Source organism: Typha angustifolia, chromosome 6, assembly GCF_048772165.1.
Source record: "Typha angustifolia cultivar Huaian chromosome 6, ASM4877216v1, whole genome shotgun sequence".
Taxonomy (NCBI): Eukaryota; Viridiplantae; Streptophyta; class Magnoliopsida; order Poales; family Typhaceae; genus Typha; species Typha angustifolia.
Genome location: NC_133244.1, coordinates 7,258,939 through 7,393,458, shown reverse-complemented (window position 1 = coordinate 7,393,458; position 134,520 = coordinate 7,258,939). Strand labels below are relative to the sequence as shown.

General features: G+C 37.6%; 21 protein-coding genes, 1 long non-coding RNA gene and 1 other non-coding gene across 31 annotated transcripts; 13 read left to right on the top strand and 10 right to left on the bottom strand.

Annotated features, from left to right (window-relative positions):
• The first annotated feature begins 1,090 nt into the window (after positions 1–1,090).
• On the top strand, positions 1,091–9,874 carry LOC140761483 (transcription factor MYB3R-2-like). 2 transcript variants are annotated; one of them, XM_073098834.1, is made up of 9 exons: positions 1,091–1,310; positions 1,400–1,583; positions 2,725–2,776; positions 3,057–3,114; positions 4,035–4,129; positions 4,220–4,323; positions 5,964–6,092; positions 6,971–8,120; positions 9,555–9,874. In XM_073098834.1, exons 2-8 carry the CDS (start codon positions 1,429–1,431, stop codon positions 8,097–8,099), a joined length of 1,722 nt encoding a protein of 573 aa, XP_072954935.1. In that variant the 5' UTR covers positions 1,091–1,310; positions 1,400–1,428; the 3' UTR covers positions 8,100–8,120; positions 9,555–9,874. The 2 variants fall into 2 exon arrangements, with proteins under 2 accessions (XP_072954935.1, XP_072954936.1); XM_073098835.1 differs by having other exon boundaries at positions 1,397–1,583.
• A 982-nt stretch (positions 9,875–10,856) lies between these two features.
• LOC140760743 (triosephosphate isomerase, cytosolic-like) lies at positions 10,857–15,441 on the top strand. The gene is made up of 9 exons (XM_073097731.1): positions 10,857–11,014; positions 11,122–11,197; positions 11,376–11,499; positions 12,585–12,669; positions 13,586–13,718; positions 14,070–14,164; positions 14,467–14,545; positions 14,743–14,825; positions 15,123–15,441. Exons 1-9 carry the CDS (start codon positions 10,976–10,978, stop codon positions 15,171–15,173), a joined length of 765 nt encoding a protein of 254 aa, XP_072953832.1. The 5' UTR covers positions 10,857–10,975; the 3' UTR covers positions 15,174–15,441.
• A 173-nt stretch (positions 15,442–15,614) lies between these two features.
• LOC140761361 (expansin-A4-like) lies at positions 15,615–17,047 on the bottom strand. Its single transcript, XM_073098647.1, has 3 exons — positions 16,866–17,047; positions 16,394–16,718; positions 15,615–16,166 (listed from the first exon to the last, which is right to left on the bottom strand). Exons 1-3 carry the CDS (start codon positions 17,011–17,013, stop codon positions 15,851–15,853), a joined length of 789 nt encoding a protein of 262 aa, XP_072954748.1. The 5' UTR covers positions 17,014–17,047; the 3' UTR covers positions 15,615–15,850.
• Positions 17,048–24,568: 7,521 nt separating this feature from the next.
• Positions 24,569–27,370, top strand: LOC140760969 (scarecrow-like protein 14). Its single transcript, XM_073098095.1, has 2 exons — positions 24,569–26,953; positions 27,055–27,370. Exon 1 carries the CDS (start codon positions 24,742–24,744, stop codon positions 26,860–26,862), a length of 2,121 nt encoding a protein of 706 aa, XP_072954196.1. The 5' UTR covers positions 24,569–24,741; the 3' UTR covers positions 26,863–26,953; positions 27,055–27,370.
• Positions 27,371–28,025: 655 nt separating this feature from the next.
• Positions 28,026–32,530, bottom strand: LOC140761716 (UPF0161 protein At3g09310). Of its 3 annotated transcripts, none has more exons than XM_073099159.1 (5): positions 32,353–32,530; positions 32,222–32,285; positions 32,082–32,141; positions 31,805–31,945; positions 28,026–28,292 (listed from the first exon to the last, which is right to left on the bottom strand). In XM_073099159.1, exons 1-5 carry the CDS (start codon positions 32,488–32,490, stop codon positions 28,237–28,239), a joined length of 459 nt encoding a protein of 152 aa, XP_072955260.1. In that variant the 5' UTR covers positions 32,491–32,530; the 3' UTR covers positions 28,026–28,236. The 3 variants fall into 3 exon arrangements, with proteins under 3 accessions (XP_072955260.1, XP_072955261.1, XP_072955259.1); XM_073099160.1 differs by lacking the exon at positions 28,026–28,292 and adding an exon at positions 29,226–29,335; XM_073099158.1 differs by lacking the exon at positions 28,026–28,292 and adding an exon at positions 29,226–29,597 and having other exon boundaries at positions 32,353–32,528.
• Positions 32,531–34,320: 1,790 nt separating this feature from the next.
• On the top strand, positions 34,321–36,965 carry LOC140761262 (laccase-4-like). Its single transcript, XM_073098524.1, has 6 exons — positions 34,321–34,474; positions 34,558–34,709; positions 34,820–35,064; positions 35,158–35,286; positions 35,406–36,377; positions 36,651–36,965. Exons 1-6 carry the CDS (start codon positions 34,358–34,360, stop codon positions 36,779–36,781), a joined length of 1,746 nt encoding a protein of 581 aa, XP_072954625.1. The 5' UTR covers positions 34,321–34,357; the 3' UTR covers positions 36,782–36,965.
• A 4,074-nt stretch (positions 36,966–41,039) lies between these two features.
• LOC140761319 (laccase-4-like) lies at positions 41,040–43,641 on the top strand. The gene is made up of 6 exons (XM_073098595.1): positions 41,040–41,190; positions 41,274–41,425; positions 41,525–41,769; positions 41,863–41,991; positions 42,110–43,081; positions 43,368–43,641. Exons 1-6 carry the CDS (start codon positions 41,074–41,076, stop codon positions 43,496–43,498), a joined length of 1,746 nt encoding a protein of 581 aa, XP_072954696.1. The 5' UTR covers positions 41,040–41,073; the 3' UTR covers positions 43,499–43,641.
• A 4,126-nt stretch (positions 43,642–47,767) lies between these two features.
• On the top strand, positions 47,768–50,396 carry LOC140761323 (laccase-4-like). Its single transcript, XM_073098599.1, has 6 exons — positions 47,768–47,921; positions 48,005–48,156; positions 48,267–48,511; positions 48,605–48,733; positions 48,857–49,828; positions 50,114–50,396. The coding sequence occupies exons 1-6, from the start codon at positions 47,805–47,807 to the stop codon at positions 50,242–50,244; spliced, it is 1,746 nt and encodes a 581-aa protein (XP_072954700.1). The 5' UTR covers positions 47,768–47,804; the 3' UTR covers positions 50,245–50,396.
• An 801-nt stretch (positions 50,397–51,197) lies between these two features.
• Positions 51,198–57,273, bottom strand: LOC140761010 (ATP-dependent zinc metalloprotease FTSH 8, mitochondrial-like). Of its 2 annotated transcripts, none has more exons than XM_073098168.1 (8): positions 57,074–57,273; positions 56,732–56,960; positions 56,579–56,653; positions 55,673–55,806; positions 54,109–54,591; positions 53,058–53,825; positions 52,639–52,866; positions 51,198–51,858 (listed from the first exon to the last, which is right to left on the bottom strand). In XM_073098168.1, exons 1-8 carry the CDS (start codon positions 57,131–57,133, stop codon positions 51,385–51,387), a joined length of 2,451 nt encoding a protein of 816 aa, XP_072954269.1. In that variant the 5' UTR covers positions 57,134–57,273; the 3' UTR covers positions 51,198–51,384. The 2 variants fall into 2 exon arrangements, with proteins under 2 accessions (XP_072954269.1, XP_072954270.1); XM_073098169.1 differs by having other exon boundaries at positions 55,673–55,803.
• Positions 57,274–61,987: 4,714 nt separating this feature from the next.
• LOC140761517 (uncharacterized) lies at positions 61,988–64,417 on the bottom strand. The gene is made up of 3 exons (XM_073098876.1): positions 64,117–64,417; positions 63,878–64,021; positions 61,988–62,630 (listed from the first exon to the last, which is right to left on the bottom strand). Exons 1-3 carry the CDS (start codon positions 64,356–64,358, stop codon positions 62,075–62,077), a joined length of 942 nt encoding a protein of 313 aa, XP_072954977.1. The 5' UTR covers positions 64,359–64,417; the 3' UTR covers positions 61,988–62,074.
• A 3,821-nt stretch (positions 64,418–68,238) lies between these two features.
• Positions 68,239–70,627, top strand: LOC140761227 (laccase-2-like). Its single transcript, XM_073098481.1, has 6 exons — positions 68,239–68,346; positions 68,427–68,578; positions 68,690–68,934; positions 69,026–69,154; positions 69,239–70,189; positions 70,310–70,627. Exons 1-6 carry the CDS (start codon positions 68,257–68,259, stop codon positions 70,438–70,440), a joined length of 1,698 nt encoding a protein of 565 aa, XP_072954582.1. The 5' UTR covers positions 68,239–68,256; the 3' UTR covers positions 70,441–70,627.
• Positions 70,628–78,343: 7,716 nt separating this feature from the next.
• Positions 78,344–80,283, bottom strand: LOC140761348 (uncharacterized). Its single transcript, XR_012104564.1, has 2 exons — positions 80,052–80,283; positions 78,344–78,556 (listed from the first exon to the last, which is right to left on the bottom strand). It is a non-coding gene; the product is annotated as an uncharacterized lncRNA (long non-coding RNA).
• Positions 80,284–82,637: 2,354 nt separating this feature from the next.
• On the bottom strand, positions 82,638–84,597 carry LOC140760782 (aspartic proteinase PCS1-like). Its single transcript, XM_073097789.1, has one exon. The coding sequence runs from the start codon at positions 84,176–84,178 to the stop codon at positions 82,850–82,852; it is 1,329 nt and encodes a 442-aa protein (XP_072953890.1). The 5' UTR covers positions 84,179–84,597; the 3' UTR covers positions 82,638–82,849.
• A 1,159-nt stretch (positions 84,598–85,756) lies between these two features.
• On the top strand, positions 85,757–85,837 carry TRNAL-CAG (transfer RNA leucine (anticodon CAG)). The gene has a single exon. It is a non-coding gene; the product is annotated as a tRNA-Leu (tRNA).
• Positions 85,838–88,254: 2,417 nt separating this feature from the next.
• On the bottom strand, positions 88,255–90,029 carry LOC140761138 (E3 ubiquitin-protein ligase RDUF2-like). Its single transcript, XM_073098338.1, has one exon. The coding sequence runs from the start codon at positions 89,555–89,557 to the stop codon at positions 88,571–88,573; it is 987 nt and encodes a 328-aa protein (XP_072954439.1). The 5' UTR covers positions 89,558–90,029; the 3' UTR covers positions 88,255–88,570.
• Positions 90,030–90,922: 893 nt separating this feature from the next.
• Positions 90,923–93,106, bottom strand: LOC140761137 (glycerol-3-phosphate acyltransferase 5). The gene is made up of 2 exons (XM_073098337.1): positions 92,487–93,106; positions 90,923–92,039 (listed from the first exon to the last, which is right to left on the bottom strand). Exons 1-2 carry the CDS (start codon positions 93,066–93,068, stop codon positions 91,119–91,121), a joined length of 1,503 nt encoding a protein of 500 aa, XP_072954438.1. The 5' UTR covers positions 93,069–93,106; the 3' UTR covers positions 90,923–91,118.
• A 1,701-nt stretch (positions 93,107–94,807) lies between these two features.
• On the top strand, positions 94,808–102,647 carry LOC140760853 (pumilio homolog 2-like). Its single transcript, XM_073097898.1, has 11 exons — positions 94,808–95,192; positions 95,269–95,309; positions 95,407–96,022; positions 96,926–98,403; positions 98,931–99,072; positions 99,185–99,292; positions 100,228–100,440; positions 100,556–100,666; positions 101,270–101,464; positions 101,853–102,027; positions 102,216–102,647. The coding sequence occupies exons 3-11, from the start codon at positions 95,411–95,413 to the stop codon at positions 102,251–102,253; spliced, it is 3,072 nt and encodes a 1,023-aa protein (XP_072953999.1). The 5' UTR covers positions 94,808–95,192; positions 95,269–95,309; positions 95,407–95,410; the 3' UTR covers positions 102,254–102,647.
• Positions 102,648–103,026: 379 nt separating this feature from the next.
• Positions 103,027–106,695, top strand: LOC140760856 (uncharacterized). Of its 3 annotated transcripts, none has more exons than XR_012104498.1 (12): positions 103,027–103,203; positions 103,291–103,417; positions 103,520–103,593; positions 103,961–104,007; positions 104,081–104,228; positions 104,346–104,405; positions 104,479–104,680; positions 104,871–104,932; positions 105,057–105,216; positions 105,387–105,441; positions 105,526–105,573; positions 106,185–106,213. XR_012104498.1 is itself a non-coding variant. In XM_073097901.1 (12 exons), exons 1-12 carry the CDS (start codon positions 103,047–103,049, stop codon positions 106,358–106,360), a joined length of 1,257 nt encoding a protein of 418 aa, XP_072954002.1. In that variant the 5' UTR covers positions 103,028–103,046; the 3' UTR covers positions 106,361–106,695. The 3 variants fall into 3 exon arrangements, 1 of the variants encoding a protein (XP_072954002.1); XR_012104499.1 differs by having other exon boundaries at positions 105,057–105,212; positions 106,185–106,201; XM_073097901.1 differs by having other exon boundaries at positions 103,028–103,203; positions 105,057–105,157; positions 106,185–106,695.
• A 205-nt stretch (positions 106,696–106,900) lies between these two features.
• On the bottom strand, positions 106,901–109,802 carry LOC140760854 (ribulose bisphosphate carboxylase/oxygenase activase, chloroplastic). 2 transcript variants are annotated; one of them, XM_073097899.1, is made up of 7 exons: positions 109,642–109,802; positions 109,221–109,540; positions 109,026–109,131; positions 108,863–108,948; positions 107,716–108,188; positions 107,351–107,632; positions 106,901–107,177 (listed from the first exon to the last, which is right to left on the bottom strand). In XM_073097899.1, the coding sequence occupies exons 1-7, from the start codon at positions 109,684–109,686 to the stop codon at positions 107,062–107,064; spliced, it is 1,428 nt and encodes a 475-aa protein (XP_072954000.1). In that variant the 5' UTR covers positions 109,687–109,802; the 3' UTR covers positions 106,901–107,061. The 2 variants fall into 2 exon arrangements, with proteins under 2 accessions (XP_072954000.1, XP_072954001.1); XM_073097900.1 differs by having other exon boundaries at positions 107,316–107,632; positions 109,642–109,801.
• Positions 109,803–114,381: 4,579 nt separating this feature from the next.
• LOC140761399 (zinc finger protein 11-like) lies at positions 114,382–115,499 on the bottom strand. The gene is made up of 2 exons (XM_073098706.1): positions 115,048–115,499; positions 114,382–114,981 (listed from the first exon to the last, which is right to left on the bottom strand). The coding sequence occupies exons 1-2, from the start codon at positions 115,399–115,401 to the stop codon at positions 114,676–114,678; spliced, it is 660 nt and encodes a 219-aa protein (XP_072954807.1). The 5' UTR covers positions 115,402–115,499; the 3' UTR covers positions 114,382–114,675.
• A 7,435-nt stretch (positions 115,500–122,934) lies between these two features.
• Positions 122,935–124,728, top strand: LOC140761122 (noroxomaritidine/norcraugsodine reductase-like). Its single transcript, XM_073098320.1, has 5 exons — positions 122,935–123,122; positions 123,225–123,432; positions 123,546–123,762; positions 123,835–123,941; positions 124,437–124,728. Exons 1-5 carry the CDS (start codon positions 123,043–123,045, stop codon positions 124,611–124,613), a joined length of 789 nt encoding a protein of 262 aa, XP_072954421.1. The 5' UTR covers positions 122,935–123,042; the 3' UTR covers positions 124,614–124,728.
• Positions 124,729–127,200: 2,472 nt separating this feature from the next.
• On the top strand, positions 127,201–129,178 carry LOC140761205 (noroxomaritidine/norcraugsodine reductase-like). The gene is made up of 5 exons (XM_073098447.1): positions 127,201–127,506; positions 127,612–127,819; positions 127,933–128,149; positions 128,257–128,360; positions 128,879–129,178. Exons 1-5 carry the CDS (start codon positions 127,427–127,429, stop codon positions 129,053–129,055), a joined length of 786 nt encoding a protein of 261 aa, XP_072954548.1. The 5' UTR covers positions 127,201–127,426; the 3' UTR covers positions 129,056–129,178.
• A 1,067-nt stretch (positions 129,179–130,245) lies between these two features.
• Positions 130,246–133,728, top strand: LOC140761204 (noroxomaritidine/norcraugsodine reductase-like). Of its 2 annotated transcripts, none has more exons than XM_073098446.1 (5): positions 130,246–130,473; positions 130,574–130,781; positions 130,896–131,112; positions 131,223–131,329; positions 133,585–133,728. In XM_073098446.1, the coding sequence occupies exons 1-5, from the start codon at positions 130,394–130,396 to the stop codon at positions 133,597–133,599; spliced, it is 627 nt and encodes a 208-aa protein (XP_072954547.1). In that variant the 5' UTR covers positions 130,246–130,393; the 3' UTR covers positions 133,600–133,728. The 2 variants fall into 2 exon arrangements, with proteins under 2 accessions (XP_072954547.1, XP_072954546.1); XM_073098445.1 differs by lacking the exon at positions 133,585–133,728 and adding an exon at positions 131,561–131,811 and having other exon boundaries at positions 130,264–130,473.
• The last annotated feature ends 792 nt before the right edge of the window (positions 133,729–134,520 follow it).

Below are 134,520 nucleotides of genomic sequence, written 5' to 3'. Positions count from 1 at the left end.
GATTTGAGGTTGGTTTTTGATCAAATTCATTTTCCACTTAAGTAACCATTTAAAACCTCAAAACTAACTCTTATTTTATTACATTATTATTAATATCTAAGGATAAAATAGAAAGAAGAAAATAAACATTATAAAACTAAGAATAAAACTTTACTGCAGACACTTCACGAATATTTTATAAAAATTAAGGATATGTCATCATCCTGTTCCCTAGCTAGAATAGTTGTTAGATGAATTGAGAAAAAGTTAATCATATTTTAAAGTATAGCAGTGCTTAAACTACTTTTTTACTCTGTTACAAACAACAAGATCATATTAGCTCCATTTCAATTCCACAAATCAATGGAATTCTATCTGGAATATATTCCAAAAGCATACTTTAGCAATACTAGTTTTGAAAAATCCAAGGTCTAAGATTAGGCATCTCAATATAGGAGATGGAAGAAGGTGATTCACCATTCTAAAATTTATTTTTTGTCTTAAAAAAACCATTATAAAGTAGAGAATGAACATTTATTAAAGCAGCCAAAATTATTATTATTTTTCTACAATAAGGTTTTGTGCATCTAAACCACACTATTGATCTGCCAAGAAGGGAGTGATGCTTTCATTAATAATCTTCATTAGTTCAACCTAATGACCCAATCTCGACTCCTATCCAACGGCCCGTATCGTTCCTTCAACAACCCAAATCCAATCCTTACCGTAAATTTCACTAAGCCCTCTTTACAACCCTAGTTAGTTAAACCGTCCTCCTCATAACTCCCACGGTCCCACCCTTAATACTATCCATTAAAACTCCTCTTCTCATCCAACGGTTCATATGAACCCGCGAAAGATCTACGGCTACCGACCTACTTTAACCCCTCACGATAAAGTGTGCCGTTTGAGGTTCAAACTTTTGCTGGGCCAACGGTAGCTGACGCCGTGGGCATCCGTTACCGACTTGGCCTCCTATCCAGCTCTCCTGAGAGCGAACCGGGATTGCTCCGTTACGTCGCCGTCAACTCGGTTCCTTGCAGTCGTTTCGTTGCTTCTCCGAATATAATAAAACTTATTCTCCCCTATGTGCCCTTTTCCTTCAACGGGCGAGAGGTTTTTTGAAAGCCTTCGTCTTCTCGAGAGAAGTTTCTATCTCGGATTCCTAGGGTTTCGGCTTTCGCTCTTCTCCCGCGAGTTCCGCTCCAATTCCCGCCATATTAATCCTCTTGATTGCTCGATCCTTCTGGATCGTCCATAGTTTCTCCTTCTCGAGATCTTGATGTCGCTGTTCGAATCGTTCGGTTTCGCGATCTAGAACCCTTCGAATCGTAAGTTTTCTGTCGGTTATCTGTGCGATCGTTTGTTCCTGATTGAATTGGGATTCTAACCTCGGGAGTTCGATTTTGATGTGAAGTAGTACTCTAGGGTATGGAGTCGAGATGACGGATGGAGATGATGACGGCTGTGAAGGTGGAGGAAGGCTGTGTGGAGAACAAACAATTGGCGGCAGCTTCGAGCTCGTCGATCTCAGAGGGGAGCTATGGGCTTTCAAGGATGTCGCCGGCTGTTTCTAGTCCGAGGACGTCTTCTCCGAGCCATAAGTACTGATCAAATATTCTTATATGGATTGAATTCTTCATCTTAGTGTGACATGAGTTGAGTTTTCGATGCTGATTTTGAGTGCTTGTTGTCTGATTATGGAGGTTGCAATTTTTGGCGGTGATGTTATTGTTTAGGTCATTGATTTAGTTGGAAAGAGATTACTCAATAAATCTGAGTACTTCTTTTTACTTAATTTCAGACTTTTCTTCATTGCTTACATCTTCAGGCGATTGCATCTGAAATCTGCTGCTTAGTTCTACACATCAAATAACACAGAGTTGAGTAGAATTTTAATCTCCATGCCTCAAGCATAGACTCAAAGATGATTGGCACTCCTAAAAATAACTTACTTATTTGGTGCTTGACATTTCGAGCAGGATAGCTTACTTTGAGAAAATTCTAGTACTTCTAAGCTCTAAGGCATTTCATCATCTTACAATTCATAAAGCAATTCAAAATTTAACAACTCAGCTCATAATTTTGGATAGTTACATCCATTCTTATTCTGTTTGCAGACTTCTTAGGCTACTCTATTGCTTATGATTAACTAGATGATCTATCGAAGTTCTTCAGCACATATAATTGAGGATAATCCAATTTGTTCAGAGCTATAGGACTTGTGCACAATTGCTCAATTCTAAGCTTCGTAATCTCTCCAGCAATTGTACATTTCTTACATGCTATTCTTGCCCTGTTTGTTATCAAGTTACATATTAAGTAACTATTGTGTTTTCTTTCATTTGACCAATGCTCAATAGATAAAAATTTGTATCACACGTGTACTAACTAGTTTAATTGTTTAGGTGCTAGAAAGGTTAACTAGAATGGGACTTATACGTATGTTTAGGCCCACATAAAAAGTAGACTTTATTTCATATATGAATCTGATGACTCTATTATGATTGTAACTAAATTATTTCATCTTTAGGATTTCAATTCTGTAAGTCACAACTGAAGCTTGATATGCGCATCTGGTTCATCAAGACATATGAAATTTCCTCCCTCTTCTATTACAGTGGTTATGACTAATGATCAGCTAAACTACATCTGCAGTTTGCTGCAATTTATTACGAAGTAATATGCACTTTGTATCGCAAGCCTTTTCCTTTTAATGCTAATTTAAATTTTACTTGTATATAGGAGGATTAGTGGGCCCATAAGGCGAGCCAAGGGGGGTTGGACAACTCAAGAGGTCTGTAGTGCTCTGTATTTATAGCATACCTACATCCAATGCTTTTTTTCATATGATATATTCAATGTCTAATAGCACTGCTCGAGGAGTAACATCTTTATTTGGCATTCATATGCCTTTCTCAGTTTCTTGTGCATCGTGTATTGGCCTCTTATTATTCAGTTAGAATCTTTTAGCTATTTCATTGCATGAAAATAATAATTGCTTTCTCATAAATCTCATATTTGTTCATCATCATCTACCACAAAATGCTTCTACTAAATTGTAATGAATATCACAGGATGAGACATTGAGGAGAGCAGTTAAAACTTTCAAGGGAAGAAGCTGGAAGAAAATAGGTTTTTCTCTCTTTTCTACTCTGTAGTTTGTTTATGTTATGTATAGAACCAATCTTGATGATTTAACTTCGTTATCTAATCCTTTCTCTAGCTGAAGCCTAGAACTTTCTAGCTATATATAATATGTGAAGCATGAATATCATTTGACATAGAGTTTGTTGGTACTTCTTGAATGATAAACTTTTCTACTATTCTCATGGCTAGAAGAGAACTATATACTTGCTACGTACATGTTGCAACTTTAGGTTAGAATTCAATTGAATAATTGCCAAAGGATGACAGAGCTGTAATTGGCACTCTTTGGAGTTCTCATATCAATTCCAAGGAGGCGAGCTCCAATTTTAGCAGGACGCAACTTAGGAAGTGTCAAATGTTGTGGCAAGAGTAAGCAAACCATAAAAAGAAAAACACCTGAAATTATAGCACTAGTAAAGTTTAGTTTTCTGTGAATGTTGGTCCTTGATCTGTCTAGATAGTAGGTACAATTATCCTTGTGCAACAACAAACTTCCCGTGAGTGAATTTTCCAGCTTCTGTTTGAAAATTGCGGGATCTAAGCCTGTGCATGTGGTCATTTATTCTTCCTATTGTGCAGCTATTCAAATTTTCAACTTTTGTTACAATTTCCTAATGTTGCTTCATTTTGCAAACTTGAGTAACTATATGTTGACTTTGATTGCTTATTAATTATATTAGTCTTTCATGCTCAATTGAATCAAATTTAAATTGCTAATTTTTCCTAGGTCATCAGATTTTTAACTACTAATCTTTAAACGTAGCTTCATGGTCGTGATGCTCAAGTTACAAGCTTTAAATTTGAAAGTATTTGTCTAGCAGGATTCTCTTCCAGATCATGAAACTAACTTGTTCCTAGTTTAATTATTTCTAATGTGATTAATGTGAATATTGTATGCTCTGCAGCGGAATCTTTTCCTGATAGAACAGAGGTACAATGTCTGCATCGATGGCAAAAGGTTCTCAACCCTGACCTCATCAAAGGTCCTTGGACTCCAGAGGTTTGTTTGTTAAATTTGTTTTTGAAATTGAGCTGTAGTGTAGCATTTTAGTAATTTAAGTAAATTATATTTTGTCTCTTGTTTTTACAGGAAGATGAAAAAATCATTAATCTGGTAAAAAAGCATGGGCCAGCAAAATGGTCAGATATAGCAAAGTCTCTACCTGGTCGCATTGGAAAACAATGCCGAGAAAGGTAATAACACATTCTGACATGTTAGATATGTGAGATTCAATGTCTATAATTGTTTGAGAAACTCTGCTTGTTCACTGCTTCTATCCGGTACTGTGCATTCGACAGAAATTCATTAGATAAATATTCATGGAATCTGCATTTTTCATCTCACAATGTTTGTATTACTTTTCGATTTTCATCATAAATATTCTTTGATCCTCCAATTAAGAATAAAAGATCTAGTAACAGTTAAGAATTAAATGACGGAAAAGAGGGATACAGTAGTCCCATTGATGTTGTTTAAAAAGATCAACTAGTAGGGAAAGTAATCAAGACAGAATGAAATCAATTTTCTTTCTTTTTGTTGGTGATTTTTCAATTTTTTATGTTAGGCATCCACTATATATTCTTACAGCTGAAAGAAGTTACAAAATTCTGTCATAACACATTTACACGATTGTAATCTAAGATTGTTGTGTTGGATAAGTTCTACAGTTATCTATGAAGGTTATATCAATTGTTTACACTGCTATTAAAGAACCATGGAGTATGACGGAGGGTTGTTGTCGTGCTCTGATTATGCAGATTCAAGTCATATGAATCTTCTTTCATAACATCAACAATTAGGACTGAGTTAACTTACATGATTTGTTAAAAGTCCAGGAGAAGGTTCAAATTTGTGAGTCAACATTAAAATTGACTTCTGTAACCGTGAACCATCTTTCTGGACATTATTTTCGTTACAAGCTGAATTTTATAGAATGATAACTCACCCAACTACTTGATAAGCTTAGAGAATGATGATTTTTATCTTATATCCTAATACTCTCCCCCATGCAGTTTTGATAGGCCCAAAAAGTTGATTTTATTTATATATATGGAAGTTTTATTTTTATTTTAATTAACAAGGTAGGCCTTGTAGAATTCGAACTCTAAACCTCCTGCTCTAATACCATATTAATTCACTAATTTTCTAAAAGATTAAACTGTTAGAGAACAATTTTCTATTTTTATTTTCAAACATAGATAATAGTGATAGCTTAATGAATATGGTCTTATATAAGATGGTCAATTCATAGTAATGTTAACTTTCCTTAGGCTAGGTGACTTTTGGAAAGACGGATCCCAGATTATAACCGAGTAATTGCGTATCAGAAGGTCCAATGTTTTCCCCGAGTTCTCTTTCATCTCTCATCTACCTTATCGATCTAATATCCCTGCTATAAAGAGCTCCATTGTAAGTTCTCATTATCTTCTGCTGATTGACCTACTAAGTAGCTTCAAAAAGAACAAATATTCAACATTCATCACCATATAGAGAGAATCATTGCCAACTGTTTTTGTCAACTTAAAGAACATCCCTAGCCTTATAGATAAAGGGTGCCCAGAGAATGAGGCTTGCACATGTAGCCTGCGGAGGGAAGATATACACTTGTTCTCACTATCGAAGGGGTTGTTCTACGATTCAAATGCATGAGCTCTTGGGTGGGAGGGGTAAGTTTTACCAACATCACGCATAGGCTTTTAGATATTAACTATTTAAAGAATGTAGTTATTTAACATCGAAAGTAGTTTGATGCTTCTGCTATAACTTTTTAATTGTTGGTAGGCATTGGGTTCAATGTGCTTAACTAAATGTTTGACCTTTTTGACATTTTTAGGTGGCATAATCATTTGAATCCTATGATAAAGAGGGATGCCTGGACTACAGAAGAGGAGCTTGCACTCATTAATGCTCATCTTAAGCATGGAAATAAATGGGCCGAAATTGCAAAAGTTCTTCCAGGAAGGTACAAATTCACATAATTCATCTACAGAGGGAAAGCATATTTATCACAACTTACTTTTTCTATCTTTACTGAGAATGAACATATTTTGATTTTTGACAGCAAGTTTTTATCATTGGAAATGTTCACTTCTCTGTCTGATGGAGACATAGTTTTTGACTCTTTTTCTATGTACATGTGACAATTTGCATATGATTAGATGCCTATTTATCTACTGATTGAAACATGGTTATTAACTTATTTTCTTAACTATTTCCCTCCTTACATAAGTACAAATAAGCCCTTGTATAAAACGATCTTCATGCTCATGACAGCACCCAATTGTAGGGTTAGGTTAAGTTAATCAGATTTTAACTAGGGTTGGTTACTTGGCATAGCTGATGAAAAATTGGAAACAGTAAGTGGTGGCAGGTAGTTTTGGCTATCATACTAAAAGTGTAGAAGTTGATTTTTAAATACTTCAACCCAAAGTGGCGACTATTTGCAAAAACATTTAATATAGTTTCTCCTTGAGCCAAAAGACATCAAAGCTGGGGAATTTTATGGATTTCTATTTTTCCATTCGGTCAATAATTTCAGGTGTATGGCATGCTATATGCAAGTAGAAAACTAATTTTGTGAGGCTAGCATATTATTTGAGTACTTGCAGCCTATGAACATATAACTTAGCCAAGCTAGGTCATGATGAAGAAAACTGTTATGTTAACCTTTTCTAACATTAGTGCATTACTCACCATCTTTTATGATCTTTTTATCTACTAAATCAACATTTTTTTGATAATATTTTCTTCCCGAAGTGCATAAGTCGTTCTTAGCCTCTATTTATCGATTGCAAGCCCTATTCTCCAGTATGTTTACTTAAATTACCTTCTTTTGCCTAGGACTGATAACTCAATTAAGAACCATTGGAATAGCTCATTAAAGAAGAAGTTAGATTCTTACTTCGCTACCGGTAAGCTTCAACCAGTTTCAAAGCCTGCAATGCATAATGATTCCAACGACCAATCAAGGATGGCTACCGGAAATATCCATTTCACCCCAAGTAAAGTGTTGGACACTTGCTCCAGAGATTCTTCTGAAACTCCTGATTATTTACAGTCCAACATTCCTCCTAGATCATTTAAATTGGAAAACCAAAAAGACTGTTTGGAGCCTTCGGCCGTACAGATTTGTCAGCCGGAAACTTCAGTGAGTGTATCTGTTGGACGACTTGATGATTTTGCTGTTAATCGTAGAACACAGATCCAGCAAATTGAGTGTGTTAGCAATAGACCTGATTCAGGAAAAGAGTTACAGAATCTTGATGACACAGTTGAAATGGATCAAGCCAACAAAGAACAGCAGAAAATATTGCATGATGAAGTCCCTTCTACCTTTGGCTCTCTCTGTTATGAGCCTCCTCAAGTAGAAGATGTTGATGTCTCAGGCGCTACTGGTTATGTAACTCCCCCTTCTTTTAAAGGAAAGGTATCAAGTCAGCTAACTGTGGAATCCATATTGAAGACTGCAGCTAGGAGCTTTCCGCATACTCCTTCAATATTAAGAAGAAGAAAAAGAGAAACACAAATGCCTGTTCCTCCTGATAGCACTTTGCAGACTGATAGGGTGATGAATGATGATAGTTCTTGTACACCTATGGGACGACAAACTGGAAGTAATCCAGAGTTACTCAAAATTTCAAGATTATCATTAAACTCAAGTCCTCATATTGATGATAGAGCTGCATCAAATGTTGGAAAGAGTTCAAATATTTCCCCTCCATATCGGTTAAGCTCCAAAAGAACTGCAACCATCAAATCTGTGGAGAAGCAACTTGATTTTTCATTGGAAGAAGATGATTTTGATGGTAATGCCAAATTCCTTAGCTTGGCTTGCCATGTCACTTCTCAAAGTGCTGATTCCAGCACAAAAGTTTCAAGCATACAAGGGCGGAAACTGAATGAGCATTCAGTCGGATTGGAAGGTTTAACCAAGGACTTTGCACATACAACTACATTGGGTGTGACTTAATGCAGATTGCAGAATCTGTTGGTATGCTACAGAAACCTAATTTACATTGCATTTTCCAATTGACATACATAACTTTGCAAACACAATTTTAGAAGACAAGGTTCAAATAATTAATGTAAGAAGAAGGGCTTAATGCAAAATATTATTATGTTTAGAAATTCCCTGGTGGGCTGCCCATGGCCCCCCTTGGTCGTATGTGGCTAGGGGTGTCAAAATAAACAAGCGGCTTGGCTTGACTGAAGCTAGGGCGCGACTCGATTGGATTTGAGCTAAGCTGAGCCTAAGCCTAAATTTGAGACTTGAAATTGATTTCGAGCTGAGCCTAAGCCGAAGTCGGCTCGCTCAGGCTTAGGCTTGATAAGCTCAAATATATATATATATATATATATATATATATATATATATATATATATATATATATATATATATATATATATATATATATATTTTAGATCCTTTGAGCTTTCCTATTTATTATTATTTTGATATATTGATCCTCTTAAACGCTGACATAAACTCATGAGACCCACCATTACTCTCTTTTATATGCCTGGCATACCTCCTTCATTACTCTTATTTTTTCATCAATTACAAATTCTTGCATCACTTAATCCTCCTCCATCAGTTACTCCATTGTTCTCTTCAAATAACCAAGTAACCAACACTTAGAGAAAAAAAAAGAAGGAATCCATTGGTTCTTCTTCCTATTGGTGAGTGGTGAGTGGTGACCGATCGTCTTCTTCCTCCGTCGATCGGCTCCTCGCCTCCTCCTCCGTCGATAAGCTGTCGCTGCCTCCTTCTTCTTCGACCTCCTCCATCAACAAGTCGTTGTCGTCTCCTCCTTCTTTGGCAAGCCATCGCCTCCTCATCTTTCTTCGACCTCCTTCTTCAACAAGCCATCATCTTTGTCCCCGCCGACGCTGTCTCCTCCTCTTCCTCTAATCAAGCTCGGGCTTGATTTGACTCAACCCGAGCCGAGCCTAAACATCAAACTAGGGTTTGAAACTAATTCTGTGTCAAGCTAGAGCCGGCTCGATCAATCTCGGCACATTTACACCCCCTATATGTGGCTCCACCAGTGATTACACATGCATAATGTGAATATGATATTCGAAGGAATATCTTGGTTATATACGAGATATATGCAATAAACTAGGGGTGGTATGTTCAGAGTTTACTAAAGGAATTATGCCAAAGTATTATCCAACTATTAGTGATCTACAAAATTCATATGGACACCAATTACCATATTTGGGAAATTATATTTAGATATTTAATTATGCCTTTGATTGTTAAGTCGTCTTTCTAGTTCCCACTCTATCCGTTTCTTCCTCGCTGAAAAGGTAGTAACTGTTCAACTTTTAACATATGAGTCAGGGTTGCTCTATATTTTCTTCAATTTGGTACTTACATTGTTGTTACACTGCTAATTGTTGTCGTCTTCTGTGGATGCAGGTATGTGGCATTAATCCAGCAGGATTGAAGGCATGAAGCGCCTTCTCTGCTGCAATACACGAATTGAAATTTCATAATCTCGAGTAAAATAAGTGATTCCCAATTTAAAAAGAAAGAATTAGTGATAAAGATGCGCTGCGCTGAAAGCTCGATGTTGAAAAGTAGTGAATTGTTAGTATCTCTTATGTTCTAGTGTTATCTTTTTTGTTCTCTATATTTTGCAAGAGTTGTTGAAATGTTTGAAACTCTCATCTTGTACATAAAACTCAAACTACATTTCTTCGAAACTTACAGTTGAATAAGAGCTTCAGTTAGAACAATTGTCTGATCTTTATATTCCTTTTAGCTGTCTTTGCAATTTCAAAATTTGGAAGTTCTTGAAAATAAGCACTGGGTCTTGTTTGTTGCTCGACATACATCACAGTACAATATTTGTGGATATATTGCGTTTGTTACTCTGTAATGATCTGAAGAAACCAGTGACCGATGGGAAAATATGTATAAAAAGAACTAAACGTCCGGGATGGAACATGGACGTGATGCCATGCTCATCTAACATATGCCAACTCCTTCAGCAAGGGCATGATAAAAATAGGGATAAAAGCTGCATGTATAAAGGTTTTGTTTATTTTTCACGCACGCCCTTCGATTCAAGGTTTATTGTATGTTTTATTTAATAAATGATTCAATTTAGACTCTTTGAACTATCATTATTTGCTGCATATACTCTCTTTTTTTACCATATACACCCTTTAATCCAATTTTTTTTATTTAGAAGTCCATATAGTTATTTCTTTTCTTAGTTCAAAATGATATATATGAATTTTTTTTTTAATTTAAGAGCTGTATATGAGTAATAAGAAAGATAAGAGAATGTATATATAAAACCCTAATAGTTTAGGGGTCCAGATGAAATTATCCTTTTATATAAATAAGAAGATTGGTTTTTATATCTTTTTAGTTATCTTAATGAAGTATTAATAATTAGCTAGGTTTGAGCAAGCTGTGTTCATGGAAAAACTATGTATTTTGATATATATATATAGAGAGAGAGAGAGAGAGAGAGAGAGAGAGAGAGAGAGAGAGAGAGAGAGAGAGAGTAGACACTTAGATTTTTTTAAAAGGGAAATTTGCATTTAGCACCCCGCATTTTTACGCATTTTGTATCCTACATGGGCTTCACAGGCCCATTTATGAGCACACAGCTTTGAGATCACCCAATAGGCGCCCAAGGGTTAAAAAGCAAAGCAACCTCGGCCGCCGCAAGGAGAACGGACGGCGGATGCGCGATCTCATCTTATCATCTCATCCCCCTCCGCTAATCTCGTCCACTCGTTCTCCTACATATACCCCACTCCTCACAAATCTTCACCTCCGTCTCTTTGTTTTCTTCGCTCTTCTTCTTCCATTCTTCGTCAACAATGGGCAGAACCTTCTTCGTCGGCGGCAACTGGAAATGCGTAATTTTTTTTGCTTTTAGCCCCCAATTTTATACTATTTAGATTGATTACTCTGTGAATTCGCACTCGATTCGTTAGGTTTTAAAGTTTCTTTACCCAATTTGCAGAATGGGACCTCCGAAGAGGTCAAGAAGATTGTGTCGACTCTGAATGAAGCCGAGGTTCCATCTGAGGATGTCGTGGGTGAGTATGTTTGTTTGAGAAAATGTTGGTCGAATTAGATCTTATAGCATGATACCAGAACAAGTCAATTCGATTCGTCTATGATCGTTTGTTTGGAATTTTGCATTTGCTTAAGTTTCCTTTGAGAGGATTAGGAGTTCAGGATTGGTATGTTATAGTTGATTTGTTCTCGTTGCAGAGGTTGTTGTGAGCCCTCCATTTGTCTTCCTCTCGCTAGTTAAAAGCTTGCTACGTTCTGATTTTAGTGTTGCCGCGCAAAATTGTTGGGTGCGGAAAGGTGGTGCCTTTACTGGAGAAATCAGGTAAGACTTGAGCATTAACTTGATGCCTCCTCTCATCAACGTATTAGTGTGCAAAGAATAGATTCTGGTTTGGATTTAGTTAGATTATCATTCTCCACTCTGTTCTTGAATTTGGTGAAACCTTGGAATTGAGATGGATTCAAACTTCTTACAATTATTATGATCTGGCGGTTGCTATTTCTCAACATTTTGCGGACAGCATTCTTTTCAAACTTTTAACAATTAGTCTGGTCAGATGGTTGCTATTTCTCCCACATTTTTGCACAACCTTGGTTTGAAATATTCTGTTTTAGGCCTCTTTGCTTATTCACTTGGTTAACTCTTAATTTTGAGTAAGTCCTCTTGAAGTCTTGTAGCTTTTATTTACATTTTAGATGGAAACTGTGACTTTGAGCAAAATGGTGTACATCATCTGTTCACAGTATCGTAGATATGCATGCCTGCCTTTCACATAGTTGTTATCTCTTCTTGCAGTGTCAACCTCATAAGGCATAAAATATTTTTAATTATATTATTTTGTTTTCATTACAATAGTGGTTGTTCATTGGTTCCAGCATTGATCAGTCAACATTACTGCAATTTTGCTCCTTAAAGACTCAGATAAGAAAAACTTTTCTTGATAAAATTTGATATTTTTGTAGACGTCATAGTTGGCCTATTGTAACAGTAAAACTCGTAGTCCCTGTGATTATACCAGGGGTAAAATTTTGGGTTCATAGACTAGAACATAAGCGGACAAAACCTGTTGAAACTTGAATCATTGAGGCACTTATCTTTTAAAGGTCTAATTTGTATCTTGGTTGAATAAAATAACTTTAAAAGATGATCAATCTTGAAGTGATGCTATTTTATATCTTTTTCCCTTTTCCTTTAACCTAAAATTGGGTATATTGTGTTTTCTCCCGCTTGTCCCTATGTGTAATTGTTAACAACACCAGTATTCTGCACTGTTTATGTCTAACATTTGCCATGATACTATCATTATTTGTGCACAAAAGTCCAGCGTGAAGTTCATCATCTGGAACTGAAAAATTAGGGAATTTCCTCAATGTTACTAAGTTGTTTTTCTCCCACTCTGCATGCAGCTCAGAGATGCTTATCAATCTAGGTGTCCCTTGGGTCATTTTGGGTCACTCTGAGCGTCGGCTGCTTTTGGGTGAATCGAATGAGGTAGATAACAATGCTATCGCCCTCTTAAATTGCGTGGTGTGCAGGTGCATCAGTAATAAAGCATTTAATTCCTAGTTCCAAATGTTTCATACAATAAACCTATTTTGTTAGAGAAATTCTGTATTAAATTAGAGATTGTAGTTCTACAAGACATGATGCTTGAATATATGTATGGAAACCGATACAGAAACTAACACGCACTTGCAGGGACATAAGCGTCCAGTATATATTGATGATTAGATGGTGAGTTCTCTTGCTTGTGTATGTGCATGAATCTTCATGCACTGAAAAGGGCCCATGTCACGAGTTATTATAAATTTATAATGTACTTCTGTTCTTTTAATATAAACAAGGTATTATTATGGAAGAACCAAGACCTGATTTACCTGCAAGCTGGCCATGCGAGTAGCTTCATCCTTTCTCTGAACATGTTGGGTTTTTTCTTTCACACATGCCCTATATTCTTACCTTGTCTTGTGGTTCTTCCTGTTTCCTTACTTTGATCTCATATTTTTTTGGGTTTTCAGATTCACTTTGGAGAATTTAACCATGACTTTCATGTAATAGAAATCAGCATTTAAAATGTGGATTTTTGCATCAAATGAAATCTAATATGGTCTCTGTTGTGTCCATTCTTTTGATGAAGTTGTGCTAGACCATAGCTACTTGAGTATATTATCTTGTGAACACTTTTTTATATATTTTTAGATTCCAGACTAGCAAATAGGAATTATGCTCTTTTAAGGTGTACATCACAAAGATGAGTGAAATTAAGCATGAGGGTCCTGAATATTTTCTGTCTGATGTGTTTATGAATGATTGTAGCTTTTATACCTTTCTGGTTTGATCCTGGTCAACTTGTCTTTAGAAGTAACCCCTTTAGAGATCTAATAATATTTTCCTTATTAAATGGCAGTTTGTTGGGGATAAAGTTGCATATGCACTTTCTCAAGGTCTAAAGGTGATTGCTTGCGTTGGTGAGACCCTTGAGCAACGAGAATCAGGATCAACTATGGACGTTGTTGCTGCACAAACTAAAGCTATTGCAGGCAATCTCAATTTCATTTTTTGTCAAAGTTTTGAATTGTGAATGCTTTCCTTCTGTTCTTACTTCTTAGCTAATGCATATACAAATACAGGCATGCATTGCTGCTATTATTAGTTTCTATTATCTTTTTTATTTTGGGAAATTGATTGACCTGATTATTTGACTGATTGACATAATAAATCTTTTGAAGAGTAGGATGACAGATTCGTGTAAAAAGTGCAAGTTGATATATATATATATAAGGCTTGTGTGTTCTTGTAAACTGCCTCAAGAAAACAGTATCTGTTTCTTAATGGTGCATAAGGTTGAGTTTAAAATTCTTATGGTTTTATAATGCGGGGCTGTCTTGCAGAGAGGATACCTAACTGGACGAATGTTGTACTGGCATATGAGCCAGTTTGGGCCATTGGAACTGGCAAAGTTGCAACCCCAGCTCAGGCTCAGGAAGTATGCTTTCTTTCCTTGGTTGCTTATACCTAGCCTTGTCTGAGTTTACTGATTAATGCACTTCAAGTTCATATTTTGTCATACAATTTTCTGTATTCCAGAAGAATCTAAATTTGCAAGTATTACATTTTCCATGAGAAACTACTTGCTACCTGCTTCTGGCCTTAATGTGGCCCTAATAATAATTCAGCATTAAAACTGCACCCTGCCTTTTTAATTTTGGAGCAAAGAATGTCGGGTCTTGACTCTCGAAATATTTGGTCTACGCATGTTTCGTTTGACCTTCCATGTCTCAATTGTAGGTGCACTCAGTCCTAAGAAATTGGCTTCATACAAATGTCAGTGCTGAAGTTGCTTCATCAACCAGGATCATCTATGGAGGTACTTGTTCCTCAAATATCTACTGCCTAATGATTACCTTATATTCGTGAAACCACCAGCATATATTGCAAATTTGAGTTTTCTTAAATAAGAATGAAATATAAGTTACCGTTGCTCCCTGTAAAGCATTCATATCAAAAACTCATTCCTTAAACTGTAGAGTTGGATCACTAATGATCTCTCACAAACTTTTGCAGGTTCAGTAAATGGAGCAAACTGCAAAGAGCTTGCAGCACAGCCTGATCTCGATGGGTTCCTTGTTGGTGGAGCTTCTTTGAAGGTCATATCATATCTTTTCTGGTTCTCTTCTGATACTTTAATTTTAATGGGAGATCCAAAATGGAGCCAAGCTCTAGAATTAGTTAAGAATCATATGACAGCTTTGGTGTGGGCTGTGTTATTTGGTATGTTTCAAGATTTAGTAAATTGACGCTTGAGAATATGCTGAAAAGCAAGTTCTAATGACTAAATCGTGTTACCTTAGCTGGAGGGATTTAGCTTTCTGAATTTTATCTAGATATGTTGATTTGTAATTTCTCTGCCTTTCTGTTTACTTAAACCTGTTATCCTTTTGCAGCCCGAATTTGTCGACATTATCAAGGCAGCTACTGTGAAGTCGTCTGCATAGTAACTCAACGTGATTGCTGCATGCTGTTTTCATATGAAATATCAACCTTGGATGTCTCGTTTGTCAGTAGCATCTTTATCCGGAGGTGGAAAGTGCAAGGAACTAGCAGACGAATAAAACTGTAGGCTAATTTTATTACAGACTGCTTTCTGTCGTATGATTTTCAAAAGCAACATCTGTTTTCAGTTTAATATCTATGGCGTAGCTTGAATTACTGGGAAGTAGTAATTTACACTGGAAAATAACAAATATTTCCTTTGCAATTCTATACTTTGATGCGTGATTATTATGATGTTTTTTTTTCCATGCATAATGTTCTGTGATTTCCTAGGCTTAACTCGTGTGTTTGATTTTTAATGCCCCACCTTATTATAGTAGGAATAAGCATTTTTCCATATCGCAGTGATAAAATATCAAACATAGCATCACCATTATCTTCCACTATGATACATATAATATATATATATATATATATATAAATATATATTAGAAGCTGCGGGCTGCTCTCCTTTACTAAGCTCTGCAGCCACTTCAGCCACTGCTTACTAGAATACTCTCTAATCCTTAATTAAAAACATGCTCATCATCCAGGCAAAGAATTAAAATTAAAAAAAAGGTACTCGTACTAAATAATAAGAAAGGCAGGGTGGCTTTTGAAAAAAATAAATAAAGAAATCTCAGTCTACGACTCGAAAGTTTTTGCCCGCGAAGGTCTGCCCGAACTGCCAGTCTTCGGGCGCGACGTTCCACGACGTGGAGGTGCGGCGATCGCTGGAGGTGACGCGGAATGAGAGGGCTTGGCCAACGAGTACGGTGTTAGATTGCCAATTTTGCCCCCAGTTGCGTGACATCGCCATCCAACCCGTCCGGCTACCCTTCACGCTCGCGCGCACGATAGCTCCGGCCCCGCCCACGTTAGTGATCAGCACCAGATTGAAGTACTTGGCCCCGTTTATCGTGAACCGGATCCCGCCCGTTTTCCTGCACGGAACTCTGCAGAGGGGTTTCTTTGTTATATATGAAAATACCAGGGGTTAATGTATAAAATGACAAAGCGTTCTTCTTCATAGGGAGCGATTATTCCATATCAGTACCTACATTTTTCGTTTTATTGCAAATACGACCTCTTTCTAGAAGGTATAGAGATATATAAAACTGGAGTCAATTTACAAGCAATGGAAGATAAATTTGCGAAAGGAAATATAATGGAGTGCAGTTACCTCCGGTAAGAGACAGGAACGATACCCGCACGGAACTCGGCGATCTTAAGGAACATGGGCATGGCGAGATCGAAGTGGGTCCGCGGAGGATTACACCACCCGCCATCATCCGACGGGAGGGCATAATTGGGAGGGCAAAAGTTCGTCGCCGTGACGACTACGGAAGGGCTTCCTCTATGGCACCCGTTACCCGGTTCCCCCTCGGCGCATTTTAGCTCGAAGCACGCGCCGCACCTCAACCCCTCGTTAAACAGCGCCGTGCTCAGCGCCGCCGTTTCCACCCCATACCCCTCGCTGTACAAGTTCCCGTATCCGCACGCTCCTCCTGAGAACAAAAGAACACAAGATTTACATAAAACACCCTATATTGATGGATATTCGTGGATTGATAAGTGAGAAAGAAAGAAAGAAACAAATTCAGTTAAACGTAGGGTATTATCTGCAAAATTCCGTAGAACGGAAGAGGACTTACCCATGGTGCCGGAGGCGTCGCTGCCGCCGTAGAAGGTGGCGTGGGCGCTCTGCCATGGGCTGCCCGCATATACGCCAGGAATGCGGGCGTCCGCAGGGATGAAGAGAGGGAGGAGGAGGGCTAGAGTGATGAAGTAGATATGAGACATTCTTTCCTTTTTCCTTCTCTTTGGAGAGAGAGAGAGGGAGTGATTGAGTGAGTGAGAGAGGGAAGGGAGAGGAGTATTTATGGTGTGAGAGGATGTCGTATCTGGTTACATTTGCCTTTTCCTTTATGTTTTTATTCAGGAAGTGATAGCAATTGGATTTATTCTCCTCTTGTTTCGATTTTCTTGCAATAAGTCCAATTATATATATATATATATATATATATATAGGTAATGAGAATATGTGTCACACGATGCTTTAATACCATATTAGATAATTAATTAATTTAAAATTTTATACCGTTATTAAATATCATATCAATAATATATAGTATGTTTTAACACTACGAATATGATAAACTTAGAAATGTTACAACTACTCTTGTATTAGCTAGCTAGTTTGGTTAATATTAGTTAGCTGTTGCCTTAGCACCATCTAGTTAGGTTTAATGATTTCGTATACCTAAATCGTGTATGAAGAGTTTTTCTTTTTTTTTATTACCAAGCTAGTTCTCTTTGAAATTCAATTAATCGTAATAGACTAAAGCTCAAATTTAATAATAAAAGGAGTCTATTTTACCTAATAAAACGATGATCAATTTAATTTAATTTTTTATTTTTAGACGTATTTAGTGTCTTATCTTCTAAGTAAAATATTAATTTTATCAATAATTTTATTAAAATAAAATTACTGAAAAATTTAAAACTAATAAAAAAGATGATTCTATCTTTTGCACATAAAATATTGACTAGTTAGCCATCTTATTATTAAAAAAATTAATCTATTTAGCATCTTATTAAAATGTTAAATTATTTTGTTTTAAATATCATAATCTTCTATCAAAAGACAATTTTGAATCTACGAAGATAAAAAATATATATAATAATTTGATCGAATCTTATTTAAACCAATATAGGTTAAAAAAGGCAATGTACTCTGTTATGTTTAAAATCATAAAAAAATAATAATAAATTCTCTATATTTTAATTTTAATTGTCTACATTTTTTTATTCAACATTTTCTGAAAAGAAGATGCAGTAATTTTTAAACAAAACTTTTGAAGTCGTTTCCATCTAAAACTAAAATATTAAACTTACCAGCATTTTACTTATAACTATAATTTATTTGATAATAAAAGATAGAAACTTTGGAAGATGGTCAGTATGGTCAAAAGGCAAAAACTCCAAGTATAAACCCCCCCACTAAACATGATAAAGTTTCAGCACTGCCCTGGCTCCAAACCCTGCATACCTTTTCCCAATGTAGTCATTGGGGGTCAAAGAGTACACTCGGCAACTCCTGCTTTGTCTTGTCGTTTGGCTCCATGGGGAGAAGGAATTGACCACTCAAAGCACGCATACACTCCACTCTGTCTCCCCCCCCCACCCCCCCAAAAGATCCAGTCAAAGTTAAAAGAGGTCGCTCAGGTAGTGATTGGCAGTGCAAAGAAAAGGGAGTGGTACCTCCGATTCCCTCTTACCAATTTGCGTTGGTCTTGGAGTTTGGACCAACGCCGCAGCAGCTCAGGCACTCTGAGACGAGTAGCAGCAGCTTATTATGAATGTATCTATCTCCTCGCAGGTAGCATCTCTCTGCATCTGGCTCAAAGCTCCTTGTTATTGGGGGAGTGGAGGTCATCTGGGTGCTTCGTTTTGAGTCTTCTTTTTTTTCCGGAGTGATTTCAATCATGTTTTAAAATTTTAAAAAAAAAATTTATATATAACACCATACTTTATTACATAATTATAATTTACATCATATATTTATTTTTTATTTTAATAAATATATGTAGAAAATACTCTGAGTTAGATTTAAATTAACACCGTCAGAATATTATGTTAAGTAAATATATTTTATTTTTAAAATAACTAAAATACTGTTGGTATGATTTCGTTGAGGAGATTTTGTAATTTTTTAAGTTGTAGTTAATTTAACCCAGAGATTTAGTTAGGTTTAATTAATTGATATTTTCTGCACATATTTGCTAAATTATAGGATTCGATTTATAAATAATAAAAATGTACGGTATAAATTACAATTTCATCAAAAGACATGGTGTTATATGTAAAAAAATTTAAATTTTATTTTACTAAAAAATAGATAGGCGCTCAAATTTATTATCAAACAGGATTTATTTTATTATAGTCCCTACTAAAATGTTAAACTTACAAATATTTTACGATTTTACACAACTGCTATTTAGTTCGACGTTCTAATCTGACGCTAAAACACTGAAATTTTATATAAAATTGCTTATCTCAGTAGTAATAAGCTCGACTTGCAATCTATATTGATAAATAAAGTTTGGAACATAACCGCTTAGGTCATAACTCAAGTTTTTCATCCATCTTTAATATTTCTCAAAACTTCATAAAAATACCATATAGATATTTATTATTAGACAATTGTATAGCAACAACTATAGTAATTTAGTAACTAGTTTAAAAGTTATAGTAAAATAGATATTTTTGATAATAGATCAGTCAAAGTATCATTTTGAAGCCAGGAGGAGTACATAGTTTTGCCAATTAAAATTTAGTACCAGGGCTCATATCACCAAACTAAACCCATTATCGTGATCTCGTTCTTCAAAGATTCAAACCTCAATGTCTAGTTTACTTCATCAATAAAATCGCTTATATTAATTTCCCAGGCCGAGTAGCCCAAGGCCCATGGGCCATGGGTTGAGAAATACCTAAATTTGAATAGAGACCAAAAAATACGTCAACGTACTACTAGATTTTGGTGAATTAAAACTAACTTTTTTATTTAAAAAAATCAAATATTAAAATAAAAGGGTTATTAAAAGTGACTATTTTTTTTAAAATTTTCTACCAATTAAATACTCTAATGTGGAAGAATATCCATCTGGAGTCAACTTTGACTGCTGGACTTGTCCTCTCTCGCACCCTTTGACTAACGACAAAAGGACACGTCAACACATCACTTAATTGGCACAAACCAATCACGTGCTTGACCATGCTCATGAGTCTACCAAATCCATTGAAGAGGTCAACAATTGATAGTGCCAAAAATAGAGATCCGATTTTATTGTTGGACTTCTCTATAATTAGTGAATTAGCGTAGCGTATCTTGTTTGGTTGCTAGATCGAGAAGAGGATTTATCATCGTTGGCTTTCACTGAGTCACTCTTAGCTCTCTAACACTAAAGGGCTCCTTTGGTTTGAATTAAGGTAGGGTTTTTGAACCGGTTCAGATCTGATATAATAACTATTTTTATTTTTACATAATCAAATTTATTTTTTAAAAAATTAAGATTAAAATTAAAATATTAGATCAACTAATCATGTTTGAAATTTAGCCTCAAACCAAACTAAAGAAATAATAACTCAGGGTTCATATAAATCAGATCACTTTTTTAACCTATTGTCCTGTAACGGATACTCAGTATCAAATATATATATATATAGTAGTTATTAATGTTGATGAAAGGTATAGAGAGAGCACATAAAGATAAATATGTTTGGATACAATTAGCAAATTAGAGCTTCTTCATAATACAAAGTTAAAGCTTAGAAATGAAGTAATACACCGTGACATGAGAGTCCGAACGACATAATACCTATAAGTAGCTATCAATCCTTTTGTCAATGATTTAGATCGTCTACCTTAATTAGCATTAATAACCTAGAGACATGAGGCAGAATAAAAATCAAAGGTATGGTGCATGCATGAAGCACAAAGGCAAGGGATTAACTTTGTGGGCTCCATTGATCCTCCCCCTTGTCAACAGCGTATATCATATCATGTTGGGTTGCAAACATGATGTGGCATGATTATCTCAATAACTCAACTCAGTTACTAAATCTTAGGTCAAATATATACATTATACTATTCTAAGGCTAATTTTTGGATGTATATATATATTAGGGAGTGACCCATATTCTTAAGATTTAGAATCTTATAACTCTCCTGTTTGTATTAGATATTTTTTTTATATCCTAATAGCCTGCAATCGTTTTCTCTAGCCGGCCCTACTCGGATTGGGCTTGAGTAGCTATGGGAGGGGAGGATCATTCTTCGAATTTCTCCACATTTTTCTTTCTTCTCCCTTTGTGTTCTCCATTTTTGTTGCCGCCCGCCATCTTTATTATTTTCACCCCTTCCTTTCTCCTTAATTATTATTTTCTCCAATCGTAAAACCGTACTCTGGTTCTCCCCTTTAACATCCTTGTCGTTGGATCTTCATTCATCTTTGTCATTTTTGTCAGATTCATGCACCTCCTCGATGTCTTTCTCTCGATGAACTATTTGTTTGGGGTCTTGACAATCGGCATTGAGGTAAAGCCCTTTTATTGGTGCAAGTAACCTGCTCGCCATCGCTATTTAGTTGTGTGTGCCATATTTTGCCATCTCATTATTGTTTTCCTCGTAGTCACCCCTTATTGTTGTAGTTGTCGAGGAGATGTTGGCTTTCTTTGTGCCCATGTGCTTCTAAAGTTGACCCGTTGAAGACTAATTCCTCTAGTGTTGTGGCACGATTGTAGTGCTATATTTTTTTTCGCCCTTTAAACTTGTCCAAACTATTTACCCTTTCCTGCAGTGTAATATATGCTGGTCAATTTTTTTTTCTTTTTAAAAAATAAAATTTATTTTATTTACGGCCTTTTTAATAAATAAATAAATAAATAACTCTACAGGGAATCAAACTGCCGGCTGATTAGCTTGCTCTAATTTATAATATTTGGACCAAAATGATTTCACTCCGCAGTTATAACTAGCTTATCTTAGCTATTTCCGAATTATATCATACAATGGGTCATATATTCTTAAGAATAATAAAGATTTCAAATAATGATAATTTAATTTTGGGAAAAAAAAATCCCACTCTCCTTACTGTAGGAAGAGTGGGGAGCATGTCAAGATGTAAATGGTCTAATGGTGGACTCTTTATCAGATCTTCGGATATAAAGAGGAAAAAAAAAGACCATAGCAACATTCAAATGAAATATATGATGGTGACTATTCTTTGAACCAATGCATCCTGCAATGTATCACTGTCATATGCACCTCCTTTTAGTTTTAGACCCGTGAGAAATGCCAGGCTATTATATTAAAATTGACATTTAATGTAAGAGACTTAAACAAATAAATTTTCAATCAGAAACAGTCACAAACATTATCGTGATTACTCTCCATGTTTATGAACAGGGACTCGGAAAATGATGCACTCCACTGCTTATCTAGTAAAGAAAATTACATCATCAAAACTTTACAAATCACATCTTAGAATATATCTATTCTGTTATTTGCACCTTCTCTTTAAAGATTTTATAATTTTGACTCTTATTTTTCTTTTAATATATTTATTAAACACTCTGACTTTATTTAGACTAATTAATATTAATAAAATTACTAAAGTTCCCCTACCTCTCTTCCCCTTCGCTCTACCTCTCTATAACTTTTTTACGTCTTTCCTAACCACCTCCTCCTATGGGCGTCGTCGCTGCAGTCACCACCTTCTCTCATCTTTCCTCTCCTCTTCTAGTTGTTCTTGCTCTAATCAAGAATTCGTCGAAGAAAATGGAGCGAGCTGACCATCTCGACAGACTCCAATTTAGAGATCATAACCTCCAACTCAAGCATGATGAGGCGATGAAGTCCACGAGGAGGATGGAGAAGATGAAAAAATAATGAGATAATAAAGGAGATAGAGGTAATTTACATATCCTATAAATTATACTGTATATTATAATAAAATATTTCTTTATTAGTACTATTTAAGTTAACCTAGGATATTAAATAAAAATTATAAAAAAATATGGGCTAATTACAAATTTCTCAAAGACCGAAGCGGATCATAGTATAAGTAAAATATAGGATATAATTTATAAAATTTTTATAATAATAATGATGTGTCAATGCTTCATCGTCGAACTAACATACATACACACATACATACATATATATTAAAGCAGATGGGAGATGTTATATACAAAGAAATGATCGTGGTCACCATGGAGAGAGTTTATAATATTGCTACAATGTTGTTTTCTAGGTCTCTCCCATTAGGCTTTCTATGCTATGATATAGTGCGAGCTAATTTATGCCCAATATCTTATTGCAATTCCTGCGCATAATCCAACCTTTAGGTGGCCAATCCAATGTATCTGCCGACCAAATGGGGACAGCATCCTTTTCGCGAATCCATGATTGGAACAGCAAGCAGCTTTTAATCACTTTATATTTCAACAACAAAATTAATAAATCCTAATACATGTATTAGCATAATCATGTAGGGCCCAATTGTGCATTATCACCATTAAAAAGTTCTGATCTTTATATGTTCACATCCTGTTACAAAAATATATAACATATACCGTCTTTCTCACATAAATCTTCTTTTTTCTTCCAACCATCACACATAGACAACTGATAGATAACATGAACTGCTCTCTGCTTCACCATAATATTTTAGAGTAGATAATACATGCAGGCTTATAACCTTTAGAAAAATAATTACCTTTAATATTATATTTGTTAACTAATAAACATATTCCAACAGATATCCGGGGAAGAAAAATAGTTTCTCAAAATTGTTATGGATTTAATAGGATTAATTTTCAAAAGATATTTTAATGGTATATTATATAGAACTCTAATTGCAAGTGAAGGAGACAAATAATTCAGTAGCACATGAAGTATGCTTCTTATGGTATACTTTCCACCATTTTAAGTAGAAAACTATTGAAAGGTATGCTTGCTTAACCTCATCATCATGTGCACATCTTCCACGTATATTTTTGAAAGCCCATGTTAGCATGTCGTAAAGTTGATTAATTTGTTTCACAAGATACCTAAAAGGTTAAAAAAGAAAAGGAAGAGAAAATTAACCCAGAGACCTTCTAGAAGAGATTTGGAAGCTCCTCCACAGCCTCATTTGCAGGATGCATTGCATCTCGATAAGTTTCCACGAGTTTTTATTAAACCAAGTTGGTGCTCCTCATAAATTTATTTATTTTAATTATTTATTTAGGATATTATCTCATGTTTTTTAACAGAAAATTCCATTATGTTTTAAGTAAGTTATAAAAACGCTAAATGTTATATGAAATATTTAATGTTTTTATTTTAAACTTATTTACTAACTTCTGACGTGTTAAAAATAAACTAAATATGGTTAAAATAAGTATTTTGAGGAGACTGTTTCTAGTTTGGTAGTACGAAGTACAGCCCCGTGGGTCGAGGATCGCCGTACACTAGGGACACGTCAACCTTCCGTCGTCCCAGTCACCAAGCCAACTGGACTAATCTGGGACCCACCAAGACGACGTGTCGATCGAAGAGGCTAAGACCGCCTCTGTCGATCGCGACGAGCCACTCGCCGTCCACGTGGTGGGGAGAAGCGTGGCGAGCAAGCCATCGGTGAGACGTTAAACTTCCCGACGACCGGCTAGTCGTTGAAACCACCGGCTACCGCCGGTGAACGGTAAGTTCATAGAAGCTTCTCAAAGGGGTAGTCTCGACAATTCACCCATTTTTTTGATCATGTGTCGTTGAGTATTAATAAGGAGGACCACCGCACTCTTCGGCAGAGGTGCTGCTCCTCCTGCAAAAGCTGGTTTCTTAGCTTTCATCGTCTCCTTCCTCCTCGAGGTACGCTTTTATCCTAGTTCCAATTCGAGCATATAGGAGTGCTTTTATCCTCCCGATCTAGAATACTCGTGATTTCCGAGGAAGTTTATGACCGGAATCTATCGAATAATTCGATGGATATGTCCGGATTGAGACACAAACACACCTTATACGACCTCACCATCTCGAATCACGGCTTTGGATTACCTCGGAGTTACTTCGTCGATCTACCTATTATTCCCCAGGTTTCCACCCCCGCCCCTCTTGTCCAAACCCCAAGCCCCAATTCCTCCGCCTCGATAAGCCCCACCGTCGCGGTGGATTCGTCGGAAGATTCCGAGATATTCTCGGATATCGTCCTCACCTACATAAGCCGGATGCTTATGGAGGAGGATATCGACGAGAAATTCGAGCAGCCGGCTCTTATAGCCGCGGAAAAACCCTTTCTTGAAATCCTAGGGTCGGCCTCCCATCACATTAACCATAGCTCCGAAAGCCCCGATGATAGCTCCGGGAATAGCTATGGCTGTCTTAGTAGCAGTAGTAGTGGTAGTAGTGTTGTGGTAGATGGTAACACCTGGCCTTATGATCCTATCGAGTATTCCCAGCTACAGACTCATCCCCTCTCCTCGTATAACAGTAGCAGCGGAAATCTTTTCGAGGGGTTAGATGAGTCTCTGTTTAGTAGTATCCAAAACCAACATGCTTTGCAGTTTAGGAAAGGGGTCGAGGAGGCGATTAAGTTCCTTCCTGGGGAGGAAAAATTTGTCATTGATTTGGATGCATATGGGTTCGCTAGAAAAGAGGGTAGGTTCTTTGAGGTCAAGGCTGTGAAGGAAGAGTGTCCCGTTCATAGGGGGAGGAAGCATTTCAACACTGATGATTTGGATTCTGAGGAAGGGAGGAGCAATAAGCAGTCAGCGGTGTACACCGAGGAGTCCGTCCGCGAGATGTTCGATAGAGTGCTTCTATGCAATGGAGAGACGTGCTCAAAGGGCGTTAAAGAGCTGCAAGAGGCCTTGCAGCACAAGGCGATGGAGCATTCTCAGAATGGCCACTCTAAGGGATCAGGCAATGGGAAGGGTCGCGGGAAGAGGCAATCAAAGAAGGAGGTGGTCGACCTGAGAACTCTTCTCATCCATTGTGCTCAAGCTGTGGCCGCTGATGACCGTCGGAGTGCAACTGAATTGTTGAAGCAGATCAGGCAGCATTCTTCCATGGATGGGGATGCAAATCAGCGGTTGGCCCAGTGCTTTGCTAATGGACTTGAGGCTCGCCTCGCTGGTACTGGGAGCCAGATATACCATTCTCAAGTGGCAAAGCGCACCTCTGCCACCGACATCTTGAAAGCATACCAACTTTATATGGCTGCATGCCCTTTCAAGAAAATCTCTCATTATTTCTCCAACCAGACCATCTTAGATGCTGCTGAGAAGGCAACAAAGGTGCATATCATAGACTTCGGTGTATACTATGGTTTTCAATGGCCATGCCTCATCCAGCGGCTATCTAATAGGCCTGGTGGACCCCCAGAGCTTCGGATTACTGGCATCGATCTACCCCAGCCAGGTTTCCGCCCAGCGGAGCGTATTGAGGAAACCGGGCGCCGTTTAGCTGATTATGCTCAGAGCTTCAAGGTTCCTTTCAAGTATCAACCCATTGCAGCCAGATGGGAGACAATCCGAGTTGAGGATCTAAATATTGATAAAGACGAGCTTCTCATTGTCAATTGTCTCTACCGGTTCAAGAGTCTGATGGATGAGACTGTGTTGGTGGATAGCCCGAGAAATATGGTCCTGAACACCATCAGAAAGATGAAACCGCATGTGTTCATTCATGGCATTGTCAATGGATCATACAGTGCTCCCTTCTTTGTGACACGCTTTCGGGAAGCCCTGTTCCATTTCTCTTCACTCTTTGATATGCTTGAAACTAATGTCCCAAAAGATGATGAACAGAGGTTGCTGATTGAGAGGGATCTTTTTGGAAGAGAGGCCCTAAATGTCATCTCCTGTGAGGGCTTAGAAAGGGTGGAGAGGCCTGAAACTTACAAACAGTGGCAGGTGAGGAATCTTAGAGCAGGATTCAAGCAGCTGCCGCTTAATCCAGACATCATGAAGAAAGTGAGGGACAAGTTCAAGTCATGCTATCACAACGATTTTGTAGTAGATGAAGATAATCGATGGTTGCTGCAAGGGTGGAAGGGGCGTATCATATTTGCCCTATCCACATGGAGACCCAGTAATGCTTACTAGCATCGGCTCCTGGAATTCAGTACTAGTCTGTGGTCATATGTTGTAAATGAAGATTTATAGTCCCTCTCGCCTTTGGTCTACATGACTCATGGTAAATTACTACCTCTCTTCTTGCCTGTGCTAGTATCAAGATTCTTGTGATTTGTTCGAACACAACTTATTCTCTTATATGATCTCTTGTTGTTGATGCAGGTGAACCAGCGCAAGACTGCTTCAAGGAAGATGGCCAGACAACTAGGACTGAAGCTGGAATTATAGAATTAGGATTTAGGAGAGAAAAGTTTATGTAACTTATTTTTCTGGAGTAGTTCTCTCGATGCATTTTCTAGGAAATGATTTAAATGATGTATGTAGCTGCATTGCATACTAGAACTATCATTACTGACAATCAGGCAATCTTATCATCATTGAGTTTTGTGTAAATCTTCGGTTGAATTATGCAAACAACGCGTATTGCATCCTTTTTATTATAAATAACACAATACAATGGAGATTTAATGTTGGTCAATGTTGCTATCTTTATCTGCGGGCCAGTCGGATGAATGACTACTTGGAATTTTTAGTTCTTTCTCTCGCTCCGTGCGTCAATCTGAAATATAATTACCCTTTGCAAAGGCAACGATGTTTGATGATATTGAATGCAGAATGTTTTTAACACTGGTAAAGCCAGTAAATCAAGTTGTTGAATTGTTATGTAGTCTATAATTCCGTCAGACCACGCAGTCCAAGATACTAGTTTACCTAGTACATACAACCTGGAGTCTAGTCTAGACATGGTCCATGAAAGATGTCGATTAGAGGACAAGAAAAGAACAGCTATGATTTGGTGATCGCACTGTTGTTCAACGTGCTTTAGGACTGTAACGACTGTTCCACCGCCCTGCTGCTCATATGTATCAAATGGGTTGCTTTTTTTTGTGGTTGACCTCTCATTGGCTAATATATATATATATATATATATATAGTACAAAGGTAGATTGTATCTCTTACTTTCCTGCCTGGTTTCCCTTGAGACCAAAATTTTCTCTAATCAAGAGGTTGTTAGCTTTGCAACTATTCCTTACCTAACGGGTTAATTTAATAGGTCTTTTAAAGCACAATTGGAGTGGGCCATTTCAACAAAGTCAACAACTAGCAAGCTCATACTTTTAAGAAAAAAAAACTAGCAACCTAATCAACTTGCTTTGGTATTCAAACTATCTTATCTATCTTCACATAGAATAAAGTAAAATAAAAACAAGAGAAAAAGAAGAAGAAAACAACAACAATAAAAACAGGGGAAAAAACTCCAGAGTTGATACGTTCCCCTGAGTGAAATCTTCCATATACAGCTTGCGTAAAATTGTAAATGAAATTGATCGTCCACCACCAGGATCATTTTCTCAAGAAACAGGGCTTCGTCTCCTGCTGTGGACTGGAAGCTCTACGACCTTTATAAACCACAGTTAATTCATAAAAGAGCTTTCAATCAGGTATTACTCCCAAACAATCATGAGATATATCATAGCAATATCAAAAGCAAGAACGCCACAATTTTCCTTTGTCCGCATCCTGCTATTGGGTGAGCAGATGCTCATTTCATATGAGAAAAATAAGCTTTCGGCTCTTATTATTGCTGGTAGTGGATCACCACATGAACACTCCACCATAGACAATAACATAGTCACCATCTAGGTTGCCAACACAGGGAAAGGAAGATCAACATGACAATAGAATAATTATACTTGGGGGTGAGTAGCTATATTTGAAAATTTGTGATGCACATTCGACCCATAAAGATGTTCAATGAATCAAGTAACACTAGGACAAGAGCACTTATATAATAACCTGCACCTACAATCAACATATGATTTAAGACACTGACAAGAGAAGAGAGGATATATATTAAAGTCCACTTGCTAGTTAGAGAGTTACATATATATATTTCTATCAACCTGGTGGGGAGATGGAATAAATAGTTATGTGGCCCTAAAAATGTATTAAATGGACAAGTTGGCAATATGTTACATAACTGTCTAGAATGTACTGAACTTCGCCTCTGGCTTTGTATCTAGATGAATATTATAATAGGAAATTCTGCAGATATTTTCTTGTATCTATTTGACTCACATGTGAATCGGTTGGAGATAGTTGGTGTCCATCGAATCTTGCAAACTTGCTATTATAAAGGTATCACATTATCTGATTAGAATAACATTACATAAAATAAAAAAAGCATAGAGATCCTTTTCTCAAACTTTGACGGACTTGACAAATCAAACATTTTGCTTGTTTATGAGTTTACCAGTCTGTACAGAGAAAGGCAAAGTAGGTTGGTTTGAGAAGAGGCCCATTCCATAAGCATCTCACTTACCAAAGCTCAATTTAATGATCATGAACCACAGCATAGGAATGGTTAAATTCACTTATGGAAGAATTTGTTAAATCCAGAAGAAGCAATCTGCACTACTAAGAACTGCAACCGCTCTTCTTCCTATACAAGCAGATAGCCAAATGATAAGAAGAACATGCAGATAACCCTGTTCCCAATTTACATGAATAGAGTTAAATAAATATGAAGCAGCATAAATTTTATCTTCTATGGTATTGTGCGTTAATAGTTATCAAGTGAGATTATTCTCCACATGAGGATATATCTTAAGCATGCTCTTCCTTTAAAATGATGAAATATGCTTATTATTGTTCAGATGGACCTTCCTCGCCAAACCATCTTGGGGGATCAAATCCATATCCACCTACATGATACAATTGCTACTTTAGATAGAGAACTCAAAATCTCCAAGAGAAGTCAAGTGACACTTAATAATGATATGAAAGGATCATTTACACAAAGAAATACTGCTGCATGTACTTTGGATAACAATTGTAATAAAGTATGTGCAACATACCGAGAACACTTAAAGGATAAAATATGTTGCTTTCAATCAAGAATTTCGACTCTTGGTATCGAAATCGAAATTGGCCATTAGAAAAAACGATAAGTATCGGCCGTGTGGGATTGAACTATTTTTTATTACGTAAAATTTTAAATATTATTTAAAATACAAGAAAATTTCTCAAAAAATTATAAAAATAACAGAAAATTAAGAAAATAAAAATTAGTCACATGTGATGAAGCCTAAAAACTAAAGATTGAATCTGACAATCTTTTGTACTCGCAAATTATTATTACTAAACAATAGTGAAGAGAAAAATGAGAAACAAAAAGTGGGTAACAAAAAGGAAAATGAGAGATAAGAAAAAAAAAAACACTCACTAATACGTCAAAGTGTGGAATAGTCGGAGGGGTGCACCACATCGATCACCGAATGGACCCAATGAAGTGTGAGGGTGGAAAAAGAGTGTGTGAGACAAAAAGAGGATAAATACTAAAAATTTATAAGAAAAGCAGTTAAGGATATTAATTATTAATGTCTAAGTTAAGTTAGATACGTTTTAAATTCAACTTGAATGTTAAAAAAAAAAAAAAAGCTTTAGCCGATACGAGGACGGATTGGCCAATTCAGTCGAAATCAGTCAATAGACTAATTTTGGGTTAGGATCGGGATCAATTATGGCCGATTTAAATCTAGATTGACTAATCCAACTTGGGATCAGCCAATTTTGAGATCCATGCTTTCAACTAGCCGATAAACTAAGTGACATCCAATGTTAATGTAAAATATGTCTAGAAGACATGCTTTTACCATCGATAATTTAAATAATGAGAATGCATACAACAATCCGTGACTCCTCATTGTACCTAAAGGAGGTGTTGACCCTATTGGGAACGCAAGGTTATTGAAAAGATGGAAGTTATAAAGTGTCTATTATTGAGGGATGCTGGTTTTCTTATTATTTTTGCCATTGCTTTAATTGTCAAACTCTTAGTAAAACCTTCTCAAGTGGAGAACAAAACATTACTAGGTGAACTGAGCTTCCAATAAATCACTTCATGCTGTGCTCCTTTCCAAATGATTGCTGATCATACTTGATATTATAAAATTGACTTTTAACACCAGAAAAGTCCTACCAATTAAAAGCTATACATATATCAAAAATAATTTTTATTTAATTACTTGGGCTACAAGACCCTACTTTGTCCTTGTTCTTTTACCTGACATATCTTATTAGGAATGTTGTATTGTTTTTTAAAGGCATCGATTTATCTACAATCAGGCTTATTAACTTATAGACCTAGACTTACATGACCTTCTGAGACCCAAAATGTCACAAGGTACAAGACCTTTAAAATTTTATAGATTCTAACAATAATAAATTTAAATACTTGCCAAACTCCTCCATCCACATCATATTGCCAAATTCCTGCAACCCCAACCATCATGCAAGCGGAGGATATACACACTTAATCTTTTTATTTGGTTACTTTTTTTCAGAGAGGTAGGCACAGTGTAGCAAACAGAGCTCCAGGAGTTGATCTTCATGAGCCGAAAAACCTAATTCTACATCCTATCCTATCAACCTATTAAATGACTAGCAAATGATTTGTGGCTCTTTAAAATTGAACCAGCAGGCATCTTGAACATATGCCCTGACAACCAAATTTTAAGTAAGAAGATTTAGAACAAACATGATGCTGAAACATAGTGGAAGTAAACAAGAATTGCTACAATGAAGCTGTTAAAAATATCATCTAAATCTGGGTCGGAATAATGCCTGTGATTGATCTAATCATTATAGCAAGTCTCAGAGTCATGGCGACAAAGTCATTCAACCAAATAGGCCAAAAATTTTTGGAAGTGATCAGCAAACCTTAAAGAAGATAGGGCCGATCTATTAAAGATTAGAACATAGTAATTTAATACTTTCCAATAAAGTAAGTTAGCATATGGATTGTTGGCATCTGCATCCAAGTTCCTATGCCTGCCTATTTTCAGCTACAACATCTTATGACCAGAAATGCAGAAATAGAACATTAAACAGTATGGCGTGAGAAAAATACCAAGAGGATTACAGCGGCATAGCCGCCAAGCTGTCAAGATGGTACCCTTCATAACACCATATCTTCTATATGCCAGCATTGAATACTCACTGCATGTTGGTACATACCGACAACTGGACGGCAACAAAGGCGATATCTCTCCTGCTCACAAATTGTCTTCAATTAAAAACCCAATGATCAATAATCTCACAAAAATTTAACCAATTCGTCCTTTCTCATATGAATAACTAATACATATCTATATATATCAACATCAAACAGAGAACTTGAAACTTACTCCTGTAAAATTTCAGCATGGACAACGCCACTTTAACCCCGGCATCTGTAACCTCCTCCTCTGAGAAGTGGGAAACGAAGTCAAACACTACGGAATTGAACAACTCCTACGATTGGAGAAGAAAGGGGACGGAACCATACCTTTCATAGTGTTCTGGATCGAAATTTCATCGCGACCGTCACATCGAATGCGGAGGACGTGCTTCTGGAATGGATCAAAGAGGTATAAGGACCTGATTTTAAGAAATTCGAGCTAGGGTTTGGCGAAGTACCTGCGATCCAGGAGAGGCGACGCGAGGCGGTGATTGGAAGGAGAAGCGAGATCTAGAGCGAGGGAAACGAGAGGGGAAAGGAACGGGGAGAGGAGATGAGCGCGGCGAGGAGGGAAGCGAAATGACGGCGGACGCCATTGGCGGGAGAAGGTGTCTGACGGTTGTTACGATCGGAAGTAGGGGAACGTAATGTGGATAAGAGTGGGCTTGGGCCGTATCAATATACTTTTAGATAGGCCGGCTCACGTAGAAGTAATGCAATCGACCTCAATGTATACATGACTACTAACTCGGCCCAAGCCCAATAAACCTTCGGACTGGACTTATATTATGGAAATTGGCTTAAAAATCTCATCACTTTTTCTTTCCATATACACCCTTCAAAGTTGGTATTTATATTTATATATATATATATATATATCCCTCAAAACAATTGGTTTTTGTATCTCTTAAAACTCTTTCTTTTATATATAGATAGATATTCTTTAAAGTTAACTAACTACTAAATACTACTATTTTTATTTGTATACGTTCATCCCGAAATTAAGGGTGTTTTTCTTTTCGGCTATTATAAATTTTTTGGAGGAGTATACACATAAGAAGCTTTTTTTTTAAGATTTCCAGCGTGAGCTATTACAAGTGTAAGATTAGGGCTGCCAAATTAATAGGCTCAATTAAACTCGGCTTAATAGTGAGCTAATTAAGCTTGATTTGCCAAACAGGCTAAGATCTAAGGGTTCATAATATTACTATATAAGTTCGTTTGGCTTTATAATTGAATCATGCCTTATTTCAATCTTGATTCAAATTCAAACTTGTTAAGACTCGATTTAGCCTTAAATTGATTCAAACTTGAAATTACCTAGTGATCGACTTATTTAAACTTGAGTTCAAAATTAATTTAAATTAAAAGTTGATTTAATAATTAGTTTGAAATTGTTTTCAACTTAAAATTTTGATTTTATAATTAGTTTGAAATTATTTTTAACTTCAATTTGATTTTATGATTAGTTTGAAATTATATTTAACTTAATTTGATTTTATAATTAGCCCAAAATTATTTTTAATTTAAGAGCACGGCTAGGTTGCATCCCTATGCAGCATATCTTGAACAGTGGATCCACAATCAGGAGCATTAAGTTTTGTTTCTAAAATACATGATAAATATTGCACTTTGTTCAAAAGAAACAACCCAACAGAAAGCCTGCATATCACTTTGCCTGGTGAGATCTCTATCATGAAAACTTTTACTCCTATCAAATCATCATGGATTCAGCTACATTAGGTACATGCATCATTGATCATCCAATCCCTGTGAGCTAGGTATAGAATACATATGAAAAAGGGTAGCTAGCTTAAGAAAGTGAGTCAGTTAAGACATCCTTCTTTGCTTAGAAACATGCAGAAGATAGAAAGAAAGAAAGAAAGAATACTCTCACCAACCATCAAGGTCTTCACCAACTAGCTAGCTAGCCTTAATCCATCAGTAGTCAATCCAATTTCTACAAACCACAGTAGAACACTAAAGTTTAATATACCATGCATGTCTTTATCTTCACCTCTTAATATAAATTAATTGATGTGATTTGCGTCGTCTTCCATTCCCTTGTTATCTAAGAATAGAGTTAGGAGCATATAGGGAGGATGGAATAGCAATGAGGTAAAGCATTGCCCTTCACAATGAAAGGAAATTGCCTTCTGTACCATGGTTGGTGGTGTCTCCTATCATAGTGTAATATTGATTATCCCTAAGGGCAGCGTGGTCTTTAGGACAGTCAAATTGAACATATTTGGATTGACTTTAGCCACACTCTGAAGCTAAACTGGGCCAGCATTATCCTTGGAAGTGACCCTCGTAATCCACCAAACATGCAACGCTCCAAGATAGATCTCCACTGAGATCTATTAATTTCTATAAATGGAGGTCCCTAGAACTCATCATGTCCAATATCCCAAGAGTGACGAACTCTTATAGCTCTTACTGCTCCTATACATAGCTAGTAAAATGGCTTCTTCTCTTCTACCTTCATCTCTCCTGATGATCACTGTTCTCGCTTTGTTTCTCTTACCATGTTTGATACGTGCCCAGCAAACCGGCATCACTAGGCACTACAAGTTCGACGTGCGTCAGTTTTCTTAGCTACTCCATTAATTGTAAGACTACTAATTAACAATAGCTTACTCTACGAATACTAATGCTTGCAGATTCAAATGGCGAACGTGACGAGACTGTGTCACATGAAGAGCATCGTGACCGTCAACGGTCGGTTTCCGGGCCCTAAGATCGTCGCCCGGGAAGGTGACCGGGTGGTCGTTAAGGTGGTTAACCATGTCCCAAGTAATATCACCTTGCATTGGTATGTAACGTAACTCCTCTATATGTTCTCATGCAATATGATTAATATTTGCCAAGTAATTATTTGATTGGATGAAATTAATATACATACATATACATATATATACATAGGCATGGAGTTCGGCAGCTTAGGAGTGGATGGGCCGATGGGCCAGCTTATATAACCCAATGCCCAATCCAAACCGGCCAGAGTTATGTGTACAACTTTACGATAGTGGGCCAAAGAGGGACTCTGTTTTGGCATGCACACATCTCATGGCTAAGGGCCACTCTCTATGGGCCAATCATAATTCTTCCAAAGCTTGGAGTGGAATACCCATTTGCCAAACCCTATAAAGAAGTTCCCATCGTCTTCGGTATATATCTTTCCATCATCCATCTTTAAATTAAGTTTTGACACGTACTTTGATTAGGATTAAAAGGTTGACAAGATGAAATATTATTTATAGGTGAGTGGTGGAATGCTGACACGGAGGCAGTAATTAGACAAGCTCTGCAAAGTGGTGGAGGCCCAAATGTCTCAGATGCGTATACAATTAATGGGCTTCCCGGTTACTTGTACAATTGCTCAGCTAAAGGTACGTAGTATGAATAAATAAAAAGAAACTTTTTAGGGTGTAAAGAATTTAAAAATTAAATTAAATTTCCCCGTTAACAACTTATAATGTATTAATTTGCATGTGTGCATGCATGGCAGATACGTTCAAACTCAAAGTGAAGCCCGGAAGAACGTACCTCCTCCGTATCATCAACGCTGCACTCAACGACGAGCTTTTCTTCGCCATCGCCAACCACACCGTCACCGTCGTCGACGTCGATGCCGTCTACGTCAAGCCATTCGACACCACCACCCTCACCATCGCCCCGGGCCAGACCACCAACCTCCTCCTCCACACCAAACCCTATTTCCCCAACGCCACCTTCCTCATGGCCGCCAAACCCTACTCCAGCGGCAGCGGTACCTTCGACAACACCACCGTCGCCGCCTTCCTCGAATACCAAAACCCTAACGATACTCCTTCTCACTCTTCCTTCAACAAGAACCTCCCCCTCTACAAACCGACCCTCCCCGCCGTCAACGACACGTCGTTCGTCGCAAACTTCACCCGCAAGCTCCGCAGCCTCGCCTCGGCCCGGTTTCCGGCCAACGTGCCCGAGAATATCGACCGGAAGTTCCTGTTCACCGTCGGGCTCGGTGCGAACCCATGCCCTGAGAACCAGACGTGTCAGGGTCCTAATGGGACCAAGTTCGCCGCTACGGTGAACAACGTGTCGTTCGCCTTGCCGACCACCGCGCTGCTCCAATCGCACTTCTCTGGGAAGTCGAAAGGCGTATACGCTTCGGATTTCCCAATAATTCCTCTAATGCCGTTCAATTACACTGGAAATCCACCGAACAATACGTTTGTGAGCAATGGGACGAAGGTTTTGGTGCTGCCGTTTAACACGAGCGTGGAGTTAGTGATGCAGGATACGAGTATATTGGGTGCTGAGAGCCACCCTTTGCACCTGCATGGCTTCAACTTCTTCGTCGTAGGCCAAGGATTTGGGAATTTTGATCCGGTTAAGGATCCAGTTGGATTTAACCTTATCGATCCGGTCGAGCGTAACACTGTCGGAGTTCCGGCCGGCGGCTGGGTGGCTATTAGATTCCGAGCTGATAACCCGGGTAAGTAGCTTAGTGCATATACATATATTGTCGTAGAAATTTGGGCTTTTTTTCTTTTTGCGTGGAAGCACTTACATTTTCGTCTTATTACAACTGACCTCTTATTTTTTACCTTCTTTTCCACGTCTTTCAAATAAAACTAGAAAAGGAGGTGTTAATTTGGAAATATATTTGTAAAAATTAAGGAGGATCAATATTCTTTAGTTCATATTTTGTCTTTTTTGTGTTTGTGATTGGTGGTTACTAACGACGTGGTATGATGGGGCCGTAAAGGTGTGTGGTTCATGCATTGCCACCTGGAGGTGCACACGAGCTGGGGTCTCAAAATGGCATGGCTGGTTTTGGACGGGAGCCTCCCCAACCAGAAGCTGCCGCCTCCGCCGTCCGATCTCCCCAAGTGCTAGATCTGATCGTCGATTTGGTGCATTTTTCTGATGTTGTACCGTTAATTTGGTTTTGGTGTGTGGATTTACCAACAGTCGAGAGAGATTGTAGCTGTTTCTTGGCTGAGTTTGACATTAATTAGGATCCACGATTTGATCATGTGGCAAGAAATTGTATCTCATCTCCATGTTTGTTTTTTTTTATCAATTGATGAATAATAAATGTTTAATGGACTGGAAAGCCGCTTTATTTTTTTTTATTTCTGATATTTTATTATACAATTAATTACAACTCAATTTTAATTTTCACTCTTTTACTATAAAAACGTATAAAGCAAATTCTAGAATTTTAAAAACATATAAGCTCTTACACGTCGTTGAAATATATTCTAATTTTATATTTTTATTTCTTTATAATTAAAAGAAACATACTCAATTTTAAAATTTATTAATTAATAAATTAAAATAATCTATCCACTGTTACCCAGTATTAATTCGACAATATTATCTCTCACTTCACCCATGCTGTATGTAACATATGCGAGAAGAATAAAGAAGAGACACGCCTACCTCTTTTTCCTCTCTTCCTTTTCTTTTCATCTTCATTTTTTCTTTGGCCTTCTTATCCCCATAAGTATGCTACACAACTCCACGCTCAACTTTGAAAGATTGCCAAAATTCAACTCACGCGCATCGGAGAAGAAGACCGGAACAGACTTCATAGGAGATCACCTAGAATTGGATTGTATGAATTTATTACATGTTGCCTAAATTATCACATGCAAATTATATGAGCAGCTATATGTTATTAGCCTTATATTTTAGACGAAAAATGAGTAATAAATTTTAGTTTACCAAAATATCCTTATCTCTTTTTAAAGGGTATTTTTGTCTTTTTATTTTTTTTCTAACTTCGGGGATCCGCCAAGTTGTTAAAATGGTACCCTTGGCAACATATCTTTTATATGCTTGCACTGCATACTTATTGCATGTTGGTACATACCATAAAGGGGATATCTCTCCGGCTCACAAATCGTCTTCAATTAAACATCCGATGATAAAAAATCTCATAAAAATTTAACCAATTTATCCTTTCTCACATGAATAATTAATTTATATAAATTTATTAAATCAACATCGAATGAGAACTTGAGCTTACTTTTGTAAAATTTCAGCATAAAAAATGCCACTTTAACTCTAGCATCCGTAGCCTTCTCTGCCAAGAAGTGGAAAACGAAATAAAACATCGTAGAATTGAATAATTTCTTTTATGGTTAGAGAATGAAAGAATTCAAGTACCTGCAATCCAAAAGTGGCAACGCGAGACAAGAATTGGAAGGGGAAGTGAGATTTGGAGCGAGGGGCATAAGAGGAGATGAGCATGCCGAGGAGGGATGCGAGATGATAGCGAAAACCATTAGCGAGAGATGGTATCTGTTAGGTTTTTAGTGTTAGCAATTGTGTACAAAATATTCTAAGTATTTTTATATATGTATATGGGCATTTATACAAGTCTAGAAAGTATTTAGTTTGAAGAATTGCAAGATCAAAGGAGAAAAGTTTTCGAGTTCATACCGCATTCGCAAGTACATTCAAACGCGAGCGCAAGCGTTCACACAAACAGATAATAACGTTCACAAGTGTGTTCATACACGAGCGCAGGCGTTCTCACAGATAGAGAGTGTTATTTTTGCGCGCATTCAAACGCAATCATGGGCCGTTTGAATGCACCCTGCTACTCACAACGCGTTCACACATCCAGAGGAGTGTACTTGTCTGTTCGAACGCAACCTATAAAAATCAAGCCACCGCGTTCGAACGCACTTGGGTCTGTTCGAACGCACTCGGGCCATGTTCGAACGCACTTACGAAGTTTACAATTTTTGGACTTTCATGAGTTTGAATAAGATTTAGATTTGGCTCTATCTTGGAAATCTTATATAAGTATTGTAATGTCCTAACTCTAGGGTGGTTGGTAAAGCAATTTGAAGGAAAATTCTTGAGTCTACATCGCTTCTTCAACGAATAAGGTCCGACTCTTCTACAAAGTTTAAAACTTTCGTCTTAAGGGCTATCTAGACGAAAGATCAATCTTGAGGACTACTGAGGTTGAATATCAATCACGAAAAGCGGCGAATCGTGGGTTCTAGCGAACAAGACTAAGAAGAACAAAGTCGTGAGGATCGACGAATTATTTTATAAGTCAGTCTTGTAACTGTCATTATTCTAGTGATTGGTTTTGATCCGAGTTTGGATCCGTGGTTTTTTCTCGTTTGGGTTTTTTCACGTTAAAATCTTGGCGTTCATCTCTGCTTTTGCTTTTTAATATTTTTTTCAATTTTTTACTTAAGCAAAGGAGCGATATCATTGCCTAAGGTTTAACTACATACTGTGTCTGGGTGTTCTTTCAATATCCGATAATCCGACGGTTACAATCCGAAGTAGGAGATCATAATACCAATAAGAGTGGGCTTGGGCCATATTAATAATGGTTACATTTAGATGGGCCGGCTCATATAGAAGCAATGCAATCAACCACATTACATACATATATGACTACTAACTCAGCCCAAGCACACTAAACCTTCGGACTGGACTTATATTATGGAAATTGGCTTAAAGAGCTTATCACTGTTTTCCATGAATACCCTTCTAAAATATATTATTACATGCATGTCCTCTAAAGTTGATCTTTTCACATATATCTATCGAAACACTTGGTTTTTGTACGGCTTAACACATATTATTTTATATGGATATCCCTCAAAGTTAACTAATTAACTAATAAAACTTTATCAATTTAATTGTGAAAGATACAAAATACCTTTATTCTTATTTGATTATCTTCCTCAAAAGTAAGTCGCCTCTTTTTGTCTATTAAATAAATTTTATTTTGAGAGGGTATACACATGAAAAAGACAGTGTGCAAGACGAGAGCTGTCAAAATAATTAAGCCAACTACTAAAGCCAACTCAAGCTCAGCGAGTTCAACTTGATAATGATCAATTAAGTTTGGTGCGAAAGTGAGTCTATTCAATCTTAATTTAGAGTCGAGCTTGATAGTGAACTGACACAATAAACCTTAAAAATAATAATATATTATAATAATATTATATAATATATAATATATCTTATGGATATGCTCGTAATTTTACTATATTAATTTTTTGCAGTTATAATTATCGCGCTTATTTTAATTACTATACAATTCAAATTGATTGGGCTCAATTTAATTTTAAATTGAATCAAGCTTGAAATTATTTATTAAATAATTTATTTAGGCTCGAGCTCAAAACTCACTTAAATTAAAATTATTTGAAGTCAAACTTTTTTATATAATTAGGCCCTTTTTTTCAATTTAAGAACGACCAGAGAGCTCAGCTATCTTGCACCGTTATGCAACATATCTTGAATAGTGGATCCACAATCAGGAGCATTAAGTTTTGTTTCTAAAATACATAATAAATATTGCACTTTGCTCAAAAGAAAACGACCCAACAAAAAGCCTGCATATCACTTTGCCTGGTGAGATCTCTATCATGAAAACTTTTACTACTATCAAATCATCATGAATTCAACTACATTAGGTACATGCATGATTGATCATCCAACCCCTGTGAGCTTGGTATAGAATACATAAGAAAAAGGGTAGCTAGCTTAACAAAGTGAGTCAGTTAAGACATCCTTCTTTGCTTAGAAACGTGCAGAAGAAAAAAAGAAAGAAAGAAAGAAAGAAAGAAAGAATACTCTCACCAACCATCAAGGTCTTCACCAACTAGCTAGCTAGCCTTAATCCATCAGTAGTTAATCCAATTTCTACAAACCACAGTAGAAGACTAAAGTTTAATATACCATGCATGTCTTTATCTTCACCTCCTAATATAAATTAATTGATGTGATTTGCGTCGTCTTCCATTCCCTTGTTATCGAAGAATAGAGTTAGGAGCATATAGGGAGGATGGAATAGCAATGAGGTATAGCACTGCCCTTCAACATGAAAGGAAATTGCCTTCTGTACCATGGTTGGAGGTGTCTCCTATCATGGTGTAATATTGATTATCCCTAAGGGCCGCGTGTTCTTTAGGACAGTCAAATTGAACATATTTGGATTGACTTTAGCCACACTCTGAAGCTAAACTGGGCCAGCATTATCCTTGGAAGTGACCCTCGTAATCCACCAAACATGCAACGCTCCAAGATAGATCTCCACTGCGATCTATTAATTTCTATAAATGGAGGTCCTATAACTCATCATGTCCAATATCCAAGAGCGACGAAATCTTATAGCTCTTATAGCTCCTATAGCTAGTAAAATGGCTTCTTCTCTTCTACCTTCATCTCTCCTGATGATCAGTGCTCTCGCTTTGTTTCTCTTACCATGTTTGATACGTGCCCAGCAAACCGGCATCACTAGGCACTACAAGTTCGACGTGCGTCAATTTTCTTAGCTACTCCATTAATAGTAATACTACTAATTAACATTAGCTTACTCTACGAATACTAATGCTTGCAGATTCAAATGGCGAACGTGACGAGACTGTGTCACACGAAGAGCATCGTTACCGTCAACGGTCAGTTTCCGGGCCCTAAGATCGTCGCCCGGGAAGGCGACCGGGTGGTTGTTAAGGTGGTTAACCATGTCCCAAGTAATATCACCTTGCATTGGTATGTAACGTAACTCCTCTATATGATTAATAATTGTTTGGTAATTATTTGGTTGGATGAAATTAATATACATACATATACATATATATATATACATAGGCATGGAGTTCGGCAGCTTAGGAGTGGATGGGCCGATGGGCCAGCTTATATAACCCAATGCCCAATCCAAACAGGCCAGAGTTATGTATACAACTTTACGATAGTGGGCCAAAGAGGGACTCTATTTTGGCATGCACACATCTCATGGCTAAGGGCCACACTCTATGGGCCAATCATAATTCTTCCAAAGCTTGGAGTGGAATACCCATTTGCCAAACCCTATAAAGAAGTTCCCATCGTCTTCGGTATATATCTTTCCATCATCCATCTTTAAATTAAGTTTTGACACGTACTTTGATTAGGATTAAAAGGTTGACAAGATGAAATATTATTTATAGGTGAGTGGTGGAATGCTGACACGGAGGCAGTAATTAGACAAGCTCTGCAGAGTGGTGGAGGCCCAAATGTCTCAGATGCGTATACAATTAATGGGCTTCCCGGCTACTTGTACAATTGCTCAGCTAAAGGTGCTTACTATGAATAAATAAAAGAAACTTTTTAGGGTGTAAAGTATTCATAAATTCAATTAAATTTCCCCGTTAACAACTTATAATGTATTAATTTGCATGTGTGCATGCATGGCAGATACGTTCAAACTCAAAGTGAAGCCCGGAAGAACGTACCTCCTCCGTATCATCAACGCTGCACTCAACGACGAGCTTTTCTTCGCCATCGCCAACCACACCATCACCGTCGTCGACGTCGATGCCGTCTACGTCAAGCCATTCGACACCACCACCCTCACCATCGCCCCGGGCCAGACCACCAACCTCCTCCTCCACACCAAACCCTATTTCCCCAACGCCACCTTCCTCATGGCCGCCAAACCCTACTCCAGCGGCAGCGGTACCTTCGACAACACCACCGTCGCCGCCTTCCTCGAATACCAAAACCCTAACGATACTCCTTCTCACTCTTCCTTCAGTAAGAACCTCCCCCTCTACAAACCGACCCTCCCCGCCGTCAACGACACGTCGTTCGTCGCAAACTTCACCCGCAAGCTCCGCAGCCTCGCCTCGGCCCGGTTTCCGGCCAACGTGCCCGAGAATATAGACCGGAAGTTCCTGTTCACCGTCGGGCTCGGTGCGAGCCCGTGCCCTGAGAACCAGACGTGTCAGGGTCCTAATGGGACCAAGTTCGCCGCTACGGTGAACAACGTGTCGTTCGCCTTGCCGACCACCGCGCTGCTCCAATCGCACTTCTCCGGGAAGTCGAAAGGCGTATACGCTTCGGATTTCCCAATAATTCCTCTAATGCCGTTCAATTACACTGGAAATCCCCCGAACAATACGTTTGTGAGCAATGGGACGAAGGTTTTGGTGCTGCCTTTTAACACGAGCGTGGAGTTAGTGATGCAGGATACGAGTATTTTGGGTGCTGAAAGCCATCCTTTGCACCTGCATGGCTTCAACTTCTTCGTCGTAGGCCAAGGATTTGGGAATTTTGATCCGATTAAGGATCCAGTTGGATTTAACCTTATCGATCCTGTCGAGCGTAACACTGTCGGAGTTCCGGCCGGCGGCTGGGTGGCTATTAGATTCCGAGCTGATAACCCGGGTAAGTAGCTTAGTGCGTATACATATATTGTCGGAGAAAATTGGGCTTTTTTTCTTTTTTTTTTTTGCATGGAAGCACTTACATTTTCGTTTTGTTACAAACGGCCTCTTATTTTTTACCTTGTTTTCCACGTTTTTGCAAATAAAACTAGAAAAGGAGGTGTTAATTTGGAAATATATACGTAAAATTATGGAGGATCAATTTTTTATTCTTCAGTTCATTTTTTTTTGTGTAACTAATTTGTGACTGGTGTTTACTGACGACGTGGAATGGTCGGGCCATGAAGGTGTGTGGTTTATGCATTGCCACCTGGAGGTGCACACGAGCTGGGGTCTCAAAATGGCGTGGCTAGTGCTGGACGGGAGCCTCCCCAACCAGAAGCTACCGCCTCCGCCGTCCGATCTCCCCAAGTGCTAGATCTGATCGTCGATTTGGTATATTTTCTAGATGTTGTACCGTTAATTTGGGTTTTGGTGTGTGGATTTACCAACTCTCGAGAGAGGTTGTAGCTGTTTCTTGGCTGAGTTTGACACTAATTAGGATCCACGATTTGATAATGTGGCAGGAAATTGTATCTCATCTCCATGTTTGTTTTTTTTTATCAATTGATGAATAATAAATATTTTCATGGACTGGAAACTCGTTTTATTTTTTATTTCTGATTTTTTATTATACGCTTAATTAAATTTTGTGTCATGTATTATGAGTCAGTATTTGTGCTATAAAAATGTATAAATTGCCCTCTATACGTTTGAAAACCTATAAGCCCTTACACGTCTTTAATATACATTATTATACACTGTAAAGTTACTTTTTAATCTCTCTTTAATTGAGGAAAAAAATACTCAATTTTCAAGTTTACTAGATGATAAATTAAAATTATCTATCCATCTTTATACAGTATTAATTAAACAATATTGTCTCTCACTCCATCGATGTTATAACATATGCGAGAAGAATGAACAAGAGAGACACAACTCCCTCTTTTTCCTTTATTTTTTTCTTCTCCTTTTTTCTTTCTTATTCTTCTCATATTCACTCTTTTCTATGACCCTTTTATCCCCTATAACTATGGTACACTACTCCACTCTCCACTCTCAACTTTGAAAGAAGTCAAAGTTCTACTCACAAGCAATGGAGAAGAAGACTAGAACCAAACTTCATAGGATATCACCTAAATTAGATATTTCGTAAGGTTAATTTCCATCTTTGTGTTATTATGTGGTTCTTATAAGGGTTAATTATACTTAGGCCTCTAACTATCATTATTTTTTACATATCTCTATTGAACTATTTTCTTTTTTAATAAATAAATCCTTTAAAAATATGAAAAACATCTCAATAACGCTTTCCTTATACTCTAGATTGGATTCTCTGAATTTATTATAATTTGCCTAAAATTATCACAAGCAAATTATCTGAGCAGCTATATGCTATTAACCTTCTAGACGAAAAAGAAATTCCAATTTACCAAAATATCCTTATCTTATTTAAAGGGTATTTTTGTCTTTTTATTTTTTTCTTGTATGACTTCGGGGACCTGCCCTTTACAACACTTTATCTTTTGTATGCTTGCATTGCATACTCATTGCATGTTGGTAGACATGATCATCGGGCGGGCCCGACCAAGTTTGGGCCAGGCTTTTCGGACCAATCAGGCTTAAGTATTTGTTTACGACCCGACCCACCAATCACTCAGGTCGGGTCGGGTTCAGGTCGGGCTAGAATAGTCTAGCCCGTTATTGCATGTTAGTCCATAAGAGATTGGGCTAGCCGATCGGGTCGGCCCAACTCACATTTTAACTATTTTTAGAATTTTTATTATTATTAGCTTATTTTAAAAAATATATATTTATGTTCATTTAAAAAATAATTAAAATAAATTAAAAATTTTGAAAAGTGTGCTTAAAATAATGCAAAATGGTACAATACAAAAGCAAAACGTAAATTACTATAGCAGAACGAATAAAGTACTGTAGCAGACGGGCGGTCTAGTGTAGCAGAACGGGTGGGCAAAAGGTTGGCCCATGCCGCCCATGGGTAGTTCGGGCTTAGACAGGGCCGAGCCTAAACCAAGTCTAGGCCAGGCACGAGCGGACTGGCCATTTGATCAAGTCTTAATGTTGGTACGTACCACAAAGAGGATATCTCTTCTGTTCACAATAATCACCTTCAATTAAGCACCCGATGATCAAGAATCTCATAAAAATTTAACCAATTCATCCTTTCTCATATGAATAATTAATTTATATAAATTATTAAATCAACATCAAATGCAGAACTTGTGCTTACTCCTGTAAAATTTCAGCATAAAAAAATGTCACTTTGACTTTGGCATCCGTAACCTCTTCCTCTGAGAAGTAAAAACGAAGTAAAACATCGCAGAATTTTGATACTACTTTTATGATTAGAGAAAAAAGTAACGGAACTGTACCTTCCACAACATTTTGGATCAAGGTCTCAATGAGATCGACACATTGCATGTGAGGGACGTGCTTTTGAAATAGATTAAAGAGGTATAAGGACCTAGTTTTAAGGAATTTGAGTTAGGATTTAGAAAAGTACCTACGATCCAGAAGAGGCGACGCGAGACGACGGGAATTAGAAGGAGAAGTGAGATTTGGAGCGAGGTACATGAGAGGGGAAACGAAAGAGTGGTATCTGACGGTTGGCGGGAGATGGTATCCACCGGTTGCAATCCGAAGTAGTCAAGTAGGGGATCATAATGTGGATGAGAGTGGCTTGGGCCATATTAATAATGGTTACTTTTAGATGGGCCGGCTCATATACAAGCAAGGCAATCAAACTCAGCCCAAGCCCAATAAACCTTCGGACTGGACTTATATTATGGACATTGGCTTAAAGAGCTTAACACCTTTTTCGATGAATACCCTTCTAAAATATATTTATTACATGCATGTCCTCGATCTTTTCACATATATTTATCGAAACACTTGGTTTTTGTACGGCTTAACAAATATTATTTATTTGGATATCTCTCAACGTTATCTAATTAACTATTAAAATTCAATCAATTTAATTGTGAAAGATACAAAAATACCTTTGTTCTTATTTGAATATCCTCGAGAGTAAGGGTGTCATGTCTTTTTGTCTACTAATAAAGACACATTAAAAAGCAGTATGTAAAATGAGGCTATCAAAATAACTAAGCTAACACTTATATTTATTTTATATAGGCATCCTTCAAAATTAACTAATTAATTACTAAATTTTATCAAATTAGTTAAGAAAGATACAAAATACCGTTATTCTTATTTGGGAGGGATCAATTTGTTCTACTATTTCAAATTATAAGTTTGCACTATTCGAATACACACAAAAAGCCTTTCTATAAAATTTACAGCATATAATCAAGAAAACTTGAGCCAACTCCAGCTCCGCTTGATCAAGTTTTGTGTTAAAGTGAGTCCATTCAAAGTTAATTTATAGTCGAGCTTAATAATAAACAGTCAATAAATCTCAATAATAATAATATTTTATATATTATATTATATTATATATCTGATGGATATGATTCTTTAAATTAAGATCTAACGGCTCCTAATTTTACTATGTTAGTTCTTTTAACTTCCTCACTGAATCAAGCATATTTTGTTTACGATCCAATTTAAAATTGATTAGGCTCAATTTAATTTTAAATTGATATAAGTTCGAAAATTTATTGATCAACTCATCTAGACTCGAGCTCAAAATTCACTTGAATTAAAATTATTTTAATTCATATTTGCTTTATAATTAGGCTTACTATTTTTTTCAATTTAAGCTCGACCAGAGAGAGATCGTCTATTTTGCACCCCTATGCAACGTATCTTGAATAGTGGATCCACATTCAGGAGCATTAAGTTTTGTTTCTAAAATACACAATAAATATTGCACTTTGTTCAAAACAAACGTCCCAACAAAAAGCCTGCATATCACTTTGCCTGGTGAGATCTCTATCATGAAAACTTTTACTCCTATCAAATCATCATGGATTCAGCTACATTAGGTACATGCATCATTGATCATCCAACCCCTGTGAGCTTGGTATAGAATACATAAGAAAAAGGGTAGCTAGCTTAACAAAGTGAGTCAGTTAAGACATCCTCCTTTGCTTAGAAACATGCAGAAGAGAGAAAGAAAGAAAGAATACTCTCACCAACCATCAAGGTCTTCACCAACTAGCTAGCTAGCCTTAATCCATCAGTAGTCAATCCAATTTCTACAAACCACAGTAGAACACTAAAGTTTAATTTACCATGCATGTCTTTATCTTCACCTCTTAATATAAATTAATTGATGTGATTTGCGTCGTCTTCCATTCCCTTGTTATCTAAGAATAGAGTTAGGAGCATATAGTGAGGATGGAATAGCAATGAGGTATAGCACTGCCCTTCAACATGAAAGGAAATTGCCTTCTGTACCATGGTTGGTGGTGTCTCCTATCATGGTGTAATATTGATTATCCATAAGGGCAGCGTGGTCTTTAGGACAGTCAAATTGAACATATTTGGATTGACTTTAGCCACACTCTGAAGCTAAACTGGGCCAGCATTATCCTTGGAAGTGACCCTCGTAATCCACCAAACATGCAACGCTCCAAGATAGATCTCCACTGCGATCTATTAATTTCTATAAATGGAGGTCCTATAACTCATCATGTCCAATATCCAAGAGTGACGAAATCTTATAGCTCTTACTGCTCCTATACATAGCTAGTAAAATGGCTTCTTCTCTTCTACCTTCATCTCTCCTGATGATCAGTGCTCTCGCTTTGTTTCTCTTACCATGTTTGATATGTGCCCAGCAAACCGGCATCACTAGGCACTACAAGTTCGACGTGCGTCAATTTTCTTAGCTACTCCATTAATAGTAATACTACTGATTAACAATAGCTTACTCTACGAATACTAATGCTTGCAGATTCAAATGGCGAACGTGACGAGACTGTGTCACACGAAGAGCATCGTGACCGTCAACGGTCGGTTTCCGGGCCCTAAGATCGTCGCCCGGGAAGGTGACCGGGTGGTCGTTAAGGTGGTTAACCATGTCCCAAGTAATATCACCTTGCATTGGTATGTAACGTAACTCCTCTATATGTTCTCATGCAATATGATTAATATTTGCTTAGTAATTATTTGATTGGATGAAATTAATATACATACATATACATATATATACATAGGCATGGAGTTCGGCAGCTTAGGAGCGGATGGGCCGATGGGCCAGCTTATATAACCCAATGCCCAATCCAAACAGGCCAGAGTTATATATACAACTTTACGATAGTGGGCCAGAGAGGGACTCTGTTTTGGCATGCACACATCTCATGGCTAAGAGCCACTCTCTATGGGCCAATCATAATTCTTCCAAAGCTTGGAGTGGAATACCCATTTGCCAAACCCTATAAAGAAGTTCCCATCGTCTTCGGTATATATCTTTCCATCATCCATCTTTAAATTAAGTTTTGATACGTATTTCGATGACGATTAAAAGGTTGACAAGATGAAATATTATTAATAGGTGAGTGGTGGAATGCTGACACGGAGGCAGTAATTAGACAAGCTCTGCAAAGTGGTGGAGGCCCAAATGTCTCAGATGCGTATACAATTAATGGGCTTCCCGGTTACTTGTACAATTGCTCAGCTAAAGGTACGTAGTATGAATAAATAAAAAGAAACTTTTTAGGGTGCAATGTATTCATAAATTAAATTATTTAAATTTCCCCGTTAACAACTTATAATGTATTAATTTGCATGTATGCATGCATGGCAGATACGTTCAAACTCAAAGTGAAGCCCGGAAGAACGTACCTCCTCCGTATCATCAACGCTGCACTCAACGACGAGCTCTTCTTCGCCATCGCCAACCACACCGTCACCGTCGTCGACGTCGATGCCGTCTACGTCAAGCCATTCGACACCACCACCCTCACCATCGCCCCGGGCCAGACCACCAACCTCCTCCTCCACACCAAACCCTATTTCCCCAACGCCACCTTCCTCATGGCCGCCAAACCCTACTCCAGCGGCAGCGGTACTTTCGACAACACCACCGTCGCCGCCTTCCTCGAATACCAAAACCCTAACGATACTCCTTCTCACTCTTCCTTCAACAAGAACCTCCCCCTCTACAAACCGACCCTCCCCGCCGTCAACGACACGTCGTTCGTCGCAAACTTCGCCCGCAAGCTCCGCAGCCTCGCCTCGGCCCGGTTTCCGGCCAACGTGCCCGAGAATATCGACCGGAAGTTTCTGTTCACCGTCGGGCTAGGTGCGAACCCGTGCCCTGAGAACCAGACGTGTCAGGGTCCTAACGGGACCAAGTTCGCCGCCACGGTGAACAACGTGTCGTTCGCCTTGCCGACCACAGCGCTGCTCCAATCGCACTTCTCTGGGAAGTCGAAAGGCGTATACGCTTCGGATTTCCCAATAATTCCTCTAATGCCGTTCAATTACACTGGAAATCCCCCGAACAATACGTTTGTGAGCAATGGGACGAAGGTTTTGGTGCTGCCTTTTAACACGAGCGTGGAGTTAGTGATGCAGGATACGAGTATATTAGGTGCTGAAAGCCATCCTTTGCACCTGCATGGCTTCAACTTCTTCGTCGTAGGCCAAGGATTTGGGAATTTTGATCCGGTTAAGGATCCGGTTGGATTTAACCTTATCGATCCGGTCGAGCGTAACACTGTCGGAGTTCCGGCCGGCGGCTGGGTGGCTATTAGATTCCGAGCTGATAACCCGGGTAAGTAGCTTAGTGTGTATACATATATTGTCGTATAAAATTGGGCTTCTTTCTTTTTCATGGAAGCACTTACATTTTCGTCTTATTACAAATGATCTATTATTTTTACCTTATTTCCACGTTTTTGCAAATAAAACTAGAAAAGGAGGTGTTAATTTGGAAATATATACGTAAAAATTAGGGAGGATCAATTTTTTATTCTTTAGTTCATATATATATATATTTTTTGTGTAACTAATTTGTGATTTGTTGTTACTGATGACGTGGAATGGTGGGGCCATGAAGGTGTGTGGTTCATGCATTGCCACTTGGAGGTGCACACAAGCTGGGGTCTCAAAATGGCGTGGCTGGTGCTGGACGGGAGCCTCCCCAACCAGAAGCTGCCGCCTCCGCCGTCCGATCTCCCCAAGTGCTAGATCTGATCGTCGATGTGGTGCATTTTTCAAATGGTATACCGTTAATTTGGGTTTTGGTGTGTGGATTTTCTAACAGTCGAGAGAGGTTGTAGCTGTTTCTTGGCTGAGTTTGACATTAATTAGGATCCACGATTTAATAATGTGGCAAGACATTGTATCTCATATCCATGTTTTTTTATCAATTGATGAATTTGTTAATGGACTGGATACCTGCTTTGCTCTTTATTTCCCATATTTTATTATATATTAAAGGAGTAATTAATTGTTTTTGTTCTAACCACTTGCGATAGCCTTATATAGTTACATGGGATCTTTTTTCCCAGTGTTTTTGAGAATAACTACCTAAGTTTCGGGTTTATTATGAAAAACTGCCTCACTTTTTAGAGATCTGCAAATCAATCTCTCCTTTAATTGTTATATTTGTAATAAAAATCACCTTAGTTTCGGATATAGTTAGAATTCGTTGAGATCATTAAATTAGTGTGTGTGTGTGTATATGTATATATATATATATATATAGAGAGAGAGAGAGAGAGAGAGAGAGAGAGAGAGAGAGAGAGAGAGAGAGAGAGAGAGAGTAAAAAAAAACAGTATGCATATATCATAATTTAGAGAAAAATCTGACTCTCAGACACAAACATTGTTGCCTCAGTTAAGAGGAAAAGGAGAAAAATCTTCTGAGAAATGAAAGACATATGTAGTGGCAGCGGGCGTCGAGATTAATCATTGGCATGGAAGTCTTTAAACCTGCAAATAGGAAAGAGCTGCTCTACAAAAAAAAATTCACGCATAGCAAGATCAAAAGTTGCCTTGCTGGGGTTTCTACTGAATCCATCCAGCTGATTTTTGAATGTAACTATCTGCTATTAACTAGCTATGCTGCAATGCATGGCACACACCGATGTGAATCTAAAAGTCTACTTGCAGCTAAATAAAAGAGAGATCACAGGATCGGTTCAAAGATGATCCGGCCATGTAATAATCATGTTAACAACCAACATGCTGCAGTTCTTCCACCCACAAAAGGTGCAATTTGGATTGGATGTTAATTTATACAATTAGTTAAGTCGCACCAATGGAAAGAATCCATCAGTGTGATAGTTACAAGAAAAAGAAAAAGGAAAAATGAAAACTTCCCAACTACGTGGGCACAACCTCTCCATCTAGGGATGGAGATCCATCGACATCGTTGGGTGTGGGTGCTTGGCTCTTCTTTTCCTCGTCCTCTTGGAATCCTAGCTTGAACCGATCATAGTTTGTTAGCTCAGTTGTCTTGAATGGCCGCTCTCCGAGGACACGAACCATATCATCCTGGTGGAGAACTTCCTTCTCAAGCAGTAGCTCTGCAATTTGGGCAACATGATCCTTGTGCTCATTAATCAGTTCCAGAGTTCTCTTGTAGGCCTTACCGACCCATTCTCTCACTTCGCTGTCGATTATGGCTCCAGTTTTGTTGCTGTAGGGCTTGATCATTTCAAAACCGTCCTCTCTCTGAGGGAAAGAGAGGAGACCGACTTTGTCACTAAAACCATATACTGCAACCTGGGCATAAGTCATCTTAGTAACTTTCTCCAAATCATTCTGAGCACCAGTAGAGATCTTTCCCAGCAGAACCTGAAAATCATCATAACAAAGTCATTGACTGTTACATTTAACTACGCTGCCGGAATTATGACTCTACAAGAAGGAACAAAACAAAATAATTTGCAAATGGAAAAGAAAACTAGCATCGCATGTCCCTATGGATTTCACTGATTTCTACAGGTGGCATGAACTACCTTCATTCTCGAAAAGTATGACCAGGAAACTAGAAGAAACTCAAAGGCAACAGTTATCAACTAAATGATTACAATATTTCACAGAACAAATTCTTGAACCTTCAAGGGTTAACAAGGAGGAGGATGAGCAGAAGAGAAAAGAAATTGCTGCAGGGTTGAAAAGAAAAAGGAGATTCAATAAATCATGCAAAAATTTTACTCAAACAATTATTCTTGAGAGAACGTTTAACAGTCTTCTTGTGGTTTGATGTGACCAACAACGGAATATATACAAAACAGCCTATATATTAGAGAAAACAATTATATTATATCATATAGGAGATCGGGATGATTATTTTTAAAAGATATCATTGAATTCTATCACATCCAGAATTTTTCTTCTTATTACTAAGAAGAAAAGGAGAATGCCAATATGTCAGAAGAGACTGAAAAGGAAAGGACAGCCTTTCCATATCATATGCATCATGCATGAGATCTTCTTGTGGCTATTCATAGAAAGTAGATACTGGCGAATAACAAAGAAAAATATCAGAGCTTGAATTAACACATATATAATACATTACAATCAAGCAGATAGTATCACTGGCACAATCATAAATCACCAAAACTATTTTACCTCCTCAGATGCACGACCACCTAGCGTCATACATGTCACATCAAAGAGCTGCTCTTTGGTCATCAGAAGATTCTCATTTGGGACGTACTGAGCAAAGCCCAGAGCTGCAGTTCCACGAGGAACAATTGTAACCTTAAGAAGGGGCTCTGCATGCTCTAAAAACCACCCAGCAACAGCATGACCTGATTCATGGTAGGCAACAGTTCGGCGCTCCAACTTGCTGATGACCTGAAAATAGCTTCAAATTTCAAACAATATAGCTAGCCATGTTGGCAAAGACAAATACTAAAAGGAGGGAAGCATTCTTATGGTCGATTGAGTGAGTAACAATAAGTTTCTAACTTTAAGACTAAATGTGTCTACAATTGTGCTGTCATCTCAATCAGTGACAAAGCTAAAAAATGCAGAAATACAATTACCTTATTTTTCTTCTCCAAACCACCAATGATTCTATCAATAGCAGCCTCAAAATGTTGCATCGTGACCTGAGTTTCCTCAAACCTTGCAGCAACCAAAGCAGCTTCATTGCAAACATTGGCAATGTCAGCTCCAGCAAATCCAGGCGTAAGGGCAGCTAATCTTTGAGAATAGAATGATGGATCGTTATCTAATTTAATCTTCTTTAGATAGATGCGAAATATCTGTTCACGGCCTCTTATATCAGGCTTATCAATTGTTATTTGACGATCAAATCGACCAGGCCTTAACAAAGCCTTATCCAAAATATCAGGTCTATTAGTACCAGCAAGTACAACAACACCAGCAGTTGTACCAAACCCATCCATCTCTACAAGCAACTGGTTTAAAGTGCTTTCACGTTCATCGTTTGCGCCAGATAAACCTCCCCGACCTCTTGCACGACCAATTGCATCAATTTCATCAATAAAGATTATACTAGGAGCACATTGTCTAGCTTCTTGAAACAAATTTCTCACCCTGGATGGCCCAACACCAACAAACATTTCCATAAAGTCTGAACCAGATATAGACAAAAAGGGGACACCTGACTCTCCTGCAGTTGCTTTTGCAAGAAGGGTCTTTCCTGTGCCCGGAGGGCCGACAAGAAGAGCACCTTTGGGAATTTTTGCTCCCAGTTCTTCATACTTCTTTGGATTTTTAAGGAAATGCACAAACTCCATGATTTCTTGTTTGGCTTCATCACAACCAGCTACATCCTTAAAATATACCTGGATCACATTTGTCCATATAATAAAATCATGAGACAGTACAAAATCTTTAACAGTTCTACAAACAATGACACATCAATACAAAAACCAGACTAGCCAATCCATGCACGTCAGAGAAAATCCAGAAAGCATCTAACCAAGCAAGCTAAACAGCAATCAATATCGAATATAAAAAAAACTATTTGTACTCTTCTTCTTTTCCCCAGTTACAGGTTTTCAACAATGGCAGAAATAAGAACAAGAGTACAACCAGAAGAGAAGATATGAAGAGACCAAGATGTACCTTATTTTTGGAGTTCTTATCCATCTTTGTCACCTGAGCTTTTCCAATGTTAAATATCCCACGGTTTCCCCTTCCAGGCCCACTACCTATATTAAACCCACCTTGTATCCTTCGTCCCATTAAGTAAATAAGTCCAACGAGGAAGGCTGTTGGGGCAAATCTCAGCAGTTCCTGAAACCAGTTTACTTCAGAGAGATAAGTAACTGGGACATAGTCATGTGGATCTGTCCCCAAAGCTTCTTGCGCTTCTTCCAACTTTTCTTCGAAAGATTCCACACTTCCAATATTGAAATAATACTTATACCGACTAGAAGCCTGTCTAGGAATATCTGTTGTAGTACTCTGGATATCACTATCTTGGTTTTGATCTCTTGTCCGTGGTGAACTCCTCACGTAAACTTTTGCAACTGATTTATTAGACACAACAATGCGATCAACTAAACCAGGTTCCAACAGCTTATTCTTGAACTCTTGAAAACTTATCTGGAAAAGTTAGCAGCCAATTAGTCCACCAGTAGATTACTTGTAAGAATTTTTTTCTGTAATCTAGAAATGAAGGGCAAAATAGAGCAATCACAAAGCAAATATGCTTCATTATTATACACACAGAACTTTTACCAGTTTGTTAGAAATCCAAAACTCATAATGCAAACTACACAAGACCCAAAATAATAACCAACCAAAATAGTAGCATCATATGGAAGACTATTCACACATAGATATGAGATATAAAAGCAATAAGGCAAACAGACAACGGTAACAACACAGCTTTCAGTCCCAACTATTTGGGCTGGCTAAAAGCAAAGGGAGATAAAAACACATAATAACCTAAACTAACAAAACTAAGGGGATTAACCTTATGAACAAAAAAGGAAACTTTAGGTCTATGAAGCAAACAGTAAGCATATAGCAAGCTCAATGAATAAAATGCAAGCAATTAGTCTTTAAAGAATTTTTAAAAAAAGTAATTTCTGTTGCAAAAACAACCTCCCATAAAATGCAACACAAGCTCCTCCTAATTAAATTCTTGAGAATATTACTCAACCTAGATTCTGCTTTGATTATAGATTCAGAAAGGCATCCATGGCATAACTGCAAATAATAATAATACCAAATCTAGGTAGGTGCTATCATCTGAGGACCAGTCCATCAATTCAAAGTTCAGGATCAACTGTCTTAAAAACATCAGCAAGATGATTAACTGTCAAAGCTGTGGTTATTTCTAAACACATTAAGGGCTACTAGATACTATAGGACAGAAGTCGTGAAAGAGCAGATAATCAAAATTGATCCACATTGACACATTCACTCATAGGTGTTAACCCATCCTACTATCTATCTCCTTAAAATCATCCATACTTTAGGCATAATTAAGTACATATCAACAGTTGGAGGCCATTAAAAATAGCATATTGGTAGAGTTCAAAATAAGAAACTCATAAATTCCTCACCTAGTCTGAATAACTCATTAAATATTTTATCACAGGATAATTTTATAACAATCACATATAAGCAAAAATCTTCATATGGAGCAAACGAATCCACTAGTAATAATAAATCCGACCTCCTTCTGCTCCGATGAACTAGAAGAAAAAGAAGAAAGCAACAAGCCGAGGAATATAAGAGGAGCGAGATAATTCTGCAACTGCCTCATGAAATTCTCCTGGAAAGTCCCTTGCTCATCTGTGCTTGAATCTTCTGAAAATAAGAAAACCAACAACATTATCAAGATTAGTTCAAAGTAGTTCAGGGTGGTGCAGTGAAATGGAAGTTTCCCCACTTCTACTCAAGAAATTGCCCGGTGATATATTACAATCATGTAGTACCATACTACTGTTGACAAGGGTATCAACTCAAGATCAACTTCCCTTATTCTCTATTAGTAGTCAATGCCTGATTGTCTTCTAACTTACTTTCCCTTCCAAGTTGCAACAATGTTAAATTATTATCCTTTTATATGCTCTAAATATTGTATTTTGGTAAACAGTCAATGAATTCCAATCGCTATTCTGATGCACAGAAAATTAATAATAGTTAGACTGCATTATGGATTAAAACAAAAAGCTCCGTCGTAAGCTATAACACTATAAATGAATGTGTATAAGCATATATTCTATGGTAGCATTTATCTTTTTTTTTTTTTGGTACTAGATAGGTCATCTTCAGATCCACAGCTCTTTTAACTTTCATCATGGTCCATCCTGCAAAGTTGTGTTTAAACAAATTTTTAGGTATAGAAATGCTGGAAGATGTATATCATGCCGAGGTTGGCCAAGGATGAGGGAGAATAAAAATTATGATATTCGGACATCAAGAGGATAACAAAATAATGCTCCTGACTACTGAAATCAAAGGAGTATGATAGGGTGCGTCAAACATACAAGACTCACATTTTGTAAACTAAAACATATATGAACATCAAATAAGCAAATTAAGCTAACACTGAAGAGCAGGAGAAAAGATTACATACGCTTTGAATCTGACTTGTTCTTGCCATTCCCCTTTGGAATTTCCTTCTTATCCTTCGGGAAGTAATTCTCATAATCTACAAAACCAAAAGAAAAAAAAATATTGAGCTAAAATCACATCAAAATTCCAAAAGAACAATAATGCCCAAACTTACTCTTTCTATTCGGCGATTCGCTCGAAAAGAACCGCCTAAAACTAGGATTCGCCAGCAGAAACCTCCACTTATCGTGATTCCTTGCAGAAACAGCCGTATTTGCCCCTATAGAAGTCAAATAACTTCTTACAAACCCTAATCCGCCATTATCGCAACGAGAAGAAGAAGACTGCAACGAGTTTCCAATCGGAACCCCAGGCCTCACTCCATATCCACCCAACAGACCCGCCTACACAACGCAAGATCCAAACTTTAGGCCATTTAACACATCAAACGGGAGATCGGAACAAGAAATCGGGTTCAAAACTGAACTTTTATTGAAAAGACCAAAAAAAAACTTACGGTTTGGGAACGGGAGCGAGCGGACCGCGAGAGAGAGCGCGCGAGGGATGAGATGGTCATCCTGTGGTGCGATCGCGCATGAATTGGACAACAGAGGATATGAGAAGAGAAGAAGAAGCGAGAAGGAAGAAGGGATTGGTGATGGGAAGAGGAACGCGTTGCTATGCTATGTATGTGCTCGGCGAAACAAAGGAGAGGGGTAAAAATGGAAGAGGAGAGGGTAGGGGCCGCAAAAGATATTTGGATATCGGATCCTGGTTTTCTATCCCTGCAGCGGTATTATGGAATTATACCGCCTATACCACGGATAGGGCCCGGAGAGAGGAACCGAGATGACGCCCGATAACCCGACAACTCATGGGTTATCGGGTTGCGGGTTGGAGTTCGATAACTCGGATCCGGTGCATAATAATACTTGGGGGATTTTGAAATCCTCATATAAAACAAGGATGGAGGTGTTCTAATTCCTCCTTGTTACCCAAGAAAGGGCAAGAAGGACACTTGCTTTTAAAATTTAAAGAAAAAAGTGAAGTACACTAATAAAAATATAATATGTGATAAAAGATCATCACGGATGACGAAAGTGAGGAAGTCTTATGGAGCCGCATGTTGGAACGGTCATGTACTCATGTCGCATGTGATTATGTGAGTAATCTATGGATATTTCTCACACTTCCGAAAATAAGCAGCAGAAAGTAGTACAGGCTAAGTCAACAGGGCTAAACATTCAGATTGACTGAAAAAATATAAATTACTATAATACCGTTATGGTATTAATAATCTGCTAGCTATATTTAAGATAATTATTTTTTTTAATGACCGTATATTTAAAGGGAGGTATATTGTGGTAGTAAGATGTTAAGTAAGACTAAGGAGAAGACGAGGTTAATATTTTTAATATTTATTATGGTAACAGAAAAAATCTGATATAATATTCGTACGGTAGAATGTGAATTAGGAGAAAAGAAATTCCCAGTGCATTGAGTTTTAAGCCCATCTCGTTTTGGGCTGCTCTGATATAATGGGCCAGATTGATTCGTATACATATAGCTATAACTTGGATAGATCCGATCGAGTCATCGAACCCATTTGTGCCTCTCTCTCTCTCTCTCTCTCTCTCTCTCTCTCTCTCTCCCCAACAGGATTTATAAGGTATATCATCTTGTGTAAATCTTTACATTAATTTGTTTAATTGGTATTTGAGTTTTTCTGTGGAACCCATTTTTTTTTTTCTGGTTGCATTTGTTTGTCATGACTTCTGGATGATTGTTGTATGGTTGCGTCACAAAATTAGGGTGCTTTTTGGGAGGTCTCACGGGTATCGTGATGGATCTGAAGTCGTTCTTCTTTGTTTCAAGGATAAGTTCATACCACGTTTTAAATTTGCGATCTTTAGATAGTTAGAGGAGCAGTTAGAGTTGAATGTGCCAGAACTTTCAAATATTTACAGCATTCAGCAAGTAGTAGTTGGAACATTAGAAGGAAGTCAAAAACAATGGATTGGGTTTGTTCATCCAGAAATGTGCGGCATATGGTTTGGGCGATCTTAGGAAGATTTTGGCTACTCGGAGAGGGGTAATGTGTTAGTTTGAGATTTCTTTGGTAGGTTTTATTAGTGGATAAAATCATAAAAAGGAACTGGACTTACGATAAATCAAACCAATGTCAAAGAATAAATTCACTATTAGTCCATGGCAGAATAATAGTGATCCAAAAGAACTTTGAGAGATTGAATACAATGGTTTTTTTTTTCCCATGGCGAACCAGTTGTTAACTGGTGATGGTAATTAGCATTCCAGTAGATGAGGAAATTTAAAACTATGCATTAGACAAGGTAATTCTGTAGATGTGTTGCTTTTATTATTATTGAGGAAGATATTGGCAACTGGAGCTAGTTACTAAGGCATGTGTTACATAATGATCTATAGACAACTTGAAAGCAAAGGAATATTTTCATTCATCAGATCTATATTCTGATTTTAGAGTAGAATTTAATGTTAAAGTTTGGCTCAAACTCAATTTTTAGCAGTTTTCAAACTTCATGTGCTGGGGCATTCGAACGGGCCCCTGAGGGCATTCGAACGCAAGGCCTTGAGAAGCTTTGCACATCAAAGGCATCCGAATAGGCCTTAGGGGTGTTTGAATGCGTTTCCCGAGATGATTTGCATTCTGCATGCATTCGAACGGGCCCCACAAGCGTTCGGACACCTTCTTGCACTCCAGATTACAATTTTGCTGGCATTCGAATGCGTTTCCCGAGATAATTTGCATTCTGCAGGCATTCGAACGGGCCCCACAAGCGTTCAGACACCTTCTTGCACTCCAGATTACAGTTCTGCTAGCGTTCGAACGGGCCCCTGAGGGCGTTCGAACGCAAGGCCTTGAGAAGCCTTGCGCATCAAAGGCATCCGAACAGGCCTTAGGGGTGTTCGAATGCGTTTCCCGAGATGATTTGCATTCTGCAGGCATTCGAACGAGCCCTACAGGCATTCGAATAGGCTCCACAAGCGTTCGAACACCTTCTTGCACTCCAGATTACAGTTCTGCTGGCGTTCGAACGGGACCTGCGGGCGTTCGAACGCCAAGTGTGATTTTTAGCTAATTTGAGTCAACTCTATAAATACAAATGTTTGGATTTTAGGGTTTAGTGTGAGTATTTTGTATGAGAGAAAAATTATAAAGAAGAGCCATCGTTATTTAAAGTGAGATTATAGTTGTAAACTCTTTGTATTTGGTGATTTGCATAGTGGATTAAAGATTACTCCGCTCGTGGACGTAGGCACATCGTCGAACTACGTAAATCTTATATCTTTCTCTTTTCTCTTTATGATTTGTATTTATTTGGAGCTCCTATTTGTGATTAGTTTGAGTATTAGAAGTTCTTTACAACTAGCATCTTAAATTTGAAGTTCTCATATTAATATTGATATTGATATTGATATTAGTTTTGCTAATATTTGGTTTGCCCTAATTATTACTATTTCATTTGGATTTGTTTGTGGGGTGAAGAGTTTTGATTCCGCTAGCCTCCACTAATTGGCATTTAGCACAACACTTAAAGGGCTTCTTATTTTTATAGGTTTACGGAGAGTTGATGAAACTTTTTTTTTGAATCTTAGGAATCTGAAGCAAATAGCATAGAATCCATGTCTTTAATGTAGTACCAATTGGTTTTATAAGGTTATGGAGAGTTGATACTCATCCTACCATTTTTGCCTGCATTTGATGTTTAAAGATGCAATGCTTTGGATCTTCAGTCATAGGAGCTACTGAGCAAGAGTTTGGCTCAATTAGATTAACCAACTATTTGAATATTCAATGCAGATTGTACAGACTTGGCTTCTTGGTTTTATATTTTTTACTATGAGATGCATGGAATGCTCTAAGGCATTGAAGAGCATTCCTATCGTATTCATACTTGTTTGCACTCAATTAATGAACAAACTAACCATGGAAAACTTACTTATTAATATAGCATTTTATTTTTCTAATGATGACAAACTATGGTATAAGAGTGACAGCTACGGTAGCATACTATACTTATTATCTTAGTAACACACAATGTTGGATCAATAATCTCACCAAGCAATATGACACATGGAGATCATGCAACAAGTTACAAGTAATGAATTTCGCAAGTTGATTGCAAGTTTGCAATTGTATAAATTAAGAAGCTCCTACTTGTTGCTCAGTAGCAGATACTCATTCTTGATTGAGCCGAAAGTTTTGAGAATGGATTGAAGTATGGACCCGTTTCGGTTCACATCCACCAAAATGGATCGGGCCATATGATCGATCCCTAATCATGATCGTCCGAAACTGAAAGCTGATACAATCTATATGGTCAATACATATCTAGAATCTAAAATCGATACTTAGAACCTTGGCTTTGAGCTTTAGTAAATATTGTTTTCCTAAGTTTATTCAGTGAAGGTGGCAATGCCTTTCGCTTTCAGGTGCACAGTAGTACACGCACCTTAAAATGCACAATTTCCCACTGATGTCACTAGCATTAAATCAAGTGACTGCACTGATGTACAAGACAACAAGTTGAGGTTTTTATAATAATATAATATAGACAAGAGTAGGCTTAGCCGCATAGTTAATCTGAAACTGACCTCCCAACTTGAGATGGAGCTCATCAATGCAAGAATCAACAAACAACTACCTTATTAATGTCTGGAAGACCGCTGTGTCTCACTTGTAGAAATTTTCTCCATCCCAATAATATCTGAAATTAGCAATGCTTTGAAAACTTCATAGCTTCTTTAGCCTACAAATAGTATTCTGCACGTTTGATTCTTGTACATAAGAAGACTGGTAGTTTAAGGCTCATAAGACAAGCATAGCTCTTGCACATCGAAACACACAAAAAAAGTCTTTTGCTACCAACTATCTTGAAATATGAGACCTTTGTTGGTGGAGGAGTTCACTCATGAGTCATGGCCTTGTTGTTGGCCCACGCTGATTGACAGGAGCATTTGATCTACTTCACTCCTTTACTGCATTGCATGACTACTGGGTGATATTTGAAGAGGCGCACTGGATAGTAAGATAATTGCATGCTTTAAAGTGGAAATTAAGTTAGTGCCTATATTTGCACTTGTTTAACTGTTTAAATGGTGGAGTATGGTAAGCTTCAGGCTACTGCATTTCAAGAACCAATGCTTGACCTGTGGTGTGACTTGAAGCGAGACCATTTTGGAAACTGGAATGTACTTCTTTATTCCAAACCATTTACTCGAAAGTAGACAAATTAAAAAGGTAACATACGAACTATTTACTAGTACTGGATGCGCAGAGAGAACTATTTTCTTATTGATCTATTTTCTTAATTGATCTATTTTCTTACTTTAGCTCATTTTCTTCGTTTAATGATCACGATCAAACAAAACAGATAAAATTACTTTTCCTTCACATTCTTTCAGAGATTAATATCTCTGTTGTACAAATACAATTACAAGCCTGCATCTCCTTACCTACTGTTTTTGTTTTGTTTGATTAAAATAGGCTAGCTACATCAAGATCAGGTGTCATGGAAGACCAATCTAGAGTTGAAGAGCAGGAAGAGGAAGATGTCTGGGAGAACAAGGGAGTGTCATCTAAAGAAGTGACAAAATCACTTGGATTTCTAAGCACCAAGGGCAACATATCTTGGAGCAAGCCTTGCTGACACTCCACATAAACTTTAGTGAAGTCTTGCAGTAGTTTCTCCTCCCCTATATCTGATCTCATGGCAAACTTTTGTAAAGGATCACATAGCAGACTCTTCTCATCAACAACTTGCTGCTGCTGCACGGCAGGATCCTGCATTACGGACTGACAATTTGGGCTCTTTGGAGATTGATCTTGTTGAGCTATGCCTTGAAGCTTGGCCTTCTTTGTGACTTGAAGGTTTATGGCTGAGTTGTCCAGTGCCCCGGGATGGATGAAATGGGAGTGAGGATAGTGGAGATGAAGTCCTTCATAGGTGATGATTACTGTATCTGGGTCCTCGGTGGATTTCTCTACGTGCTTCTTCGCATTGCAGCGAGCATTGGTGCACCTGTAGTAGCTCCTGCTTGCCAAGAAAAAGCACATGGCATGTTCAATCGATTATGGTTCTCTTACAAGTGCTTGAAGAAATTGAAGAAGGTGCATACAAGCCTCCCCTATTATCACCTAATTTCAGTTTGCAGCAAATTTGAGCTTATTCAAGTGCCTATTGTTGCATGGCCATTGGAAAGTATATTTAACTACAACGGCATCCATTTGCTAGACTTGATAAGGACAAAAGTTGTAAGGATGGGCATCTGGAGACATTATTGAAGCCAGTAAAGCTCATGGTTTTGTCCATATTGCGTCAGCTTCTCCTGTTGTCAGATTTTGGGTCCTATCTAAAATGATATCCTCATGTCATTGGTTTCAAATTGCTGCTTTTTAACCCTATCATTATTGTGGATTGAGATAGTAGTCCCAAAATGCATATTCCTGAACTTTGCTCGAAATTAATTTCGAACCTACTCTTTAGTTCACGCTTAGCTCACTTAATGTCTAACCTACTTTTTAATTCACGCTTAGGCTCACTTAATTTCTAGCCTACTTTTTAGTTCACTCTTTGGCTCACTTAACTTTTAGCGAGCTTGAGACTTAAACGAAGCCTATTTCAAGCTTAATTCGTCTAATCTAAACTTGAAACTTAAACAAGCTCAATTAAAGCTTAATGCAAGAATTAAATAAAGTATGATTAAATTTTGAATTGAATAAGGTTTCATTAAACTTAAGATTAGATCAAGTTAGAAATAAGATATACAGTATTAGATCTTGGATATAATGGTCACAAATTAATCATAGTATAAACTAATATTATATCCGTAAATTAGAGCCTTATCTAGCCGACTTGGCTTGTGATCAGGCTCAACTCAAAATTTAATTTTGAGCTCATTAACTTTCGCGCTCTCTGTCAGTTGTTGGGCTACTGTATAGGATACCAGATCTCCAGACCAGTTGGAGACAAAACACTAATGGCATTTAGAAGTAGCAAAAGGAACACTATTCAAACATGAAATGTCTTCTTGTCACCCTTTCCATTTCTTTTCATAGCAAGACTTAGAAATAACATATGAAGGCAGTTTTCACTTCAAATCATGTTTACGAAGACGCATGTTATTATCGAACCAAACATCAATGTCAAAATTGATCATATGCTGTGATCAAATATGGCACAGGACATATATATATATATATATATATATATATATATATATATATATGTGTGTGTGTGTGTGTGTGTATATAATGAGACAGTGGAAATTAAAGAAGAACCTTGGATATGGATTGTTCTTGATAGCCTTCTGCCCATACTTTCTCCACTTGTAACCATCATCCACAGGCCTATTGGCACAGCTCTTAATCCTCACTGTGTACTTGTTCTCCATTCTACTTGTTCCTCTCTGTGGCAACCTAACTCTGGAATCAAGTAAATTCCAAACTTGTCAGTCAGAATGCAATATATATACTAGCTGTAAGCGCAGAAGGGTAGCTCCAGAGAACGAAGGACATACAGTGGTAGAGAGCCATTTTGTGCATTTGGGTATCTAACAGACAGTGCTTTCTCAATATCGCCAATCGTCGGGCCGGAGTAGACCGACGGCATGAGCTTGTCGATCATGGATCGATAGCTAACCGCGTCGTCGAACTCCAAGTTGTCGTTCCAGAGAAAGGATTGGTCGTCGACGAGCTCTCGGATGAGCTGCTCTCCTAGCTCATCGGACCATCCTGGCTCGGATTCGCCCACTTCTTCCATGAGAATTAATTTCTTCTGCTCAAAGAGGAAGGAGAGGAACAAAGATCCTGCGTACTCGGTGTTCCCAATATGCCTATGCTTTTAAAGACTCAAAACAATAACTATAGTCAACCAAATTTTACGGTCTTGCAGCAAAGTGTGCTTTGACTACCTCTTCTACTGCAGTTTACTGACTAATTATCATCTGACCTGTACGTTATTTATTATTAGAAGAAAATTTCGTACACTCTAATTATACTTAGTGACAAGTATGAGATAAGATCAAGTCAAACTAGGGAGGATTGCATTAGACTTTGCAATAATTTATGGCCCTTGTGCCCCTGTCGATTTTACACCAAACAACCACCTCTCTAGAGGAGAAGGGCATGAATTAATTAAGGGCTCCTACCTAACTCTCTTTCTCTCTCTCTCTCTCTCTCTCTCTCTCTCTCTCTCTCTCTCTCTCTCTCTCTATATATATATATATATATATATATATATTATAATATAAAGTTGATAGCTCTCAAAATTCCAAAGAGTATTCCAGCTCAATTTGCTGAGAACTACTGTAGTGACATTATTATCTAGGCCCTCATCCAGAAGCACTGAAACATACGTACAGTTTCTTTAAGGGAAAACATATAGTAATGGGTCCAATAATTAAAATATAGCTAAGACGATTTTTCAGTACTACATGATTCATGCATATATGTATATAGCTGGATATAAATGACAGTTAGGATGTCTCAATTTTTATCTAATGATGGCGAATTAATCACATATATGAGCTGATCAAGCCACAGTAGCTCTTTGCTGTGATGATATATGAGATAAAGATGTGCATGAACTAATTGATGCCTAGAGATGTGTACTGATGCATTCCAACAACTAAAATTTGTGTGTATTCAGTGACGTCACCCAACTTTGAAGCTATTTTTTATTTACTGATTATGTAATTTTGTTAATATAAAAATTATTTATAGACAGAGAGAAATATGGTTATGAGTTAAATAGTTCATATTGGTCGCCTAACTGGGGAGTGATGTTGACTCTAAGAGGATACCCAAACCGTTTAGATTTTTGTACATTTTGACAAATTTTAATTGGGTGTGCTCGTAGGTCATAAGTCATAACCGCTGGATTGGCCCTGTCGTCTTCCTAGTGACTCGTTCGTCCCCGTTGACTCCTGGTGTCACGTGCGGATTAAATGCGATCTACTCCAGATGAGATCGCCGTGGCCTTGTCAACGGAAACTAGGGCTGATGGATTCGTTCGTTTGGCCAACAGTTAACGGGTCGGATCCACACATATCTGATCCAATAAGATTAATAAAGTAGTCAACTTTGTTTTTTTTAGTAAATTTATTGAAAATACCCCAATATTTTGACTTAATTATCCATTCACAATTTCACACTCTATCATATAAACATTTCATTATTCTTTTGCTCCTATATTTTGCTTTTAATGCCTAAAAAATACCCTAGTTTATTTTTAATTCTCACTTACTTACCAAATAGACGAGTCAAAATAATTATAAATACAAAATAGCCTAATATTTTTAGTAGTATTTTAAATTTTAAATTTTAAATTTTATTTTCCTAAAGTGATAAAGTATTATATATTTTGTTATTGTCCATTAGGTTAAACTTAATTTAAAATATTTTAAATGCATTAAAAGCAACGTATAATAGTCTAACGCTAATTTATCGGATCAAGTTCGGATCCGTTTTTTGAATCCGAAAAGTTCACTATGATTTAAATATAGACAAAGAGGTCTGACTCATAGTACTTTAATATGGGTAGTTGGGAAGACTAATGGTCAGAATCACTAGATTTTTCCACCATGGCAATTTGGCTTCATGGTCATCTCTAGCTTTCTCTAAGTCCTTAATCTTTAATGGCAATAAATAAGATTAAGATCACTTAGTATCTTTCTCTCTCTCTCCAGTGATACACATATACTAATTATACTTACAACTCGGTGGAATTGACCAGTTCAACAAGCTACCGCGTGGGTTTCACGTGCTAAGTATTTAATATTGTGACCAAGTTGTGTGTATTTCTAATTAAATGGTTTGTGCTATATATTTCAGAAATTGTATATAAATACTGCATAAAATTCTTGCATTGATTGCATAGAAGAATTTTTATTTATTTTTTGCAGGTATTTCGTTGAAAAGGTTCTTATTTAATTGTATAGCCTTTCTCAAAAATCTAGTATATTTGCATTAATACTAATTAATTTTCTATAACTATATGTTAAAATATAAATTAATGTCACTATTTGCCCTCCTCCCTAACAGTAAATTGGGAGTATTTCTGCAATTGACTGATAAAGATTTTCTTATGGTTAGAGGTTTAAGGGGGGCATGCTGTATGCATATAGAAATCAACTCTAAAGAGGTATATTAAATAATGGATTTTAGGAGAGTTATAAATGTAAGGAATTTAAACCTATATTAAAAGCAGGAGAGACATGCCTTGTAGAAGGACCACTTTTTTATTTAGTCCCACCAAAATGGGACTCTCATCTGGTTGATTGGATGAGTCTCCAATTGGATCGAGTGGAGAACTAGCACTGACGGCATTATTAATATGAATGAATAATTATACCTAACCCCCTAAATTGATCATTCCTTTTTATATACCTCTCTTAATTATTATCATTACTATTATTATTTATGATAAATAAGTCCCCTGAATTATAAAAAAATATATCTCACATTTTCTCAATTAAATGGACTACAGCCGCTTATAATAATATACGTGACAAGTGCACATACAATTTTTTATGATCATTTCTCGTCGTCATTTTCTCAATTAAATGGAGTGGCTACAGTACTAGATCTCGGTAATGTACATCGATCTTCCTCTTGGCCACATGTTTGGTGTTCCTTTTCAAATCTTTAATCCAATATTACAAGGAAATCCTAAGCTTGTAGCCTTGTATGAAAAGCATATGAAATCTATTTATTTATTTATTTATCGTTCAATGCTATACAAGAAAATTATAAGTTTGGGTACAAAATAGACTTGCTCCTTAATTACATAAGTGAAAATTGCCACCTTTACTGGCAGGGAAATAAAACCTGAGAACGTCAGGGTGGGTGTTAATTAACTAGGCCATGAGTATAATTAACTAGAGCCCTAATACCAAATTAGTCTCCTCGACCACCACTCCCTATACGAGAAAGTCTACCTACCCCACAACCTAATCCTGATCTTGAAGGGAGATATAACATCATTGTCTCTATTGAAGGGATATCACTATTAGAATAGAAGCAACCTCTTCATTCACACACACACACACACACACACACACACACACACACACACACACACAGAGGAAGGAGGGAGATCACTAATATGCATGCATATTTCCCTTGGTCACTAAGATAAAACGTGAGCAGGGCCCCTTATAGTCATATCTATATAGGTTTAAAGTCACACTGCACCAACCCTACGCTTCTAAGCTAAGGAGTAAGAACATGACTTGCCAAATTTACACTCTAGTACTCCTACTACTCGATAATTCTAACCTCAAAAGGTCCCAGCCCTTTCTCCTCTTACCATTTTCACGTAAAACGGCCAAACATGCACGACTTGCATCTCTCGTTGTCCGGTAGAAAGGAGCTACTTTGTAATTTCCGATCGAAGAGGGTGGTTAATGTAAATATATCCTTTTCTTTCGTAGCACTCTAAAACTCACCTGGATCCAACTCTCCGGCCCAGCCCAATAGTGATTTCCATGTAAAGTAGCTCAATATCATTCTTTTATTCGCAGCACTCTAAAACTCACCAAACCAACCAAACCCATCTTGACCTCCCAACTTCCATAAATGGCCCCTTTTGTAAATATATATATATATATACCCTCCTTCTCATCCTTATCATCGTATCACCTGCTCTCACTAGCACAATGGCCATTAGTGACTTCTTCTTTGCCTTCATCATAATGTTGCTGCTGCCTGAGCCCTCGGCCGCCATTACCAGGCATTACAAGTTCGATGTACGTTCGATTAGCTTCGTACATTCCATTTGTTTTGTTAGCGTAAAAAGTGTTAATCTGCGATGAATTTGGTGCCGCAGATAAGGTTGCAGAACGTGACGCGGCTATGCCGGACTAGAACCATCCCGACGGTGAACGGGGAGTTCCCGGGGCCACGGATCGTCGTGAGAGAGGGCGATCGGCTTATCGTGAGGGTGGTTAACCACATCAAGAACAACGTCACCTTCCACTGGTATTTTTTGAATTCCTCGGCATTGTAGTATATACGTATATATGTGTGACATTTGTATGGATCATTAATTGCATGTGAGAATACTAAATGTGTGGGCATGCATGCATGCAGGCATGGAGTTAGACAACTAAGAAGTGGATGGGCTGATGGGCCATCATACGTGACCCAATGCCCGATCCAAATGGGTCAGAGTTATGTGTACAATTTCACAATTGTGGGGCAGAGAGGGACTCTATGGTGGCATGCTCATGCCTCTTGGCTAAGGGTCACTCTTTATGGTCCCCTCATAATCCTCCCTAAAATTGGAGACAGCTACCCATTTCCCCAACCATACAAAGAAGTCCCTATCCTCTTTGGTAATTATATACATATCTCACGTTGGCATGTTACTTAGTTGAGGCTAATTATAATTAATTAACTTGGGTATATATATATATATATATACAGGAGAGTGGTTTAATGCAGATCCAGAGGCTGTGATTGCCCAAGCTCTTCAAACTGGTGGAGGCCCAAATGTTTCTGATGCTTATACTATCAATGGCTTGCCTGGTCCTTTTTACAACTGCTCAGCAAAAGGTATATATCTTACTAAGTAGTCATGTCGTTTCCAGCCTCTTATTTACGTACAAATATAAATCTCTTTGATGTACACTTTGTCAGACACGTTTAAGCTAAAGGTGAAGCCAGGAAGGACGTATCTACTTCGCCTCATCAACGCTGCACTCAACGACGAGCTCTTCTTCGGCATCGCCAACCACACCCTCACAGTCGTCGAAACCGATGCCAGCTACGTCAAACCCTTCTCCACCACCACCCTCCTCATCTCCCCCGGCCAAACCACTAACGTCCTCCTCTCCACAAACCCTAACTCCCCCAACTCCACCTTCCTCATGTCCACCACCCCTTACACCACCGGCCAAGGCACCTTCGACAACACCTCCACCGCCGCCGTCCTCGACTACCACAAACTATACAACTCAAAAATGCCATTGTTAAAGCCAACCTTGCCGTCCTTCAACAACACGGCAGCTGTGACAAACTTTACCAGCAACCTACGTAGCTTGGATAGTGTCAGTTTCCCGGCCAACGTGCCGAGACACATCGATCGGCGGTTCTTCTTCACTGTCGGGCTCGGCACGAGCCCGTGCCCGGCGAACCAGACGTGTCAAGGACCCAATGGGACCAAGTTCGCCGCATCGGTTAACAATATCTCATTTGTGTTACCTAATAGCACGGCTATGTTGCAAGCTCATTATTTCTGGCAGACTAAGGGGGTCTATACTACTAACTTTCCAGATTACCCCCTCTTTCCTTTTAATTACACGGGGAATCCTCCGAATAATACGTTTGTGAGCTTTGGGAGTAGGGTAGTAGTGCTGGATTTTAATACTAGCGTGGAGCTTGTGATGCAGGATACTAGTATACAAGGGGCTGAGAGCCATCCATTACACTTGCATGGGTATAACTTTTACGTGGTTGGGCAAGGATTTGGCAACTATGACTGGGAGGAGGACCCCGCCCGGTTCAACCTGGTTGACCCGGTGGAGAGGAACACGGTGCAGGTGCCGTCCGCCGGCTGGGTGGCCGTCCGGTTCCTTGCAGATAATCCTGGTAAGTTATCCAACCTTGATTATCGACAGTTTCACTATTGACTTATGGCCCACTCTCTATTGGAGTGGGTCATCCTTGGTCGTCTGACTGAGAGATCCACGTGCTGACGTGGCTTTACAGGTGTTTGGCTTATGCATTGCCATCTGGACGTGCATTTGAGCTGGGGTTTGACTATGGTGTGGGTGGTCAACGACGGGGAGCTCCCGAACCAGAAGCTGTCTCCTCCACCGTCCGATCTCCCAAAGTGTTGAAGTTGACTACATCGAGCAGTCAAAAACTATTTCAATCCCTTCCCAAGCTTGGGTTTTGTTGTGCTTCTTGCCGGAGAAACTTTTGGATGTCCATGACTTCTTTTATCCCCTTTGTTTTCGATTTTGCTTTATCGCTCCATGTTGTGTTCCCCATGAATAAAAGTTAATGTGTTGAATAAATTTACCATCTGCATGTTATCTTACTCAGCAGATTATTATACTAATTAAGACAAATTAGGAATTAGTACCTCATAAATTAAAGAATAAGGTAGCATGCATGTGCTTAATTATCCCTCTCTCTCTCTCTCCAATAAAAACAAGAAAATTAGATCTAACTAATGATTACTTAGTCTCCTTAATAATTCCATAAACAAACAGAAAGGTTAAAATCACTGTCTGCAGTACATCTTGCCATTGCTAATTGCTATAGTTTTGGATAAGACTTCATATCCCAGTTGATCAAATAAACTGAACACAGGAGAAAGAAGACAAACATGGAACAGCAGCATAAGGCGGTGTGCTGCAAAATAGCTCGCGTCATTTTGTCTCAGAAGTGGAGACTAAAAGATGGAATCGAATGCATATCAACATATGAATGATATTTGATACGAATAATAAATAGTTTTTCCTTTTGGCATTTCCAAATCGTCTCTGATCATTCTCCAGCAGCATTCACATGGCGGATGGAGTTTGTGTCTGAGGTAGTCAACTGCAGCACTCCAAAGACCTGTGTATCTTGGCCAAAATCTTTGACTGGTCAACTACTTTACGAACTAGATATGTCGGTTCCTTTTCTTTTTAATAAATATTTCTCAAGTGGGTGGCTTTCCATGCATATTATAGATGTCTTTTTTTTTCATCTATGAAAATCGACTACTCTAATTTTCTAGAGCCCGGAATAAAAAAATAGTAATATTCGGATAAAATAATTTTCATTTCAATAATAAAAATTATATTTTATATAAATTTCAAATTAGTATTTACTTGGAAAGGAATGGATAAGTGATGTAAGAAAAATATAGAATAGGATATGATTTGGGTGGGATAGTTGGGATAATTATGACCAAATTGACTTTACTGCTTTTTTCCTAGATTAATGTAAATAAATATATTTGTTATTTCTTTTTATTTTAGAAAAATAGAAGGTGGGTTTTTAAATATATATATAAATTATAATTTATTTACAACTATGTACTTTTGTGAGGAAGTTTTATTTTACCACCTTCTATTTTTTTCTTATACTTAAAAGAATTTACATTTAACACTTAAGTTTTAATAAAATTATAGCTTACACCATATATTTTTTTTACTATTTATAAATCGAATCATATGATTTAGTAAATATGTGCAAAAAATAATTTATGTTAGATTTGAATTAATATCGTAAGAATATTTTATTAAGTAGAGACATTTTAATTTTAAAATAATTAAAACACCCTTAGTATGACAACTAACAAATCTAACATCATAGTATTTTTTGCCCATATGTACTAAATTCTAGAGCTCAATTTATGAATAATAAAATATAGCATATAATTTATAATTTTATTAAAAAATAATGTGTTATATACATATTTCTATGTATTTAACACTAGTTCTTCCACCCTTCCAAGTAGACATTTCTTTTCCTAAATTTTATTTTCTTTAAAAGAATCTCTTTAATAGTTTCTTTTTTTAAAAAAATAGACTAAGAAAGGTATAGGGTTACGAGTAACTTAATCATGATAATGTTAAACTACTCATGGAGTTCTATAGCTGAATCTTCCATGTCTTGACGTAACACTGTCGAATCGATCGAGCACTTGTCATGGGCTATAAGTCGACAAAGTCTCTGAGTGGACGAATGACCACAACAACATAAAACTAAAAACAAAACAAGAAAATACAAGTGGTAGATTGTTGTGGTTTCTTTTATTAATCATAATGCAAAGAACAAAGACATACAAGTTATTTCGAAAATAAACAAGAAGAGGACAGGTGAGAGCAAAATAAATACTATCAAACAAGTGGCGTTTCCATTTTGCAAATTAAGATCAGAGTTATTCCCTTGGCACTGCACCCGCGTTAATTAGGCTTCTCTTAAAATACTTTATATATTAGTGGACATTTATCATTCAACCTATGCATTATATATATAGATTAGTTAATATAACTATAGATATAAAATAGCTTTACTAACTTAAGATAAAAATAAATGAAGAACTATATTTTAAAAGCTAAAGAAAGAAACGTTTTAGGTCTTGTTGATAAAAGTATTTTATATTAAAGACAATGGACTAAGCGAGGAAATGGATCTTTGGATTCTTGGTACGTTCACACCCATTAGATGTGGGCCTCGGAAAGCGTGCATGAATCTGATCTCGGTGCATGCTCGTAGTCGTTGCCGTGTGTGAGTTGGTGTCTTCCCGAAACGTGATCGACGGCCGTCATGTCGTTTTAATGGAGCCCAAACTGATTTGGCTTAATCTCTTACTATTAATATTTTAGCATCCACTACCCTTTATTAACGGCTGTTAGTTATCAGGTTATCTTGGACTTGTCCATTTTGGGGTTTGCATGTTGACCGACCCACGCCATGCATGATCGACTCCTGGTCATGCCCATGCCCATGGGGAACATGGCTTCGTTGGACGTCACACCAACGGTGCATGCATGTTGTACATTAATTACTCCCTCTGCTCAACGTTCATACCTTGCGATTATATATATATATATATATATATATATATTCCACTAAACCTAGTTTTTTCGAAGATCACTTAGATTTTTTATTATTTTTCTTTTTCGTTTTACCTGAGGATATATAAAGGGTAATAACGTCATTTTCGTCTCTCGGATATCAAAATCGCCATCCGGCATCCAGTAGAGAAAGCTCATCAGCTATCATTTGGAGCTCTCGACCCGATGGAAGCCGACGAAGTTTGCCAACCCGGCGGGGGCGAGTGAGTGGGTTCCACCCCGAGACTCGGAGGTATCCGCCTCTCCCATCCGCTGCGACCCCGTGGAACAGCGAACAACACCATCGCGCGAAGCACCCACGCCGGTTGGGATAGCGGCAAAAGGGCGGTCGTAGTCGTATAAAATCCCGCTGTTGTATTTGACTATGCCACATAGGATGGCAGTGAAAAGGTGGTACTCCGTGATTGGGTGAAGGGGGACAGGGTGGCATCCGCCATCTCGAGGTGCAGTTTTGGCATGTACAAAGCTCTACCAGTGCTACAGTAGTTGCCTTTGCAAAAAGCTGACCCAAAAATCTACACTACCCTTTAGGCCGACCTGCTTGTTTTATCCACCCACTACTCTCAACCTGTCCACTGTACAACAACACTGTGTATAAGTTTACAGAGCGTATAATAGTTAGTAGTTAAGGTTAATTACTCCTAGACTCATAAACTATTGAATTAAATATTCCAAATATCTCATCTACCAAATTTGCTTTTCTATTCATGACGTTAAGGTGGAGCAGAGCAATGTGTCACAATATGAACTCCAAATATCATATGCGAAAAAAAGTAATAATTCATAAAATCTAAGTGTAGTTATTTTTAATAGTTATTTAATCTATATCAATTATCTTATTATTTTATATTTGTAAACATGTCTAACTAACCGATAGTTATCATATAATGATATAAATGTATAATTAAATTAACCATATACGTGTAATGATAGTATTGCTTTGTGTAAATTAATCTGAGATAAGCAAAAATACCTTTATATAATATATATAACATATATATGTGCGTATTAATTAGAGTGGATGAATGTTCTACGAATATCTTTTCCTTAAATTTATGGATAAATATATAATTATAATAACACACATACTTAATTAAGTTAATTTTGTGAGAGTATCATTGCTCACCTTTAGGTACAAAAAAAAAATGTATTTTTTATATAAATTTTGTCAGCAGAAATGTCAGATGAAATATAATTCAGAGTACTTTCGAAATTATAAAAATAATTATAACCTAGTGGTCAAGTAATAAATCACTATATTGTCAGGCAAAATAAAAATATACGATGTTTTATATATATATATATATATCTATCTATCTCTCTATCTCTCTAGATGCTTGTGTCCGTACAGTCTATTCCATTTTAAGTTAAAGGTATTGGGTGGCTCAAAAGTTTCTTTTTTCACCCCCCCAACCTCGGCAGTGGAGAACACCCAACTTGAGATCTTACTGTTGTTACTATTCCGAATCTTTGAATAGATAAGACTCAAAGGTTGCCTTTTATTTATTTATTTTTGTATACCCACGCCTGCAAAGGTGGATATTTGCGTCACAGTCCGTATATATATATATATATATGTATACATATACATATAACGTACCATGAGGTGATTTCACCGAGGGATAAAAGAATCTGTAACCGTACCATAAGTATGCAGAATATAACAATTTATTAGGGTTGTACATGCAAAATATATTCACTTAGTAGAAGTCTAAAACAATTAAGCGAAAGGGCCCCTGGTGCTGACCTCGGGAAAAGGTTGGTAATAAAATATCCACTGCTAATTTCCCTACCACATAATAAGTAATCAAAAAAAGGGCCCAACTCGATTCCCACTTCCTGAGTTCCCCCCCCCCCCCCCCCCCCCCCCCCTCCCTGCCACCCTAAATAAATACCCCAAAGCCTCCGCCACTGTCCTCCCCTCCTCCTCCTCCTACTCCTGGATAGATCTTTCTTGTGGTTCGTATCTTTTGTTTTTCCATCTCTTGACATGGAGCTCTTCATGGAGGAGAAGTGGAAGCTGGCGAAGAAGGGGAGCGGAAATGGGAGAAACGGAGGGGGTTTCTTGAAAAGTTCGTCGGGGTTAGGGGCGGAAGGGAAGGAGGGGAGGAGGAGCATGGTGAGGTCCTTCTCGAGCAGGTGTGCGAGCTTGGTGAAGGAGCAAAGGGCGAGAGTTTATATCGTGCGCCGGTGTGTGACGATGCTCATTTGTTGGCGAGATTACCCCTGAGAGGCCCATCTCCTTCCCTATTGGGCCGGCCCATTTCATAGGACCTCTCTCTCTCTCTCTCTCTCTCTCTCTCTCTACTCTCTCTTTTTGGGTGTACATATACCTTTTTATGGTAGTCGTTTGTTTGAATGTAAGATGCTGCTATGGATGGAAGGAAGAGAGATTTTGGGACAAATTATGTTAAATTTATGGGTGCTTAGTTTATTTGGTTTTGAAGCTCTTTTGTTCTTCTAATTTTTGGAGGGTGGGAAGAGGAGGGTTTACGTTACGTTTGTTGGTCAAAAGTTTGGTGGTTTGGTGTCACGAGGTGACGCAGGGAGAGTTACTTCCAAAAGGACACCTGTTTCATGGGGGGTAGTTGTCTCGTTTCCAAACCCTAATTTTGGAGTCGGTTATGTTTCTTTTAGTTTAATTATTTTTAAAAAGTTGTTTGTCTGAGTTCAGAATCGGAGGAATAGGTAACAGCCAGTTGGTATCAGACACTATCCCAGAGAGTTTTGTTTTTTTTAGACATTATAAAGTAAAAGACATGGTCGAAAGTATATAATTTTGATGAACTGCTCTACCTTTTATATCCCATGGTGACAGTCGAGGTGTTAATTTCTTATCCGACACAATTATTGAAAACGTTAAAATGGTTTCGATGAACTTTGCACCCTGTCTATATTTTTATTATTTATAAATAGAACCCTATATTTTATTAAATATGTGTAAAAAAAGATATATATTTTTTTTGGTTAGATGAACATAATCAAATCTTTCCATTCATTTAATTATACTTAGTAGTTATATATAAAAAAAAATTACCCAAGCTATACCCGAAATATTAAACCCACATAAGCGAAGCTTTACCCAACTTAAAATGCCAAATCCCTAGATTGGTTACTCGTGCTATCTTTCCTTCTCTCCTGGTTGGATCTCCGGTTGGTGGTGCTTTACATTGCCTTTGGTTTTGTGGAAGTTCTCTTCTCTTCTTTGATTTCTCTGGTAAATCTATTAGGTTTATTTCTTATGAGACTTATGCTGCTTGATCTTGTTCTTTAATTCATACAAAGAAGAACAAATTTTAGTAATTTTAGTAGGAAAAAAAAGGGGAAGTAATAGCATTTTAGGAAGGAAAAAAGGGGAAGTAATAGCATCACCTGAATTGTTGTCCAATTTCTAGATAGATCGTCCACTTTTATGAAGGGAAAAAAACAAACAAACAAACAAACAAACAAACTATATAAGACCTTTAAAATGTCCACTTTGTAAGTTGAATGTTTTAACTTTTGGTTAATAATATATCACTCGACTGACATGATCAATTATAAGCACTTTGTGGATCGTTTTGTTTTAATTCTAGAGAAAAGAAAGATGGTAACATAGTTATTTAACGTTTTATATATAAAGGTAGGAGATTACAGATAGTATTACGAAATATAAATGAGGATAATGGTTGGGGAGCTCTAGATGTAATTAACCAAAGATACTCCTATCGTATAAAGATCACTATATAATCTAGCTTATTTAATTAGCCTTTCCTCATTTCCTGTTAAATTCTATTAAATAAGCTTCTTACAAACAGTTTTATGGACACGTTTGATATCATTAAATAAGAGTCTTCTTGGTTCACGGCCATAATTAGTCCACAACAATTCATGAAGCAGTCCATTTGACCACAAAGTATATGCAAAAAATTCAACAGTATTGCATCACTCGTACCATCAGCATTGTGTCATAATTCATCTATTTGATGCAAATTAAGAGAAGGGGAAATAAATACAATCCAACTATCCAAGTTGTTCACATACATGCATGCACTGGGGATTAAACTTTTGCACTTTGCTGGCTTGGCTATTTCTTTGCAGTGGTCTGGTGGAGTTATGACAACAATAAAGGCTGGTGATGAGGACGGCAATGGCCAAAAGAAGGCGAATAGTTTAGTCCAACTACATGAGAATAAACGAAGAAGAGGTCGGGGGATCGTTGTGGATGCAATGCAATTTGAATGGCGATGGTGACGTATCACAGTAAGCAATGTCGGATATGGAGCTGATCTATGTGGTGGAAGCTTTTAGATTTCTAAACGCTGCTCATAAGTAATGAAGAAATTTTCAGAACCTCTCATTTCGTTCCTTAACAAATGCACCTAGTATAGAGATTATAACATGCACGTATATTTTGGATCGATGACAAAGAAGATATAGATGGCATTGCTGTCTCTATATTATGGTAGGTGGATGCAGACTGGGGGATTTATCTACAACATGCTATCGAATAAGCTTAAGCATTGCCGTAGTAGATAATGGAATGCCATATGAACTGCGAACGAGGAGACCAGAGTTAGCATTCTTTGATATGAAGGCAGATTCGGAAAAATTGACGCTAATCCTAATCTAGGAGATAAAAGCCTACTACAAATACTTGATAGAATGCAAATAACTAGAAATTAAACCCACAGGTTAATACTATGGATCATTTTCCCTAAGATCAAATAAATCACTAATTAATATAGCAATTATAAGAATTACTTCCAGTGGTTGATCAATTGATCCGAGTGACCTTGAGATTAGACAACCTCTTGTAGTGACCCTTGAGTTTAAACAATCCCTTTCAGTGATCTTTGAGATAGTAACTCCCTCCAACGATAAATCTTAATAGCAACGATCCACTGGAAATCTCTAATGAATCTTATTCCTTTAAAATCTTCTAATCGCTAGGAATGTTTCAAACAAAACTCTTTTACAGCTCTAATTATCTTCTATGAACGGTTACCCATGACCTAGAGTTGTTTGGTTTATATAAGTGTAGTGTGTAAATAAATCCAAAAATTACTTTACCTCAAACTAAATTTCTACCTTCTCAGCTAGTGCATTCAAATGCCCAAACACCCAAAGACTTTTTCTCATACTACTCTCCATACGCCATAAAACCATTCAAACACTTCAAAGATGATACACTCTCTTATTCGTTTTCATTAATCTAGAAGACATCTTTGCCTCATTCCAACTCTCGTAAATATATATAAGAACTCAAGTTTTCTGTAGTCATTCTCTTACAAAGAAAGTTCTAAATGCATCCATATAAATTTTTTGTACACGAATTGCCAATATAAATATCGAAATGAAGAATTCTTATCCTAACACCTGCGTGGAGTTATCTATCCTGCAAAACAGTTCAAGTAAGGATTGACACAAGACAAGATTATAAATCAGAATGGAACAGAAAGAAACATAGGATAAATCAGGAGCATTCTCGTTGTTCATTTGTTCCATATATCAACATAAATTACTATCATACCCACAGCTCATTAATCCCATTGATAATAACACTTGCCTATGAAATAAAAGGTACAAATTCTGGAGATTTTCCTTATTGTTTCCCTAAAAAAGAGATTAGTATAGGATGTTTCGCTGGTTATGCCATCATCTGTGTCTATCAAATAAATATTTGGTCCATCTAATCTCCTCAAAAACAAACATCCTGTGGTAGATTTCGTGCCTCCTTTCCTTACCCACAAGGCATCAAGCTAACCACAACAGAGAAATAAATTGAAAAGGAACACTAAATGGCTGCATCTGGTCAGTAAACTTTCAGATACTCTAAATAAAGAAGATAAATCACAATTGATACATCAAGATGAAAAATTAAGTCCTGATGAGTGATAAATGGCCTGTCTCTGTTCTAGATAGAAAGATTTATGAAGAACAATAGGAATATGACCAATTATACTGTCTTCTAATCATACTGTATTATTACTAATGCATCATCACAAAGAGAAAAGCATGAAGACTAGGTTAACTGTTACCTTACCCAACCAATTCACACATATAAGAATGGAAATGCAGAGACAGAAGTTGAAGAGCAAATCCAAGCAAGATTGTTCACATAGTACTCCTAATTGCAAAAAGTATCAAAGCTAAATGAGTATATCTCTTTATAGAAGCAACCTTTTAGCTCCTTTCACTTCAAAAATACTTTTTTTTTTCTATTCTAAAATACAAACTTTTATTTCAAAAGTAATTATTACACTTTTATTTCAGAACACAAATGAATATAGAAATAGTATTTCATATAATAAAAGCCTCATTTTAGAAATAATAAATATGAATTCCTATTCTAGAATTGTCATTATTTCTAAAATGAAAGAGTCCTTAAAATTGCAATGATGGTAAGATCTACTTGTGAGACATTAAGGAAGAGAATAGCAGGATTGCATATTACGTGATATTTGAAGAAACTAAAATAGACCAAGATAGTAAGGAATTATGAAATAAGATTCGACATACTGAAAGTTCCTGTTTAATGGAACGCATGGAAAATTTCTGCTAAAATATTTGCCATTCTGGCAAGATTAGAGAAACTAGGAAACGTGCATTAATTGCTAATATGCATTACAATTTAAAATAAGGCCTCCGTTGCAAAAATAAATCGAAGCAAACGAAAGGAGAAGAAAGTATATACTGGATAAGAAGAAGAGCACCAAGCAAAATTGACTAAATAAATCTCAGCTAGTATCTTAATCCACATCTAAAGCTATCAACTCTATAACAAGTTGGGGCAAGAAACCAAAAAAGTTTCGACCACAGGAATGGCAAACTAACATAAAATCAGCAAGGAGATTTACAACTTGCAGCAGTAAAATCATCAAAATTCGTACCTTTCGCTTCGCCTTTTGAGCAAGAGCCACTAATTTGATCAGATCGAACACTGTCAAATAGTATAAGAACACGATTGCCATCGTCGCATAGCCTCGATTAGGTGCTCGATCTTGGAGTTAGGGTTTTGGTTGGTAAGACGAGCCGACGAGGAGAAGTTTGGAACGAGAGTTGGATCGAGGGGCATCTCAGGAAATATAAATTTGGCGCCAGATAACGGAGGCGCCGGCGGGGTTAAAACGACGAAGCAAATGTATATGATATCAATTTTGGTTAATTACATTTTTACAACACCCCCTCGAGAATAAAAAATTGCACACATCCCCTGAATTATTTAAATATATCATTAAAACCTCTCCATTAGAATTTCGTTAGAAAATTTATTAAAAAAATTGACTAAATAATAAGATGGACAAAATTACTCTTACTTTCTCTTCCCATCCTATGTTAGTAAGTGAATTTAAAAGAAATATAAGAGATCAATTTAGAGTATAATATTTGGGAAATTGTTATAGAGGACACTAAAACAGAATATGAAGGGATCCGGAAAGGAGATGGAGCAATTTTATCATTTATAAAGTTGGTTAAGATTATTTCTAGCAGAATTTATAATTAAATTTTGACATAGGGCCTGGTGACACATTTAAACAGTTTAAGGGGGGCGTATACGCACGATTTTTTGGGGGCAATATTCGATGGGGTCAAGAAGTATTTAGTTGTAATTAGCATTATAAATTTGAATAAAAAAATAGTTTATCCCTTGTTGTTACACCTGATTTTAACTTACCCTTATATATATTTTAAACTTAAATATTTAGCCCTCTTGCAGAGAAATTGCTGATGCTAGCTAAGTTATTCTAATATAATTGCGTTTTGTGTTACTCCCTAATCGCGATTCTCTACACCATCACTATTATCGATATTTTTTTCCTAGAGTTGGTAGCTATATTTTCGATGACCAAAAAAGTTATGGGTTTAACTCCAACATCAAATAATATTATAGAGAAATTGTTTGATGGTTTAGTGGCTTGACTCAATTCGGTTAATGGCTCAGCAGTGTAGTTAGATTAGAGGAACAGCTCGACAGCGCAAAGGTTTGGAGCAAGTCTCAGCGGAGCTTAGTTCGGAACAATTATTCAATAACGCATATAGTTTGAAACTTAGACGAAGCAGCTAAAAGCTCGGTGAGACCTAAGTGTCTTTGTATTTAGGAAAAGTTGATCTTTTATTCAGTCCATATCTAACTTTCGAGTTCATAAATGAATTAAAAAAAAATTCTTTAGCTAGTAGAGAGGAGAGGCATTTTGCACTCTCGGATAAGATACTTCCATTCTCTCCCTAGTTTTCTTCCTCCTCACTTCCTTTTCATTTCTTTCACGTTCTCCTTTTTCTCCTTTTCCATTTCTCTTCCTCTTTCTCTTCCCTTGTTCTTTGTCATCATCGGCCCGTGTCGCCGAGCCTTATCGATCCCCTGTCTTCCTCTACGCCACCATTCCCCTTCTGGTCGTCGTAGCCGAATCGACAGTGGTCTTGTTAGATCCAACGAAATGCTTTTTATTTTTCTATTCTTCAGTTGTTTTTATTTTGTGAAGGCTTATTTATTAGGCTAGTACGAATCTGTTGTGATTACGACAGAATCACAGCAAGGATAATCTTTTCTTCCGCTGTAGCGTGATGGGAGCTCGTTCAAGCCAAACTAGAATGAATGATATCTTCTAGGGGCTATCTGTTAAAAATAATCCTCTTGTTGTCTAAACTAAATTTTAATCATTAATTAAAATGTGATCAAACTTAATTACCCCTACAAAATATAATTTGATAATAATAGGAATAGTTTTATCATAGTAAAATATACGGACGTTCGTGATGATAGAGTAGTTTGATTATTTGTATAATTAGTTTTCACTAAAAGAATCTAAATTTGAATTACACGATAATTAAGTACTTAAATTTGAAGTATAATGTGTGGATTAAAATTGGAAAAAACTATAAGGGCGAACTATAATGTACCAAATTAATCTACTAATTATAATCTTCTGTAATAACATAGTTAGTTTATAAATTAAAAAAAGTTCCAAATCTTTTTGTAAAATTACATAAATATCTTAGCCAAATATATGCATTAATTAAGGAATAAGATGTAACATCTAACCTTCTATCACTCAACTAATCCAAAGCGTGCCTTAGCTTTCTATCATATATCAATCAGCATGTCCTATTAAGATGCACATCAAATATTACAGCGGATAAATTATAGATTTATAAGTAGTGGAATTGATGATTCGGATTACTATATCCAGCAAACAGATAGTGACTGATAAGAACGTGACCCAAATCCAGTCAATTTATGAGGACGGCTAGATAAAGTGACTCCTACTAGTAGGACAAACCGAAAACGCGTTTCTAGAAGAAGCAACCAAAGTGTTGGGATTTCATGAATAGCAAGCATCGCTCGTGAACGCTGAGACTGAATAAAAAGGCACAAATTATTTTAGAATTATTCGCAAATAGGTTCAAAATCTTGAACAACCTTCGTGTAAAAACTTTGTACGAACTTCACATGTCCTGAATACTTGGAGCTACTCAGCCAAGATGGTTGAACCAACTTAGTACGAATTTTGGCACATTTTGTAACTACGGTTAAATAATACAATAATTTACAATCTAAACTATATACATAAACTCTCATTTATATATATATATATATATATAGAGAGAGAGAGAGAGAGAGAGAGAGAGAGAGAGAGAGCAGATAAAAATAAAAAAGGAAAAAGGAAAACAAGAACCCAAACCACTAGTATTATAAAACCAGACCCAATCTCTGGCTCGCAACATCGCACCGGATCGCCGCAAATCCGACCCGATTATTCTCGATATCGTATTCGACCCACACGTTTTGCTGGTGATGATGCCCGATAACGTACGCGGATATCGGAACCATATCAGAGTTCCCGAACGTAAAGCACCACACGTTGTCCCTCCCTCTCCTCTCCCCGGATAACTTATACAACAGCCTATCCCCGGATACCGTCACCTCCGCCCCTTCGAACTGTAGAACAACGGGAGGTAACCTCGGCAACGGCTTACTTTCCGGTATCCTGAAGCAGAGGTCGAACGCCCCCTGGAACACGAAGTCGGGCTCGTCCAGGATTGTGAGGATTTCTCTCGTCTGGCGTAAAAATTCGAACTTGAGAGCTTTGTAGGCGTCTCCGAGGAGGAAGGTGAATTGGGTCCCCGAATCTATCATGGTTTGCCCTGCTCCGGTGTGGTCGGGGACGAAGGTGGACTTGGGTAGTGGGAGCGGAGTAGAGGAGACGCGAATGCCTTGCAATTGGACGGAGTAGGCGATGGAGTCGAAGTACGGGAGTGGAGTCGAGAGGCGAACGAGGGGTGTGTAGTTTAGGGGGAGGAAGGGGAGATCCGAGTGGCCGAGGAGGAGGAGGCCGGAGGAGTCCCGGTCAGAGATGCAGTAGGAGAACCGACGCGTGGCGGTTTGGGAGACGAAGGAGAGGTGTCCCCTGTTCATACCCAGTAACCCCGACGGGGCGGCGCCGCCGTCGGAGGAGTCGAAGGTGGAATCCATGCATCCGAAGAAGGTCTGGAAGGGCGGGGACTCGCCCATGCGGAAGAGATCGGCGGAGAGCGCGCCGTCTGACGAGGACGCGTCGGCGTAGGAGAGCGACACGTGACAAAGGTGGGAGGTCGGGTCGCAGGTGGCCGGTATCGCGAGGTCGCGGGTCTGCGAGCGGCAAGCTGGGGAAGAGCAATGGATGGTAGAGAAGGAAGTGGAGGAATTGGGTCGGAAGTACTGTGGGGAATTGGAGGTCCCCGGAGAGTGGCCGGGATTGCAATGGAGCCACGAGAGCTCACTTCCGGTGTCGAGCACCATGGAGACGTTCTGGGGCGGGGTGCCCACCGAGAGGGAGACGGTGAGGGAGACGTTGTGGTGGAAAAGGAGCTTGTTCGTCGGCCTTGGGATGGATAAAGATGACACCTCTTGGCTTCTCAGAGGAAAAAGAAGAGGCTTGGGCTTTGTAATTGCAGTATGAATAGTAGTTCTTATAGCACTACAAGTTATTGCGAAGCAGAGGAGTAGAAGAACGAAGAAAGAAGTGGAGAAGAAGGCCATGGTGGGATGAATTTAATTTCTTTTGGAGTAGTGACTACTGGGAGATGGAATTTTACATCCATTATTTATAGGGTAGAAGAGAGAAGTGGAGATGGAGTTTGGAAGGAGGCAGGGGAGGTGTCACTTGTCTTCTTGACTACGAAGTAGATGCTGTCGTTTAGTAGACGTGCGGAAAGGAAGAGGAAAATAATGGAAAACCTTTTGCTTTTTCTCCTCGAGGAATGGAATAGAATGGAAAGCTCCTGTAGACTGTATTCCATTATTAGCTTCTACTTTGGCTGCTTGGCAGAGAGGAAAGATGGTAGGGTTAGCCATGAATTATTTAGTTAGTCACAGTACTTTCTCAAAAGAGAAGTCTTTATTTACACCTAGCTACGTATTCAGGGGTATGATTGCTTATGAATTATATATTATTTTGAATTCATGAAACTTAACAGCGGTGATTATAAAGCCTATTTGACTCTTGTGTCTTAAGACGGTTGGTCCATCCTATTTAGCACACTAAATATATGTCCTTGTAATCAATTAACTTTGTCTTTGTCATTTAATGGATTTTTAGTATCTTTCTTTGACTCCTGCAATCATCCTCGTCGGCAAATATCCGATGGACATTAAGGCAATCGTGCGGCAGCTGTGCAGACGTCGATGGAACAGCACACAGCCTTCCCTCCAATCTTTAGCATGACACGGAAGAGGAATTAATAGTATTAGGTACTAATGCTATTTTCACAATTATTCTAATAATAACTGTGTCACAGGAGAGGAATCGCGGGTTGGCTGGAAGGATGCAATTGTTAAGCCTATCCATGCTCATCCAAAACTAATGATATTTTATTGGCACTAATAGTTTCTGCCATTAATAAACAGTAACGATAACTATATTACTATATAATTTGGTCTAAACTATGAAAGAGTTTAGTACTTAAGTTTGAAGTAAAACTATAAGCTATGAGTAATTAACAACCTTACAATCTAATTCATCACTAGATATTTCCAGCTTATATCTGTAAAAGAGATTATGAAATACAAAGGTTTTGCAGAGGAATATGCTATTGTAATTATTAAACAAATATTATAATCCTTGAGACACATCATGGCAGATAATTTCATTGTCCTTATTAAGGCACCTATTCTTTTTAAAAATGAAAATACTACTCATAAATATCTTAATCGAATGAAATGGAGCAGTTGTTATTGTTTTGACTTTGCTCAAATGATTGGACCCATCCACAGATGAGAATGGGGCAGCACCTACTCGTCCATTTCACAAGTCGCATCAATCCATGCATGTATCTAAGTTTCTCATGCCATTCGCATGCTTTGGAACACCTCATCATTGCATCCATGGAGTCGGCAATGATTGCACTAAAGAAGAGGAGAAGAATGGGCCATTGTCTTTGGGGAAATCTTTTTTCTCACTAGTCTTGGGGATGGATGGGTCTCATCACCCGATAGCCAAACTACTCGATTACATTTGTACTTGATTTGCTACACGTGTGACAGGCATGTGTAGTAGATTGTTGTAGCAGTTGGCATTCTCTAAATTAAATTATATATTAAAGTATGAAACAAACAGATGTCAAGATGGCCGAGTTGGTCTAAGGCGCCAGTTTCAGGTACTGGTCCGAAAGGGCATGGGTTCGAATCCCATTCTTGACAAAAATTTTCATTTGGGTTAACTAAAAAGATGTTTCTTTTTTCTGCCCAATTTTTAACCAAATTCTTCTGTGTATAAGTGTTTATGACTCTACGCTTTACAAAAGATTAATAACCCTATGACAATCCTATACAAATAAGGTTGGATATTCTGAAACACCATACTTTTAATTATCTAAAAAGTATGGGTGGAAATTTTATATTTTGTGGAACAATAGGATTATTATAATTTACTATACTTTTATTTTTTAATTAAGTTTGGTTAAAAAAATTTAATGATTTCATATTAGCCAAAATTATATGAGGGCAAAATTTCTTAGAATAAGTTTTATTTTAGACATAACACGTAAATTAATTGTGGGTTTCTCGAACTCATTGGAATTAAATAATTTTTCACTGTACTTTTCAGAAGGTTCCATTTTTCTCATGCATAAATGTTCATACTCGCAATAATTTGATCTAGGAGACCAGTATAATTATCACATTGAAATTAGAAACAAAAACGGGCACTGAATTGCAAAATTACTACTAAATTTTAGTAGTAATAATTCATAACTTACCTGGTTATTGGTTGGGCCCGGCAACGATGTTGGGCCGAGGGCAAAGGTCTAATTAAGAATATGGTAAATTATAAATTACCCCCTGTAGTTATGCCTAAAATAAAACTATCTCTGATCATTTGTAACACTTTATCTGATTTAGAGTAATATGAAACTGTTAACTTTTACATCCAAACTAACAAAGAAAATATTAAAAAATAAATAAAATATTAGTGAAAATTTTCTCATCATAATAAATTTTTAAATGTCAGAAATGCCCTTTTCATTTATTAGATTTACTTATCCATATTCTTCAAATTTAAACTAATTGCACTTTCAACGTCTTTTATCTTCTCCAATCTAAGATTATAAATCTTAAATCTTAGTTAATTTAATTTTTACAATATACTACCCTTTAAATATATGATTATGGAAAAAAATATTAAATCTTCTTAAGAATATAAGTATAAGATTCATATTTATTTAAACAACTGGATTATGGTAATTTATACATCTTTTGTTAATTTAGATGAAAAAGTTAAGTGTTTTCACATTAGTCTAAACAATATGGGAGTAAAGTAATACAAATAAAAATTTAAGGTTAGTTTAATTTTAGGCATAACTGAAGGGGACAATTTATAATTTACCATTAAGAATAATAAGTGAGGAAAATGGATGAAAAGTATCAAGAATTTTACATTATAATCCAATATTTAATGTATGCTACATGCTTATTGAGCAAATGAAATAATGCCTCCTCTTTCTATCGTCAACTTTTATAACCTTTAGATTTGATATTTGTGTGTACACCCCTCTAGTTTTCTTTTTTATAGATGCACTTCAGAGATAACTAACTATTAAAATTTTATTAATTCACTAGTAAAAGGACATATATACTATAATCTTGTCTGTGTATCCGCCCAAAACCATAGGTTTAATTTTGAGGGGATATACCCAAAAAAATACCATTTTAGCTTTAGAATTATCAGCAGTTCAAATATAATGGCCTGTTTTTTTTAAAAAACTTTTAGCAGTGAGAAACATTGGGACCCTCAGTTTAGGCTTGACTGACCCAATTCTGGACCCAAATTGCAAATGGGTCTCTGCCTCATGCCAGTAACCATGTCCCCTCTTATAAGGCTATAAACTGCCATCCCTTTCCTCCTTGGATGCTTTTTGTCTCCAAAGTGCAGTTTTAAATGACTGCATATCAGGAGTAAAACAATCATTTCTCCTTTAATTTATGTCATTATCCTAACTCTCATTTTGATGTTTAATTGGCAATTATCATTGCTCTGTGAAATGTTGTTGGGCCCTTTACACCAGAAACCAAAAATAACATTTAATCTGATTAGGTTTGCAAAGTAAACCTATGAACAAAAGTCGACCAGCATTAAAGTAGAATGCCATATGCTAGCTCACATATCACATATGGCTTTTAAAAGGAGAAAAGAATAAATACTCCACCTGGAAATAGAACTAAGATTTGCTTTAAGGATGTGGTGAGGGGATGGGCACTTGAAAAGATGACCAGACAAATTGCTGAGGGAATCAAGAAAGCATTGTTAGGAAAGGTGAAAAAAAGAAATCATCAATCCAATGGGGGCAGCATAAATCTTTTCAACAATGATCAGCAGAGTTGAAGCAAAAGCCAATTCATTCTCTACTAGATTTGCTTCCTTGGCAGAGTTAATGGAGATCAACTGCATCCATATCTCATAAAAATGCAAACAAGCAGCAAAAGGCCAACCACCTTTGATGTTAAGAATTATTTCTATCAAGTGAATGCAAACTTGCAAAGGGCAGAGGATGGAATTAGCATTCCAAACTGAAAAGTAGCAAATATGATCCAAAAGATTATCAGAGAAAGAGTGAGAGAGATCAAATAGGAAGCAGTAACTCATAACAATTGCAGTAGTTATAGTACATAACAACATGTACCCAATTAAACTCCAAGGAGTATTTAAACAACTACAGTTTTTTCCTTTCTTCTGCAAGGAAGAGCAATAAGAATGAGATTGGCATCAAGTAGTGCAGTAACCTTCTCCAGAGATTGTCTATGTACAGTAAAGTGAGCAACATTAATTAAGCAGCTCTAGTTTATCTTCTCCAAATCATCTTCTGCTCTTCTTAGATAGCAGCAACGAACAAAGATGCTAATAGAGTAAAAAGTTTCTTGTACCATTATCGGATCTTGCTACCGCCGGCGGCGCCAACTCCTCGATGCGTGGCCACTGGTAATAGGCGAAGAATGCCGCATTCGGGAGAAGAATGCGAAGAAATTGTGAATTGCTCGGCCGATTCCGCCTCTCTCCCTCGCCCGGCTCCCTCTTGTAGGCCAGGAGATCCTCCTCGGCGAACCGCCGGCGTTGAATGCGCCGTCCATCTCGGTGTAGACAACCGGGATCTCGCGCTCCCCTGCCCGCCTCCCGCCGGAGAACCTCCCCACCGCGAACCCGCCTCCCGGGAGCCTCCAGATCGTGAGGCCCACCGCGCCGCCGCCGCCATGCTCGTCGCCGCCGCCGTCCAATTCCGACCCATCTCTATTCCGCGCCGCGTCGCTGGGCAGCTCGTGGCGGCACACCGGGCACGAATTCCGGAGCGAGAGCCACGGCAAGATGCAATCTTGGTGGTAGATGTGTTTGCAGGGCATCTCCCTAGCCTCGGCCCCGAGGTCGAAGGCCTCCTTGCACACAGCGCAGTGGGCCTCGGCGCTGACATGGCCGGCAGCAATCTCGACGGTGGGCATGGACTCGATCGCGGCCTTCGAGGCCGGCGGGCGGTCGAACGGGACCCCGGATCCGAACCCGTTGGCCTCGATCTGGGCGAGTTGGTCGAGGAGGCGGTCGAAGCCGGAGCCCATGAGGAAGTCTGACATGGGAGATGGGAGAGGGCGGAGGCCGGACCCGGATCCGTCGTCGTAGTAGAGGCCGAAGGCGGAGCCTTCCGGATCAGGATCCGACCCTGTGGGGCGGCGGAGGACGATGACCGGGTTGAAGGGGGAGCGGTCGCGCCGGCGGTGGCGGCGATGGCGTGATTCGGAGGCTGTGGGGATAGGGAGGGGAGTGGAATCGACGGCTTCGAGGAAGCCGCCGTCGCAGTTAGGGCAGACGATGGAGTCTTCGGGCCGAACCCTAACGAAGCGGGTGCAAGCGTGGCACCAGTAGGAAGACGACGTCGCCATTTAACGAACTGGAGATCGATCTCAAGATCCAATTTTAAAAAGAGCAATATGGCAAGATTTCTTCAGCTCGGAAGTCCCCCAAAATCCAATCTTCGATACAATAGCACTAGAATTTCTCAATCCCTCTTCAGTTGCAAGACTAAAAATCGGAATGTTTCCACTACAAACCCCCGCAAAATCCAATCTTTGATCGGGAGAAAGAAAAAAAAAAAAAAACCACGAAGAAATGTCCAAAATTGGCAGGCGAAATAAGCAAGAAGAGGGCTCAAAGGGAAAGAAAACTTTGGATACCTTTCTTGGTCTCCACACCATATATTACCGTCTCGGAGATCGATGACGACTGCGAAGCCCAAGGAGGCCGTGAGGGGGCGAGTAAAAGTCACCGGGTGGTGACCCGACCCAGCTCAAGCAAGTGGACAATTGGGTTGGAACTTGGAACAGAAGAGAGTTGGATGGAGGTAAGCTACAAAGGAAGAAGTGAAAGCAAAGGTGAGGGTGGTTTTAACTTCTTTTTTTAAGCCCCCCGAGGAAGCTTCGCCGCTGTGATAACCTACGTAACTGCAGACGCCGTCTACTCAACGGCGTTTTGACGACATGACGTTGACTTGACTTCTGTTAGTCAACAACGACGGCCTATTAATTACAATATTTTAACTTGGTGTCACGCGCTAACTCGATCATGGAAATTACAAGATGATATATATAGAGAGAGAGAGAGAGAGAGGGGATGGTCCTCTTTCTATAATTTAATTTTCCGTGATTTTCATTGTTGATCAATTCAATTGTATCATTAGATGTGCGCAAATTATTAATATCATATATTTCACTGTTGATGTGCATTAAATATTGCATTTTTATACAGATAGTTTAGCCGTTGCAGTACCTCTTGGTATTAGTATAATAATAACAACCCATTGTACGTCCGATGGGTCAACAACAAAATATCTAGGAAGTGAATTAGTAGCTGGGCAGTAGTTGAAGCAAGAAGCGCATTCGTCAAATCAAATATCTCCCACTTGGAAAGAAAGTCACTCTCTCATATCAAAGGTTGAAATTTAGTGAGCTCATGTCGGAATTGGCAAGTTAGCAGATAATTTTGGTAGTTACGTTATAAATTTTTCAAGCTTGATCCACAGCAAAGAGGGAGAAATGGACGGCTATAAGCATCTACTACACAACAACAACAAAAGTATAATAAATTCAAAAGGCCTGAAGAGATTACATAAGATACATACAACCCATATAGCCCCGCAAGAGGGGCCTAATATCTAGCCGCTTCATAGCGATCACCGAAGATCTAGGCACACGCACAAGCGAAGACCACCAATGTTGAATTGCAATCATTAACTAGAGAAGATGAGAGAGTAAAAGAGTAGGGGGAGAGAAGCTGGATAGAAAGGAGGGGAGGAAAGAAAAAAAAAGACGGTAAAGAGGGAGGAGCGGCTCTCTCTTCCTCCCGGACAACCCTCTTCTCTTTTTTTTTTTCCATATATATAGCTTGCCTTAAATACAACAAATCCAGAGTTCAAGAGCTGGAATGAATCATACAGAGCATTGCAATCTAATGCAGTAAGAAACCCAGCAGCTCCCTAACCTTGTCCATGCAAGTCGTGGCCGACTTCAAGTGCACAGTCCCATCGTTCCCAGCAAGCATCCGATACTTATCCTTCCTCGTAAAGTTGGTGCACTCGAACCCGAGCGACGCGGCCAGCAGCCGCTGCACGTAGTTCGCCACGTCATGCGGGTTCTTCCCGGCCGAGCACGTGGCCTCCATCGGCAGCTGGTTCAAGAACGTGACCTCGTAGATGGGCCTCGGGTTCATGAAGAAGAATATTGGATCCATCGCCTTCCAACCCCTCGCGGTCGTCGGGTGGAAGAGCCCGACGCGGTAGTTCATGGCGACCGGCACTATCCGGTCGGTGAGCTCCGCGAAGAGCGCGCTAAATCTTAGCAGGAACGGTTCCCTGCACGTGGTTCCTTCGGGGCAGACCACGAGGTCGCCTTTGGATAGCTCGCTTTTGATGCGGGCGGCGTCGAGCTGGCGGTCGCGGCTGAGGCGGACGGTGCGGATGGGGGAGAGGATCTCAGCGAGGCGGGAGATGGAGTAGGTGACGGCTGGTACCCGGCGGCCGAGGACGGTGGCGAGAACGACGGGGTCCATCAGGGTGCGGTGGGTGCAGACGAAGAGGACGCCGCTGGAGGAGGAGGAGGAGGAGGAGACCGGGGGAGGGGGGCAACCGTGGATGTTGACGGCACCACCGAAGTAGCGGGCGATGTGGGGGATGATCCAGATGGGGACCGTGAGGCCGACGGCCATGCGGATGAAGGCCAACACGATACCGACGGGGATCCAGAGGAGGATGACCAGGGACATGAAGGGGGTCGGCCGGCAGACGAGGCGGCCGTCGTGGAAGATTACTGGGAGCAGCGGGGTTTGGTCATGGTGGTTGAGAACGGTGGTGAACGGTGGATGATATCGTTCCTGTTTAAGACGATGAATTAGGAATCTTTTATATATTCATAATTTATATAGATCAGAGATAAGATAAAAAGCCCTCACATGACCTCTTATACTCATTAATTGTGGTAGGATCACGAAGATGATCTAATAATGGCTTTCTTTAACAGAGAAAATCGTCAGAATACTCCTTCGTAATATGTCATGCTATGCAAATATAAGTTATAATTTGAAACGTACGTAATGTTGTGTTGTTTTACTGTCATGAGCTCAACGTGGATATATAGTTAATGCTAACATAGGTCGATGGGTAAGGATAATTGTTTAGAATCAGGTGATCGTTAGTCTATCCAAATTGTAACAATAGCTAGATCACAAGGTATGTTGTTAGTGGTTATCAATGAAACAATCTAATGCAAATTAATAGTTCTAGAGCGTTTCTGCCGAGCTTTTATCCCTTCTATTGTTCACCTTGCAAAACGAAAGGAATTCATTAGCCAACCCAGCTCGACCCAATCCAACATCCGGCACATCACTGCCGTTGAATATCTCCGTCACCTGATCGCCGACCGTCCTTTCATCTTCCTTAATGAACCCAGTCACGAAGCCAAATCTGTTCACATTGAGCTCGCACCCGATTACCTGGTCGGCACCCAAGTGCTCCTTGGCAAAAGATTCCACCATCACCTTCGGCCACCTGGTCACCACCACCCTCCTCTCGCACGCCCCAAACAAGTGCCACGCCGCCATGTCCATGTCGTCCATGTAGAACTTCGGCAGCACGGCGCGTGCCACCGCCTCGATCTCCGCCTTCCTGACACCCGCGGTCGCGATGAACACCATTGTTCGCAAGGTTAGGTTAGTTAATTCCAATAAGTCTAGCAACTGGAGCAAAGGCCATACTAATAACAGCAACACGAATCTGAGCAATCCCGAGACCTCAAAAGCGATGAGCATAAAATAAGGAAAGGCATCCAAACCCTTGAGAAGCGTTCCCTCGAGCTCCGATACGATTGAGCCGGACTGCGGCCGGCTAGCTTTTCGACCTTCCATGTTAAGAATTGGTTACTATCTACTGTTAATTCTATTGGTTTTTGTAGCGGTGCAAGGTATGAAAAAGATACATATATATATATATCAAATGGTCTTTATCGATTCTTAGGTTTGAAGGAAATTAGGCAGGTTAACTTCACAACCACCCCTGGAAGTTATTGGATGTGCTTCACAACCAACGTGAACTAACTTTACTTGCAGGTCCCTTTCATTGCTCACATAATATACTCTTTGATTATATTTCTCTCTCCGAACTCCCAGGTCTTCATCCACCAATGGAGACTATCATATATATATATATATACTTATAAAGTTGTGTTCGATTAGGTGGTGAATTTGGAACAAGAGTGGGTTAACAAATTTAGGTGACGGAGTGAAGTTTAATGTGGCATTTTGATTTGGAACTAGATTGGAAATATGATTTGAACTTTGGTGGTTGGTTGCTTGGCACTTAAATCAACTACTAGTTGACTTATAAATCAAGCTTAATGTATCTAGCTAGTTTAAGTTGAAAAGGATTGAATGAAAATGTAAAGTGCAGCATTAGACATAACCTATTCTTATACTACCCCATTGGGTTATATTTATCGATTGGCTTCACAATGCAATCATTGTCTTTTAGGTGATCACTGGACTACATCATTGCAATTAATTAGTAGTTATTTGGATATTGGAAGGTTTCAAATTTAGCCTTACTGGTCCCTCTTTTCAGCAAAAGACAGTCCATTTGTTCATTTAAATTTTTTTGGTGGCTAAATGTCTTATAAATCTAGGGTTAAAAATATGAAAAAAAAAAAAAGAATTCCTCGTTCTTTGTATTACACTCTTCATCTTCATAATATATCTATATATACTGTCTAAAATATTAAAATTTTCTAATGAGATTTGAGTGTCATGACGTAGACTCCACTAGTAATACGTCGGCCCACATCATGCAATCTAATCTAATCTAATCCATGGAAGGAAGAGGATGTTATTTGGTGTGAAAAATATAGATAAGGTTAGGATAATTGATAATAAAATCTCCATGACTAATTAGCAAGTGAAGGTGATTGCAAGTGACACAATTTATTAGGGATGGGTAATTATCACGCAGGCGATATGTACGAGAAGTTTAAGACTTAGTCTCAAATTAAATAAAACATAATATATAATAGATAACAAAGAAATAAATAAGATGAGTAAACCAAAATAGAAAACAAAAGGTATAGATATGCCACAAAGATTCAGTTCTTATCATGTTGGTTCCAAATTGATTTTAGATCCATATTGGGTTCTGATCATCCTCCCCGTTGATGGGATTAGCAAATAGAACTTCTTCCAATTTGAACCATTTAGACCAGACATCCTAAAAATGGAAATTTTCACGGACTTTTTCCTTCTTGGCCCCTTTTTAAATATCTGAACCGAATGCGGCGTGGCCAACCACGAATCATCTCACACGAGCGAATCCAACAGTATTTACGTGGCAGCTCTACGCTGCCCGCTGGGTACTTTAACGCACGTGTCAGATTAGGACCGCCCTTAATTACCGCTGTGTCCGGTTGCTTATCTCAATCTACAGTTCTACACCCCCTCCTGGTTTAATTAATTAAAATTAGAAAAGTTCCCACAAATGGAACTAATTGAAAAATGGCACGACGCACTCATTGATGAAGGAAATATTTCTTAAATCCACCTCGAGGTGTAGTATTATCCTCACATTAAAGACATGCAATAAAACCCTAATAAGCGTTCCTGCATGAAGGAATTCTCCTGCCAGGGTTGATCTTGGCCGTACGGAGGATGATCGAACGGTCGATGCGGATCGGATCCTTGGGCTTATCACCCTGATGGTTCTCATCCTACTGTTGTTCCCTTCTCTCTCTCTCTTTCTCCGTTCTCTCTCTCTCTCTTTCTCTCTCTCTCTCTATTTCTTTCTTTGCTGCTACTGTCTCTATCGCTCCTCTTCTCACAACGGCTAAAACTAAAGGGCACGGTTTCTTGACGGGAATGGCGGAATCGATCGCCGATCCTTGTGTGAATCGAGGTCGGGGGTAGAAAGATCGCGCCTTTTTCTCCGATCTTTCAAACGCCCAAGGAAATTTGGGCGCGGAACGCCTCCGGACTTTACGTTTTAGCGAGGTTCGGATTTTAGGATTTTTCGATATGGGAGTGGTTTAGAACATTTATTTGATGGCGAAAAATTCGATCTTTGTAGCTGGAACGTGCTGGGTCTGGGGTTTCTGAGGCTTTGTGCTGGTAAAGTTGTAAACTTTAATTTTTCATTGTGCGTTGCGCTATTTTCCCATTTTTAGATGTGGATTTTTGGTGATTAGTGGTCTTGTTATTGTTTTAGGGGAATGGTAACGGAGAGCTCAGTCACGATGCTGTCGGAGATGGGGATTGGGTCGACGATGGGGAGTGGAGGGGGAGGGGAGGGATTCAATGGGGAGGAATTGGAGAATGAGCTCAATTTGCTCCTCCGAGAGCAGCGCTGGCCGGAGGCGAGCGACCGGGAAAGAGAGTTGAACATTTACCGGAGCGGCTCCGCTCCTCCCACCGTGGAGGGATCTCTTACGGCGGTCGGAGGACTCTTTGGTGCGAACAGCTTCTTATCCGAGGAGGAGCTCCGGTCTGATCCGGCCTATTTATCCTACTACTACTCAAACGCAAACCTTAACCCTCGCCTCCCGCCTCCGGTGCTATCCAAAGAGGATTGGAGATCCACTCAGAGGTTAAATGCAGGTAGTTCAGTGCACGGTGGAATTGGTGATAGGAGAAAGAAGAGCCCCGCGGAGGAGGTTGGAAGGGGGCGATCGCTGTTCTCCCAGCAGCCTGGCTACAATCCAAGGGAGGAGTTGGAGGTGGAACAAAGGGAGGTGCCTGGTCCTGGGGAATGGCTGGTCAAGGGAGGAGATGGGTTGATCGGGCTGTCGTTGGGCCGGCAGAAGAGCTTTGCTGATATCCTTCAGGTGACCTTTCGTGGAATTACAGATTTATTCCTTTACCATGTAGTATTGCCCCCATAATTATTAGTCCTTTTCACTGATCTTTCTATGTTTGTTGCCCTTTTGCAACCTTTACCTGATATTCTATAGACACTGAGTAGCGTAACCGTGCTCTCCTTTGTTAATTTGTGTTGAAGACAGTGGATAACTGGATTCTTGGTGAAGTTTATTGTTTGGTGTGAGTATAATTTTTATTAGTGTTCTGGTATGGCTTGTGTTTCTCTTTCTTCCACTTGATTATCAGCAGGGTGAAATATATTCATGTTATACAAAATTAATTACTTGGGGGGCCTTCCAAAGTGGATTGCACAACTTGAACTTTTTGCAATTTGATTCCTTGGTCATTGAAGACAACTACAACAGAAATATAAACATTTGATTCAGAAATTTGCTGTTTTTGGTTAAATCCAAAGAACTTTTTCTGATGTATATTACATAATGAGGTTTATTTGCATTGCTTGATTTTTGTGGACAACGTTCTGCCTTGTAATGGATGACACAGGGGTCATCAATCTTTACACCCTTTTTTGGTTGGTAGTTAAACTGGATTGGTGTGCCATGACACCTACTAGTAGTTTGACTCATAAAGTCATAATTTTCAGTCAGGTTGCATTTTGGGCCTTGAAGAGTAAATAATGTATTCTTGTCCATCCTCACACCAGTTTCCCTTATCTAAATTATTCTTTGCCGTTTATATTACATATGATTGGACCATTTATTGTTGTTTAGACGGAGCTTGAAGCAACACGGAATTTGAACAGGCTCTAATTTTGATATTCTATTATTCTGCGTTATTTACAATTAGTTTTTCAAAACCTATACCATATGTAGTACCTTTTGTGAAGCTCACATATTGTTTTATTTCAGGATGACCTTGGGCGCAGAACTCCCATCTCTGGGCATCCATCTCGAACAGCAAGTCGCAACACACTTAATGATGAAAGTTCTGCTGAGACCTATGCCCTACTTAATGATATTGCACCCTCACCCTTAGATCTGCAACAGGCTGTTGGAAATGTGCAGAGTCTCAATGGGCCCCACAAGATCAATGCATCAGCATCACATACTTTTGCATCTGTACTGGGGTCATCTCTTTCCAGAAGCAACACACCTGATCCTCAGTTGGTTGCCAGGGCCACCAGTCCTGGTCTTCCACCTGTTGGTGTTAGGACTAGTGCCGCTGAGAAGAAAGTAAATGGTCCGTCTTCCTTCACCAATGCTTCCTCAAATATAGCCGAGTCAGATAATATTTTAGCTGCTTTATCCAGCATGAACTTGTCGGCTGCTGGTGCATTAGATGATGACAGAAGTCGCCAGTCGAAGCTTCAGAGGGAAACTGAGCAACAAAATATTCTCTTCGACTTACAAGGAAACCAAAACAGTGTTAAGCAGCATTCTTTCTTGCAGAAAACCGACGTTGAAGTTTTAGATATGTCATCTGTGAACCGCATAAGATCAGATTTGCAGGTTGAATCGCATAGACCCATTCCGCCTGCTCGTTCATATCAGAAATCATCTTCTGCATTTTCAGTTGCCAGTCCAGATGGTTCACCTGGCCAATATCATAACCTTGATAGTGCAAATGCCACTTTTATGAGCTATGGGTTGGGTGGATATTCCCTCAATCCTGCACTACCGCAAATGATGGTAAATCACATTGGTTCCGGAAATATGCCCCCTTTGTTTGAAAGTGCTGTTGCTGCATCTTCTATTGCCTCTCTTGGCATGGACTCGAGGACCGTAGGTAGTAATATTTTCTCCCCACAATCCTTAACTGTATCAGACTTACAAAATCTCAGTCGAATGGGTAATCAAGCTGCAGGAGCTCTACAGACACCCTTATCTGACCCACTTTACCTTCAGTACTTGAAGGCAGCTGAATATACAGCACAAACAGCTGCTAACTTTTGTGATCCTTCACTGGAAAGGGGATATATGGGAAGTTCTATTACTGACTTACATGGGATTCAGAAAGCTTATGCTGGGGCTTTGCTGCACCAACAAAAACAGTATGGGGTGCCATTTCTTGGTAAATCATTGTCTTTAAATAATGGTTATATTGGTAATTCTGCTTTAGGAATGGGCATGCCATACCCAGGAAGTCCTCTGGCTAGTCCAATATCTTCGCTAGCTGCCCCTGGTAGTCCTCTTAGGCTTGGTGAACGTAACATGCATCTTTCTCCTGGCTTGAGAAATTTGGGTGGAGGTGCTGTGGGCTCTTGGCATTCTGATCCAACTGCCAGCATGGATGATGCTTTTCCATCTTCACTTCTGGAGGAGTTCAAGAGCAACAAAACCAGATGTTTTGAGCTTGCTGAGATTGCAGGCCATGTGGTTGATTTCAGGTAGTCACCAGTTGCATTAAGATCTTTACATATAAAACTGATCTCATTGTGAGTAAATTATTAGACCACACTAGCAGCCATGAGAAAAGATCATTGGTCTCTCATTTTATCTGATATATTGATAGATAACATTATATAATTTTTGACATGCTTGCATTTGATAATATCGTGGAACATATTCATCTTAATTTTGTCAAAGACGAAGCAGTCCATAGCTCCAATGATGTCTTTGATCACATCACACCATAACATTCTTGAAGACTGAAAACATCAAACTCCTTTCATACTACGTGACAATTGTACATTCTTCTGATGTGTTTCATTAGGCGTTATACATATATTTATATTCCATTTCTATTGTTTACTATTCCCTAGATCTTGAAGTCATATTTACCAGTTATTAATTTAGTTATATTTTGTTGTGAATTGAATCTGGCCTCTTTCCGTTTTCGTGAAAAGAACTGTTCTTTGTTACTCTTGGCATATATCAACATTGGTCATTTTACTGTTCAATTTGTTATGTTCAGTGCTGATCAGTATGGGAGCCGTTTCATACAGCAGAAACTTGAAACCGCAACAACTGAAGAAAAAAATATGGTTTTCGAAGAAATCATGCCTCATGCTCTCTCACTGATGACTGACGTGTTTGGAAATTATGTTGTCCAAAAGGTACTCTATTTCGTCTTGGTGTTCACATAGGTTGCTCCAATTGCTTATTACTGTTGTAAGAACTTTCAAGGTCTATATTTTTTAAGCATAGCATGGACATTTTGTCTTTCAGTTTTTTGAGCATGGAAATGCAGCTCAGAGGAGGGAACTAGCTGACCAGCTTACTGGACATATACTAGCTCTTAGCCTTCAGATGTACGGGTGTCGAGTAATCCAGAAGGTAACTTTAGATAATTACTGTCCTAGATATTACCCTGAATATTTGGAACTAAAGGTTTAGTTGTAGAAAATATAGAAGGCAAGATAAAGCGAAATATAACCATCATCTTGCATGTTCTTGTATAACATGTACTCTTTGTTCTTGTCGGCTGTTCCTAAACCTCTTCCACTTATATGCATGAAGGTAAATTTTCTTTTATATATATATATAGGGTAAATTATAAATTACCTATTTGTAGTTATGCTTAAAATTAAATTGTTCTCCTGAACTTTTATTTGTATCACTTTGCCTCTTCTAAACTAATATAAAAATGAATTGGCTATTAATAGAGCCATCAAATGACTATATAATTTACTGCTTGAGCAATTATGAATCTTCTACCCATGTTTTTGAGATGATTGGGATATTTCACTCTATGATGATGTGTTTGAAGGAGTTAGAGAGATGATAATTAAGATTTGAGACTTGTAATATTCAGTAAATGAGGATAGAGGATGGAGAAAAAGCATTTTGTTTTAAGTTTGAGGAACGGATTAAATTAATTTAATAAAATGAGAAGAACAGTTTTGATATTTTGATGTCAATTCTACCCGGAAAAATTCCTCCAAGAATTTTTAAAAATTCTTTTACCTTGTTTGTTAATTTGGATTGAAAAATATTAGTTTCACATTAGTTTAGATCACAGGAAGGAGTAAATTGATATAAATGAAAGCTTACAGGGTAGTTGATTTTAGGCATAATCATAATTAGGTAAATTTCCACACGCACGCACGCACACAATATATATAATATTCCCAGTTGAGATTAGATGTTTTTTGCAGTAAATAGTGAAGAATCCACATATACCTATTTGGTTATCACTTATTTAACTATATTGACTCTTTCTTATTGTTCTACTAAGTGATAAATCTAAGCTTCCATGAATACTGCTGCAGGCAATTGAGGTTGTAGATGAAGACCAGAAAACTAAAATGGTTATGGAGCTTGACGGCCATATCATGAGATGCGTTCGTGATCAAAATGGAAACCATGTTATTCAGAAATGTATTGAGTGCGTTCCTCAGGATTCTATTCAGTTTATCATCTCCACTTTCTACGATCAAGTTGTGACATTGTCTACTCATCCATATGGCTGCCGTGTTGTGCAAGTACGAAAGTCTTCTAATTTATTTATTTTTGCCTCTATGATCTTTGCGTTTTCTAATATATGCCGTATTTTTTGTGATGGCTGAAAGCCTGAAACATTTGCTTTTCATTATGTAGAGAGTACTGGAGCACTGTGATGATGCCAAAACACAACAAATTGTAATGGACGAGATTCTAAAATCTGTTTGCATGTTGGCACAAGATCAATATGGGAATTATGTTGTCCAGGTTTGCTATAATTTTCAAGTACCTGTTCATCAAGTTTTCTATGTTGACCAATAACTTCTTGTACTAACTAGAGCTAGTGTAAGTGATTTTCTCCTTCTAGTAATTAGCTTCCACCATCAGTATATGAAGAATTCAGGTATCCAATTTATTATACTTGCATTTTTTATACATGAACTGGTTAACATTATGCACTAAGCGAAGGAGCTCTCTACCTATATCATTCTGCAATTGTAAGTATCTAATTAAGCTACCATAGTACTGATAGAATTCATTATTCAGCAGAGTTCCCTCTATTTGGAAGTGCATGGACAATTAGAACTTAATGAATTTTGTTGTTTTGCATGCGAACATGTTATTCTTATACTGAGTGTCAGAATGAAGTGAATTTAATGATGCAAATCATGCTATAAAGCAATATATTAAATCATGTTATTTAGCAACATGTCTATTCATAACGTCAAAATGATATAGAGACAGGAGAAGTGCACATATGATCAGACAATATTTGATCAAACTGTTTTACGGCAGCGTCTTTGTACACTGATATGGCATTTTTGATTTAAATCTTCATTGATTAATGTTTCTTGGTTCTACATTCTACAGCATGTTTTGGAGCATGGAAAGCCTCATGAGCGTTCTTCTATCATCAAGAAATTAGCTGGACAGATAGTTCAGATGAGCCAGCAGAAGTTTGCTTCAAATGTTGTTGAGAAGTGCTTAGCTTTTGGTGGCCCCACAGAACGCCAGATTTTGATAAATGAGATGCTTGGCACCACTGACGAGAATGAGCCTCTCCAGGTTTGTACCTTGTTATGACTTCTTTGACACGACAGTTGTATGAGCCATAGTTGTCAGCCTAATATTTGCAAATTACTTTGTTCTTTACTTCTAATGCTGTGATTTCTCTTCCCTTTTGAACTACGAGTAGTTCATTCTTAAGTTGATTTTGTAGTTGCATTTCCATCAAAGATAGGCCAGACGAGCATTCATCTATCATCGAAATTGACTCCAATGGTTGTACACACAACATTGTGCTACCTGTGATTGTTAAAGTTTAACTATCTTGAACATTCTATGTATTCTATATTTAGACTCATCTAAATCCTAAAAGGTCAATATTGCGCATTATAACATTCTGTCACACAAAAGGCTCTTTGACTTAATATCTTTGTTATATCTGCTGCAGGCCATGATGAAAGATCAGTTTGCTAACTATGTTGTACAGAAAGTCTTAGAGACTTGTGACGATCAGCAACGTGAGCTGATCCTTTCACGAATAAAAGTCCACTTAAATGCGTTGAAGAAATATACCTATGGAAAACATATAGTTGCCCGTGTAGAGAAACTCGTCGCAGCTGGGGGTAAAGGCTTCTCTGCTCTCTCAAAATGTCCAAATTGGCATATATGTTTATTCGTTGTCCTGAAAAAGTGCTGCATAAATGTATTTAATATTTTGCTTCTCAGAAATGTCATGTTAGTTTCCTCAAAATTACTCTTCCTTTGCTCCAAAGTCCAAATTTTCACCTTTTCCTTTTTGCCTTATTTGCAGAGCGGAGAATTGGACTTCAGTCCGCATACCCATCGTAGATGGCGTAGAAATGATCATGTACAGCTAACCGAGGCTAGTGAGAGCTCTCTTCGATCTGTCTGCTTAGGCCAGCACAAAAGCTAGTTTGAAATAATAATGTTGCGTGAACCAAAATTTGTACATTTCTGTAATTTGAAGTTATAGTTAGTTATGCAAGGCTGAGGCTCAGACTGTTTATTAACCTGATGCCCCTGCAGAAGAGATAGGTGTCTGTAAAAGGTTTCTATGTGTAAAGAGATGGTAAAAGAAAGGAGTTCGTATGCTGAGGAGACTGTACAAAAGTGGCTATGAGAACTATCGGTTGCTTAGAAGAGGGTCCTAGTTCTGTTTCTTTCACTATTAACTGAGTATGATAATTATAAACAAGTTTAAATTTCAGTTTAAGTTCCACAAGTTTAATTGCAATCTTTTTATCATGTCATCATCTAGATAACTATACATTTCCTCCTCGTTATTCTATGAATGTTCTCCAGTTTCAGGTGTGTTAACTAGAGCAACGAGTTCTATGTCTGGTTAGATTTTATATTGAAGTCGGCAACTAGCGTTTCTCCATCGCCGGCTTATACACCGCTTAACTGTAGTAGGCCAAGACAGACGACCAAGACACGTAGCTCTTCCTTCGTTTGATTAAATCAGATGGTTAATATCATCTCATCTTGACGTACACGTGCACTTGATCACACCGCTCAAAGATAGGACACGTGTCATTAATACGCGAGAACTCGAGGAAGCGCCGTTATATTGACACAGTGATGTCAAAGCCGAGCTCAAATCTTTCTCCTCTCTCTCGCTATGATTCGATTAACTTTTGGGAGAGCGAGAGGAATAGCCAAAGCTCTCCAGTCTCCGAGGTTCTACGGAACCAACGGCGGAGATGGAGCCCAGCACGAGAAAGTTGCGGTCCAAATGATCGAGTATGCCTTGGGACACGCCAGGTCTCGGCGATCAGGTTCATATCCCCGATTGAATCTTCCATTTTGGCGTAAGAAGTCAGTTAGATTTAGGAATAGATCCTTATCTTCTTATATTTCGATAGGGGAATCGTACGATGAAGCCATGCTGGTGTTGGAGCAAGGGGTTTCGAATCTGCAAAGCGGAGGAGAGGGGAGTGTCGAGGCTGTGGGGAGATTGATGCTTGCGATGTCCACCTTGCTTTATGAGAGGTGTGTTGTTTCTTTTGAGTAATCTTTTACTTCGTATTGGAGTTGGAAAAGGAGGAAATTTTGAGGGCGGAAGAGTTACCGGTGGTTTACTTTTTTGTGCAGGGGGAAACGTCAAGACGCCATGGAGAAGCTCGAGGCAGCTCATCAGTTGGCTCGCGCATATTTACCTTTTAGAGGTAATTTTGTCGAATAACTCGAAATTTGGCATTTAATGAGAATTAGCACGGCCAATTCTAAAGGTAGCATTCCCATTGTAGAGTTTATGATGAATCTAACCTGACAGTGGGAAACTGGGTCGTAGAAATTAGGACAAGTTAAAACATTCTATCTTTTCTCTTTTTCGTCCAATTTATAAGTTTGCTCTGGATGATATGCTATTTAACTTTCTAGAAAGGAAATGATAAAAAAAAGGGGGGAAAATCAGTATCTCTATAAACACGCTTCCTTGTTATTTTACTCTATAGATGTATATGCGTGCTTGTTTTTTTATTAATATCACATCAAAATTGTAAAGATCATGGTTTCCTGGAAGTAAATGTGCAGTTGCGGCTTGCGAAGGTCTTGCCGGACTACAGATGGAGGCAGGGCAGGTTGGCATCTAGTGTTGTGTTTCCAGTCTATGTTACTTTATGCTGGATTAATTTGAAGTTTGACTTTCCATAGGTTGTCACTTCATTGGTGCTCACAGATGATTCCTTAGAGCAGTTGGCAAGCAGCTCAGAGGGAAAAGAGCCTGATTTGGAGTTTTTAAAATTGAGGGCTCATGCCATCAAGGGTCTTGCTGATCTTGTTAATGGGGATACCGACTCAGGTAATTGCAGTTCTAATTGATTGCAAAACCCTTCTGACATTGTTTGTTGTCCGTTAGAATTAGTTCCAAGGAGAAACTTGGGTGAGAGGAAGTATTAACTCTAGTTTTCTGTATCAGCGAAGTCATTTTTTGATGGGTGCCAAGATTGCGATGTTGGAGCAGGCACACATCATGTGGGTATGTTTCTGCTCATTAGCATTTCTTCTGTCTCCTGCCAAACATGTACTAGTTACCTTCATATGGTTTGCAGGAAATGCTGTCCTTTCATATGGGGAATTTCTACATTGCACTGGGACTTTTTCATTGGCAAAGGACCAATATGAAAGGGTACTAAAGGCACTCGACACAAAGGATACAAATAGCAGCTCTTATTTAGCATCTGTCAATATGGTCCCTGATGAGGTTTTGCTGGGGGCTACTTGTGCATTGGGTCAGCTTTTATTTCATTCAGGGTATGCTCTGTTCTACACAAAATTCGTTGGAGTATACTCTTAATGTCTGTGCATTTTGAGCTATATGTATTTAAGTCAATGGCTGGCAGTTTTACTATAATCGATTAGATCCTTGCAAGTTTGGGCCTCTTGAACGAATATTTTCTTGTAATCTTTGTTGAGCCTGTGCATACTTGTCTTTCTTATTCAGGAAGTTCCATGAAGCTGAGGAAGTATTGACAAAGGCATTGACAAAGACCGAAGATCATTTTGGTTTGTCATGCTTCCCTGGAAGAATATAAAAATCATACAAGAGCCATTTTTTCAATATTTATGTTACTTAATGTCGACAAATTTTGATTAGTTTATTCACATGATGTATTATGGTTCCATTCAGGTTCAACTCATCCGAAAGTTGGTGCTATACTGACTTGCATAGCTATGATGTTCAAACAGAAAGCGAAAATGGAAGCTTCAAGTTCAATATTACTTCAGGAGGTTTGCTCCAACATTCCAGCTTCTATGGCAGTAAAGTTGAAATAATCAGTTTTAAGTAGGTTAGCCATATCTCTCAGAAGGTCGATTATCCATAAGTTAAATCATATGACTTGGTCATGACTCCAAACTTCTTGATACTGTATATTGCTTAATTTCTTACTATTTAAATGGCATAAATGGACTGAACAGGCTGAAGATGTCTATACTTCTGATAGTCTTTCTGATGCAGGGACTTTATAGAAGGGCCTTAGATTTGCTTAAAGCTCCAGCCTTAGATTCTGAAGGTATATTAGACTTAATGCTGGCTTCCATTATTTTTCATGGACATCAGTATAACATTTACTTCTCATGCTGATCTGTTTATGTAGGTGCTGACATACATACGGATAAGAGCGACATAGTCGCCCTTGCTAGAGGTAATACTTGAAACTAACTTCTTTGCTGTTTTGTGCCACAACATATGCTAGTACCTTTTAAGGAGAACATGATTGAAAGAACAAAGAAACCACACTTATGCACAAGCATTACACCTGTTAAAGCATTCTTATGCTCGATCAAACCAACTCAGTCTTAAACGGAGCCACAATGTGTTGATTCTGGGTCAACCTGAAAACAAAACCGTGCCATTTTCTGATAATCATGTTCCAAGGACACAGAATAATAACACTTTTTGAGATGGCTGATGGATGTCTTCTTCTCACTTTTAAAACAGCCTTTCTGAGCTATGCTTCATTAATTCTAAGTTGTTTTCACTATACTGCTGTTGGAATAATAATGTCTGTTTTTTCTGTCTAATTTGTTTGATATGTTGAGAATGTGAATCCAAAGGGTCCTTTCCTTTTCCTATCACAGTAGGAACTTAGATAATTCTTGCTTAGTTTCGGCAGCATATTGAAAGCTAGACGTATCTGATATATGGATATTTATAGTTTCCTATCAGTTATTTCATTGCATTATCATCTGTTAATGGAATGTTGAGAGGTACTTTTTTTTTGCTAATAGCATTTCTTTAATGGCCCTTGTTAAGGTGGATATGCAGATCTGCTGTGCATACAGCAAAACAGAAAGGAAGAAGGTGAGCGAATGAGGAAGTGGGCTGAAGCTACATGGAAGAACCGACGATTATCTTTAGCCGAAGCACTGGAATTCTCTGAACCTTCAAAAACTGCTGTTGTCGACACGCGGGTCTGCCGAATCCTGTAATTGCCATCGTGTTGAGTAAACAGTTCTACAGGATTAACGTTTTAATTTATAACCGGCTCATACTTATGGTGAAAATGATCACTTGGTCAATATTTTCAGAAACATAATATATTTCTCTTCAGAACTATGTTCATATATTGGAAGGAGACGCCAGTCGAACTACAGCAGTGGCTTTTATCTGGAACTGCACGCCCGTATTTGGCGTGCATTTCGGTAGTTTTGGAACTCTTGAATAGAAAGATGTATGGATTTGGTGATGGTGATTCACCCGTGTAACTCCGCATAAATGTAGTACAGGAGAATGACTCGTCAATGCACTTCTTTCCCTTGTGTAATTTTGGGACTTATCCTTGAGCTGCGACATTCCGTGTTCTGCTATGTTTATTTGTTCGTAGAAAAAGAAGCTAGAATGGACAAAAACTTCTTTATGCTATTGAAGTAACAAAGTGAAACATCCCGGAGTAGATGGTCTATATCGATTAAATTGCATTTGCATTGGATCTCAAGTAAATATAACTGCAAGCCACAAACAAACCTCAATAGAGCAACCAATATCATAAACCAAAAGCCTTTCATGAGATGAAAGAAAGCCACAGGTACAATTATAAGTACACGATGTACTAAATCTGTTCAGATTTCTTTTAGACAAAAGACCATATGCCCTTAAGCCTCATTCACCAATAACTCCCAGATCACCCCCTTTAGAAAGTATACAGGCAGCTTCCATCATCGCTCCTAGCCGTCGGATCAAAGTTCGACGCAGATGGATCGGTACATCCTTCTGGGACAGGAACGCCAACTTGCTGCGCTGCTTTGCCTGCGAAAAGGGGATTTCATCAAACATTAGCTCAGAGACATAATTTCTACTCTTTTGTTCATGATAAAAGTAACAGTCCTATATATATATATATATATGTATACAGATACTAGCCTAGCCTAGAAGCCAGATGCAAACCTCCTATCCAGGGCTCCTGGGATTAGAGTGCTAACCATAGAAAGATCCAGTCTTAATAGCATCCTCATTGGCTTCTCCAAGTGCAGCCTCGCTCATGTACTTGTCAGCCAATTGTACCCTCTTCACATTCTCCTGTTCTTGAACCAGCATGTTGCCATACTCCATGAGCTTGTCAATGGTCATGGCTGGCTGTTGAAACGTTGGTGGTCCGTCCCTCGAGTTCACAAGCTTCTTTCCGACGGTGTCGACTCCGATCTCTGAAATCCACTTCCTCACCTCGTCATCGTAGACCCTGGCTCTCAGGGCGCCAAAGAAATCTGCATAGTATATCGATCGCAGAATATAGTCACAGTTAATTAGTTTATGATCTGCACTGTCTTTACGGTGTAAGAAAACTTACCGATAGATTGACCCGGGAAGGCGTCGACAAGCTTGACGACATCTTCATTTGCAATGTTGTCGGTTTTGAAGATGCCAATGCAAACCCCGATCCGATCCTCTCTGGTCGGCGACCAGTAGAACTTCTCCATACGACCATCACGAATGAGGGGGGCATACAACGTGGAGAAGTCGTTACCGGTGACGATGATCGGGACACGAGCGTTCTCCTGCTTGTTGTACATACCAGGGAGCTGCACGTTCGTGGGGTTATCAGCGATGTTCATCAGAGTGGCGTTCACCATCTGGTTGTTGACGGTGTACTGCGTGGTGCCGCCCATCCTACCGGCTCCCGCGTCGAGATCATTGATGAAGAGGCAGCACATCTTGCCCTTCTTGATGATGTCGGCTGCCTCTCGGTACCGCTGCCTGATCAACTTCGCCGGCTCTCCTGCGTTTCCGCTCTCCAGCTCTCCCGCGCTCATCATGATAGGGCTGTCAAAGTTTCAGAAGTCAATAGTTGCAGCTAAAATATAAATTACATGTCAATTGCTGTAGCAACTATAACAAGATGCCGCTAGAATTCAAGAATGTAACAGAGGATTCTCTTTTTCTGGTTTAGACTTGCAATATTTGTACTCCAGAAAATTTGTCAAGTATCGAGTCTGAGGGTGTCTTTTGATGATCTGCGTACGTATAATCATGATTCCATGGATTTGTCGTCTAATATTCGCTGCTTCTTTGATTGAATTTGATGAAATATTTAGTTAAAATTGCTCGATAAGATAGTAATTAGCATCTATTCTCGCATTTAGTCCTCCCATGACCCGTATTCCAAGCATGAAGACCATCTTATATTTAGTGTTCGGCAAAATGGACAAGATAAAAGATCAAGAAAGTAATATTATAAGTTTTGATTTGCAACTGCAAAAACAATAGCAGACAACAGAGTTTGGAAACAGCAGGGGCAGCAACTAGGAATTCTTTCTTTAAAAAATTATAATTTTTAATGAGTTTGGCAAAAAATTTCATGTACTGAATGAATCTTTAGCCATTTATTTTACTTATTAGTTAAAAAGAAGAAGCAATCAGTTACCTAGGCATGAAAAAGATCAAAGAGAAAGAAATAGATTCAGAAGCATAAAACAAACAGAGAAGGCAAAACTTACTTGATCCCCATCTTAGCAAAGACAAGCTCACACTGGAATGATTTCCCCTGTCCTTTGCCTCCCCAAATACCCAAAATAAGTGGCACCTTTACAAACGCATGTAACAAAATTAGCCTTTCACTCTCTCTCAGAACATAAGAAGTAGAAAAATTTGAGGCATCACCTTAATGTTTGGCAAGGTCATGAAGTTCTTGGTGATGTGAACCACAAGCTTGTCCATGAAAGCAGGGGCTATGTAGAACCCGTCCATGCTGTTATCCAAATTATACCTGAAGACAATTCATCAAACACTTAAGTTCTCATTCACCAAAACAATTAAGCAAAGCTAACTCTGAATCCTTTGTCTTTGTAATCTTACTGGCGAAGACCCTGGCTGATGTACTCATGCGAAGTCATGATCGGAATGTGAGTCCCACTCCCACTCGGTGCCTGGAACAGCGAATCCACCAACCCTTTTCCTCTGGTGATGTCCTGCTGATCGTCCGACATGTCGTACGCCAGCCCGCCCCACCGGTCCTTGTCGGTCTGCTTCGACTCGTCGAGATCTTCGGCCATGGCCCTGATGCTTCCGGCGGGCATCTTTGCATTGCTCAGGCTCGAACTCACCCTCTTCAAGCTACTCCCAAAGAAGGCAGAGCTCGGCGCCGACGGCCCCGAACTGGAACCATACAAGCTCAGCTGCACCAAAAAGTACAATTTAAGAACGAACCCAGATCGTAAAATAGAGTAAGAAGCTGATCATAAGTAGAGGACGATTGAGATAGGAGATAGAGGAGTACTGGTACTCTGGCGACGGCTCCTACGGTTGAGACGGAGGTAGCCATGGTTTGATCCAAGGATTGGAACTAGAGGTTGAGATCCGACGCTAAAATTCGAAGGATTGCGAGCAATGAGGAGGGGTAGATATAAGGAAAGCCAAGTTAGTGCTATGTGGATCAAGGTTACGAGTTCGTAAGGGCCACACACTAGAGATTGGCCGAGTGGCACGTGGCAGCACCGTGGCCTGCCGTCAAGGTGAGATAAGCTGTGTCCAAGCTTATTGGGTTGGTGGGGCCTCCCCCACAGGGGAAAGAAAGGGAATGGCTTATGGCTTTGGTTGGATGATCCTCTGTTCACCACCAGTTGGTCTCGTGTTGCTTGATGCTTTGGTTTGCGGGGGTTTTTATTGTGTTCAGGATTTTCCCAAGATTTATCAGTGGATTTTGTGTCGTTTTTTCCTGTTCTTGTCTGTAGCTAGACTGGATAATCATTTAATGTAAAGGCTATTTTACCTTCTTTGTGTGGACGGGTTGGGGCTAATTCTGTTGTCTGGATCGGATCGGGTACTTGATGCTGTGATCCGATATATCGCGAAGCGGGTTTCGATCGGGAATATAGATCGTAGCGTTCTGCTCCAATTTCTCTATATTTGTTTGTGAGTTAGTTGTGAAATAACTTCTAAAAGGATTGAAGTGGTTGTAAAGAACGTCAGCTAGAGACGTGGTGATCGCGTGGAAGGCAATAATTCCCCTCCCCCCTCCCCAAGATAGTGACATCATAATGCAAATCTATCTAATGGTTTGTTAAAAAGTTCCATATTTTAGGCAACCAACATGTCATCCCTTTATTAATTAATATTGACTCTTTTTTACCCAATTGGCCTTGAAAACCTTTGAATATCATGATTGTCACAAAAAATATTAAGTTTTTCTAAAAATATCATACTGTTAAATAAATCTGACTAGCCATCAAAAGGATGTAGCAAAAAAGTTCTTTTTTGAAAATAGTCGGAAGACATATTCATTGAACCTAAACGATGTTACAATAGAATGCTACGCTATTAGCCACAAAATTGTTTCTTCTACTAGTGCAAGAGACTTTAATGAGAGTGGAGTCCTTAATCCATCTAAGATAATCGTTTATGAGAGGAGCTAATTCCCATAGTATCTAGTGTTTACCCCTACCATTAGAATTTGGCTGAAGACCCAGATAGTGCTCCCATTTGCCATTGAGTGAGCTTCTTTGATCAATGAGTGCCTCGCAAATGTTTCGTCATTCAAGGCGTTGTTACAATTTTCTAGAAGAATAGCTTTCCCAAGACAAATATCAATGGGGAACTTTAAAATGATAGAGTCCAACACCTGTTTCGTTGGTTCCCCTCCATGTAGCGTCTGACCATCCCACTATATCCCCATAATGAATATTCAAATAAGTTTGGCCACTAGGGGTAGAGGTGGTTACCTGTCCCAAAGGATGTGTTGTTTCTTAGGGTAAGGGAGCCTCCACCATGAAGGCTTCAGCTTAGACAATTACTTGTCATGGACAAGGCCTTTTGCTAGAGAATATGAGCTTATTTTTGGATCTTCAAATGCTCTAGAGGACATTAAAATAGTAGGTGATATCTTTGTAGTTCTTCAATTATGCTAATATACTTATGATCTAGTCATCAAACTTGTATATATCTTTATTTGATTTTAGGCCGAGTTTGCTGATAAACCACACCACCCTAGCAAAATTTCATTAGAAAAACACATGCTCAATGGATTTTGGCATACTTGAGCAAAATGGAGAAGTGGGATCAATTTTCTTTCTTCTTCTGTGCAAAGCTGACTTGACTGGGAGGGCACCTATCGGGCACTTCGAGATGAACAACTTCACTCACGATAGAGTAGCTTTGTTTTTCCAAATTGTTTTCCAAAGTCTTTTACTATCCGTTAGTGAAGAGGAACTCAGCCAACTTCCATTGGATAGATAGTAGTAAGCTGATTTAGAGGTGAAGTTTCCTTCGGGCATGGACTTTCAGATAAGACAATCCTCCTTGTCTGAATTTGATGCAAGTTGAATTGATTCTGAAGATAAGGGTCACCTCCTCGAGCGTGAAAAACTCATTTATAAAGGTACAGTTCATTCATGTCCAATGACGAGATTTTTGACTGTAAGCTCGATTGAGATAGATGGGTAAAGCTGGCAGAAGGGAAAAGGGATCCAAGGATCAATCTAAGGTAAATAGACATTCCCTTCCCAACTTAACACATAACATTTTTTCTGAACTCACCCTGAGAGTGAAAATCATTTACTAGGTCCACAAGCAGTGATGCGGTTTCTTGGCATCCTAGAAAGAGAGTTAGGGAGTGTCTTGCCTTCAATGTTTGGGCTCAAAGGCTATCTGGTTCAGCAATGAGTCCCTAGACCAACTTAAGTATAAGGCTTTTGTTTACCAACTCTAGATTTCTAAAGCTTAGATTGCCATGGGAGGTGGGATGACACGTAAGCTCCCACCTTATGAGAATAAGATGTTTCGAATCATTCCCATGATACCACCAGAAACTCTTTATAACTGAGGTAAGCTTTTCTAGCAACGCTTTTGAATAGCTAATTGCTGCCATAAAGAAGACGAAAACGGAGCTTAAAACTAATATAACAAAAACAATTCTACTAGCCTGCCAATTTAGCTTTGACTTTATTTAACACAAGCTTAGGGTAAGGTGTTTTGATCTTTGAGCCCAAAAATGGGTTACCTAAATGATTGTCGCCCATTTAAAGAAGCTTGGCTCTTAAACTTTGAGTTACCACTTCCCAACTCGAGGAAGAGGCATAGTAACTAAACATAATGGCTGATTTATCCAGATTAAGTTCTTGGCCAGACATTACTTCATGTATGGCTAGAATGTTGCTAAGATTTCTCTGCAGCAGTAGTTTTTTTTTTTCTTCAAATAATAAAAGATCATATGCAAACAATATGTGGGTTAAAGATGGAGCTCCACGATCTGGTTTGATACTTTTGTATATCTTTGAGATTGTGGGCCTTATTGAGAAGGACAAAGATCATGACTTATAACCTATGATAAAAAAAAAAAATGGTGATAGAGGGCATTCTTACCGAAGATCTCGGCCATAGGTGAAGCTGCAGCTTAGTTTGGCATTGAGCTCGGCTCTTACAATTCGGTCTAATACTGAACTTAGAATAGAAAAAGATAATTTTGACTTTGTATAAATTGTTTCTATAGTTCTAAAGTTCTAAGACCAAAAAAGAATAAGTTGTTTGATATTGATAGTTGAGATACTGGAAATAAAAATTGATAAAATGAACATTATCTTTTTTTTTCTTGGATTACTTTAAATGCATATTTGTAATTTTTTTAGATAGATGTTAATTCCCATTAGATTAAAAATTAAACATAGATTGTAATATTATTTTTTAACTATTATATTATCTTTCATTATTATTTTTAGAATTTCTAGCTAAAGTTCATTTAGTTTAATTCGCTATAATTAACACAATATAAATCCGATCACAAATAGCATTAGAGATGTACATCCCATATCAAATCATTTTCACTATAAAAAATATTTTAATGTATTACAAATAAAATATATTTTATGTAAAGTGTTTGAGAGGGGCAAATTGATCTCTGTCAAAAAAGGGATAATTTAGACCTTATTACAGTTTTCTTTTATCTCACCTAAAACCTAGTATAAGAATGACGTGAAAAATTGGATCGATCCCATTTTTCATCCGAATGCGTTTACATTCGATACCCATTTTGCAAGGATTTCTGGGACAAATGGTCCAGCATATCAAATGGGCCATTGTGCTAAAAATCCCTTGTTTTAGACTAAACTAGTTGTTTTCCATAGGATACCAATACTAATAAACATACCATGACAGCTTTGAAGGTACACAAAATCTATGTAAGGTCCTTGTAAATGGTGACTAAACTCTCTTCAAATTAGCAACCGCCAATGCAACCATGTATTGGCTTGCATAATCCAAAGCTTCATCTTGCAAACATACACATTTCTATTATACTTTGGACTTAGGGTTCAGAGAGATGAAACTGGTCAAGGAGGCGAAGTATTAGATTCTCAAGGGTACTCTTTTGGAGGCCTCTCGAGCCAAACGAACCCGCAGCTTTCGCCATGAACTCACAGAAGAAATTTTATATGAAGTTGACGTTTCAATTGGTATACATATCTTGCATGTCTTCAAGTACTAAGACTGACTCATTGGGAATAGGAGCAAGACCTAGCTGGAGTTTAATTTTGTTTAAAGATTAATTTAGGCTTGTGGTTAATTTAATATGTCTTAGCCTTAATTATAGGCATGAGACCATTGGTACCACAATTTGCGCCTGATAATATAACAATTAATGGGTTTCTTTTGTTTTGAGAAGAAGAGTCTTGAAAGGAAAGCAAACGCACAATGACAACAATACGTTGGATTTGTTTTTTTTTTTTTGGCTCTAATAGTATAGAAAAAGAATGCATGGCCTCGTGTTGCACATAATAGATGTGCATTCCATCTATTATGTGCTTGTAAGAAGGTACACAGGCAACTATTTTCGAATTTAGACTTTTGAAATCAACATGAGTGTAGATATATTCCAAACCTACAGAGATTCTTGCTAAATAATGATGTAAGAAGAGACCAAAGCTAAATGTGATTCCAACTTTGTTGCAAATCACCGAAAAAAGTGTTAAAAAGAAAAACTCCACCCTTCACGTTCTCTCATTCTAACACTAGCATGAAAATCAAGAAAGAAACAAGGATGGATGTCACTTCTGATCTCATGTTTGTGAAAAATGGGTATTGAATCATCCAACTCAATTACACCATCAGAGTTGCTTCCGAGTCCATATACGGTAGCATTATTGTTGCAATATTTAGACAAAGTAATATATCAAATCTAAAAAGTAACACTTCAGTGATAGGGAAAGGCCTTTGGCCGAAAAGGTCGGGAAAAAGGGAAACATGCATGAACTATGAAAATACAAGCTGATGCAAAGATTTAAGGGCTTAGCTATGTTTATTCTCACATACCGAGTCTGGAATTTTATTCAACTCCAGCACCATAACCTAGCCGAAGCTCGAGATCTAGGCCTTCAGTGGGACTGGAAGAGTCTATCCTCATCATTAGATCACTACGCCGCCTCTTGCTGCGGATGTTATCATCATCCTCAATCTGATCTCTTGACTTCACTTTGTCTTTCACAAGCTTTAGGTCTGGTATCGCAAGTTCTCGAATGGATGTCGAATTGGCGATGGATTGGTTAGTAGGAAAGATGGATTCAATTTGGTTATCTGCAATGATACATGAAGTACAAGAAGAAAGAGAAGCCAAGGCGTGTTCACCATCTTCCTGCAAGGATGCTGATGAAACTTTTGAAGGAGGGCTAGAAATGGCTTTGTGTACTAGTGAGCTAACCTGCACTTGTAAATATTGTTTATCTACTGGTGTACAAACTTTGTCACTATCTTGCTCTTCAGATGTGAGACTTGAAGATTGCTTCATCCTTGCACGATCTCTGCGGTGAACGTTCATATGGCCGCCGAGCGCTTGCGCCGATCTAAACTCGCGTCCGCAGAAGCTGCATGAGTATGACCTTGGAGGCCACATGAAGTGGCCTGCAAAGTCTTCAGCAAAGGCTTGTTCTTCCCATGACTCATTGTAAGAGGGAGTAGAAGCAATTTGCCGAATTGGGAAGCCAAGAAGAGGCTTATCACTCAGTTTCCTTCTACCTAACATCCAGTACTTGGCCTGCTCCATTATACTGTGCATGGCTGAAGGAAATTCAGGAATATCTCAGACTAGCTAGGAGAGTCTTATATTGTTGCTTGCTTTGAGAAGCTTAAGGAAAAATAGTTGGATAATTAAAGATGGAGAACATTGTCCATATATTTGCAACTTGGGGCATAGACAGGTACATAAGAATCTATCATTCAAGGAGCTTAGCTAAGGTGAAAAGTCTCCTCAAGGTTATTGTAATTGTAGGTGGTGGGGTACCTGCAAGCTTAGTCTAATATAACTGAAGTTATTTGTTGGTTTATCTCTAATTTGACCTTTCACACACAAACAGTGGCCTAGATTTAGTTGTTTTTGTCCTCATATACCAGTTTGTGTTCCCACTGACACTTTATACTTTTGTTCTTATCTGGTGATCTCACTAAGCAAACCAAAATTTTTAAAAGAGACCACCTTGTTAATTTGTTAGTTTCTGTATGCCAAAGATCAGACAGCTGCTACCAGGGCCTACTTGGAACCCTAAACAATAATATGTGCAATTCTGACCACTGTTTCAGAGAATGTTTAGGATATTCACACTAGCAGTAATCCAATGGACTATTCAGGAATTTGGTGGACAGTTTACTCATATATCACAGTCCTATTATGCTTCCCCTCTGTGAACAGCTCGGTTTCGCATGACTGGAATTAGATTGAAAGAATACAGGCATGGCAGTTCCCCGAGTGTCTTAAGAACTTTTAAGGTTTTTGGTTAAACATTCACACCATCCTCCTTATCCCTTAGGGCCTCAATAAACAAAAGTTAGAGTAACTTGCGCAACTCAACCTCCAATTATGGGGCTTGTTTTATCTGCCTAGTGATCTTATCTGATTTGAAATCTTAAAGGGATATCTTAAAGATTAGAGCAATGTGATGGGTCATGCTGTTGTCTAAATTAACTCATTCTTGCTATGCTGCTTGTGACTTGTGACTCCTGTCTTCATTTGCTGCCATTCTTTTTCTTGATACTCTCTCTACTTCTAATTGTTAGCCAGAAAGTTATTGTTAGACAATCCTTGCCAGGTTGCGGTAATTAGTGCTTCATGAACATGCTGAACCATTTTTAGCCAAGAAACGAATTGAGCAACTCACTGTTACAATTTTATTTCACTTGTTCTCTTCATCCTCCAATGGATATAGATCCAAAGCAAAGTATTCAAAATCCTACATAGCAACCAATTAATACTTCAAAATTCCACTTGCTTAGAACTTCACCTTTTGATTTCCCTAGAAGAAAGGTCTCTTTGACAAGACACTATCTGTAGAGAAGACCATGTTTTATATAAATTGTATCAACTGGTAAAAGGGTTGCAGAGTTTAGTTTACACTTGATATTTTGGTGGAGGCATTAGGAAAAAAAGAAGCACTAACTGGACATGCTACCTTACCTTTTCTGATGCTTACTGCCAAGTAATTGTCTTGGAGCCTTGGGAGATCCCACTGGATGTGCAGAATGAGCTGATGCTCTAACTGTTGGACTTGACTTTGATAAGTGTTTTGGTGGCGTTCCAATTTAACACATTTTTTTGATCCCCAAATCATAAATAAAATTATATTTTATCCTCTATGATTAGGCCTGTATTTATTTCACTCATTATAATTTTATTTGTGTCATTTCATCCCTTATAATTACATCCAAACCTGAAACTATTACTTTTTTTTTTATTATATTTGACCATATCATTGATCAAATTTGAAAATATTAATCAGATTTTAGATATATTTATCTATTCAATTATCTATAATTTTGTCTTTAGTGAAAGATTTTTAAATTCGATCTATAATTTGATTAGAAAAAAGGATTAAATAATACGAATGAAATTATAGAAGGTAAAGTGGATTTAAACCTAATAAAAAGAATGGTAAAATATACCTTTCCCATAATTTAATCTAATGACTTTGATGTACTCGTGCTTCTGGAAATATGTTGAAAACAGCAGAGGTTGTTCAAATCTTGATAGCTTCTTAATCAAAGGGAGACAGGACATAATTGGTTTAGAAAATCTTCGCAAGGCATTTGTCATCATTCATACAATCTGTTTAGCAGTCAAAAGGCTCTCCTCCAGATAGGTGACAAAAGGAAAGAGAAACAAAATAAAAAGGTTTTGCCTACAGCTGTTAGTACATAATAATGATTCAAATATCATTAACCTGAGAGAAAATGTACAAGATAATCTGAAGAAACCAAAAGAGAGAAAAAGAAAAGAGAAAAGGGGAGGGAACTACATGCAGAACTGTAGTTTAACCTGAGTCTCAAGAGTACTTTTTTTTTCTTTCTTTCTTTCTGAAAGATCAATCTATTCATCAACTTCACTGCAGGTCAGATGCAAAGCACTGATAGCAACCAAAAAGGCCTGCTGCTCTAATGAGCAGAGAGAGTACAAGAGAGACATGAGGTCTGTGCATTCACATGCAGCAACTTAGCTACCAAACTAGGAACCCCCACATATGTCATATGGCCATCCTTCCTTGATCCTTCCTTTTCTAATTCCAAAAATGAGGTTAACCTCCATGTCCTTGTGGTTCCAAAGACGTAGGGAATTCTTAGCTTTTAAAAGATTTATTCTCTGCGGATGTCGGCCAGGGGATACTCTGAAATCTGAATGCTGTCACTGGACATTTCGGACAGGCTTAAGTTTAATTTCTTTAGCATGTGAGTTTCTAGCAGAGATGCTTCCACATTCCAAAGCTCTCACGGTGGTGGGATCGGATACTTGTTCTTGATTGCGATTTGCTACGCTCTCCAACGGATTTATCTCAACGTAATGTCTTAAAAATACTCCCTAAGAAACTTAATTTTTACCTAACGACAACTTAACCATTTCCACGTGCACTTGTCCCACATCTTTTATTTATTTATTTATTTATTATTATTATTATAATAAAAACAATAAGTACTTTTATAGATTAAATACCTCGCGTTATAAATTGCACCGTACTACTAACATGTTATTTTTTAATGGAAAGAATCTAACAAATATTAATGAAAAAGACATTTGTGAAGCTTTACATAGTAAAATAAACCACCAATATTTCACAAAGAAAGGGGGGCCTAATGGAATGGGCAACGATTCAAGAGGACTATGTATAATTTATTCTATTATTTCTAAAAATAAAATAATAAAATATTTCAAATATCCTTCGTATGACGTAAAAATGTTGTTGTTCCACTCTTAATTTTATCTTAATATTAAAAATTTACTCTTTTAATATGTGTAAAAAATACCCTATCGTTATATTAGTTAATTAAACTTAACAAAATCTCTAAATTAAGTTAACTATACTAGATGAATTACGAAGATACTTTCAACCAAGTCATACTAAGGGTATTTTAGTTATTCTAGGAATAATGATATTTTAGTCACTCTAACTCATGATGTTTTCTGCACATATTCACTAAATCATAACTCTCAGATTTATAAATAGTAAAAATATAAGATATAAATTATAATTACATTATAAAATAGGGTGTTATATATAATTTTTTCTTAAAAGAAAAACACAGTACAGTAGAAATTTTTACGAAAAAGATAAAATATAACGTGCTTTTAATAAATTTCTTTATATTAGATTATGTATGCTGAAATGATGCTAATTGAAAGTTATGTGTACCTATCTAACTCTATTTCTGTGCCTCTTTGAGGTTTGTTTAAAAAGGAAATACTAAATTTTGAGTGTGTCAATTTCGCGTATGGATTCAGAAAAAGAATTATACAAAACTAATCATGGATGTAGACTGTAGTAATTGTGTGGTAGTGTACATGATGCTCCCCTTGATGCGAGATATCAGATATAGGAATGAAATGAAATTAACGTGACCAAGGAATCTTAGACAACTATGTGATTGATTTAAAAATTGAAAGAAGATTTTTCTTCAAATCCAAACACGCCACTCGTAGATGTTGGCCCGGGATTGACGGGTTGGAGACTCCAATCGGCAATTGGTGATCCAAACGTCTCGCTTTGCCAGATCTGTAGCATTTAAATCAAGTGTCATAGTATTGTTTTAGTGTCAACATCCGGGCAGCTTCTTAAGGGCTCGAGAGCATTAATTGATGGACATGTAATCAAGACTCCAACATTTAGGTTAGACCCTACGCATTAACTAACTAACGCACACTAAAATTTAATCTAGATTAGTGCGCTGTTAAGCATGCCTTAATTGGCTGTCAACGAACACAAGGATAGGAGGGAAGCTAATCAAATAATGTAATTTCGGACCCAGTTTGGTTTTGGGCAGCACATGGGCTTTAATTTCTTAAAGGAAATAGACCACTAATGCCTTGGTCCATTGTATTAAATGGGAGGAGACTTATCTGAATTAATTCAATAGATTAATCGTGTATATTTGATGGTCGTGATTGTGCCCAAAGTTAGATACAAATTATTCTGTCATGATAATTAAAAACCGGCTCAAGATTTTAGTGCTGAAGAATATTCCTACTCAATGACTACTAATCTGGAGTCTTCCTTCCATTTGAGCCAAATGGCTCACCCTCTTCTCAAGATATCAGGGAGAGGGAGCATTGTGTTTATCTCTTCAATTGCAGGGGTGGTAGCTGTCAAAAATTTATCCATTTACTCAGCAACCAAGGGTATATAAGTAATAATTAGTAACAGTTTTTTTTAATGAAGCAAGATTAGCATAAAATTATTAGTCCAACTTTGTAATTTTATATCAGGAGCATTGAATTAACTCACAGAATCCCTAGCTTGTGAGTGCGCAAACAACAACATTCGAACAAATTGCATTGCACCAGGTCTTCTTTTCTTGGTGCAATTCAGTATATAAGATATTATTCAAATTCAAACTCTTATAGAATGTGGGCCCTTTAGTTTTTTTTAAACTATCTATTCCATTGGCTCATGGTAAAAAAAGAAAATGTTGAGATGGCAATATGATTTTCATCAAAAATATAATGATTGAAATGCCTTTAATGCCATAAATAAAACGTGAGTTAATTATAGTTTATCATCCTAGGTTTGATTTAATATAATTTTTATATCTTTGTTATTTGATATTTGACTACTATTTTGTTAGATGCATTAAAATATTCATCTAATCTACTATAAACTGCTTTAAATGACGATCTTTAAATTCGACCTTTGATTTAATTAAATATAATAAAAAAGATAACGATTATATTTTAATCAAAACCACAAGAGGATAAAATGCTTAAGTTGAAAGTATATACATAAGGATAAAAAGGATAACATGTAATTTTCCTATAAAATATTTTATGAGAATTTGACTTTTCTAATTTTAACTTAGTGGGTGCTCAACAATGAGGAGATCAAAGCTAAAGAAGTCTCACGTGTTCCTCTGGGGCGTATGGGTGAGTCAGAGGAGGTGTCGTCTCTCACAGTTTTTCTTTGCATGCCGGTTGCTTCCTATATCAATGGTCATGTCATTTGCGTTGATGAAGGTAGAGCAATTTATGACTGTTAAATGAAGAATACGTGCAAGATGATGATATTGTTAATTATAAGTTCTTTAAATAAATATTCAAGTGGGTCATTAGACTCCATTGCTCATCAATAATATTTCAATCGCTTTTGCTCTCTTATTTCATAGGCCAACTAATGGATCAGATTACATAATTGTTGCTCAATTATTTTTAAAATATCATAATAGCCACCGCTGCATTCTTTAATATAATATAATTACTGAAATCATATCATCCCGTCAATCAAATCTAATTAATCACCGTTGGAAAACTATTTTACTCTTTTATAAGTTGTTTAAAATAGTTCTATACAAGAAAAAAAAAACTTACTTTTTATAAATATTTTATGCTCAAATTCAAAAAAATAAATAAGAGCATTTTAGTTATTAATATATTAAGAATATTCCATGAATATTTTATTAAAAAGAATACTAAAAGAGTTAGTAGTACTTCAGTGGCAACCATAATATTTTTAAAATATAATAATAATTATAACATTTTAAACTTTTTAGTAGTAATTATGTAAAAAAAAAAGCTCAAATATTAATTAAAACTTGGCCCATCATACATTCCAATCTTTTGACTCTTGTATCATAAAATTGGTTGGCACTCTAGACTTACATCCTCTTTGCGTGTTCTAAGAGTGTGAAGACATTATGTCCTCTTGAGATTGAGGCTCTACCCTTAGAATCCAGCATCCAATTGGCTAAACATCAAAAACCTAGCCAAAGTAAAGTAATCTTTGAAGGTGACTCCTAGATTGTGATCATCTCTGCTAGTCAAAGCTCTGGTTTACTCCCTTGGTCCATCTATAACATCATGCAACATTATAAAGACCTCCCAAACTCCTTTCTTTCGGGTAGCTTCTGTTGTACTTGTAGAGAATATAACAGGGCAATCGATTGGGCTGCCCATTTTATTAGATCTTAACCAATTTTTGTACTTATGTTATTTTGTATCCTTCTTTCTAATAATTCTAGGGCCCAAACTCTTTGAAACTGTCCGTAATATATACCAGACTGATCAAGTCCTTTTTATCAAATATATATATAGTTTTTTCATGTATAACTTTGTTAACCTACCAAATTGAAGGACAAAATCAATGCTAGGATTGGTTTTCTTTTTTCTTGTTTTTTTACTTCCTCCTACTCGGAGGAGGAGGAGAGTCATTGGCAGACTTCCTTCTCTCCTCTCTATTTACATTTTACCTTCTTACTTAAATTGATATAAAATTATTTTACATCATATACTTATTGAGAAATTTGCATATAATACTATGCTTTTTAACAAAATTACAGTTTACACATCACATTTTTACTATTTACAAATCGAGTCATACAATTTATTAAATACGTGTAGAAAATACTATGGGTTAAATTTGAACTAATTTTCGTGAGAATATTCTATTAAGTAGATATATTTTATTTCTAAACTAACTAAAATATCTTTAGTATGTCTCGGTTGAGAGTATTTTCATAATTTTTTATAATAGTTAATTTAATTTAGAGGTTTGATTAAGTTTAACTAATAGATCTAACCGTAGGATATTTTTTAATACATATTTGCTAAATTATATGGCTCAATTTACAAATAATAAAAATGTAGAGTGTAAATTATAATTTCGTTAAAATATAAGGCGTTATATGCAAATTTTTCATACTTATTTTTGTATTAGTGAACTAATTATACTTATGACTAAAAATAATTTCGGAAAATAACTTACTAAGTGCATTCTCATCATTTTTAAAGAAACAATCGACCAATAATAGATATGTATTTTTGGAAAGTTTATCTTAGTTATCTAACCATAATAAATATTTCTTTTTCAGGCAAAAGTCATTAGAGTTTGCCATCTACACTAAAGGTGATTACGAAAGAAAGAAAAGTTTGGTGAAGTTAGAAACAAATTCTCACGAATTCACAGCTTAAATCATCTGATTTCGTTATGTATTGAGATCCATCAACATCATACCAAACCGATTGAATTCCTCTGATTGCAACATTGAATTTTAATTATTGCCAAGTGTTTGAATATATCCATGAGATCAGTAGTTCATTAAGTTTTGTCTGCTGACTTTTTTGCACCACTCGGACTAAACTTTGAGAAATTTGTGGAAAAATTGAACGAAACTTAGAAATTTTAGAGGTTAGATGGAATAAAGCTACACACGAAGGAGTAGGAGGGAAGGCATGGAGAAGAGCAACAGAGCACAGAGATGGTCTCTTGCCGGCACGACAGCTCTAGTCACAGGAGGCACCAAAGGGATCGGGTATTCATCCCCTACTTATTAATCTTATTATCATTCTCAAGTGTTCATAGTAACATTAAGCTCGTAATCATTTACAAAAGACTAAGAGAAAAGAGATTGCAGGCATGCTATAGTTGAAGAGCTAGCAGGGCTTGGAGCTGCAGTTCATACTTGTTCACGGAATGAAGCAGAGCTGAAGAAATGTTTGCAGAAATGGGCAGATATGAATCTTGTTGTAACAGGATCAGTTTGCGATGTCTCCTCTCGAGCTGAGAGAGAGAGATTAATGGAGAGGGTCAGTTCCGTTTTCCAGGGGAAGCTCACTATCCTAGTAAGTGATTGGGTTATTAGAACTCCTTAGCTATTTAGATACTGCTACTAGACTCAATTTGCAAATTAGTTATAACAAGGGTGCTCATTAAAACTTTGGTTCTCAATTTGTAGATTAATAACGCAGGAACGGGCATCAGAAAACCGGCTCTGGATTGTACTGCCGAAGAATACTCCTACTTAATGGCTAGTAATCTGGAGTCTTCTTTCCATTTGAGCCAAATGGCTCACCCTCTTCTTAAGACATCAGGAAGAGGGAGCATTGTGTTTATCTCCTCAATTGCAGGGGTGGTAGCTACCAAAAATTTATCCCTTTACTCAGCAACCAAGGGTACATAAATAACAATTAGTAACATAGTCTCTTTTTTTTTTTTATGAGTCTAATTTTGTGATTTTATATTAGGAGCATTGAATCAACTCGCAAAAAGCCTAGCTTGTGAGTGGGCAAATGACAACATTCGAACAAATTGCATTGCACCGGGTCATATCGCAACTCGGCTCATTCAGAAGGTAAGTTTTCTCATTTCTTTATGCAATTTAGTATATAAATATTACTAGAATTCAAACTCAAAACTCTTATAGAATGTGAGCCTTTTTTTTAACGATCTATTCCATTTGTTTGTGGTACAAAGACTGTTGAGACGGTAAAATAATTTTCATCTAAAATATAATGGTTGAAATGCATTTAATGCTATATTATCCTCTAATGGTTTGATTTAATATATGTCTTTATATATTTGATGACTATTATGTTAGATACATTAAAAAATTTACCCAATCATTTACTATCGTTTATAACGAAGATCTTCAAATTTAACCTTTGATTTAGTCAAATTTAAATGAAAAAGATAGCGATTGCATCTTAATCAAGACCACAAGAGGATTAAATGCTTAAGTTAAAAATATATAAAAATTTAATAAAATTAAAACAAATTGTATAAAAATAAAGTGCAATTTTTATATAAAATATTCTGTGAGAATTTGAGCTTTCTATTTTTAACTTAGTGGGTGCTCGATAATGAGGAGACTAAAGCGAAAGAAGCCTCACGTGTTCCCTTGGGGCGTTTGGGTGAGCCAGAGGATGTGGCGCCTCTCACAGCTTTTCTTTGCATGCCGATTGCTTCCTACATCAATGGTCAAGTCATTTGCGTCGATGGAGGTCGAGCCATTTATGACTCTTAAATGAAGAATACGTGCAAGATGATGAAAATGTAACTTTAAGATTTTTAAATAAATATTCAAGTGGGTCATTAGACTCCATTACTCATCAATAACATATGCCGCTTTTACTCTCTTATTTCATAGGCCAATGTATTGTTTAGATTACATAATTGTCACTCAATTATTTTAAAAATATCGTAATAGCCATTGGATTTTTTAATATAATATAATTGCCGAAATTATTTCATCCCACTTGTTAAATCTAATTAATGACCGTTGAAAAACTATTTTACCCTTATTCTATACAAGAAGGAAAAAAAAGTTACTTTTTATAAATATTTTACGCTCAAATTTAAAAAAAGAAAAAGAAAATAAGAGCATTTTATTTATTGTTATGTATATATTTACTTTATTAACTATCTATTAAGAATATTCCGTGGATATTCTACAAAAAAAAGAGCCGTAGGACTTCGACAACCATAATATTTTACAAATATAACGGTAACTATAATATTTTAAAACTTTTTAGTAGTGATTATGTAAGAAAAAGCTCAAATATTAATTAAAACTTACATTTTTGGCCCTTCGTACATTCCAATGGCTATAAATTTAAAATACTATGCTATTTCTTTTCCTCTTTTTGACTCCTTTATAATAAAATTAGTGGCACTCTAGACTTAGATCTGGCTTTCGTCTAAATCATCTTTACGTGTTCTAAGTCTCCTCATTCAATCACTCTTGTCGCCTTTACCTCCTCTACTGATCTCTTTGTTGCAAGAGGGGAGAGGGGAGAGGGGAGATGGTAGAGGGGAGGAGAGGAGCGGTTCTTGCGAGGTATACAAATAACTTAAGAGAGTATTATTATGGTGTTAAGTTTAAATCTAACTCATAGTATTTCTATATATATTCGCTAAGTATTAATTTATAAATATTAAAAATATAAATTATAAGTTGTAATTATATTATAAAACAGGGTGTTATATATAAATCAAATAATAATTATTGATACCGTTGACTTTTTGTTATAAAAGACAAAATATAAGATGCTTTTGATAAATTTCTCTATATTAAATCATCTACGTTGAAATGATGCTAATTGAAAGTTATGTGTTATAAACTCTTTTTTTTTGTGCCTCTTTGAGGTTAGTTTAAAAAGGAAATACTAAATTTTGGTGATCCACTAGTCTAGACATGATTATAGGGCGGGCCGAGCTTTTCGGACCAACCGGGCTTAAGTATTTGTTCACGGCCCTGCCCGCCAATCACTCGGGCTAGGCCGGGTTCAGATCGGGCTAGAATAGTCTAGTCTGTTACTGCCTGTCGGCTCGTGAGAGATTGGACTCGTTTAACTATTTTTAAAATTATTTTACCATTATTTTATTTTTTTAAAATATTTATATTCCTCTACTTTAAAAAAATATATATTAGAAAAAAATTTAAAGCTGTGCTTAAAAAAACGTAAAACGATACAATACCAAAATTTCTGTTGGTTTTCACTATAGCTGAACGACGAGCTACTGTAGTAGAACGGGTAAACTACTGTAGCAGAACGAGCGGGCCTAGTTGCGAGCCGAACAGACGAGCTTCTGAGAAGGGCCGGGCTGGCAAAGGGTTGGCCCATGCTGCCCATGAGTAGTTCATGCTCGGGCCAGGCCGAGCCCAAATCGGGTTTCGACCGGGCTTAGTTCGGTCCAAACCCAGCCAGGTCGTGTTGGGGCAAGCTGGGCCTTTGATCACGTCTACAAACCTCTCACTTTATCATATTTGTAGCATTTAATTCAAGTGTCATAGTATTGTTTTAGTGTCAACATCTGGGCAGCTTCTTAAGGGCTCGAGAGCATTAATTGATGGACATGTAATCAAGACTCCAACATTTAGGTTAGACCCTACGCATTAACTAACTAACACACACTAAAATTTAATCTAGATTAGTGCGTTGTTAAGCATGCCTTAATTGGCTGCCAACAAACGAAAGGATAAGAGGAAATCATTCTTGATATCAATCCTCCCCTCTCTCTCTCTCTCTCTCTCTCTCGGCCTAAAGCTAATCAAATAATGTAATTTCGGACCCAGTTTGGTTTGGGCAGCGCATGGGCTTGAATTTCTTAAAGGAAAGAGACCACTAAAGCCTTGGCCCATTGTATTAAATCGGTGGAGATTTGATGCGGGTAGACTTATGATTATTAATTCAATATATTAATCGTGTATATTTGATGGTTGTGACTGTGCTCAAAGTTAGTTAAATACAACTTAGTCTCTCATGATAATTCAAAATGAATGTGATGGGAGCTAAGTAGATATGCATGATCGACACAATCGTTAAGTCATTTATGTTGCTTAATTAATAAAGCGAACTTCCTCGTCGCACATATGTTTAAAAACAGAAAAAGAAGGAAAAGGAAAGAAGATAAGCTTCACATGTTCAACTTCTTCGATGAAACAATGGAGATGGATTGACATACTTGCTTTGTTTCTTAGTGGTGGTCACTTATTAAGACTTTTAATCCCTTGGAAGTATTTACTATGAATATAATATATCTATTCTTCTAGATATATGGACGGGTGTCAGGTGCCAAATTCCTTTGTCTAACCCGAATATGTGGAGGGGTGTCAGGTGTCAGGTGCCAAATGCCTTTACTGGCGTCTGCTATGAACGTGTTTGAATATATCCATGAGATCAGTAGCTGGTCAAGTTTTTGTTTACTGACCTGTTTGCACAACTCGGACTAAACTTTAGATTACTTGCAGAAGAAGTTGAACAGAACTTAGAAATTTTCTATAAATTTTAGAGGCTAGATGGAATAGAGCTACAGACGAAGGAGAAGAAGGAAAGTATGGAGAAGAGCAACAGAGCTCAGAGATGGTCTCTTGCCGGTATGACGGCTCTCGTCACCGGAGGCACCAAAGGAATCGGGTTTTTGTTCCCCCCCTTATTAATCTTATTATCGTTCTCTAGTGTTTATATGGTAACATTAATCTTGTAATCATTTACAAAAGACTAAGATTAAAGAGCTTGCAGGCATGCTATAGTTGAAGAGCTAGCAGGGCTTGGAGCTGCAGTTCATACTTGTTCACGGAATGAAGCAGAGCTGAAGAAATGTCTACAGAAATGGGCAGATATGAATCTTGTTGTAACTGGATCCGTTTGCGATGTCTCCTCTCGAGCTGAGAGAGAGAAATTAATGGAGAGGGTCTGTTCCATATTCCAGGGAAAGCTCACTATCCTAGTAAGTTATTGGGTTATTAAAACTCCTCATCTATTTAGATACCATTACTAGACTCAATTTGCAAATTAGTTATAACAAGGGTGCTCATTAATACTTTGCCTCTCAATATGTAGATTAATAACGCAGGAACGAGCATTGCAAAACCGGCTCAAGATTTTAGTGCTGAAGAATACTCCTACTTAATGGCTACTAATCTGGAGTCTTCCTTCCATTTGAGCCAAATGGCTCACCCTCTTCTCAAGGCATCAGGAAGAGGGAGCATTGTGTTTATCTCCTCAATAGCAGGATTGGTAGCTGTCAAAAATTTATCTATTTACTCAGCAACCAAGGGTAGATAAATAATAACTACTAACATAGTTTTTTTATATTCTCTCAAAAAATTTTTATAAAGCAAGATTAACACAAAATTATAAATCCAATTTTGTGATTTATAACAGGAGCATTGAATCAACTCACAAAAAGCCTAGCTTGTGAATGGGCAAATGACAACATTCGAACAAATTGTGTTGTACCAGGTCCTATCGCAACTCAGCTCATTCAAGTAAGTTTTCTCATTTCTTCGTGCAATTTAGTATGTAAGATATTATTAGAATTCAAACTCGAAAACTCTTATAAAATGTGAGCCCTTTTTTTCAACACTCTTGGTAAAAAAACAATGTTGAGATGGTAATATATATTTCATCTAAAATATAATGGCTGAAATGCATTTAATGCTACAAATAAAATGTGAGTTAATTGCAGTTTATCCTCCTATGGTTTGGTTTAATATATTTTTTATATCATTTGATATTTGATTACTATTATGTTAGATGCATTAAAGTATTTATCTAATCTTTTACAAACTATTTTTAATAAGGATCTTTAAATTTGAATTTTGATTTAACTAAATATAATAGAAAAGATAACGGTTGCACCTTAATGATAACTACCAGAGGATTAAATACTTAAGTTGAAAGTATATATAGAGATTTGTGAAATTAAACCAAATCACATAAGGATAAAGTGCAATTTTCTTTTAAGATATTTTATGACAATTTGACTTTTCTAATTTTAACTTAGATGGTGCTCGATGACGAGGAGATCAAAGTAAAAGAAGTCTTACGCGTTCCCTTGGGGCGTATCGGTGAGCCAGAGGAGGTGGCGTCTCTCACAGCTTTTCTTTGCATGCCGGCTGCTTCTTATGTCAATGGTCAAGTCATTTGCGTCGATGGAGGTCGAGCAATTTATGACTCTTAAATGAAGAATACGTGCAAGATGACGATATTGTTAAACTTTAAGGTTTTTAAATAAATATTCGAGTGGGTCATTAGATGATATGTTTCGTGTTTAATCAAATTATAATAAGGACATTGGGTTTGATGGATAAAGTCTATTTATTTTTTAATTGATTTATATTTATCTCTTAGGTAAATCTTTAAAGTAAATTTAATTAAATCATGTAAGCATCTAAGGTAAATCTTAGTTTGAGTTGTGTAAGTCTTTAAAGCTAAGTTCGAATAGGACTTATTGTATTCGACCTCTATATATAAAGAAGCCAAATTTTATTCATCTAAGCATTATGAATTAATTAAATTTAGTTGAGAGTAACTATTAGGCAATAGTATAATGTTACCATAAAAAATAGGTAAATTGCAGTTTTCGAATAAGACTCATTGTATCCGACCTCTGTATATAAAGAAGCTAAGTTTTATTCATATAAGCATTATGAATTAATTAAATTTAGTTGAGAGTAACTATTAGGCAATAGTGTAATGTTAGGATTAAAAATGGGTAAATTGCAGTTTTCGTTGAGAGTAATTTTTCTTCTAAGAATTTGGGTAGGCGTGCCTCCACACTGACTACTTGAGATGCCCGGTAAAAGCTTTCAACCACTTGGATGGAAATAATGGAGGTAGACGGACATGTTGCTTTGTTTCTTTGTGGTGGTCATTTATCGAGGCTTTTAAAGCCCTAGGAAGTATTTATGTCTAATATGTCCAAAGTAAAATAAGAAATAATATTTTTGTAAAAAGAAATAGAAGAATTGTTAAACTGTAATTTAGTAATTCTTAATTCCTATAAACATAATGGATACTGTTGTGCTTAATTGAGCAGGTTTGATTATTTTGACGGTCCTAGTCTAATTTTAGATAGTTTACTCTTAATTGTCTAACACTCCGTAGATATTGGAAAAGGACATTAGAGTTGGGCATTTACCATAATAAGGACAATTTACACTAAGGATAATTATAAAATATAAAAATTATTAGGTTAAGTTCGAAATAAATTCTCGTGAAATTATTACATCTTGAATCATCTAATTTCGCAACGTGTTGAGTATTTGAGATCCTTCGACATCATCCTAAACGGATAGAATTCCTCTGGTTGGTTCCGGCACTTTTATCCAATTGAATTTTAAACCTTGTCAACTTTTCGAGTATATCCATGAGACCAGTAGTTGCTCGTACGTTTTGTCTTGCAGACCTTTCTGCACCACTCGACTAAACTTTTAGAAAATATGTAGATAAGTGAGAAAAAAACTTAGAAATTTTCTATAAATTTTATGGTCTAAGTGATCTGAGTGAGAAGGAAGGCATGGAGCAGAGCAACAGAGCTCAGAGATGGTCTCTCTCCGGTATGACGGCTCTCGTCACCGGAGGCACCAAAGGGATTGGGTATTAATTAATTTTTTTTTCCTTATTAATCTTATTATCATTGTCAAGTGTTTATACTTGTTGTATCATTTATAAAAGACTAAGATTAAAGAGCTTGCAGGCATGCTATAGTTGAAGAGCTAGCAGGATTTGGAGCTACAGTTCATACTTGTTCACGGAACGAAGTAGAACTGAAGAAATGTTTGCAGGAATGGGCAGATATGAATCTTGTTGTTACTGGATCAGTTTGCGATGTCTCCTCTCGAGCTGAGAGAGAGAGATTAATGGAGAGGGTCAGTTCCATTTTCCAGGGGAAGCTCACTATCCTCGTAAGTTCTCGGGCTATTAAAACTTCTTATATATTTAGATACTGTTACTAGACTCAATTTGCAAATTAGTTATAACAAGAGTGGCTCATTAAAACTTTGCCTCTCAATTTGTAGATTAATAACGCAGGAACTGGCATTGTAAAACCGACTCTGGATTGTACTGCCGAAGAATACTCCTACTTAATGGCTACTAATTTGGAGTCTTCCTTCCATTTGAGCCAAATGGCTCACCCTCTTCTCAAGGCATCCGGAAGAGGAAGCATTGTGTTTATCTCCTCAATTGCAGGGTTGAAGAGTTTCAAAAATATGTCCATCTACTCAGCAACCAAGGGTAGATATATAACTATTAATAACAAAGTTATATATATATATATATATATATATTTTATGAAATAAGATTAGTATAAATTTATAAATCTTAACTTTGTGATATTATATCAGGAGCACTTAATCAACTTACAAAGAACCTCGCATGCGAGTGGGCAAATGATAGCATTCGAACAAACTGTATAGCACCAGGTCCCATCGCAACCCCGTTATTGAATTCGGTAAGATTTCTCATCAATATTAAATATGTTTTGCTTCAGTCTACCCTCTTAAAATTTTAATTAAATTACATTATAAGTATTATTTATAGAGACAATAGAATAACTTTATAGCATTGTTTCTATTAAATAAATAAATATTCGAAAGATCCAAAGTAGAGGGGCCTGAGATGTATCTAATTATATAAATAAATATTCTATGATAATTTAAACTTTTTAACTTTAACTTAACAGGTGTGTAACGACGAGGAGCTCGTAGCAAAATTAGTGTCACGTATTCCTTTAGGGCGCGTGGGTGAGCCAGAGGAGGTGGCGCCTCTTACGGCTTTTCTTTGCATGCCGGTTGCTTCCTATATTAATGGTCAGATCATTTGCGTTGATGGAGGTCAAGTCATTTATGACTCTTAAACGAAGAATACGCGCAAGTTAATAATAGTGTTAACTTTAAATTTTTAAATAAATGTTTGGGTCATTCATTCATTAGACACTATTACTCATCAATAATATTTCGTATGTCCCTTTTACTCTCTTGTTTTATAGGCCAATGCATTGATGACATTACATAATTGTCACTCAATTATTATTAAAATATTATAATAGCCACTGCATTCTTTAATATAATATAATTGCCACTATCATATCATCTCGTTAGTTAAATCTAACTAATTGTTGTTAAAAAGCTACAACAAGATAAGAAAAAAGATACTTTTTATAAAATATGTTCCCTTTCTTAACTATATATTAAGAATATTCGGTCATATTCTACCTAAAACAATTCTAAAAGAGCCAAAGGACTCCAGTGGCAACCATAATATTCTATAAATATAATGGAAACTATAATATTTAAAAAAAAAATTGGTTAGTAATTATGTAAGAAAAAGTTCAAATATAAATTAAAACTTACATTTTTGGCCCTTCATATATTCCAAATGGCAAAAAAAATTTAAAATACTATGTTATTTTCTTTAACTCCTTTATAATAAAATCTTTCGCCTAAATCCTCGTTGCGTCTTCTACGCCTCCTCATTCAATCACTCTCGTCGCCTTTACCTCTTCTACTGATCTCCTTATTGAAAGAGGAGAGAAGAGAAAAGAGAGAAGAGAGAAGAGAGAAGAGAGAAGAGGAGAGGTTATTAGGAAGTATACAAACAACTCTGGTTATAAGAAAATTTGTATGTCCAAGGTGGAATAACACCAAAATAGCATACGGTAAACTGAAAGAATATCATTCTTAACAACTTAAGTTTTTGAATTAATTAATATAATTAAATAATTATCCATTAATAAAATTTCTACACTTGGGTGTGGGCGGTGGTTTTTTCTTTCTGGGAGTGGAATTCGTGTCAGCTGTTTGCTTTCTAAGTAGTAATAATATTATTATTTTATTAAAGTAATATTGAATAGAAAGGTCCCAAATTTGATTGATAGACCGCAGTAGGTGAGAAATTATGCTGTTGACCTTTTGGGCGCCACTTGGACACTAGTTGGAAAAATGATTGCTATTCTAGAGGCCAAGTAGAGTTATAAGTTTGAGATGGAGACGAAGTAGGAGATGGAGACGGAGATGGAGATGGAGACGGAGACGGAGACGATGACAGAGGAGAAGAGGATGGAGAAGAGCAGCAGAGCTCAGAGATGGTCTCTTGCTGGCACGACGGCTCTCGTCACCGGAGGTTCCAAAGGAATCGGGTAAATTTTTCCCCAAGTAATAGAGTGCAAAGTTATATATGTTACGAACTAGATCCCCTTCAATCTAAACATAAGAAAATCATAAAATTTAAATAGTGGCTATAATTTTACATACATCAATAGGATGTTTGAATAAAAATATATACTTAAAATACTAGGGCAATATCAAAATGGGATGAAAGGGTCAATATTCAATATTACGACAGTTGTCGGAAAGTGACAAACGGGCTTTTTTGAGATGATTGTGACTACATGTTAAAGGTAAAATTAGAATTTCCAACTTAGATATACTCATAGGAAAATGAACGACTATGATTAATTACTTCTACTCCTATAATTTATTATTTATAAATCGAGTTCTATGATTTAACAAATATACGTAAAGAAAATATTATTGGATTAGATTTAAACTAATACCGTGAGAATATTATATTAATTAAAAATATTTTATTTTAAAAAGACCTAAAATTCGCATAGTAGAGGCCTCTCGTATTTAACACATTTGTAGGTGTCCATAGCAATAGTAATCTTATTTTTATTTACAAGGACTAAGATTAAAAACCTTACAGGTATGCTATAGTTGAAGAGCTAGCAGGATTTGGAGCAACAGTTCATACTTGTTCACGGAACGAAGCAGAGCTCAATAAATGTTTGCAGAAATGGGCAGATATGAATCTTGTTGTAACTGGATCAGTTTGTGATATCTCCTCTCGAGCTGAGAGAGAGAAATTAATGGAGAAGGTCGGTTCCATCTTCCAAGGGAAGCTCACTATCTTGGTAAGTTATTAAATGTCGTGGGAATTTATCAAAAATATCATATGTTTTACTTTTATTATTATTCACACCCTCCCATTGTAGATGTTTATCAATTCAATCCATGCATTTTCCTTCCCGTGGACAGTTATAATATTGATGTAAATAACTTAAATATCACTGAGTTAAGTATTTTAAGGTCACTATAAAAGTTAAAAAGTGAATTAGAATTAAAGACAATTAGTATAAGAGCATACCTAAATATTGACGTAAATTTTAATTTTTTTCATCATTTATTAGAAAAAATATCAATACATCACTCACATTGTTATGTACATATATTTTTATTAAAGGATATGATATACATTATTAGTCGGTTATCGAACAACATCAAATTTTAAGTTATTTGATTATTTAGCATAATATTAGAGTCTAATATTAGTCTTACCATTTGAACATTATCTCAATGGCAATTTTGTGATGATAATTACTCTTATATGGATCGACTTTTAGTAATTATAACTTTAAAAATGGATACTACATGGAGACCTCTTAAACTGCAATTCGTTTCCATATACATCTTAATTTATTTTTCACGACATATTAACCCCCATAATTAGTGAAAACCTCTTACATACCCACTATGTTAGTTATCCGCTAAATATTTTTATTAAAAGCTAATGTGCGAATATTACATGATCAATTTTATGTCATGGAAAGATTATTTTACTCTAAAAAAGGCATGACACCTT

What these genes read in the sequence shown, in the direction of transcription:
- LOC140761483 (XM_073098834.1), top strand. Translation starts at nt 1,429, where the DNA reads ATGGAGATGATGACGGCTGTGAAGGTGGAGGAAGGCTGTGTGGAGAAC. An exon ending in GGGGTTGGACAACTCAAGAG is followed by an intron (nt 2,777 to 3,056) that starts GTCTGTAGTGCT and finishes TGAATATCACAG; the next exon opens with GATGAGACATTGAGGAGAGC. An exon ending in AAGAAGCTGGAAGAAAATAG is followed by an intron (nt 3,115 to 4,034) that starts GTTTTTCTCTCT and finishes TATGCTCTGCAG; the next exon opens with CGGAATCTTTTCCTGATAGA.
- LOC140760743 (XM_073097731.1), top strand. Translation starts at nt 10,976, where the DNA reads ATGGGCAGAACCTTCTTCGTCGGCGGCAACTGGAAATGC. An exon ending in TTTTGGGTGAATCGAATGAG is followed by an intron (nt 12,670 to 13,585) that starts GTAGATAACAAT and finishes ATTAAATGGCAG; the next exon opens with TTTGTTGGGGATAAAGTTGC. An exon ending in TTGGTGGAGCTTCTTTGAAG is followed by an intron (nt 14,826 to 15,122) that starts GTCATATCATAT and finishes ATCCTTTTGCAG; the next exon opens with CCCGAATTTGTCGACATTAT.
- LOC140761361 (XM_073098647.1), bottom strand. Translation starts at nt 17,013, where the DNA reads ATGTCTCATATCTACTTCATCACTCTAGCCCTCCTCCTCCCTCTCTTC. An exon ending in CGACGCCTCCGGCACCATGG is followed by an intron (nt 16,719 to 16,865) that starts GTAAGTCCTCTT and finishes TTTTGTTCTCAG; the next exon opens with GAGGAGCGTGCGGATACGGG. An exon ending in GTTCCTGTCTCTTACCGGAG is followed by an intron (nt 16,167 to 16,393) that starts GTAACTGCACTC and finishes ACCCCTCTGCAG; the next exon opens with AGTTCCGTGCAGGAAAACGG.
- LOC140760969 (XM_073098095.1), top strand. Translation starts at nt 24,742, where the DNA reads ATGGATATGTCCGGATTGAGACACAAACACACCTTATACGACCTCACC.
- LOC140761716 (XM_073099158.1), bottom strand. Translation starts at nt 32,490, where the DNA reads ATGGCGTCCGCCGTCATTTCGCTTCCCTCCTCGCCGCGCTCATCTCCT. An exon ending in GATCCAGAACACTATGAAAG is followed by an intron (nt 32,142 to 32,221) that starts GTATGGTTCCGT and finishes CCCACTTCTCAG; the next exon opens with AGGAGGAGGTTACAGATGCC. An exon ending in ATGCCGCTGTAATCCTCTTG is followed by an intron (nt 29,598 to 31,804) that starts GTATTTTTCTCA and finishes TGTATCATGTAG; the next exon opens with GTGGATATGGATTTGATCCC.
- LOC140761262 (XM_073098524.1), top strand. Translation starts at nt 34,358, where the DNA reads ATGGCTTCTTCTCTTCTACCTTCATCTCTCCTGATGATCACTGTTCTC. An exon ending in CTAGGCACTACAAGTTCGAC is followed by an intron (nt 34,475 to 34,557) that starts GTGCGTCAGTTT and finishes TAATGCTTGCAG; the next exon opens with ATTCAAATGGCGAACGTGAC. An exon ending in GTACAATTGCTCAGCTAAAG is followed by an intron (nt 35,287 to 35,405) that starts GTACGTAGTATG and finishes CATGCATGGCAG; the next exon opens with ATACGTTCAAACTCAAAGTG.
- LOC140761319 (XM_073098595.1), top strand. Translation starts at nt 41,074, where the DNA reads ATGGCTTCTTCTCTTCTACCTTCATCTCTCCTGATGATCAGTGCTCTC. An exon ending in CTAGGCACTACAAGTTCGAC is followed by an intron (nt 41,191 to 41,273) that starts GTGCGTCAATTT and finishes TAATGCTTGCAG; the next exon opens with ATTCAAATGGCGAACGTGAC. An exon ending in ATTCCGAGCTGATAACCCGG is followed by an intron (nt 43,082 to 43,367) that starts GTAAGTAGCTTA and finishes CGGGCCATGAAG; the next exon opens with GTGTGTGGTTTATGCATTGC.
- LOC140761323 (XM_073098599.1), top strand. Translation starts at nt 47,805, where the DNA reads ATGGCTTCTTCTCTTCTACCTTCATCTCTCCTGATGATCAGTGCTCTC. An exon ending in CTAGGCACTACAAGTTCGAC is followed by an intron (nt 47,922 to 48,004) that starts GTGCGTCAATTT and finishes TAATGCTTGCAG; the next exon opens with ATTCAAATGGCGAACGTGAC. An exon ending in GTACAATTGCTCAGCTAAAG is followed by an intron (nt 48,734 to 48,856) that starts GTACGTAGTATG and finishes CATGCATGGCAG; the next exon opens with ATACGTTCAAACTCAAAGTG.
- LOC140761010 (XM_073098168.1), bottom strand. Translation starts at nt 57,133, where the DNA reads ATGACCATCTCATCCCTCGCGCGCTCTCTCTCGCGGTCCGCTCGCTCC. An exon ending in GAACAAGTCAGATTCAAAGC is followed by an intron (nt 55,807 to 56,578) that starts GTATGTAATCTT and finishes TCTTATTTTCAG; the next exon opens with AAGATTCAAGCACAGATGAG. An exon ending in GTTCATCGGAGCAGAAGGAG is followed by an intron (nt 54,592 to 55,672) that starts GTCGGATTTATT and finishes TAACTTTTCCAG; the next exon opens with ATAAGTTTTCAAGAGTTCAA.
- LOC140761517 (XM_073098876.1), bottom strand. Translation starts at nt 64,358, where the DNA reads ATGGAAGAAGTGGGCGAATCCGAGCCAGGATGGTCCGATGAGCTAGGA. An exon ending in CAAAATGGCTCTCTACCACT is followed by an intron (nt 64,022 to 64,116) that starts GTATGTCCTTCG and finishes ACTTGATTCCAG; the next exon opens with AGTTAGGTTGCCACAGAGAG. An exon ending in AAGAACAATCCATATCCAAG is followed by an intron (nt 62,631 to 63,877) that starts GTTCTTCTTTAA and finishes CTTGGCAAGCAG; the next exon opens with GAGCTACTACAGGTGCACCA.
- LOC140761227 (XM_073098481.1), top strand. Translation starts at nt 68,257, where the DNA reads ATGGCCATTAGTGACTTCTTCTTTGCCTTCATCATAATGTTGCTGCTG. An exon ending in CCAGGCATTACAAGTTCGAT is followed by an intron (nt 68,347 to 68,426) that starts GTACGTTCGATT and finishes TTGGTGCCGCAG; the next exon opens with ATAAGGTTGCAGAACGTGAC. An exon ending in TTACAACTGCTCAGCAAAAG is followed by an intron (nt 69,155 to 69,238) that starts GTATATATCTTA and finishes ACACTTTGTCAG; the next exon opens with ACACGTTTAAGCTAAAGGTG.
- LOC140760782 (XM_073097789.1), bottom strand. Translation starts at nt 84,178, where the DNA reads ATGGCCTTCTTCTCCACTTCTTTCTTCGTTCTTCTACTCCTCTGCTTC.
- LOC140761138 (XM_073098338.1), bottom strand. Translation starts at nt 89,557, where the DNA reads ATGGCGACGTCGTCTTCCTACTGGTGCCACGCTTGCACCCGCTTCGTT.
- LOC140761137 (XM_073098337.1), bottom strand. Translation starts at nt 93,068, where the DNA reads ATGGAAGGTCGAAAAGCTAGCCGGCCGCAGTCCGGCTCAATCGTATCG. An exon ending in AATTCCTTTCGTTTTGCAAG is followed by an intron (nt 92,040 to 92,486) that starts GTGAACAATAGA and finishes CGTCTTAAACAG; the next exon opens with GAACGATATCATCCACCGTT.
- LOC140760853 (XM_073097898.1), top strand. Translation starts at nt 95,411, where the DNA reads ATGGTAACGGAGAGCTCAGTCACGATGCTGTCGGAGATGGGGATTGGG. An exon ending in GCTTTGCTGATATCCTTCAG is followed by an intron (nt 96,023 to 96,925) that starts GTGACCTTTCGT and finishes GTTTTATTTCAG; the next exon opens with GATGACCTTGGGCGCAGAAC. An exon ending in GAAATTATGTTGTCCAAAAG is followed by an intron (nt 99,073 to 99,184) that starts GTACTCTATTTC and finishes TTTGTCTTTCAG; the next exon opens with TTTTTTGAGCATGGAAATGC.
- LOC140760856 (XM_073097901.1), top strand. Translation starts at nt 103,047, where the DNA reads ATGATTCGATTAACTTTTGGGAGAGCGAGAGGAATAGCCAAAGCTCTC. An exon ending in CAGCTTTTATTTCATTCAGG is followed by an intron (nt 104,681 to 104,870) that starts GTATGCTCTGTT and finishes TTTCTTATTCAG; the next exon opens with GAAGTTCCATGAAGCTGAGG. An exon ending in CATAGTCGCCCTTGCTAGAG is followed by an intron (nt 105,574 to 106,184) that starts GTAATACTTGAA and finishes GCCCTTGTTAAG; the next exon opens with GTGGATATGCAGATCTGCTG.
- LOC140760854 (XM_073097899.1), bottom strand. Translation starts at nt 109,686, where the DNA reads ATGGCTACCTCCGTCTCAACCGTAGGAGCCGTCGCCAGAGTACCA. An exon ending in GAGCCGTCGCCAGAGTACCA is followed by an intron (nt 109,541 to 109,641) that starts GTACTCCTCTAT and finishes TTTTTGGTGCAG; the next exon opens with CTGAGCTTGTATGGTTCCAG. An exon ending in TTTGCTAAGATGGGGATCAA is followed by an intron (nt 108,189 to 108,862) that starts GTAAGTTTTGCC and finishes AAACTTTGACAG; the next exon opens with CCCTATCATGATGAGCGCGG.
- LOC140761399 (XM_073098706.1), bottom strand. Translation starts at nt 115,401, where the DNA reads ATGCACAGTATAATGGAGCAGGCCAAGTACTGGATGTTAGGTAGAAGG. An exon ending in AACAATATTTACAAGTGCAG is followed by an intron (nt 114,982 to 115,047) that starts GTTAGCTCACTA and finishes GCATCCTTGCAG; the next exon opens with GAAGATGGTGAACACGCCTT.
- LOC140761122 (XM_073098320.1), top strand. Translation starts at nt 123,043, where the DNA reads ATGGAGAAGAGCAACAGAGCACAGAGATGGTCTCTTGCCGGCACGACA. An exon ending in GGAGGCACCAAAGGGATCGG is followed by an intron (nt 123,123 to 123,224) that starts GTATTCATCCCC and finishes AAGAGATTGCAG; the next exon opens with GCATGCTATAGTTGAAGAGC. An exon ending in CAACTCGGCTCATTCAGAAG is followed by an intron (nt 123,942 to 124,436) that starts GTAAGTTTTCTC and finishes TTTTTAACTTAG; the next exon opens with TGGGTGCTCGATAATGAGGA.
- LOC140761205 (XM_073098447.1), top strand. Translation starts at nt 127,427, where the DNA reads ATGGAGAAGAGCAACAGAGCTCAGAGATGGTCTCTTGCCGGTATGACG. An exon ending in AGGGAAAGCTCACTATCCTA is followed by an intron (nt 127,820 to 127,932) that starts GTAAGTTATTGG and finishes CTCAATATGTAG; the next exon opens with ATTAATAACGCAGGAACGAG. An exon ending in TATTTACTCAGCAACCAAGG is followed by an intron (nt 128,150 to 128,256) that starts GTAGATAAATAA and finishes GATTTATAACAG; the next exon opens with GAGCATTGAATCAACTCACA.
- LOC140761204 (XM_073098445.1), top strand. Translation starts at nt 130,394, where the DNA reads ATGGAGCAGAGCAACAGAGCTCAGAGATGGTCTCTCTCCGGTATGACG. An exon ending in GGAGGCACCAAAGGGATTGG is followed by an intron (nt 130,474 to 130,573) that starts GTATTAATTAAT and finishes AAGAGCTTGCAG; the next exon opens with GCATGCTATAGTTGAAGAGC. An exon ending in CAACCCCGTTATTGAATTCG is followed by an intron (nt 131,330 to 131,560) that starts GTAAGATTTCTC and finishes TTAACTTAACAG; the next exon opens with GTGTGTAACGACGAGGAGCT.